This window comes from Centroberyx affinis, unplaced genomic scaffold (genome assembly GCF_046629955.1).
Source record: "Centroberyx affinis isolate AG114_WGS23_722 - 3 ecotype Tasmania unplaced genomic scaffold, CSIRO-AGI_Caff_v1 ptg003619l_1, whole genome shotgun sequence".
Classification (NCBI taxonomy): Eukaryota; Metazoa; Chordata; class Actinopteri; order Beryciformes; family Berycidae; genus Centroberyx; species Centroberyx affinis.
In genome coordinates this window covers 1-142,345 of record NW_027281533.1, presented here as the reverse complement: position 1 = coordinate 142,345, position 142,345 = coordinate 1, and the positions used below count along the sequence as shown (strand labels likewise).

General features: G+C 42.4%; 7 protein-coding genes, 1 non-coding gene and 2 pseudogenes across 13 annotated transcripts; 7 read left to right on the top strand and 3 right to left on the bottom strand.

The window, feature by feature from the left end:
* The first annotated feature begins 800 nt into the window (after positions 1-800).
* On the top strand, positions 801-4,931 carry LOC139661783 (MAP kinase-interacting serine/threonine-protein kinase 1-like). Of its 2 annotated transcripts, none has more exons than XM_071540350.1 (4): positions 801-990; positions 1,699-1,836; positions 2,067-2,110; positions 2,419-4,931. In XM_071540350.1, the coding sequence occupies exons 1-4, from the start codon at positions 814-816 to the stop codon at positions 2,636-2,638; spliced, it is 579 nt and encodes a 192-aa protein (XP_071396451.1). In that variant the 5' UTR covers positions 801-813; the 3' UTR covers positions 2,639-4,931. The 2 variants fall into 2 exon arrangements, with proteins under 2 accessions (XP_071396451.1, XP_071396450.1); XM_071540349.1 differs by having other exon boundaries at positions 1,699-1,863.
* Positions 4,932-6,274: 1,343 nt separating this feature from the next.
* On the top strand, positions 6,275-6,856 carry LOC139661789 (transmembrane protein 275-like). Its single transcript, XM_071540354.1, has one exon. It carries the CDS (start codon positions 6,275-6,277, stop codon positions 6,854-6,856), a length of 582 nt encoding a protein of 193 aa, XP_071396455.1.
* Positions 6,857-46,215: 39,359 nt separating this feature from the next.
* Positions 46,216-48,405, top strand: LOC139661790 (diencephalon/mesencephalon homeobox protein 1-A-like). Its single transcript, XM_071540355.1, has 4 exons — positions 46,216-46,369; positions 46,566-46,744; positions 47,013-47,472; positions 47,990-48,405. The coding sequence occupies exons 1-4, from the start codon at positions 46,216-46,218 to the stop codon at positions 48,403-48,405; spliced, it is 1,209 nt and encodes a 402-aa protein (XP_071396456.1).
* A 7,468-nt stretch (positions 48,406-55,873) lies between these two features.
* Positions 55,874-78,319, bottom strand: faah (fatty acid amide hydrolase). The gene is made up of 15 exons (XM_071540351.1): positions 77,963-78,319; positions 67,167-67,280; positions 66,636-66,776; positions 66,339-66,472; positions 65,905-66,111; positions 65,717-65,757; positions 65,465-65,589; positions 64,499-64,624; positions 64,264-64,361; positions 60,955-61,054; positions 60,661-60,704; positions 60,503-60,542; positions 60,304-60,412; positions 59,266-59,411; positions 55,874-57,805 (listed from the first exon to the last, which is right to left on the bottom strand). The coding sequence occupies exons 1-15, from the start codon at positions 78,170-78,172 to the stop codon at positions 57,683-57,685; spliced, it is 1,758 nt and encodes a 585-aa protein (XP_071396452.1). The 5' UTR covers positions 78,173-78,319; the 3' UTR covers positions 55,874-57,682.
* A 698-nt stretch (positions 78,320-79,017) lies between these two features.
* On the bottom strand, positions 79,018-84,048 carry LOC139661782 (cytochrome b-c1 complex subunit 6, mitochondrial-like). 5 transcript variants are annotated; one of them, XM_071540345.1, is made up of 4 exons: positions 83,911-84,048; positions 83,525-83,563; positions 83,072-83,233; positions 79,018-79,257 (listed from the first exon to the last, which is right to left on the bottom strand). In XM_071540345.1, exons 1-4 carry the CDS (start codon positions 83,953-83,955, stop codon positions 79,225-79,227), a joined length of 279 nt encoding a protein of 92 aa, XP_071396446.1. In that variant the 5' UTR covers positions 83,956-84,048; the 3' UTR covers positions 79,018-79,224. The 5 variants fall into 5 exon arrangements, with proteins under 5 accessions (XP_071396446.1, XP_071396444.1, XP_071396447.1 ...); XM_071540343.1 differs by having other exon boundaries at positions 83,887-84,040; XM_071540346.1 differs by having other exon boundaries at positions 83,525-83,560; positions 83,911-84,038.
* On the bottom strand, positions 83,371-83,443 carry trnak-cuu (transfer RNA lysine (anticodon CUU)). The gene has a single exon. It is a non-coding gene; the product is annotated as a tRNA-Lys (tRNA).
* Positions 84,049-86,439: 2,391 nt separating the features above from the next.
* LOC139661788 (cytochrome P450 2J2-like) lies at positions 86,440-92,111 on the top strand (annotated as a pseudogene).
* Positions 92,112-110,086: 17,975 nt separating this feature from the next.
* LOC139661786 (cytochrome P450 2J4-like) lies at positions 110,087-126,408 on the top strand. Its single transcript, XM_071540353.1, has 12 exons — positions 110,087-110,275; positions 110,401-110,637; positions 115,441-115,491; positions 116,441-116,593; positions 116,850-117,012; positions 117,952-118,101; positions 118,181-118,341; positions 121,998-122,174; positions 123,278-123,419; positions 124,239-124,426; positions 124,545-124,686; positions 126,227-126,408. The coding sequence occupies exons 1-12, from the start codon at positions 110,087-110,089 to the stop codon at positions 126,406-126,408; spliced, it is 1,935 nt and encodes a 644-aa protein (XP_071396454.1).
* Positions 126,409-128,940: 2,532 nt separating this feature from the next.
* Positions 128,941-137,126, top strand: LOC139661785 (cytochrome P450 2J6-like). The gene is made up of 9 exons (XM_071540352.1): positions 128,941-129,147; positions 129,423-129,585; positions 133,653-133,802; positions 133,882-134,042; positions 134,240-134,416; positions 134,851-134,992; positions 136,162-136,349; positions 136,468-136,609; positions 136,945-137,126. The coding sequence occupies exons 1-9, from the start codon at positions 128,941-128,943 to the stop codon at positions 137,124-137,126; spliced, it is 1,512 nt and encodes a 503-aa protein (XP_071396453.1).
* Positions 137,127-138,689: 1,563 nt separating this feature from the next.
* LOC139661781 (cytochrome P450 2J2-like) lies at positions 138,690-142,192 on the top strand (annotated as a pseudogene).
* The last annotated feature ends 153 nt before the right edge of the window (positions 142,193-142,345 follow it).

Genomic DNA, 142,345 nt, shown 5'->3' with positions numbered 1-142,345 from the left:
AGGTAAAAGATTTACAATTAAAAAGTGCAAAAGTACAGACAAGAGATACAAAAGATAAAAGACTTAAAAAGTAAACTAGTGCAGTTCAAATCAAGTGAAATAGAAAGATAAAAGAATACAACAAATACTCCCACTTTTAGATGCACATTGTGAGTGAACCCATATGTTTTTCTTGAATTTTCTTCTCCCCTGTCTTTCCTGATTCTACTCTTGATCTGATATTTACGTCAGATCTCACTGCCTAAGGCAGACGTGAATCATAGATTCTCCTCTTGGTCAAAAACCTCACCATCCAGAGATGGATGAGAATCATACAGGGTAAAGCTCTGTCCCCCCCACATATAGTGTTCACTCATGCGCAAGTAAGCATTACCCGGACAAGACGAATGAAAATTCATACTTGCCCATGTCAGCTCTGTTGGGATCCTGAACAGAAACAGTTGAATTGAAGGCTATTTAAAAGCTAAGCTGAAAAGATAAGTTTTTAGCCATTACAGGGTAGAGTAGGCAGTGTAAAATAAGAAAGTTTTTAGCTTTGACTTGAAAGTGGTCAGAGTCGGGGCTTGTCTAATATCATCTGGGAGGTTATTCCAGGTCTGTGTTGCATGATAACAAAACGCTGCTTCACCATGTTTTGTTCTATAGTGAATAAAGAACAAAACATGAATATAGTATTTCTGCACCGGGGTTAGAAAAACAAATCTAAGGCCATATCACCCAGCCCTAATATGAATCTACTGGGAAAAAGTCACCAGACTCTTCTGTGTGTTTTATGTTTTCGCCTTCTCTTCTCAGTGTGGCTCAGCAGAGTACATGGCTCCAGAGGTAGTGGAGGTGTTCACTGACGAGGCTTCCTTCTACGACAAGCGCTGCGACCTTTGGAGCCTTGGGGTCATCCTCTACATCCTGCTGAGCGGCAGCCCCCCCTTCACAGGCCACTGTGGCAGCGACTGTGGCTGGGACCGGGGAGAAACCTGCAGAACCTGCCAGGTACGCTTCACCCAACCAGCCCTCCTCGCTCCGTCCGTCCTCCATCTCACCTGACACATCCATAAGTGTTCAGTTCCTACAGTGCTTACAGCGCAAAGGTATGCTTCCCCCCGTCACGAGCCTGAAGCAGTGTGGTTTCTCCACAGCCTGCAGTCGGTGTTATCTCACTTTCACAGCTTTCTATGACACACAGCTAGGAGCATATCCACGGCTTCCTCTGTGTTTCAGCAGTGGTGCGAAACCACAGTAAGAAAATGATTACCACTGCTAGAGAAAATGTGGAAAAAATCAATATTATTTAAAGCTACAATATGCAACTTTTCGCCTTGAGGGAGCAAGGGCCTTCTAACACTGAGGCAAGTACACAAAGGGTCACGGACATACACAGACTGATAATGTATGATATATTGTATTTATTTGTTATGTTAATGTGGGTAAAAACTGCATATTTTAGCATTTACCTAATTTACCTCTAAAACAAAAAGAAATGTAGTCCTATTGTTTAAAATCAATGTTTTAATGCAATAAAGTATCCAAAGAAAAACTCACTTTGCCACTGCAACCTGCACTAGAACCATACTGGGGAACTAAAACAGGGATGATATGGAACCAAAACTAAAAAATGAGTACCACTGCTCCTTTAAATTACAGAGGAAACAGTGATATATGAACAATATTAAAGAATATTCTGGAATATTCTCTCCTCAGAGTCACCTGTTTGAGAGCATCCAGGAGGGCAAGTACGAGTTTCCAGACAAGGACTGGGCTCACATCTCAGAGGGGGCCAAGGACCTCATATCCAAGCTGCTGGTCCGGGACGCCACTCTGCGCCTCAGTGCTGCTCAGGTCCTCAAGCACTCCTGGGTGCAGGGGGTGGGTGTCTTTAGTACTCTAATCTTGTCTGACACATTTATTCTAATTCTGATTCATCCAGTGGCATTTATCAGTAATAAAATAAGTAGTTTATTTGGTAATTTTTATTTTGTGATTATGTAAAACTGTTAAAGTGTACATTTTCAAGTGATATGAAGAACTTGGTTCCCTTTAAACTCATGCTGGTGTTTTAATTTCCCCAGAATGCTCCAGAGAGAGGTCTTCCAACTCCTCATGTTCTGCAAAGGTAAAGCCAGACAGCTTCGAAAGTGATGTCAAATTAGTCTATAAAGCGCTTTAAACAATTTACAGTGCTTGTGCAAAGTGCTTTACAGAGCAACAAAGGACATTAATGCAGATAAGAACAAGAGAGAATAAACACATTACCGTTTTTAAGATATGAGGAAAGAGGTTGTGTATGTGGTGTGAGAATATCTGTGTGTGAGTGAAGGCACTGGAAGGAGACGATGTGCCTTCGGAGTGTGAAGACAGAACAGTCAGTTAAACCCAGTCCGCTGTCTCACAGATCCTCTTCTCCCTTCTCTCTGCTGACAGGAACAGCAGCAACAAAGACCTGACCCAGTTCGCGGCGGACGCCATCGCCTTCAACCGGCAGCTGTCCCAGCACGACGAGGAGCAGGAGGACGTCGGAGCCATCGTCTGCTCCATGAGGCTTTCCCCTCCCTCCAACTCCAGACTGGCGCGCAGGCGGGCGCAGTCCAACGCCCTGCGCACCAGGGACTTCCTGCCCGCACCGGAGAACCTCACGACCTGACTGAAAGGGCACAGAAACCCGAGAAACCGCTAAAGGCTTGCGTGAACTTCCTCCTTTGTTTGTCGTCCCACTGATTTCAAGCAACTTGCATCTCTATTTTTCATTCTTAAGGATAACCTTGAAGGAGAAATGCAAGTTGAATTGCACACACACACACACGCATACACACACCTCTCAGTGTTCTCCAACTGATTTTAGCCTCTGCCCTCTCTCCTTGTGTGTTTGTGTTTTGTTTTCACAGGATTAGCCACACAGTATCAGAAATGACTAACTGTTGCTGTTGTCAGCTTAACTCCTGTGTAGCTTCCCATGTTGTGTTCCCAGTGTTGCAGCTCTCTCTCATGGCCAGTAATCTTATCACCTAGAGACAGAGAGTTGGAGCACTAAGGAGACACTTTATCCTTGGCTGCCGCTTCCTTATTGAAAACATAGTTGAATCTCTTGAGGTTTGTCCAGGAGTCATTTTGAGGTCCCAGAGTTTAACACATGGACTTCATAGTTTGGGAATAGCTTCGCGTTTAGTTTTCAAAATTTTACATATAGACTGCATAGATTTATCGTTCTCCTAAGTAATAATACAACTCATGCTGATCCCAATACAGCATAAACCCCTCTTTATGCCAGCAGTTTATACTCTGTATCCTATCGATGCATATCATTATAAACACAGGGCATTACAGTTATGCGGCTGTTGCTGCCTTAATGCAATATCTTCCTTATTTTATAGATTTTATTTGTGTTGTACCAACTGTGAATTGCTTTCTGTATTTAAATAATATTTAATTGATAGTTACTGAATGCTTTAAGAGCATTGCTTCTCAGCCACCTGATGAGGCAAGGGATGGTCTTTTTTTAAAATTTTTGCCTTTTTTTAAGCCCGTCTAAACTGTATGTGATTTGATTTGTGTGGATGCATGAGACTAAAAGGTAGAAAATGGACTACATTTAGAAGGGATTGTCCATCATCTATTGAACTGGACTTTCTCTCCGTAAACTTTACCTAGCTCTTCCAAGTCCATCCTTGTTGGTCTAGGTTACTTCTAATGTTTTGAAAAGGCGTATGCAGAACTTATGGAAAGTGCTGAGTGAGGAATGTGAATGGATTCAACATGTTAAGAAGTTCAACGTTTGATCAAATTGTGTTTCTTTGAAAATCTAGCTTTCACTTCAACACAAGCTACCTGTGGCACTGATGTACTTTGAAATAAGTCACTTATTTAGCTTACCTGAACGTTAGGTTATTGTAATATAAAGCATCACTTTGGTTGAAAACTGTGACTTCAACACCTGATATTTATATTTTAAAAACAGGTTTACCTATCGTCTTTAGTACCAACATTACCTCAGATTCCTCAATTGCACCACGTCTTTGCACGTTTTGTACAGATGCAAAACCATCCAGAAAAGACTTGCTTGCTTTCTTAACAATAAGTGTCTTATTGATCTGATATCTCAGTGTCTTGTCAGTCTGAATGATTTTGAAATGTGAGAATTGAATTTGTTTTAGGTTGTATATGGTATAAAATGTTGGTTTTAAATTTAATGTGACCTAAAAGTGTTTTTTGTGTATAGTTTACATTACATGTGTGATGGAGTCTATACTGGGGTGGAAGGGATCTATTTTTATACCAGTGTTTGTAATGGATTGTGTTGTCGGTTGCATCTACTTGGTTCTGTGAATGGTTTTGAATGTGCCAACGAAGAGAACGATGGACTAAACAAGTGAAGACTTGCTCCATCATTGATTTGCTTAGGTCCATCAAGTTGCTGATGATATTTACCCTCTGAATTAGATTTTTACTTTTTTAAAGAAACATTTTTACCTTTTTTAGTTGTGAGAGTTTGGTTGTTCCACCTGTTGAGGAGCCCGTCTGTGTTTTAATGGGGTCACTGATGGGAGTCTAGCACTTATTTCCCCCTCACACTATTAACTTAGTATGTTGGCCACTAATGTAAACTGCACGTCCCCAGATTTCACACTGTTGCCATGGACACCCCATCCCTATAGCAACTAAGGGCCTTCACAGGCTGGCAGAAATCGACTGAGATTTGCTCTGGGAGAGTGCACACATTAGGAAACAACCACTTGCTATGTTAAAGCCCTCTCTCCCATTATGAATCATCAAAGTACTTGTTTGTTTTTCCCTCAACTGTAATGGCATTGGATGAGATACAGTAATTGGTATGCAATTACGGAATCCCTTGAGATAATTATTTGTCAAAGCTCTTATGGGGTTCCTATATGCATAATGCTCTCACAATGTAGAGTATACTCACATTATATTTTCACTGGTATGCTGTGTTCTCAATAAAAAAAAAAATCCTAAACATTTTCTCAAGTCTTTGTTCTTCTTCTTGGCTAATCTGTGTGTGACACAAGTTAAACAATTTACTTCATCTCCATTTATCCGTGTAACTGGCAGGTTTTTATTTTGGGGCTTTCATTCACCGATTGCCCATTGTGCTGAGTGAATGGTGGGAGGACGGTGAATGAGGCAGGAAGAGGGAGTGATTCACCGGTCCACACACTGACGAGGTCGCATCGCTCTGATGGGAGCGTGTCCTTGTCCAGATCTCTTAGAGAGCACAAGACTCAGGACATGAGCATCACCATTACACTTTATCTGGTGGATGATAGCAGGGCTGCATTAGTTGCTGTCTATAAAGGGGCAAGATGACATAAGAACAACTTTGGTTTGTTCATAATAATACCAGGCAAGGTGTCAGGTCGAAAGAAACAAGTAGTACTCATCACATTCAACACCTTCCCTTCTGTTTTCTCTTGGTGTTTTTAATGTTTCCTGAAAGCATCCTTGTCGGTTTCTGATGGATGGGGGCTGCTCACACTCAAAAACTGTGTGTCACTTGGGACTGTATTGATTGGACAGTTTTTCACAGGACGCTCTAGCGCACCCAGCGGTCCGTCTCCGGTATAACTGGCGGAGAGAGAGCTGCAGCGCAGCAGTCCGGTCTGTTTCACCTGCTGGAAGGAGAGATCAGCTCCAACTCCACGACTCGGTAAAAAAAAAAATGTGAAGAAAGGACGAAAGACGTGAAAACAACAAACAAGATTATGGGACTGATGTAAGTGAAACAGTAAATGGCGTTTAAATAATGTTGTTTTTTTTCCAGGGCTTTTCTTGGGAATTGTCCGTGCAAGTCTGGACGCGAGACCGATGTGAAGTAAATGTTATTTTGTAATTTTAGTGTCGCTTATCTGTTTTGTGTGTTATGATCCGATTACTAATAATTAACAGGCTACACTTATGGCCGTATGAATTTCACCACTAACTGTTTTTGCGTTTTATTGCTGTCGTTTGCTAGTCTGCTTGAACGCCTCCCAGAGTGTAACTGCATAATTAAATTCATGGAAAACTAAGGAATTGATTTTTGAATTAGTTAATTCCTAATCGATTTTAGGAATTACTTTTGAAAGAAATGTTTGCACTTGCAGAATCAAATGTCAAGAAAACATATAAGATTTGAAGAAAGCAGTCAAGCAACTTCAATAACTTCCTCTGTCTCTTCCCCAGCCTCTGGTCCATCATTCCTGTCCCTGAAGTGATGAGTTGACCGGCCAATCCTCAGCCTCTCTGGATCGCACGTGGAGTCGTCCATGTCAGTCCGCCTTGAGACATGGTGCTCACCGACAAAACCTCCAAACCCTCTGCTGCCCAGAAGAAGGCTCCCCAGCGGCGCGCCCTGCGGCCCCAGAGCCTGCCCTCCCCGGCCCTGTGCTGCGCCTGCGGCCTGTGCATCCTCCTGGCCGGCATCAACATCACCCTGGTGGGCGCTTTCGCCTTTGGCACCTTCGTCCCCACCGGCAACCCCCCCATCATCATCGGCCCCCTGCTCCTACTGGTCGCCCTGGCCTTCTTCGCGGCGTGCTGCGTGTTCAGCAGGAGGCCCCCGGCCCACGCGGCTCGCAAGGCCAAGGGGGGCGAGAGCTGGGGGCTGATGCGGATGGGGGCGGCGGCGTTCGAGATGGAGACGAGCGAGCACACGCTGCAGGACACCACCGCCGTCCAGCTCAGCCCCACCAACTCCCCCAGCTCCTCGCACAAGTCCAGCTCCAGCCGGGAGGACAGCGGCGCTCCGCCTGCCTGTCAGGAGACCGGAGACGTGGAGGTCAGACCGGAAAACCTCAGCTTCACCTCTGACAGCAAGGAGAGCAATCCCATCCACATGCTGCCTGCTCACAACACTTCCTCTACGTAGTCTCTGCCAAGATGCTGTGCTGTTCACACACACACTCACACACACACACACACATACACACATGTACCACTCTGAGTGGAAGATGGAAATGTCTTTGGTCGACAAGACCCAGTGTCAATTTTGAATTAGTAAAAAGAGACTAACGACAGAAGTCCATTATGAATGGCCAGTTGCTCAGCCAGCAGTCTGAAATGTGTTGTAAAAAAATTACAGAGTGAATGTTTCTGTTGGTAGCTAATTCAGTGCATTATGTTGTTATTGCTCAGTCCCAGTATGTATTTTATGATGCGAGAACAGAAACAGGAGATGACACCTTAATCCAAGTGCCTGTTTTATGTCATTCTAGTTGTATAATGCATACAGATAAGTCATTCATCAAATACTGGAGATTATCCTGCGTAAAAAAAAATATTCTATGGATTGACTGTGGTTTCTGCTCGTCACCTTATACATTGGAAGAGAAGATGAGTGTGTCCAGCCAAGCTGCTCTGAGTCACGAAAGCTGTTCTTGTGTAAGCCTGATAAATCTGAGCCACAGTCTTTCACTCACTGTGACAGAGCTGACGCTTTTTGATGCTCTTTGTATCAGCTGCAAAGAGTGAGAGTGCAACCTTGAGCCGTGTTAACATGAACGCTCAGGACCCAAGCACAGCATCTTTCCTTCAATTAATTCCTGTGTATTTACATTGCAGTGTCATATTTACAATAGTAACTAAGGTCACTTCAAATGAGAGAACATGTTTGGGGCACTTATACATTTTTACAAATAAAACTGATGTTGTTGTTCACACTTGCCCTGTTTTACTTGATTGTAAGTCTGTTTCAAAACCTCACTGAGTCAACACCTGTGAATCGGCCCTTTGTGTAGCATGCACAGAAACAAAGCCATAAAAGACACAACATATGTGCATCAGGCTGGATAAGGGAGCTGCGCAGGATGTGAAGATAATTCGTTCTTATCTGAGGGGAGCCGGTGCCGTCAGTGCAAACAGCTCCTTCCCAACATGTTGCCCATCACTTGGCATCTGACCCAACAGCTGCTGGCAAAGGCAGGGGCGCTGTTTACTCATCATTACACATCTGCTGTCCACAAACACAGCAAGCCTCGCAGTCTGATGCACACAGCGCAGCCATCGGAAAAGACAACAGAAGCCGCCGCTCTCATTACATTGATGTTATTTCAGTGGGGGTTTTTCTGCGTAGATCAAGCCTGCTGAATGGCTGCAGATAGTCAGATTACATGGCTGCAGTTATCCAATTAGTCAGGAGCATACTGTATCTAAAGAGGATGACATGTCTTGGCAACCTAAACTCATTTTATCAAACTGGTAATGAGGTCGTGTTGCTCTGAGGTACAGTGAAATCCATCTGGAAAGTAATTTGTTGCAGCTACTCAAGTTAGAGTCATTTTAGACCAATAATACTATACTGAGTATTTTTTATAAGACTGCACTTTTACTTCTACATGAGTATTTGCTCCTACTTTTACTGTAGTAAATTTTATTTAAAGACATAAAAGTAATGAGCCAATGAGATTTGGTATTGAGTCCCAGGTGGTTCCAGCCCAAAAGTTTCATTTTTGCACTACTTCCATCTATCTGCCTCTATCAGTCCCTTATCAGTCTCCATTGTGGATGTGTTGCATGTCTTCTTTTTCAGGACAACCAGGGCTACTAGAAAATGGAGTAATATCCTCTAACCTTGGCTTGTAATAATCCATCAAATGTTTTGCAAGGACAATGCCAAAATGAGCCACCTGTCAATTTTTTGCCAGGAAGATTTTGGAACTTGCACAAAATCTGAATGATTTTTGTTGAAAGTAACTTCATACTTATTTATTTCCAGGGTACTACTGTTAATTTAAAAGTTAAAGTATCCTTACTCTTTCTTGAATAACATTTGGCTGAAGTAGCAGTACTTCTATTTAAATGTAATATTTCAGTGCTGTTTCCTCCTCTGTTCCAATGTCATTATCACAAGGAAATCCAATAATGATAATCAAACTAAAAAGGTTGAAATGAATCATTTTATGGATTATAAATAAAAAGGAAGCAGTTATTTGACAAATCATCTTAACAATGAATGAACCCAAAACACAACGTCGTTGCTGAATTTCAGTATTTATTTTCTAAATGTAACTCTCTTCCTGTGTGAAACTAAACAGTGTTTGTTCTGTTAAAGGAGTTTTGCAGCTCCTCTTCTGTGTGGCTGCAGGGTCAGTGAGGCAGCGTTTGGACGGGCTGCTGGACAGCAAAAGACAAGCAAAAGACTTAAAATGAACAACAATCAAAGGCAATCTATGAAAAATGACCATGACCATGTCCTCTACTTTCTATCTCTGTGTAGGAAACCAGAATTCCCTGATCATTGTTTCCTAGAGGCCACCTGTAATTCTCCACCTGGGTGCCAAACTGAAAGCCAAACAGTCTGTGACTTTATCAGAAGAGAGTTTATTTTCTCATAGGAAGAGAGTTACATTTAGTAAACACTGAATAAACACTGATATTCAGCAAAGATGTTGTGTTTTTGAATTGATTTGATCATGTCATTCACATAAACATTAATGTCAACTATACAGTCTAGACAATAAATGGCTCCATAATGAGACATCTGCCATTTGAAACAAGTGACACCTATTCATACAAATTATTGATCAAAATGTAATATATATATATGGTAATTTGTAAGGAAGGTAGATAATAATACTGAATGATGAACAAGATCAGACAATGATTTATATCTAAAATGGAGATATAGGCCTAGTGTTTAGGAAATTAACTCTTATTCATAAACAATAGTGATAATTCATTGTCTTTTTTCAGAAAGCACATAGTCGTTACAGTTTATCGTGTGTGTGCTGCAGAAAGATCATGAGACAGATGAACTGTGTTTTACTCTCATGTTCATGGTTACAGCCTGAAAAGATTTGATAACACCATTATGAATCTATTTCACCATGCGGGAGCCACAGCAGCACAATGCATAATGTTTTATTCTTATGATTAATCATCTCACGATTCTTCAAATATGATCTACTGCTATAACAGTTGTTGATAATTGACAAAAAAAAACTGCAGTAATTTGCAAACTCATCTTCATTCCATTTGGCTCCACTCATTAAAGCAGTGATTTGTGAACTCAATAATGTTGACAGAGAGGCTGAAGGGTCATTATCACTCGTGTGTCAGTGAGAGCTGAATGATTCACAAAGCAGTAGTAAAGACCATTACGTTTATGCAAATAGCGCACATTAGAATGAAAGACGTGATCAGTAGGCGTACAATGAACCTGAATCACACGCAACAAGCTTGATAAATGATGATTCATGTAGCTTTGTCATTTTGTTCAAAAGACTAAATTACCAAGAATACTTCAATTGCATTTGACAGAGATCAAGCAACATTTTAGTCTTATGTCTCCACCTTGTGGAAAGGGGACAAATATTAATGTCTATATTTCACATGAAGTGAAAAAAGCAGGAAGGCTGATGAAGGAATATCATAAGAAAAGGAATCGTCCACGTAGAAAATGAGGCTACTCATTTAAAGTAGCGTATAGCCTTACAACTACGTGCCAACATAGATTAGGAAATAGATTAGATTATATTAATATATAGATTTCTGCTTTTCTCTTATAGTGTCGAGAAGACAAACCCTCCTCTCTCATATAGCCTGCATTACATTTTATACTAAACTCAGCCAAGTAAAGAATGTTTTATAAATGAAAAACATGTCCAGACTTGGCAATTTGTCTTTTTTTTTTTCTTAATTAAAACTCCAGGAAATGACCATGTTACTTTCACCATGTGTAATACTGTGTCCAGTCACTAGAGGGCAGTATCTCCATTCACACGGTGTTGATGAGCCTCACTTGTCATGTTCATCTCAAGGTGAGAGAACTTAACTAATTTCATTCAATTTAATTATTTATTTGAATGTTTTTTGAGTTTGTTTTGGTCGCTAATATTTCACTGAAAATGAAGCATGCCAGGCAGCTTTCTACAATGATCTTATACCATCTGCAAAATGTTCATATTTTATCATAATATCATCTGCCTTTTTGGTCGTATTGATCCTTAACGAAAATATAACAATCCCATGATGAACTCGAGAACGATACAAATATCACAGAAAACCTATAAGTCCCTGTAGGAATAAGATTAAAATAAATAAATAAATAAATAAATAAAAATGCAGTAAACTAGGGTACGTTAAGGTGACTATGAACTCACTATTGGGTACTACAGACACACTATAGGTCCCTATAGGAATATAATAAGGATAGTGATACCATAAGAGATAAAACAAAAATACAATTACGCATGATAAAGTCTCTATATAACGCACTATTGAATACCACACACTGTAGGGCCCTATAGGAATATAATAGGAATATCATTTTTCGTTGTTGTGATAACCAATTGTTTAGTAATAAATAAGCAGTTAAGTTCCTCCACCCCTCGCACCCTGATGCTGCCCTTAAATTTCCCCTTAAGTAGCTTCAAAGTTAGAAAAAAACGTTTTTTCTCCACACTGTAATAGCCTACAATGCCTAAATATATATTCTGTATCTTCTTGTTCCAACGCCTCATTGAAGCTTTCGTTGCTTATATTGAGTGAAATATTGAAACCCAAGACGCCATTTTTTATGGCTGCACGGTCAAATGTAAGAAATCTAGTTGTCTTTTGCATCATTTTATACACATTTTCATGTAATTCAGCATGACATATTTGTCATCTTTGGAAACCTTGGGATCTTGACTATAGTAGCCTATTTAAAACAAAGTTCTGTGAACAAAGCTTGGCCACGGACCATGCGTTTGTAACGATGGACCTGCCAGTCGCAGAGGCACATGTAAGTTTCCATTTATGTGTTGTGTCATCTATGAAGGACAAATGTGGCCCTATTGTGAAAATATTTATATATGTAAATATTTATAATTTAGTTGGTCAGAATTTGTGGCAAACGTTCCCATCCACATCCCAAGTTGTGCCCATGTTTGCCTCCTGGCCTCCAAACGGCACTCGGACAAAGCGCTCCTGCACTCCGTCGTCCTTGGGCCTCCTGCCTCCTGCCTGCAGCCCGCTGTGCTTCAGAGGGATGCAGGTATCCTCCTGCGGCCCTGAACCGCAGCCGGGTCGTCTCTGAACCGCTGCTGGAAAATACATTTCCCACAGGAAATACACCACATTCCCAGATAACCGGGAGATAGAACAATAGCAAGGTTACAGTGTCTTTGACCCTCTGTCTGAACATAATCATCACACAGGTGACTGACCCATTGTGTTTCCTTCACCCCCAGCTTCTTACCCAGGTCCGGCCCACGCGCTCCGCTCCTGCAGTTTGCATAAGTCATTTGTCTTTCCACTTTTGAAGTCTGGCCCTCTGTCCCACCTCTGTTGTTGAGTAGAAAAGGCATTTAACCGCCCACATCTTCAAATGAAGTGCCATTAATATTATCCTTCTTTGCGGTTATCATTGCAGCGTGTCCCTCCAAACAGCAGCTATAATTCCTAACGACTGCTGAGAGTGCTGACTCGGCTATTGTAAAACAAATGATATCTCTGTCCTGTTGGAATAATCCTAATCTATTTCAATGGAGGGGCCGTATTAAAATGACGAAGGGGTGGATATTACCATCGCGTGATAAATGCGCAAATGTCCACCAAAGCTGAATCAGCCACCACATTTTAATGGCCTGATTGCTCATTCATTTCTCGCCTCATTCTCTAGCAGCCCTGCCCCCTCCTTTTAATGCGGAGCTGGTCATATTTTGTCCCAGATTAGTATAGATGCCGGCTGACAGTTGCCTCTGCTCAAGGTATTTAGAAGACATAATTCATTCATAGATCTGGAAGTGCTCTCATTTGTCATCCCCATTTTTCTGCCGACTCCCTCCACAGTCGCTGATTCCTCTGGGTGGTGTGTGTGTGCTTGTGTGAGTGTGTGTGTGTGTGTGTGTGTGTGTGTGTATGTGTGTGTCAGGGGAGATGAGGGCCAGGGCAGTTTCAGCTGATGTATTAGCTGGCATATGCAAGCAATGAATTATCAAGGAGGAGAAGGAGTCAATTATCCAGTCCTAAAGAGGGGCCGGGCCTGTGTGGCCTAGGGGCCCCTTTCCATATTTACCAAATCATTTCACAGAAAGGTATGCTGGGAGACCTGGGGAGCGGTGTGAGGGAGAGGAGACAGTATGCGCGCACACACACACACACACACACACACACACACACACACGCACACGCACACGCTCACGCTCCCCTTCGACCCCTCTCCAACTCAACCTTGCCCCCTCTCTTCGCCGCACCCCCCCTCCCTCGCACGCGCTCAGTGCCGTCTCCTCAGTTAACAAGGGCAGCGGTGACGTTTGGATCTGTTGGAGTAATAATCCATTTTTTTTTTATATATATATACACACACCAACTCCTCTCTCAAACTGATTTGGGCTGAGCTGGAATAGCCGCGCCGTGACCGTCAGCCATTTTGCCGCGTCCCAATTCTCTCCCCTAGCTGCCTCGCCTCGAATCAAAATGGGGCCCTGATTGACTGCGCCGCTCTGACTAATAGAGTGGATACGGCAAATGGAAAACCCAGCACTTTCATATCCAAAGTCTCTTACCCCCCCTGCGTCCCCAGTCACTTTGCCTTGACATATTTCCAGAGATTGAGCGTTCTATCCTGTTTTTGATGAGGACAGGCTGAGCGGAGGTGGCAGTCAGGACCCTCAGACGGCAGCGGCCGGGCTGACAGAGCCTCCGGTGACTGACGGGGCCGACACTTAGGGAAATGAGGTCGTTAGACAGCATTATGAGCGGGCTGATAGCTCAGTAATGGGTTTTAACGCTGGAATTTAACACAGAAGCCCACCGGGGACGGGTTTGACGTGCGGGCGGACAGGTGGGTTCCTCCAGAATAAAGAGGGGAACTCTCATGGGCGCCGGAGAGAACAGGCCGGGGTTGAGGGAAAGAGGGGATGAGGGAGGGAAAAGAAGAGTGGAGAGAGGAGGGGAAACACTCTAAAAATAAAATGCGCCTGCCAATGATCCTCTTTACCACAAGGAAATCAAGAGGAGTGTTTCAGCAGATGACTGACCTCCTTTTTGATCCTCCGTTCGCCTGCCCTTCACTTGGGGCCTGCTGAAAGTTTTTTGCCGTCTTTTGTTTTGTTTGCGGTCGTAGGAAATTCCTTTGAGCGCACGGAGCAAATGAAAAATTATCTCTTCCATCCAGATGATTGTTTCTCCGAAGTGCCGAAGTCTGTTTTAATCTGTTATGGCTCAATGGCAGAAAGTACCGATTCCTAAAACAATGAACAGTTTCGCGTCCTTTGTTGTGTTTTGGAAGATTTATAATTTTGCACGCTGTATGCACACAGCTTCCAAGCTGCCTTGAGTCTTAAGATCCCAAGTTTCAAGAAAGGGTGTCTAAATTTAGCCCATAACGATAAACTCTTAAGTTATAAGACATAGGCTAATGCGTAAGGGTGTTAAAACCAGTGGGATAGTTTAGGGGAGATTAAGGGACGTATCAAAGACTTGCGTAAAGCTCCGTCAAGAGCTGTGCGGTTGTTTGGTGGGCATCCGCAGATGCTTTTAAAAAAAAGGCAGGAGTGGCTCAGAGAGCTTTGGCAGCCAGTGAGTGACTGATAATGTCTCAACATCACTCCCATTACTCCTTTTGGCTGTGCTGTGAAAACGAATGGTCCACTTTACTGCTGTCGTGGACCTGGCACGGCCTGTTCAGGAGGAAGATTTAGAGCGGCATTACGGCCGTCCGGCGGAGGGCAAGACAACTCACAGGAGAGGATGAAATGGATGAGGTGGGGCAGAGTGATGGTGGCAGTTTCATTCCCCCGACTTTCGGTTTGGGTGAGATGAATCACGCTCGGCCTCTTTGAGAGGGTTATGGAGGGGAAAAAGGAGGTCATGTTTCCTTGGGTGCAGATGAGAAAGGTTCACAATACAAATCAAGTCCAAAAGCTTCAGTGTGTGTTTCGGCTCCATGTCCTCCAGGCATCTGTTTCACAACACTCGAGAGGGTACACACCGAGTTCAACCTCATCAGAACAGCCCAACTGGTCAAAAAGTGATTTCTGGTTTATTAGAGGTGTGTGTGTACTCGTATGTGTGTGTGGTTGTATCTACGTGTGTGTGTGTGTGTGTGTGTGTGGAGATAGACTAGTGACAACCCCATTTCTGCTTATTTCTGGTGTGATAAGTATCTTTTCAGCGACCCTCTTCACAAGGTCCTTCTGCTTTAATCGGCATCTGTCTGTGAATTCATCAAGCCGCTTTCACTTGCTCAACTGAACATAAAGCCTTTATTCAGAGTTGTGGAAGAGCAGAAAAAAAATAACAGCCCCTTTCACTGCCAGAGGTGTGGATGATCGCTGCAGCGGGCTTAAGTGACAGGTAAATTGCAGGTTAAGTGGAGAACACAGCCTTTTAACAAGAGACTCCAGGCTCCTGCAAATCCTCCTTAGTCTCTAATCTGAATACAAAAGGCAGGGGCGGGGGGATTAAATCTGACCCCTCAATGTTCTGTTTGTTCCAGACTCCAGTCGAGGGCCCGCCGTAGCCAGCAGGAGAGTCCCAGGTTTACGTTTCCCTTTGTGCAACGTGGCGGCATTTAAAAACAACGCCGTCCACAATGAAGCCTCTTCAGTGGCTAATTTCCCCGGGACAAAGGAAGGCCCGGAGTCGCTGGCTCCCTCCTCATAGCCATTCTTATCAGGGGCTTCGCGTAAAAAAAGATGTAGTTGGAATTCTTTTAAAAGGGGGACTGTTTATTTAATTGTGGATGAAAATGCCATAACGCGGCACCATTATCACAGGCTGCTGTGGAGGAAAACAAAATCCGTCTTTATTTAGCGATGACGACGGTTAGAAAGAGGAGAAGGGAGAGAAGGGGCCGGGGTGAGGCAGGCGGTTAGGGCTTGCCGAGAGAAAGGCGCTTTGGGTTGTCAACGTTTTAGAGGCTTAGAGTCAAACCTATCCGGGCTCAGGAGAGAGGAGTCTGGGTGTTAGGCAGGCAGAATGACTCCTGATAGAAGGAGTTTGCGGCTCAAGTCGAGAGGAATCGTCTTGGCTCCCGGATGAGGGGAGGACTAATTGATTCTCTGAAGTTTCCTGTCGCCGAGCCCGATTACAGGTATGACCGGATTAAAAAAGGAGAGGAAAAAAACAAGGGATCTGGAGGAGGGAAACGGTAAAAATCAAAGAGAAGAGAAGATGAGGGCTGCCATAGACGGATCAGCATCACATATACGCATTGATGTGTTTGCTTTGTGTGTGCGCTTTGTGTGTGTGTGCATGTGTGTATGCTCGTATTTACACACACCGGTGCACCTGCGTTTGATCTCTATGCTCAGTAGCAATCATCAGGTCACATTGCAAGGCCCCTTCCTCCAGCGTGTTGCACAGGAGCACGTTGTGTTGTAGCAGCAGGCGCCCCTCATCACTCACTTCTGGTTAACACGTCTCAAAGCCAGAGGCATGTGTCTCGCCTGCCCATAACAGCCCACCACAAGATTGAGTACTGAGGCATGCGGGAGCCATAGTGAGGCGGGCTGCGAGAGAGAAGGCTCCAGGAGAAGGAGAGTTAGGACGCATATCCAGACCTAAGCTGTCATGCGCGCGGCTGTAATGGCTTGTTTAGTGGCAAAGTCCAATCTAGGGCCCCAGAGAGCCATTATTCCCGGACTATCGATTGGGCCCCACGGCCACCGCGGCTCGGGCCCCTGTCCCTGATCCTGTTCAGTAATAAGCGTACTCATGTCAAGGCGGTAATTATCATTGATCTGTAGCCGCTGTGACAGGGCGGCGGCCCCTTGCCGTGATTCATACCCAGCATGGGGCTACTGGACTCCAGGCACCGAGCCACCAATCTCCCTTAGTCACAGCTTCTGGTGGCACCGCCGTGCCCGGCCCGGGAAACAAAGGAAAGTTGGGAGATGGAGATTTCTACTGCGAGTGTCTGGGGTGGCAGTTTGATCATGGGGCTAGAAAGGCTGATTACCAGCTGGAGAGTCACTGGTTTGATCTCTGGCACAAAACTACAAACTCAAGCTGGTGACTGGAGAGTGGATAGTAGCACATCTGTGGTGTAAATTGTGTCCTCTCTAAACTGTTTATGGCCGACTCTGTACTCTGATCTTTCTGTGGATGCATATGTGTGATGGACGGACAGTGAAATACCTTCTAAATAAACGTAACTTTTACCCAGAAAGCTAAACCACGAATGTCCTCTCCATCTCCTCACCCACATTAGCTGGTACTATGGTTTCTGTTTCCCCTGTTTCCTCTCTCTGCCCTTCCCCTGCCTGGGCCAGGATGCCCCACCTCTCCCTGGGTGATAAGCAGAGAGATTTATCACTGTTGATCTGCCACTGTGTGCTAACCTGCGGCGCAGTGAGAGGAGCGAGGCGCAGCATGTAGAGACACAATGTTACTGTGGACGTTTTATTAGTATGTTAGTGTTGCGCATACAAGGTAGACGTCAGTTACATGTTACGCCACGATGTGTGCGGCTTTGTGTGGGTTTGCTGTTTCGAGCAGTGTTGATTTCTTAATATTTGAGCGCAGTCAGAGCTTGATTCTTGCTCGACTTTTGATTAAACGTTGCCAGCCACTCATGAAGTCATATTATCTGTACTTCCCTATGACTTTATTGGAGAGAGCTTTCACCGGCTATCTCTGATTGAATCTAATTGCTGCTACTTGCGCTTGGTAACCCCCCACCCAGAGTGAAGCGACAGAGGAGGGTGAGGATGGGGGGGGAGCGGGGCGAACGAGACAGGCAGGAGAGAGAGAGAGAGAGAGAGAGACAGACAGAGAAATAGAGAGATGGTGGGGGTTTCAAGGCAGGCAATCAGTTTTCTTTTTGTGGGCGCTGGAGCGGGACTCGTGTCACCTGCAGACCAAACCCCATTTCCTCTGATTAAGTCCTCTGAAAATATTCCATTTGTCAGTGTCACGGCCCCGGTGTGTTGCCGCGGCGAGCAGCCGGCCGTGTCTGTTGACTGTGTCATTCTCCAATTTACATCAGACACTGACAACATCATCATGTCCCTAATGTCCCCTTGGCTTGCTCTTGCTCAACCCTTTTCTCACTCTCTTTATTTCTCACATTTTTTTCTCTCCCTCTCTCTGATGCAGCCTCCACCTATTCATTCCTCTGTAATGCAATTAGACAAGAACCATCAGATGTTGTCGGGATCCACCACTTCATGTACAGCACAGCACTGTAGCCAATGTTGCATGGATGAATTCGGGGTAAAAACGGCCTCAATTTGTACTTAATTCTCACTCCATGCCCAATCCTAAGGGAGTTTTCCCTCTTAAAAGTACTGTTTCTTTTATCAGTCTGTGTCTGGAGTATCAACAGCTAACATCACTCAGGCCTCAAACTCTCTTGCGTCTGATCTAACCCCATTAGCAGCCAATGTCTTTTCGGGAGCAGAGCCGGCATGGTTCAGAGAGGATGGAAATTTCAATCTCCCCTCTATCATTTTCCCTATCATTACTCCATACACAGCCATTTCCTATTCTCTCCATCCCGAGTCCCGAGAGAGAGCGGAGAGGCTGAAAAAGAGGGCATCGTACACTCTCTGTGCCCAACTTTAATATGAGTGGAGCAAAAAAAAAAAAGAGAGAGAGAGGGGGTGTTTATACATTATTAGGAGTCTATTATAAAGCAGCTATCACATTCTCCCTCTTCTCTCCTTCTTCCTCTCATTCCCTCATTCTCCTGACAGGTAGCGGGCGGGCTGCCTTGATGACTAGACTCAATCACCTGTGACAGTTTTGATTTGATGTCACTCTCCGGGTCGCTCTATTTGTTTGAGCAGTTAAGAGGTAATTGTGTGACATTGGCGGTGGAAGACGTGCTTTGGCGGCGCACTCGCTGAACCGAGGGGACGAGACGAGGGAGTGTAGCGATAATAAATGAGGGCTATTTTCCCCAGCATTCCCAGACTGTGTGTGTGTGTGTGTGTGTGTGCGTCAGTGTGTGTTTTGGAGAGGTGTGTGCAGCTGATGGGGGGAACAAGAGGGGGCGATGAGCCCCTCCACCCTGGGGGAATTGAACTGTGAGATGCACATTGAGGTCGCCTGCTCCCCCTCTTATCATCACTTTCTCTGGTCTGAACAGAATTGTTTCTGTGCCCGTTTGCTTTTTTTTTCCTTTCAAAGGTGAGTTCAGGTGTCACTCAGAGGAACTTCTGAGCCCCAAAAACATCAAGTTTCAAGTGATGCAAGATTTTTTTGTGCTTACTTCTACATGTATTGACTTTATCTCAACCGCATCTTAAATCTTTTAGGTGGCGGTATACTTAGAATGTCAAACTTGACAAACAAATAGAAATGAATAGAAACAGTCAAACATGTTGCCGCATACAAATGTGTGTATGTGTGTATGTGTGTATATACTCATTGTGGCTTCATTTACACTCCATGCCAGTGGGGGCGCATGAGGATTAAAGAGGTAAAGCGATAAAGCAGAAATAGTGGTAACAAAAACTGAATCAGAACAACAACAACAACAACAACAGAGAGTCTTTCTCAAAATGTGTTCCTGTGCATTCTTGTGTCCTCCATGATGTGTTTGTCGTAATATCTAACATTAATGTGCGATTACAAAACAAAAGAATGCTAAAGATGGAGGATGGATAAAGATCGTGGAAGTTTTCTTGTGAACTGAGGATCGGATGGTGACTTGATCGATGAAAATGAATGGGAAGTCTGAATGGGAAGATTCTTTGTGAGCCAGAAATGCATCTCGTCCAAACTGTGCTGTTTATATATGTGAAAATGAACAGCTGTGTGTCTGAATTGATCGTGCAGCGTCAAGCACACAGTCCATCTCAAACTTTAAGGATGATTCTCTGTGCTCACTTTCTTGAGAGGTTCATTCTCTCCAAGACAACTTGGGAAGATCTTTCTCCACAGGGACACAAAGATCCACTTGGTATTCTTGGATTTGATATTCACGGTCATAAAGGTGCAGATATCCTCTAACAAGCAAAGTAAGCCTCGTCTTGAAATTAGAGTTGACCACTAGATGTTAGCATGGAGATGTAAACAAAGGCAATGAACCGGAAAAGGACATGGAGACGCTTCTCCACAAGGCAACACAACCAGTCATGTGATATTTTAGACCTATTGCAGTCAGTCACACAGAGGGGGCTGATGGGTAAAGAATTTGACTAGTTCGGCCGGCAAGCCTGTGCTCAATGTGGAGTCTCAAGCTAAGTGGAGCTTCATTTTTTCCGCAAAAACCTTTTGTCCGTACAAACCTGCCGAAATTAGTTTCGACACCAAGTATACTGTGGTCTTTAGTTCCACATGTTCAAACCTATAGCAGCAAAGACACAAACCTTATTCTTAGATTCTCAATAGTAAATCTGATAAGGATGGTGGCTATTGTGCAACCATTTGGCTTTAAAGTCCTTCCTTTATTCAGTGATTCCCAGCCTCCGACTCTCCCTGGCTCTGAATGCCAGCGATAATCTAGAATCCTCCTTTTCTCATGTAGAAGAAGCGAAAAGGAATCATGGCTGAAGATTGCAAATCTGTGAGCTACAGCTTTACTCCCCCCCCATTTCCCTCTCTCCGTTCAGGAGTTGAGCCACGGCCCGCTCCCTTACAGCCAGGAGGAGGTAGGAAGGAAGTCATTTTTGGGGGAGAACCGGAGGTGCGGCCCGGTCCAGGAAGAGAGGGCAACCATGGGATCTGGCCCAGCTGTCTTTTCTGCTCTGACCGCTACGCAGCGCTATGATATTCTCAGGCACTCGAAGTGCCAGCAGAAAGGCTTTCTCACTCTGCACGTTGGGCTCATCCATTTGTTTGTTATCTCAATCCAGGATTTGGAGAGATACAAAGCTGATTAAACAACAACAGCATATGGGAAGATAAAGGACACTTAGGTAATGGGTTTAGCCTGCCTGTTTAGCACGCCAAATTCATCCCCTTTCTCTCGGCTCAGAATGCGTTTGTTATTCTTCTCTCAGCCTTGATCCAGATGGGAGAAAAGGAACAAGAAAAGGAGGAAAAACAAAACCAAGCAAAAAAAAAAAAAAAAGAGGAGCAGGAGAAGAGGCTTTGGGTGACAATCTTGTGAGAGAGTCTGCAGAGTCTGGGAAACAAGCCGCAGCAAAGTGCAGCAGGAAGCAGGAACGCTCCTGTTCTTGTGAAGCTAAATGCCGCCGGTCTGCTTGCTCTGCATTACTGAGCTGTGGCTGTGATTCTGTTGCTGTTGCAATTAATGAAAGAAATTTCGTTAGATTTAAGTGGAAAGGTATCTTGGAAAAATCAATCCCAACTCAACCTCAAATGTTGATTTTGTTGAGTAAGGAAATGTCACTGTCTCACTGCATTGTAGAAGCAGGAGCTGGATTTAATTTGGATTTAATTTTAGTCAAAGATTACATTTAAGTCAGTGGATTTTATTTTTGGTCAAAAAACTTCACATATTAACAATTCACACAGAAAAGTTTTTAAGTTTTTAAGATCTTAAATAAGACAGATATCACCTGACATGGCCTTCAAAAACACAAAAGTAGTTTAATCACAAATAAAATAATTTCTTTAGCTTTCCTACATTTGTCAGTTAATGAAATTCAGTTTTTGGATGATAAAAATTCTATTTACAATTTGGGCGTATCTTCTTCAAGAAAATAGACATATTTCACATAGGATGTATAATTATTTCACTAAAGGATCAAATATTTGTCTAATGCACTGATAAGTACCCGTCCTTGATGTGTGTATTGGCTGGCATGTAAACCAATACAGAGCCATTAAAGCCAGCCTTACCCTCTCCCGGTGAACCTGGCTAAAAGCAATCTGAGAGCTTAGCAGTCACTCTGATAATAACACCTCACAGAGGTCAGTGAGCAATGTGGAGGGATGGGGGGAAAAACATATTTATGCTCCTCCCGCTGCTTCCCCCTCATGGAAAGAAGCCATGAGAAAGGTGCTTACTTAGACGAGATAAAGAGCAAGATGAGAGGCAGCGGACTTGGATTAGGGAAGGGAGACGATCACGGCCAGAAAAGGCAGGGAAGGAGGGGGGTGGAGGAGAGCGAGGCCGGGAGCCGGTGTCTGGGATGGTTGGATATGGGGGGAATATTAATCTGGGTTTAGTGTGAGCAGGACCCCACAAACGGCTCAAGCAAACAGAGCTTAGACGAGGCCAAGCCTCGGAGAAAGTCCTAAATCTTCACATTAGCTCCCCGCGTTTCTTCTGCTGAACCCGTAAGCTCTTTTTCTAAAGGACAGCACAAACAAACCGCAACCCCCCAATAGTACCCCTTGCCAGTCCTACACTTCCCCTCTCACAAACATACATAGACACACATACACTTTCAAAATCAAGACGGCTTTGAGAATCCAGATTGCAGGAAATTTATAAATCCAGGGCCCAAGTGGATAGGGAGAGATTAGACGGGTCCCCCTCTTAAAGCGACAGGATGCCTCCCGATTGTGTTCCTCATTCTCCGGTGTGCCCTACTTCTGTGTCAGCGAAGAAAGAGAGAGCGAGGAGAAACACTTTGAGGGTTTGGAGAGCGAACTGTCACGATAACCTTTGCAATCATGGAAAAAAACCTCAACTGAAAGACAGCTGTTCATTGATTCCCATTTGATTGCTGGGGGTTTTCGGTATTTCAGCCCATTCAAACGTCCGTCCACCTGTAATGAAAAGTTTTCTGTGTTCTTTGCATTCTCTGTTTTATTGGAAGGGGTCATTGAACTACTGTAGATCACTTTGGCAGGGGAAAAAGTGACTAATTTGGATAATATTCCTTATAGAACCTAAGAACAGCTCATAAACTAGATTATGTTTTTCTATGAGTAAACAAAACCAAACTGATCGACTATAATCTGACTAGGTGAATATCAGTGGGAAATGGTAGAGAAGGAGGGACTCGGAGGTAGAAGAGTGATACATCTCAGCAGCTTCAGAGCCTAAAGAGGGTATCAGACCGTCCCATTGGAGGAGAGGAGGGGGGGGGGCTGCTGAGGGCGGGGGTGGGGGGTGGGGGGGTGGGGTGGGGAGGGCGCTGCCGAACCTCATCCCATCACCTGCAGCTTCCAGGCGGGGAGGGAACCAGGAAAAGCTGCCTTCTCACTGAGTTTCATTAACCTGACCGCATGTGCCAAAAGCCCCGGTATTAGAGTTAATCAAACAGACACTGACACACTTGCTGCAGTCTTCTAGGTCACCCAGGGAAGCTCATCCAGGGGCCCGCCGCTTCCGATGCTGGAGGTACACACATACAGTATGCATGCATTTCTCTTATATGCACACACACACTCACACACACACACACACACACACCAAGTACCAAACTCATGGCAAGGCTCTTCTGCCACCATAACCACTTGAAATATCATTTACGGAGTTCCAATTAACTGTGGTAGACCACTCGCCATTTGATGTGGAGGGAGTGTGTCCAATACTTTAAGTCACATGGCTAAATGTGAACGTGATTTAAACATCAAATGAAACCTTGAAGGGCCTCCTCACTCATGGTCCAGCTTTATTAGACTTATTTATATAGAGTTTCACTTTAAATCATTAGACTAAAGTGACATTTTGAATTTCACACATAGTGCCAAAAAAAATAAAAATAATCGGTCAAAGTTTATGCAAGCACTGCTGGGGTGGCAACTCTCTTGGTCCATCATGTATGCCAGTGTCCTCCTTGTCATTTAATTAAATAAGAAACTTTGTTTGAAAATTAGATAAGTATTTAAAAAAAAGTGATGCCTACTCCTGCAACATGATAGAACAAAATTAAAACAAATAATTTGACCTTTTAAAGGAGGTAATTCAATGTGATAACACTTTTACAGGCTGTATCCTCTAGATTTTAAAGATACTGTGATGAACTTCAGGTAATTTTTTTCCCAAATTTCATATATAGTTTTTTGGAAATGAATTATCCAAGTGAAAAGATGTGCAAAATTATATTGAGAAAAAATTAACAGATATTTGCCCTTCACCAGACCTGAGTTGGACCTCCATTGTAAAGATGCAAACAATTTATTTTAAAAAAGTCTTACATTTTGACAAAACTGGCTGCCCAGCTATAAATTTTTTGACAAGCATACAGAAAGTAGAATTACTGCACACGATTAGCCTAATGCTCCACATACAGGAAAAGTAGTAGTTTATACTTGACAGTGAGTAAAAATCCATTTCTATGGACAAGAATTATTAATGGAAAGGAGTAAAATGGGGTTTTAGATATGTACAGTAGGAGGACTGGTTGTATTTAAGCCGCCTGCAAAGTCTCCCACTGGCAGCATTATCCGGCCTATGCACCTGTCAGACAACAGAACAAGACGAAGAATGTACCTTCATCAAAAGCAGCCTAGAAAATATTAGACGATCTTCAAAACGGTAAAGACAGGACGGCTCCATCCCTCTGCCTGCTTGCATAAATTCATGAGAATCACAGAAAATCACTCTCTCAGTTTGACTCAGGTACTGTTTTCCTTTTTTTTTTAGACTGTTTTATTTTAGCCTGTTAAACAGTTTGAACACACTCACACACACACACACACACACACATACACGCTCACACACACACACACACACACACACACGCACGCAGAGTCTGACAGGTTGCTCGGCAGCGTCAGATGAGGCCCCTGGGGCGTTGCAGAGGGTAACCAGGTGTCTACTGAGGCGCCCACTCAGTAGAACAACCTTCATCAAGGCACCGCCCTCAACAGATCAATCTTCCTCTGACACTTCATTTAGACTGCATTAATGTGGAATTAGGGCCCATTATGGCTATTGGCAGGGCCTGACAGTCCCACAGCACCGTGATCCTCGCCTCCCAGGAGAGACCGCTGCTGAATAGACCAGATAAGGCTTTTCCAGCCCCGCTACAAAGCTGAAGAAGTCATTAGATTTTTTTTTTTCTTCTCATTCAACCCAGTCATCAGTATTGCTAATCAACTAAAGGAATGCGTAAGGTTTTTTTTTTTTTCCCTACTTTTTGCGCTCCGGTCCTTTTCAATTCAAAGGGGAGCATCAAAGCCATTTGAAGTGCAGATATCAGCTCCATTGACTTGGTCTGGATTGGCAACACTGTAGTTATAAATCTGCCTTTTGAATGGCCACTTAATTATCTAATTTCAGAAATGTTGTAGACTCTTGAATGCCTTTGACTTAATCTGACACTATTCAGACCATTTTTCAAAAAGGTACACTGCAACTGCTCAGATCCATAGAGAAAAGCCAATCTCTAAAGACTAATGCCACTGTCCATTTTGTCTGGTCTGTGTTTATGTGATCGGGAGAGAAAGACGTTGTGTGTTTTGAGCGTCACTTCTCTCCACTCGGACGTGTTTAACACCCATCCACTATATGTGGAGCCCAGCTTTAAGCCCTGAGACTGAGACTTGCAATTCTATTCAGACATATCTCCCTCACACACTTACACGCACATACACACGGTCATGCTCACAAACCCACTTCGAATGAAATGATATGATAGTATGACACAGACAAACAAAGGCAAAACACACTAACGCGATAACATCCGCTGCTCTCAGTTAGCTCCCAACTGGAAGAGCCATTTATTTCCATCATTTATCAGGGGATTCTTCCTGATAGCGCCATAAGCTTTCCAGATGCCAGTATGAGAGGTGAATCCGACTGGATATCGGTGTTTGAGCTGTCTGCGATGACCGGGGAGGAGCCAATCGTGGGGTGGGAGTCAGGTCAGCCTCCATCCGTCCCTCGCCCCCCCCCACCTCTTATGTGTCACCCCCCTCCCCACTGTCTCAGGGGAGTTCACGGCGAGGCCCCCCCTGCGCCTCCCTCACTGACCAGGCGGCTGAGAGGCACACAGATACCCCCTTAAGGAGCTTTGCTCTCTGGAGGAAACTTAATCTCCTTTTTTAACGCCATCCCAAGGCTCTTCGCAGGCCCTGAATAGAGCGGGGGAGGAGCCGGCTGCGGAGTATCTCCGAGCCCACATGGCAGCCCAGCCCAAATCTGAATATCTGAGCCACGGCGGAGCTGAGGAGCTCCAACGCCAGCACAGGAATTAGCCCTCCGACAGGCCGCACTAAATCCCCCCCCGCCCCACTTGCTCCTTCCTCCCCTACTGCCGCAATGCATCCCCCACTCACCCACCAACACACGTGTCTGACGGGCTGCGACAGACAGACAGACAGACAGACAGACAGGCAGGCAGACAGACAGACAGAGATTGATGGAAGGGAATTTTAATACTTAAGATAGATACTTCTCTTCACTTGAAAAGAATAATGGCAGTGGGTTGCCAATACATTTGCTGAAACCTTTTCAGTCCAGCAACCACAAATAGATTTCTCTAAAATGTTTTCTGTGACTGCAATTGATCCTTGTTGATGTTGGGAAGTAAACTGCTAAACCTTTGTTTCTTTAATAAATTATGTGGAAGTGCTCATGATTGTGACATGTGTCTGTCTATCAATATTAAACCCACATGTCAGGTCTGGCAGCAGAAGACACACAGATGACTCCCTGCTTTTGTAAAGAAAACCTCTCTCTCACTTTCTCTCTCCCTCCCTCTCTGCCTCCCCCCTCGACCGAAGGGCAGGGGTAAATATTAACACTGACGGACTCGTGTGAAAATCTCTGAGCCATTTTATTTGGAAGGAGGTGTGACAGATTACCGAAGAAGGGCGGATTCCTCAGTGGCAAGAGGTAGCGGCTCTCTTTACCCAAACACACTGGGACCCCTGCTCTGACATGCTCCTTTAGCGCCCTGTCAGGAGAGTATTCCCAAAGCAAACACAGCCAAGGCTTTCTCTCGCCACAAGCCGGGTCCCTCATAAACTCCCTGAAAAGGACTTAGGGCGCTGAAGAGCCACAAGAAAACAAGATGTGGGGAAACCAAACAGACCTTACAAAGCCCTGGACATGGTGTCTTTAGTCAACTTAACAGGAGTAGGGTGTTCGCTCAGGGGGAGTAAAAGGAAGGGCAAATTTCAGCTCCTTTTTATCTCAGCAGGTCCAAACACAGACCCGTGCTGTATTTCATGCTAAAAAAAAATGTCCACTCTTGTGAGAACGATGCCAACAGAGAAAAGAGGGGGAATCTGAGGAGAAGAGCCTATTAGGACAGGCTATTTCTGTCTGATCCACAATATTTATTCGAAAATGTGTTTATTCTGTCTGATTTTTATTATGTTTTAAGTGGAAAAAAAGTCTGTACTCTGAGGAAGTCCTTGGTGCTGAAATGTTTGTGGTTTGAACTTTTTATATCAAACGCTGATATAAAGATAAAAATCTGGATTGAGTAAAAATTAAATGTAAGATTAAAATTATGACTGAAATTAAGTAAAATTGAAAGCCAGGACATTGTTTTTCTTATAGTTCATGCCATGTTTATTTTTTAATCTTTGACGTGAAGATCAACTTTCGTGCACTTTACACTACAACGATCAAATCTGCAAGTGTCAAATATTGATCATTGGTGAAGTGATGAGAGTGCACACACACACACACACACACACACACAGACGCTGAGCGCAGAGCTGAGCACAGCGCCTTGATCCAGACTCGGACCCAGCGGAGCCATTTATAGTGTTGGTGTGAGATTCTGTCACAGCCGCGATAATACAGTCCACACACCGGCTTAGGAGACACGGGAAGTATATGAGGAATTTAAAACCTGAACAATTAACTCAGCTGTCGGGCCGTAAAGGGGGATACACGCCTCTCTAAATATGTCATAAACACTGACTTTGTAAAAATTAATTTCTTCTTCAAATTTTAGCAGGATGAGTGCAAAACCATCTATGTTCTCTTACATATTCTAAGGAGATCAATCTGCTCACACTAGAACATCACAGATATTTGATGACTGCGTTTGAACTGGACTAAATTGAGTTTTTGTCCAAGCGGTAGAGATCAACTTCACCCAGCACTGTGTTTTGTTTCCTGGCCCTTCTGTGAGTCAGGACCTGGGAATTAGCATCTCACCTCAAAGCAGGGAAGATTAACAGAGAGCTAGTGAGATATAATTGAGGATGTTGTGCCGAGTGATCAAAGCCGGGAGTGTGTGTGTGTGTGTGTGTGTGTGTGTGGGCAGAAGGGGAAAGGAGGGCGGGGGGTGGGGTGGGGGGGGTTGTGTGTGCCACCGAAGCCTATAGGCTAGGTGAAAACTATTTCAGGCTGAGCTGACATGCCTTTCCTGGAGCCATGGCTCTCTAAACCCGGCTTTGTCATGTCGTTATGTTAGCTCTCATATTCTAGTGTTGGACTGATTGGAATTGCTTGTATAAATTCTAGCAGAGTTTTTCAATCTGTTTAAATATAATGACAGCAAAAAATGATGCTTGGAACATGTGTGGATAGGAATAGGTGTTTTATATCAGGGTTGTCTTTGCTGTTGACCAAGGTATAATTGTTAGATGTATTGATTGTAATATTCCCCTTGGGATAAAGAGTGTAATGAAATCTCCTGACTTGGCTCCAACATCACTCCTCCACACTTTAACACTTGGCCAGAGACCTAAGAGGGTGTGTATGTGTGTGCGCATGTGTGTGTGTATGTGCTATAACTGACTCCCTGAGGACAACTCCAAGTCATTTCCTCTGTGTTAGTCCTGTGTCGGACCTGGTCTGCCTCCTCGGAGAATACACAGAGGGACAAAGCTCTATTACCTCTGTACAGCAGGAGCAAAAACTGGGTCAAATGGTTGAATGAGGAATTAATTTACAGGTGCCGGCACCGAGTATTACGCAGGTTCACCGGCTTCTACAGGCGGGGCGGTGGTGAAGGGCGGGATGAGGGCAAGGTGTGTGGTAAATGGAAAGTGAGTTCTTATTTCCAAAATGGACCTTAATGAGTGGATTCCACCGGGGGTAAAAGAGGGATCAGTAATTCACAAATTCTTCAATTGAAAATGGATCATCCATTTATTCATCATCTGTGGAATCATCTTAATTGGAATTCAATTTAGTAGGATGTGTGTGTGCTTATGTGTGTGTGTGTGTGTGTGTGTGTGTGTGTGTGTGTCTACGTGCATGTGCAGGCACACAGGGCACGTTGGACCCTCTTTTAAATTCGGTGTGCCTGATGGGCTCTGAAATACATTTCTCTTGAGCCCCAAGCAGACTTAGATACACTTGTCACATAATCAAATGTGAAATACAAAGTACTGTATGGTGAAAGGGCCAGGACTTTATTCTAAGGGAAATAATTTACTTTTTTCTTTTTTTCTCTCCCTTCTCTCCAGCCGGTTGCTTTCATGTCATTTAGATGAGTGGTTAATAAGGCAGAGCGTTAAGAGGATTATGATCCGGTTGAGGCCATGGTGGTGGGATGGGGGTGGGGGGGTAGTGCATCTAAGGAGGCAGGAGGTGGGGGGGAGGGGGGTATAGTGCCGGGCTGGGCGGCTGGTACAATACTGGGCAGGAGGAGAGCATCCTCCTCACTGTCAAGACTCATTTAGTCAGAACTAAGCACTCCAATAGGCCTGAGCTCTCCAATAGGCGATATCTTCTCCCTCTTCTTCTGGGCTGGGGGGGATTTTCCCTAAAGACTCTCTATCTCTCTCCTGCTTTGCTGCTCTGCGTTAATGAAGACCCTAAATGTTGGCCAATGGGAGCAGCAGCAGGTATTGAGAGGTACTGGCGAGCCAATGGGAGAGTCAGAGCCCGACTCCTAGCTGTGGGGTGAGCGGAGTGGGGTTTGGGGCTCAGACTGGCAAAGGGGAAGAGGAGGAATCTGCGGGCTCCAAATCTGAGCCCTGGCCTGTGGAGATTTCAGGGTCCCTTGTGCTGGGAATCCAAAGATGGAGCTTAAGAAAAAAGGCTTTTGAAAAACTTAGCGTTGTTACACTTTTTGGCAGTCCAGAGTGGTTTCACAGAGTGGAAAGGAAGATATTCTAGACTTTCTTAGGGGGGGAAAAACTCTTACAGGTAGAGCAGGCTTCACCTGGGAATCATCCTCTTGATGTGTTCTTAGAGGACGGACAGGACTCGACGCAGCGGCTCTGGAGAGGGAAGGGTTAACTTAAAGAGAACTATCTCTTCACTGGAGCGTCTTACCAACACAGACACAGATTCCCACCACTGCTGGTCCGCTGCCATTGGCTGGTGTCCTCCCACGCCTTCTCCAGGCGAGGCACTTTGCGAGAGCCCATTTTCCGCAATCTCCACGGATCAGCCCCGCTAGCGCTCCTCGCTCCACCAAGAAGACACAAGCCTTCCTCTACCCCTCCTCCCCTCCTCCTCCTCCCCCCCACCAACACCACCTCCCACCCCACCCCTCGACTCACACCGCCCGGCACCAGGCTTCTTAAATGCATCTTTAATTCAGCAACTTTGAAGTGGCACTCCAGCAAATGCACTCAATCAATTATAAATGAAATAATCTCCTTATGATATTAGAGATTTTTAAAGTCTAAGAAATACCGGGAGATTAGGGAGCCCAAATCAGTTTTAGCGGTATCTAAAGTGACAGCAGGAGAATCATTGGAAGGAGCGGGTAGAAACTTAAAATGATTATGTAGATCTGTGTCACTGCCGAATGTTTCTGCAAATCCCTGCTGGATCTACCGCAACGGAGGAAACAGATTATTCCTGGCCTTATTTAAAGGGTTGGAGTTCTTAAGTGGCTTTTTAAAAGGAAACATTTATATATATTTACACATATATTTACGGGTATGACTACTCTCTCTCCTTCTCCACAGCCACTCTTGCAGCTCCTTCACAGCCATCTTTCACCCTCTGGGCAGGCTGCGTTGTCACATGTACATGAGCTTCCCTATTGTACGATGGATAAAGCTGTTGTTGAAGTTTAGCTCAGGGCAGCGCTCATAACTAATTCATCAAAGCAGAGGCACTGTAGATACAAACAGTCACTTTTTGCCTGATAGTGTTTCTGATCTTGAGATACCATAAATTAAGCTATGCTCACTGCGAAAAAACATCCATTGTAATAAGTTATTTTGTCTCATATTCAGCCTTCAAATCTTTTTTTTGTATTTTAAAACAAGAGAACAAATCTGCCAATGGGGTGAGATAGCACCACTTGCTTCCAATGCAGTTTCACCTGTTTAGAGAATTTTCTAGAAATGAGTGTCAAAATCTTAAAAGAATGGCTGATCACTGCACTACTATCAAGAAAATTACACTTGATTCTACAAAATTTTTTTGAAACAAGTTGATTTGCATTGGAAACAAGTGAAATTGTCTAAACCCCATTGGCAGATTTGTTTACTTATTTTAAGAAAATTACAATTTTAGGACTCAATAATGGACTAAATAACTTATTAAGATGGAGATTTTTGCATTTTCATACGATGCTTCAGCTGAATCAAGCTACTATTCTCTGCTCATCTAGTAACACACGTTTGAAGTTTAATGTGAAATTAAATTGTCTGTTTTAGCACGACATATGTCTGAACAATTTTGTGGAAAAGCCCTGAAAGTAGAGATTGCGTTCACAGCATGGTGGTGGAACAGGAGTGTGGCTTACTTTACAGCTACAAATACAACATCAACCTGGCTTTACAAACCTTGTATTAAGTCGTACCCATTTCAGCAGCGGCCGTTGTGTTTATCCCTTCCTACCATTACTCACAGTGGTAGAAATTATGACCCTGCGCACATTTCTATCACGCTGGGGTTCATTCATCTTTGATTACACCTTTCAGATGATATAAATTAGGCCTATCCCACAGTGTTAGCTTGATGGATGGCAGGGGCCCAATATGAAACACACTGATCAATATCATGGATTAGTTTCTGTGTTTCAAGGCTATGCGACTCAGTGAGAGCACGTTTCTCATGTCTGCCTCTGCAAGCCTACTGAGCGCTAATAAAGAATAGTGCCGCATTTAAACTTTGTAGCTGTACTTAGGTGTAACATCACAAAATTTATAATAACTATGTAACATAAATAAAATGAAGAATTTAAAGTTCTCGTTTCCCGAACAATCTCTCAATGTTCATGTAATAATATCCAATGGATTTCAGCTGGAGTGAGCTGGAAATCATAGCGCATCGCTGTGCATCGTCTTGCTCAACAGGAATCATTCCCTTCCCTTCCCTTCCCTTCCCTTCCCTTGCTCAGCCTTCCCAGCGGATCACTTGTATTCTCAAACCAGGAAAATCCTGTCTATTGTTGTTGGCACTCTAAGCCGAGTCGAGGGCAGGAGAAAGCAGAAATCAATGGAGGGCTAAGAGTTTCAGAGGGTAAAGGTCACGGAGGTCCTGGACTCAAGGTGCCAGCGGGCCTCACCTCTAACTGGGGAGACTGTCACAATATGTCCACTAAGGGTTTTGGTGATTTACTGTGGTGCAGATAGAGAAAGTGCCAGGGACAAAACGACAGCGAATTGGAAATTCAGATTAATTCAACATAGATGAACAAATTGTTTTAAAAAGCAAATCAAAAGGTTATTAGAGCATTAGGAAACTTACTGAGGCATTTATCAAGCCTAACAAAACTGCTCCATATGTGCAAAGGGGCGGGTCAAATGAAAAAGCTCTTAAATATCAATCTCGCCAATTACTGTCTATCTCAATTCTGACTGAGTCACGCTCGACTCGGCACTGAATCAAAAGGGGCAGATGCGGAGGGAGAAGACTGACAACTTCATGTTTAGGTAATTATCACCACTTCTGGCAGGAGCTGAGGGGCCTCTTAGCTGTCTCATTGTTGTTGTTAAACAGTTTGCTCTGCTGATTGATGATGAAAGGGAAACATGCACCCACACCTCTCCTGGGAGTGTGACATAATGTGGGTGCATCCCCCTGCGACCCGGCCAGCTGGGCCGGCTAAACACAGCACACACAGCCTAGATTATATGGACTACCGCAGGGGGCTGGCTATCAATACATTATTCATATCCATCTGACGGGACGCACACAATCAGAGGCGAGACACACGCACGCCCGCACAGCCACACACACACCCACACACACACACGCCAACAAGCGAGCCACTTTATCATATCATTGGCAGGGCTGAGAAGTCATACATCCCCATAGATGCTCGGCTCTTTTCCTGCACTGTCATCAGATTCTCCTGGCTTTCCCCTGTGTGTTACCTCCTCATTCATATTCATGTGGAGTCAGTCAGATCTCTGCCAAAGGGCCTTCTCTGCAGGGTGGGGGGTGTGTGTTGGGGGTGTGTGTGTGTGTTGGAGTGGGGTGGGGGGGCATGGCGGCCCCCAAGGCAAGCAAAACACACTCAAACACACACACAAACCATTACAGCCAATCTCAGCATGAAGCAAACAGTATTTCATTTCCTGGAAGTAAAATGAGAAAGTATAAGTGATTTTGAAGTGCAGTATTTGAAAAAGATTCTCTTTTAACGCAAGCACATATTAGACTTTCAAATTTAGAAAGAAAAACAAAACATTTATGCAAGTGTATGAAAGGCCAAACACCTATTTGACACATTTCATATACTGCAGAATCACGTTCATCAGCATCACATTTCATTCTGTTTTCCCCCCGCCACGTTCCGGCCCGGCGGGCAGCTAATCAGCGCTCATTAGGAACAGATAAATAAATACAGATATCCATCCATCGGCGCCGGGTGTCTTTAACAGGCGCCCGCTGCCCCCCCGCTGCTGCTGTGTGCTGGAGGGATTATCTAACGAGAGGACAGCAGCTTTCACTCCCGGGGTCCTGCAGCCAGCCGCCATCTGACAGGCAGGACAGCCCCGCTCTTTACATGGCCAGTTGGGCCCAGCAAGAGTCCTTTTTGGTCTCAAGGCTTCTCTCTCACTATTTCTACCTCCCCCCTTTCCCTCTCTCCCTCTCTCTCTTCCTCCCTCTTTCCCTGTCTCTAATAGTTGAGGAGGCATAACTGGTTGATTTGAGGATACAGGATATTTTCATTTAAGTATTAGGAATGATGCTGTTACATTATGCTTGAACACTTTGGCCAAAGACTTTTTATTTTTATTTTTATTTATATAGTTAATTTGATAGGAACAATGCAAGTTAACATAGTGCCACTTCAACTGGTTACAAACAAGTTCATGCAACTGATTAATACCTATTGCTAGTTTCCAACTCCTGTCCCTAGTTAGGCTTTTCTTAAGAGAAAAAAGAAAAAAAGAAGAAAATATCAAGGTTAGATACAATTATGAAGCATAATTTAAAGAAGGAAAACTGAAAAAAACAACAAATAACAATAAAATAATCAAGTCATTGATTATTCACCGATTACTACATGTTATCCACCTTAACTAGTTCTTGTAATCACCTTTTACCTGAACATTACGATGAGTGTTCTTCATTCGCCCCTGATTGGCTGGATTCGTGTGAGCAGGTATCCAGGTTAAGTGGGCGACCGCGGCGTCCCTGCAGAGCGCCTGCTGCCCTCAGGCCGTCTCATACAGTAATTTCTTAAGCACTTATTTCCACACTGGCTTGCCATCTCTACAGAGGCCTCCGCCGCACTGTAATTAGAGCCAAATGGCTGGGAGCAGACTGCTGATCTGCTGGTAACCCAGTAAAATATCATGTCAACTCTGCTGCCCATTGTTATCACAAAACACCTTCATGTTCGTGCACATCATTTGTCTGAGTTAAAAGATGTGTGTGAGCATTGCCAAATAAATGTGTGAATTTACAGTGTCTTATATGCTTGTAGCTGACTACAAATTTTTGTTGCATGCTCCCATTTCTTCAGTCCTACAGTGTAAAAACAAGCAAAGGTAGATATTGGAAAGTTCTAACACAGGATGGGAAAATATTTGAAAGGCTGTGTTGACAGTTTCCAGAGAAGCGTCTTCATCAGCTTCATCATGGATCAGGGCGTCCCAACATCACAAACTGGGGCCTGTGGGCCAAATTTTACCCTCCACTAAAAACAGTTTTGCCATCCAAAATGTTTCAAGAGTGTAAAACATTCAGCATTTGATCTGTTTTAATTTGGTTTAATAAAATGTAAGAAATCATTTGTAGATGCCTCATTACAAGGAATGTTAATTTGTGTTTTGTTTAGATAAAACCAAAGATGCTATTTTTTGCTTATTACATTTTATATAATTTACAGTTTAATTATTTCTGGGCTATGACCCACCAAATTTTTGCCATCGACCCTCCATGCTGAAACTCTGTCCCCCTGTTTAAGTGGTCAGGTGAGTCAGTTCTGTGGTCAGTCAGTGGGTTAATGCTGAATGTGGCTCCGCACGCCTGCCAGCCAAAGCCCTTTTAAAAAAGTCTTTTTGCAGAACAAGGCATAAAGCCCAGATTATGGAACGACAATAAAACAATCCCTTATGCTCATTCCATAATACACTGTGTAGCAAAGCTTCTGGGGGGGGGAGAGCTTGACTAAACAGGTCCTGAGTGCTGAGATGCAGGTCGGCTGGCAGCTAAGAGCCAAGACCCACAGCTGATGAGTGAAGAGATAATAATGGATAATGGGAAGTTTAACTGTCATCAGCCAAGAGTCAGTGGTGTTGCATCTCGACTTTTGCGTGTGGGAGTGAGTGTGTGCATACTCTCTCTGTGTCTGTGTGTGTGTGTGTGTGTGTGTGTGCAGTTTCCAGCTGTCTTTAAGCTCACTTGGAGCTCACTTCTCGAGTTTAAGTCGGAGAAGGAAGGCAGGACTTTACAAAGGTGTCTGAAACAGAGCTTCTGTTCAGCAGCCATTATCCTGATGAGAGAATCGGGGAAGCTCTCGTTGCTAAAGAGGACAGGAGTGCAACTCGACAGTGACTTAAGCTCAACAGATGAGCCTCAATTCTCTAAATGTCTGAATCCAGATGACCCACAGATGCTTTATAGCAGCGCTGATCAGATTTAACAACAATAGACAGATGTTGGATGTTGAGAGGAAGCTGGAGGAAGTAAGGGAAGGGGGAGCGGTTATCACACCGGCTGCGTTTTTTTCCCATCCCTTTAATTGAGAAAAGACTTAGAGCTGTTTCTAAGTGCTCCCAAATCAGATAAAACAGACAGAGAAAATCAACTTCTCCATGTAAGTGTGCGCTGCTTTGTGAGGCTGATATGGACCAGAGAGGATTACTCCTGGATGGGAGGCTGGCTTTGAAAGGACTATGAAGATGGGAATATAGACTTTCCTACTTTATAGGATCATGATAGTCACATAGTGGATGGAATCCATTCGTGTGCGACATGCAAAGATTCTTAAAGGGGAATACCACTGAAATCACCGTGTAAATTTGTTATTTTCTCAGCCCCATGCCAGCTTGGTTTATCTTAGTAAACATTTACTTCTGTCTCCCATAGCCAGAAACAAATTAGAAGAGTTGCATCCCACCCACTTTCCTATGCTGTCACACCAATGTATAGCTCAAAGGAGAATGAATTGCAAAAGATAGAATTGCTGACTGTGACCGTGTACATTTTCTAATTCAGAACTGATAGCCTTACTATAGTTTTCAGCTCATTTGGCTGTAAAAGTTCAAACAAACTATATATTGTCTTTAAATTCAACTTCTGATTCATTGTCAGAGGAGCATCTCTCGCCTGGTTTGACCCGCTCAGACTAATTGATTAGTTTTGGAAGAAAGATGTTCACAAATACTGTTTTAACAACCCTACTGCTGTCATAAAATCAAGATATGTTAATTTTCAAATTGAGTGGTCTTCCCCTTTAAAGGAAAAATCCACCCTGAAACACCTTAACACTGTTAACAGCAATTGGCAGGCCCGGTTTGTTGTTTGGTGGAGTATTTTTATTATTCCTGTGGATAACTGGCCAAACGTAGACAATGTGACGTCACATCAAGATATTTCCAGCGCAGCTACAATGGAATTTAACAGCAGAAAATCTTTCAGATATCTAAATTATCAACGGTGAACGTCAGGTTTTGGTGTCAGTCTCTCAGAATCAAAGAGCGAAGGCTTCTGTCTAGACTCACCAGACTCAACACAGAAGAGGAGGAGATACCAATTTCTCCATCAACAGTAGCCTAAATAGACCAGAATGCAATGCAGCCACAGCTTGCTCTTTGCAGATTTGTTGTCAGTAGCGTGTGAAATACAACGCCCTCTTCAACGTCTTTTTTTGTAATTTCAACAACCGGGCTCTTCACACCACAGCATCGCTCTCTCTCCACTCTCACTTTCTCTCAGATATTGAAGACGTTTATATTAAAATGCCTCTTTATACCCATACAGTCTTATCTTCTTATCTTGTCAATTGTTTTGTGAACACACTGAGCAACATAAAAAGGAATTACGCAACCATTAAACCATTAATTTACGTGAGAAAATCCCAGTCAGCCTCTGTGTGTGGTGACTGTGGGACTCTGGGGTGCTGATACTCCCAGTCCCAGCCCTTTCCCTGGGTGATAGTTAATTACCCCAGATAAATCCATTGGCAATTTGTCAGGCTGTGCCAGTATACCCCCCCCAACGCCCCACCCCCACCCCCCACTACCCACCCTCAACCACTTCCCTCTCTTCTTCTTCCTCGTTCTAAGCTCATGTAATGAATCACTAATCACTCGGTCCCTGACGAGCATCCCCAGCCCATTATCCCTTAATTACCCCAGACAAGAGGCATCAGTGCGGACCAGCAGGGGGCGCTATGTGAAACAAAGTTACAACATTACAAGCCGTTACAACGAGTTACGTTGCCGGTGAATCGAATGAATTTTTGTTCCAGCCCGGCTGGTTGTTTTTTAGTTTTCAGAAGACGAAGCCTGATCTTTGTGTGTGTGGATGAGGACAATGTATTTACTGTCGGATGCTGAATTATGTGTGTCACCGTGCTCGCACCTGAGAGGGAGGGAGAGACACTGAACGCCCCCCGGCTGTGGTGGTTTACGCACATATAGCGCCAGAGTGAACTGGCTTGTTCTCAATCTCTGGGTCCAAATGGTTCTCTTGTGGAGCATTTGGGCCGCGGCAGAAAATGGAGCCTCTAACTCACAGAGTCATTTGCAGATATGACACTTGGGATTCAAAGCGAGTAGCCGCAGAGCAAAGATAGAAATTGGAATTGGCAGCCGACATGAAATGGGGTCAGGGGATTTGTCCCCGACACACACACAGAACATGTGTGAGAGAGTGGGTCCTCTGATTTACAAGGGGGTCTGTTCAAACAATGGCACTGGAGATGAACTGTAGCTTACAACAGCAGCCCGAGTCTCTGAAATGGACTTAGAATGAAGAGCCTGTCTACGAGAAATTAATAGCCGCCTTTCAAAGTCTCTCGGAGCATTCCCACACACCAAATGAAGCAGCTTCTTGCTGACTTGGGTTTGCGTGAAAAGTGAATGCTTCATGGTTTGCACACAGTTCAGGGTCAGCCGGCCGGCGTGATGGAGCAGATTTTCTAAGCTGTGTGTGAGGCGGGAAAGAGAAATTCCCATACTCCCTTGTCCTCGTCTGAGAAAAGAGCAAAGAATAGGTTCAGTCGTCGCTTGTTTACATCAACCAAGTAAATCAAGAACAATTTCAAAAAAAGCCCCATATTGACAGGTGCCCCCCTGCCAGGTCCTCTTAATAGTTTCTGTTTTTGAATTTAATCTCACTAATTTCAACATATCTCTTCTAAGGATCTTAAAGCTTAACTTTGGCAAAGAAAAAAAAAACCTGTATGACCCTTTTGGAATCCTGGTGTCCGTTTTTTGTCAGCGCTTTAGTGAAAGCCTGTCAAAAATGGTTAGCTTCTCCAGTGAAACTACTTCTTTGCATCTTAGCTCCAGGTCTTGCCCTGTGTCTGCACAATTTCTTTCTATCCTCTTGTTTCTCTCCTTTTGTTTAGATAAAGCGAGGGATTAGGAAAGATTTGCCCCCATAAAGTAGTGGTTTGATGGGCTTTTATCCCACCATGTTGCTAAAGCTGTGTAGCCCCTGGATTAGGCCCTGACAATAGGAGCCCTTGTGCTGGGCCGCAGCCTGAGGGGCACAACCAAAGACTGGCTCTGAGAAAGAGGGAGGAAACAAACCTGCCAACCTCGATATGTCAAGTCTGCCAGAGAAAGCGTTCAGAGGACAAGCCCCGGCTGCAGCATGGTGTGCTGCATCTACAGGCTGCGACTGGCGGGTACTGAAGCTGAAAGTGAACAACTTGTGGCCAGAAACAGTGAGCAATTACAATGTCCCTTTTATTTGCAGATTCAGTATCCTGCTCCCATAATTGCATTCTCTCAAAAACAAATATCTATCAAAGTGTTAAAAAGTGATAAAATGACAAACATATCTGCAACACATTAACTTACAACAAGTTTGCGGCTCATTTGTTGTGATGCTATTATCTATTATTTTTTATTACCTTCCCTGTACGTGTTCTGCTATTGTACTGTACACTGCAGTTGTGACACCTGAATTTCCCCAAGGGGATCAATAAAGTGCGTCTTATCTTATCTTATCTTATCTTATGCTTTACTTATTCTCTCTGAATATGATCAGTTTTATAGCACAGTGCAGTATAATGGATGTCTGACTATATGTTTAATTTTGCACTGGCTTCTAAATAACAAGTGATACGAAGCTTATCGTATGCTATGAGTAGCAGGAACTCCACATAAGTTGATAAACCCCCAGCCGTCTGTCAGCAAGCCTAATAAGCCTGATTTAGTCCACTCTCTCTCTCTCTGTAGTCACTGCAGCAGATTGCAAAGAGACTTCATCCTTTTTCTTTGGATATATGTTGCCTTATAATACATACACCTTTAAAATAATTCATTACAACCATATGAGAGACATTTCTGGGGTATTTTCAAGCATGCTCCCAATGGTCGGTGTGTCATAAATATGTGTTTGAGAGGATTGTATGTTTGCATGTGTGTAAGTGAATGAAAATGCTGTGTGTTCATGTCCTTTGACATAAGCAAAGTGATTTCTGAGTACAGGAGGAAAAAAAAGAGGCTGTGGAGCAAGAGATTTGTCCAATTAAATCAGGTATCCGACACATAGGAGGAAAGTCTTAAAGGTGAATGCCCGGCTAATAACATGGCCGGAGGATTGCTTATGGCAAGTTGCTTTGTTACTCCAGTCACACGAGTCCCAAGGAAGCAGTCAATTCTAACCCATACATCAAAATGATTAATTTCACCCAAATGAGCACAAGCTAACCTTGACTAAGAGCATGTGCAGGCTAGAGCAGCTGGATTGAAACCTAATATATTCATGAAGTTAAAGAAAACCTAATGATAAAAGTTAATGGGCTCTGAAAGCTGAAGGCATCAACTTTCTCCTCGAGTTGATGCAAAATGCCACTTGGAAATATAGGGAGCCGTTTGAGGGGTAAAATTACAAACGTTCATGCGTTATAAACCTGATTAAAAACTGAACATGGTTTATAAATCGCTGCAGCTTCCTAGGCCGCGCTTTGATTCAGGCTGCCAAAGTCCTGATGCAGGGATAAAGTTTGATATTCAGAAAGCAGGCGGGCCGGCGTCATTTCTCGAGGATGATTGAGAGCAAAGACGATAACTCACATCCGAAGAGAGGCTTTAACATGATAAAGCATGAATGCAGCCGGAGTGTGGAGAACAATGAGAGCGCAATGAAATCCATGGAAATCTGAGATGAATTTGGAAATAAAGGGGTTTAGAAAGTTAGCCTGGGAGTGGGTGTTGAGATCATGATGGTGATCAGGATGAGGAGTGTGAGAATGGAAAATTAAAAAGGTTTAAACCACAGCCTCCATTTGAGGTGATCAGCATCGCAAGGCCTCACCACCACCAGTACTGTCCTGCAAAGGAAAACAGGGGGACTATTTTTTGTGTTTTTAAGTCAAAGGTCACATCCAAGGTTTAGATTAATACTACTTAATATACTACACTTTTGTCAGGGCAAATCTGAAGCAATTTTTCACAGTTCCACTTCTGCTCTTTGGCTTTTTAGAAGAGAATATACACCAGACCCAATTATATTTTCAGGCAATCATTAATCTATGCTTATTTTTTCTTCACTGTACCAAAATAAAGAGGTTTAGAAAGTTAGTCTGTAGTTGGTGTGGAGATGATGGGAGTTTGAGGATGATAAGTAAGGCTTCACAGCCCCCCAAATATACACAAAACCCAATTATAGGCTAAGAAAAGTATTGATTTATGCTTATTTTTCCTTAATATACCCATTTCTTCATATAACCAAAATAAAGGGGGTTTAGAAAGTCTGATGTAGAGATGATGGAGTGTGAGAATGATAAATAAGGCATCACAACCCACAAAATACACACAAAAAACAATCATACTTTCAGAAAAGCATGAATGTGTGCTTATTGATTATTATTCCTATATCTAGATATACTTTTTTCTTTTTTTTTATACTTTTTATTGTGATCTATACTCTGGATTTCTGTCATGAAAATATATCTCAGCCTCAAAATGTGGTTCAAGTCTATTCCACAAACAGAAAGGCGTGTAAACTGAGTTGCGGTGGGTTCGCCCTCCGCTCCATCCCTCCTGGCCTAATATCGGTCTAATAGCGGCCCTCTTGACACTCGCTTTAAACCCCTTCAGCCGTGCTGGACATTAGCCCGCATTAAGTTCCGCAGAAAGCTGATTTGAGGAAGAGCAGCCGAGAGGAATTCCTTCTCGCTTTAATTGCTTTAGAAACGGTTCCCACAAAGAGACACTGGCCAGATTTACCTCCAGTTTAAGTTCTTATTTCCATCGGTTCACAAGTTAATCCGATTTCTCTCTTCTGGGCCCAAATACTCTGCAGCTATAGAAAAGACAGAGGGAAACACAAGGTCGGAATAAAAAAGATGGAGAAAAAAAACAAGAACATTAGCAAATTATATTATCATTATTATTATTATTATTATTATTATTATTATTATTATTATTATTATCATTATCATCGTTGGTAATTCTTCGCTCATTGCTTTTCTTTTAATTGCAAGAAAAAAAACTTCCCATCTATGCATTTATGAACCACTTGTTGCTTGATTTTATTTTCAAGGCTTACGCATGCAGTACTAACACATTATGGGTTTACCTAAACGATAAACTAAAGCTAAAAAAGTACAATAAGCGAAATTTGAACTTGATTTATAGGGGGGAAAAAGAAAAAAAAAGCTAGAGACACTGTCTTAACTGCATGGTGTGAACTTGGTTAGACGTTTTGTGGACAGAAGGCATGATGAGCAGCACGTATTCTTTTCACACAGTGTTTTTGTCAGAAGTCTTAAGTTCTGCGGTTGAATGTGGCCAAAGATCAAATTGAGTTTAGGATTTTAGCCTTCTCACCCCCCCTCCCCTCTCTCTCTCTCTCTCTCTCTCTCTCTCTCTCTCTCTCTCTCGGAGAAAATTCAACAAAATATGCAAGCTTTACATTAAAAGGCTACTTTTCGCTGCCCTTAATTCCAGCCTAAACGGTTTTTCTCCGGGAGAAGAAATCTTTTCTAAAAACCTTGAAGAAGAGAGGGGCATTATTGTTTTAATCCTCTTACCAGCAGTCATTTTAAGACATTTTTTTGGAGGGTGAAATGGCGTCTTGTCTCCCCAATCCTAACCTAAATCCCTCGGGGCCGGGAGCTGCTGGAGGCAGCAGCCCGGCCCGCATCTCTCCATCTCAGCTGCTTTCCCACCAAACACTGAGACCAAGTCAGGAAGCAAATAAAATTAAAGCTCGGAATTAGTGGTTTAACCTGTAAGTCACTGTGCTCAAGTCACTGTAGGAGAGCGGCAGGCCATTAGGCTACTTCTTATTTGCATATCATTTAATTAAGACTTCCATGATAGGCTACGTTTATTTTTGCTTATTTAAAGCAGTGTTGAACAGCCTTGATGTTTCCCTTTGGAGAGCTGACATTGCTTAGAAACAGGAAGATGGACTAAAGCGAATGATGGCATCTCTGAAGACGAGTTTTCAATCGTTTTAAATGTATATGTTTACTACTAAAATCTGGGCATTTTAGTGTTTATCAAGAGAATATCATCATTGTTCACAGCAATTTTAAGTGACTGGTGTTAAAAGTAGGCTACACTAGGCCTATCTATGAATTAAAGATGAATCGAGTTTTCTGATGTAGGAATTTAAACTTTTTTCATTAATTTGCACTTTAAACATAAATGTAAAAATCCAAGCTACATATAAAAGCGGTGTGTTTGCCCTTTGACCTTGCCTCCAGTTCCCATAGAGCAACACAAAGTGGATCTTGGGATATGAAGGCCTTTGGCAAAAATAATGTTGTCTGCTTTACCTGGCACGAAATTGAGTATATCTCAAAATATAATTTTTTTTCTAAATATTCAGCTTTGATTCAGTTTTGAAGCATTAAGACTACTTGCTGTTTGGGTGTATTATTTTTTTATTTTTTTCCAGCCTATCTGTCTGTGTCCTCCATAAGTGCAAAAACATAAACATCATCATCATCATCATCATCATCATCATATAGGCTACAACAAGAACAACATCATCATCACATACAACAAGAACAACAACAATAATCATAGTAATAGTCTGCCTAATAATAATAATACTAATAATAATGATAATAGGCCTAAGAGAACCGTTCTGCCAAAGAAACACTTTAAAACAGACCTTGCTTGCATAGAGTAAAATATAAAAATGGCATTTAATAGAAAACAGAAACAACATCAACAACAGCAGAATCGGTAGCGCGGATGCAGAAATAATCTATGAAGGGTATTGGGAAAGAGGGGGACGGAGGGAGGGAGGTGGGGCGCTGGTGGAGGAAGAAAGCGATGTGATTGGCACAGAAAAGGAGCGCGTGAGATCCCGGTGACCCCACCCGGAGCGCTTTAAAGGCCGATAGATGGCAGCTCAGCATCCTCCCACATCCACAGACACAGACACATCCACAGCGAGGCGAGGCGAGACGCGGCGAGACGCGGACTGACGGACCGGGATACTGCGAGGAGCTCGGGGTGAAAACGGTGTACCGGTGAAATGAACAACAGCACCCGGAATTTAGAAAGGAAGATATAAAATAAAAAAGGAAGATTTTCAGCCTCTGTGGTCGCGCGGGCTGTGGAGATATTTCACTTCAGATCTACAAAGAGAGCAGAGAGAGGTAAGAACTTTTACTGAATGGAAGTTGGACCAAACCGTGTTCAGTTTCCCAAACTACTTCTATACTTATTCAACACTAATTAAGCAACCTGCTCGCCTAATTTTCCTCATTGTATGAAGTTTATTTTTTGTATTTGTTTTGTAGTTTTGTAACCACGTTATCTTCAAAACTCTCCGGGGCAAAAATGTCATCACTTTGCATCGCGGTTCCCAATGTAGGGTCCGGGAACCACCAGGGGTCCAGTTATAGCTCAATGTGATTTTTATTTCACTCCTGTAGAAGTTAGCAGAATAAGAAAATGTGCAAGAATGACTGTTGTCATCTCCTCACCTATAGTAGTTATATAATTTTGTATTAAGTCATATCTAATATTATAAATTATATCAAATGGAGGCCCGTGATCTAATATCTATTAGGAGATCATTAACATAAAAACGTTTGAGAGCCGCTGGTCTGGGTAATAAGGCTTTTATGGCAAGTTTTTTTTTGTTAGTTTTTTTTTTAAATTTTACATTCATTTGTTTAATTTGACTTTAGGTTAATTATCCCTTATGCGTTTGCTATCACTGGTAAGTTTGTGAGCTGAAGTGATGCCATGCATGGTGGAGCTCCGGCCCCAAGGCAATCTGCAGTCCATGCTGTATTACTCATAAATCCACGGCAATTAGCATAATTAGGCTTAATTCAGAACCTGAGGCTATCTGACTTTGTCCTGAAAGAAAGGCATATGCTGAATTTTATAAGCTGCAGATTTACAATGAAACAGATTAAATAAATACAGCCAGAGGGCGCCTTTCATAAAATAATAAAAATTAAAGAGTCACATAAAAAAACAATTGTTATTACATTATATTTTTATCACACACACACACACACACACACACACACACACACACACACACACACACACACACACTAGCCCACCACCTTTCACGTGTCAGGCCTGATGATAAATTAATAGCCTTGTATAGTTGAAACCTATTTGCACCTACATTAGACAGGAGCCCAACTGGGATCTCCATGCATATTTCACTGAAGACTTATCATACATCTCCGCCACGATCAGCCTGCAGGCGTCTGAAACTGACCTGGGACCCGCCACAGATTGAAATAAACGGCCCCCACTCGACTCAAACTCTCAGGGAGCAGAGTACATTTTTTTTTTCTCCCCTCTGTCAAAGATGATTCAGCCTGCAGGAGTTTAGCAGCGTTTCCCCGCGGCAGAGAGCGCAACGTAAATGCAAATAAAGGAGGATATTTCCCATTAAAAAATATTCATACTGAAGATTCTAGGTCATGAAATATGAAATAAAATTGCTAGTTGTGGCATTTTTGCAAAAATGTCTTAGTTCAAGCTTATTCTTGCATGATTATTCTTTTTTTTTCTTCAAGGTATTTACAGCGGCAAACATTGCACAATAATTAATACTATTTTCTACCTTATTAAAAAAAAGTGAATTATCATTATTATTATTAGGCTATAATTATCATTTTCAGACTATGAGCTTTTATTATGTGCATTCATAATACACCAGTCTCTACAGTCAATGAAGGAATTGCACACCGCAATTCCTCAATTTAACCAAACCATTTTTATCATAAAGCTATTTAACATTAGGTTATGTTCCCTAATACAAGCACATTCTTGTAAATAAAAACAATAAAAAAGAAAATAACAATGCCGGTAAATTAAAATTGTTTTTTCAAAGTAGGCTATAGGCTATGTTTTGTGCTACACATTTTTAATTAAATAGAATGTTAAATTTTATGTTAGTTACTCTACCAAAATTGAGAAATCATTTATAGGATCGGTTTCATTTTCTGCACACTCGTTTTACAATTAAGCCATTATAGGAAGACTGCCAGGCCTAAAACCGTTGTAAAATTGTTCCTTGTAGTCATAGTGAATTCATACAACTAATAGAGCCATCATCAGCTGTGCAGACAGCTTTAAATACATGATAACTATGAGTATCCCATTAATAGCTTCAAACCAAGGTAATTATTTAATCATTTCTGACCGCTTTAGAGCCGCCAATTCCCCAGTGATGTGGACAAACCCTCCGTGGGGAAAGACGTTGTCTAATTCCTCAAACGCACATTATTTTTTCGTTTTGCCAAAACACATAGACTTTATCAGCTGAATTTGTGAATTTGTCATGATTCACAAATTAGGATTAGTTATTAATTATCTGACTCAATAAGGTAAAATGAAGAAAATGACAATGAAGCAGTGATATTTTGCCTTTAATAGCCCTTCTGTTTCACCTGTTGCGATTTCCATTGAAACTGAGTATTTTCCACTGGTTTTTCAGCTGCAATTTCATGACTAGAAAACATACAGTTAGCATATTTATTAACAAGGTTTGTCTGACTTTCCCCCCCTCTGCAGACAGCGCCAGTCATGCAGCACTACGGGGTGAACGGCTACTCTCTCCACGCCATGAACTCACTGAGCGCCATGTACAACCTTCACCAGCAGGCGGCGCAACAGGCCCAGCATGCACCTGACTACAGGCCTTCAGTACATGCACTCACACTTGCAGAGAGACTGGCTGGTAAGAATCAGTTGCTCATTTTGCCATTCAGTTTCTGTTTCTCCTCCAATGTCTCTTATGAGCAACAGTTGCTTAGCTCAAGAAGTGTATTATAATGTGAACTTCAGCATCGGTTGATCAGTACCAAGGCCTTCTGACCCGTCCCTTCAATTAAACTGGTCATGTTTCTTGTTTCTCAACGGCTGCACATTTCAAGACATTATCCTTGAGGCCCGGTATGGCTCCCAGCACCGAAAGCAGCGGCGCAGTCGGACAGCCTTCACCGCCCAGCAGCTGGAGGCCCTGGAGAAAACCTTCCAGAAGACCCACTACCCCGACGTGGTGATGCGCGAACGCCTGGCCATGTGCACCAACCTGCCTGAGGCACGCGTACAGGTAAAACAAACCCTCATAATGAATGCATCCAGAGCAAGTGAAAATCCCTCATGATGAATTTAACCTGTGTAATCTACTGTTTGCCTGTTGCGCTCATTGTAAGTCACTCAGATAAATAGCTAAAAGGTGAATGTAAATGTAATCTCATATGATTAGAGGAGCTAATGGATAGACAAGGTGTTGGAAAAAAGCAAAGACTCACTTGGTTGGTCAATTTCAGTACATGACCCAAAATCTGATGTAATAACATTTACAATCCTCCTGCCAGGTTTGGTTCAAGAACCGCCGGGCCAAGTTCCGTAAGAAGCAGCGCAGCCTGCAGAAGGAGCAGCTCCAGAAGCAGAAGGAGGCGTCAGCAACCACAGACGGCTCCCAGGACGACACCAAGACCGACCCCTCCACCACCACCACCTCCACCTCCACCACCACCAGCCTGGTCCCCGAGGCCCGCACCCCTCCTCCGCCCTCCTCCTCCTCCTCCTCCCACTCAGACACAGAGAGGCTGGCGGCGGCGGCGCGGCCCCAGCCCGGGGAGATGAGCGTGGAAGTCAACGTCACCTCCCCCGAGCCCTCGGACAGCGAGTCAGCAGCGGAAGATAACGCTGACAGGGAGGAGGATGAGCTGAGGGGGGAGACGAGGGTGGACATGAGGGAGGAGGCGCAGGGGGAGGTGGGGGCGCAGCCGGGCAGCAGCTCCCCGTCCTGCAAACGCCTCAGTCCCACACCAGGTAGGAATATCTCACTGATGCAGCTTCTTTACCTTTTAACATCCCCTGACTAGAGGACAATCAAATCAAATCACATATATTTTTAAAGCCCTTTTTACAGAACAGGTTGGTCTATAAGTGCTTTACAGAGCAAACAAAAGACACATAATTCAATTAAAAGCAGGAGAAACACAAAAAAAATCATGATTCTAAGATAGGTCCGTGCGTATGTGTGTGTAAAAGTGAAAACCTGCACACTAAGAAAAAAAGCCACTTAAGATGGTCATCTAGACCGAAACGTTTGCACTTTTTTGCACAACATTAAAGGCTGAAACGATCTTGCAGTAAAAGTCGTCTGGATTCTCCAGCTTTTTAGTTAGTGTGCGGTTCGCATTTTCACCTTTTTGTTTGATGTCTCCCGGCCTACACACCTATCAATACATCAAACCTGACTGACTGCTGAGTTCTTCAAAGAGGTCTACTGTATGTGTGTGTAGAAACATCCTAAACACCCCCCTCCTCTCTCCCTGTCTGCCAGACTCTCCGCTCAGCTCCCCCTCCCTCCCCTCCTCCAGCAGCGTGACCGGCGGTCTGGCCCAGAGCAACTCCTACGCCTCGTCTCCCCTCAGCCTCTTCCGGTTGCAGGAGCAGTTTCGGCAGCACATGGCCGCCACCAACAACCTGGTGCACTACCCGTCCTTCGACATGAGCGCCCCGTCCTCGCTGCCCTACCTGGGCATGAACGTCAACATGCCGCCGCCGCTGGGCTCGCTGCCCTGCCAGTCCTACTACCAGTCGCTGTCCCAGGCCCAGCAGGTGTGGAACAGCCCGCTGCTGCAGGCGCCGGGCAGCCTGCCGGGAAGCCTCAACAGCAAGACCACCAGCATCGAGAACCTCCGTCTGCGGGCCAAGCAGCATGCGGCCTCCCTGGGTTTGGACACACTCCCCAACTGAACCTCCCCGGGCGGCTCCGGCTACATGGTCGCCCTCCACTCAGGGGCGTAGCTAGGAATTATGGGCCCCACGCACAGGAAGTGACTCTGGGCCCCCCCCCCCACCTTCCTCTCATCCTCACACCAATGTTATTCCATCTATGTCAACCCATCCACAACTCAAACACACCTCCACGCACATTAATTTACAGATCAATTATTGGACACAATTGAAATTATGGGTTTTGGGCGCTACCCAATCGGATGTCAAACATAGTTTCATCTGTTCAAAATCTGTCAAAGGAGGACAATTTTGTTTTAGTTTGCACAGCCAAATTTTATTCCTGCCTGTTCAAGTTCGTCTCAGATAACACAAAACAGTTGCAATATCATATTTTTTAGAGTTTTATTTGCAGATTTGCAGATTTCAACCAAACCCTGTTTCAAAACCAGAGCAGTGTGAAATAAAGGCATAAGATAGGCTATATATATAAATACACACTTGAGGACCACAAAAGGCATTTGAGTCCAGACACTTTAGGGGCCCTTCCCCCTCAGCTTGGGGCCCTGGGTAGTCAGTACCCCTATTCCCCGCACAATACGGCGCCCCAGCCTCCACTTACTCACCTCATCGCCATCACAGGGGCATGCAGCTCGCCACTGGGAGCAAACCACAACATGAAGTATATCTCCACAATAGAACTGGATGGACCCAGCAGAATATAAGATCATAACAGGAACTCAAAGGACTTGATAAATGAAAAAAAACAACAACAAAAACAATCCCACCTGGACTGCAGCTGTGACTGAACAGTTCTGTTTGCCTATGGATCCTGCTTGTATGTGACTCCTCCTAGGCTAACAGCATAAGCCACTACTACCACCCTCGCGCTGTGATTTGAGCCACCTTGGTGAAGTCGGGGCCCAGGTCTTGAACTACAGAGCTCCTCTCTCTTATACTGCGACAGATATGACTAAGATATTCTCAAGTGTAATCCCACAAGAACTCCTGAACGTGAACTTTGCATGCACCCCTCTGAGCCATGGATTACAGCAGCTCCAGAAACAAATTTGTCATGCCGCTGGTAGTAGAGTGCAGTCACATCAAAATCTGATATCATAAGTATAGCTCAGATTGGCCAGTATAGTCCCAAATCAACAGCATTTTGGAGCTGACAGGTGGTTCTTCCTGTTTAAAGTTACCACACAGCTCAGCCTGCAAGAATCCATTCAGTATTGTAAATATCCCTCAGTGTTTGCCCTCATCTGCCTGGTTAGTGAGTAACTCCATGTCTCCTTTTGTGTGAAGGATTTAAGAGGAAAACATTCAAATCTATTTTTTTGAATTGCTACATTGTGGCTTCATGCAAAGGACCTACAGTAAAAAAAAATAAATGCAGAGAGAATCTGAGGGGGAGGCACAGCAACAAATGAACCCAGTCAGCATATTTTTGTTAATTTGGGTGCCGGACTGAACTCAACTAACAGAGTCACCACTTTTGCTGAACCTGTGGCTTATGCAGAAAGAAATCTGATGCACAGGCCGATGCTATGTATTATATCATTGTAGATCCAAGAACATGTATTTCTCAATTGTTTTACTTAAATGTGAGTAATTTATCTGTTTAATGCAAGGGAATAAACCACACATACGAATGACTTCTGTTTTCAGTGTCTTCAGTTGGGAGAGAGAATGCTAATATTTTGCCTTTATTCACTCAACTCACCTCAGGTAGTGTTTTCCAAATTAAACAGGGAACAACCCTGAAAATGGAGAGGAAAATCAACACGAGGGAAAGCAAACACCTGTTGCACAAAAATGAAAAAGAACGAACAAAGGTTACCCTTTCCTATGTGGAATTCATACATGTAGGTATTTTGTGATGAATGAAGGAAATAGACACTGTCTGTATGAATGTATGGCATCAAGAAAAATGAAGCTTTCATAGCAGTTAAGCATTTTCTTTGTGGCAGTTCACGTGTCTTCAGAGGTTTTTTGTGTGGATCTTTGGACCTTGGTCAGCTACCAGGTGATGCCTTATAGTCAGAGGGACACCAGACAACTGAACCAGGACTAATCACACAGCGGGACCCCCCACCCCACAAACCCCTTCACCCATCCACCACCCCACAGTGTGAAATCACAGCAGGGAGCCTGGCCTACAGCATAATACAACATATACAAACACATAGGCACCCAAACACACACACACACGCACAGGTCTTATAGAGCATCCAAAACCTTTTCTTTTTTTTTTTCAAAGTTTCCTGAGTGAGAGGAAGTTGGCAACAAGAAAGGGATTAGCTTCGGGTGTGCCGAATCCAGCTCCCCTTGGATGGCTGACAGCATTGAGTGGGATTGACAGAATACTGAAACATTAATAAACAGTTTTCATTTCCACACACATTTCTTTCAGTTCCCTTAAAATGAAAGTGCAGCTTTTGTTTATACATTGCACCGAAAGGAGACCTTGATGATCCATAAATAAGTTGGACGCAGGAGGAGGACCACCATCTTTAACGGTGATGTTTACACACTCCACACATACAGAGAGAGAGAGGGAGAGAGAGAGAGAGCCTGCCACTTGTTCACCCAATGCAGAGTAACTAATCCTAAATGAAATGACTGAAGCACAGTGTCAGACTCTAAAGAGTCCCCAATCCACCCCCCCACCCTTCTCTCTCTCTCTCTCGCTCTACTCCCCCCTCTTCCCCCACCCTGTCAGCCGAGGTTTGGCTGCACCGAAACAGAATGCTTTGCCATAAGAAGATTACCTTTGGTTGGGATATCGATGGATTAAGTAAGAATAGAATGAGATGAAATGGGACTGAAAGGGTTCCCGGAGTCAGCAAAGTTCAGACACCTGTTTTTCCTGGTTTTTCCCACTCCCTCACTCCACCACCAAGATCAGAAGTCTACTTATCACTTTCTAACTGGAGGGGAGGGGGAAGGTTACAGTGCATAAAAATAATTATGGGACTGGGAAGTCTTGTTTCTAATGTTTCTAATGCAATTGGGTTATTTTCATGCATGCTTTTTGGAATATGTGGTCAATTTGTCATGAATGCCTGGGTTTTGTGCGTTCTGGAGGACTGTATATTTGTATGTAAGTTAATGGGAATGCTCTGTGTGTGTGTGTGTGTGTGTGTGTGTGTATGAGAGAGAGTGTGTCTATGGCAGCTAAGCCGCTGAAGGTTTCCAGGAGCTCTTTGATGTGTATCTGGGCAATGCGCTATTAGAGGGATTTTCCTAGTTGACAGCTTGGAGAATGTGTGGAGGAATTGCGATGCCAGCGGGCTAAAAGAATGCTGGAAACAGGATTAGGATCATATTCTGGCAGCTCCTGTCACTTCATCAATGGGCTAAGGTTTCCTCAGTGACAGCCCTCCTTCTCTGCCCGGCTAAAACCTTTAGTGGGACCATAAAAGGGGTGAGAGAGGGGAAAAAACAATGATTGAATGGTGTGCTATGATTTCTGTGCCGGGCTTGCTCGGAGGGCTTTGTGTTGGGAGGTCTAAGGGGGAGGAGGGCGTCGATTCGGAGGGAGGGGTAGGTCGCGGGGATGAGAGAAAGGGGGCTTTTGGAGGGGAATGACTGTGGTCTTTCTTGGAAGTTTTACACCCAAATCCCATTGGGCAGAGCATGGGGAGGGTTTTTTTTTTTACACTGATGCTAGCGGACAGCGACGGCAGCACGGTGTCCCCCTGGGGAAGGCAGCAGCAGGTGGGACGGGAGGGAGAATACTGTTTCCTGAATCTTGTCTCCACGCAGAACCCAATTTGCCTGTATGGAGCCGGTAATGGGGTTACGCACCGCTTGTCTTCACCGTGTAGAGTGAGACCTCTTTCACCTGGTGATGGTGCATCTAATGTAAAGATAATGGCCTTTTTTGTATCCAGCCAGATGTGTGTATGTGTGTGTGTGTGTGTGGGGGGGGGGTGTCACAGGGCCTTGCAAGGCGTTGACAGTAGTCGTGTATGGTGATTAAGAAAAAGCTTGAAGCACCAGCTGTAGGGTCAAGCTTTAGCTCTGGTCCTTGGGGCTACAGACAATTAGTTTTTTACTGAGGAACTGACTTTGGATCAGCCTTTTTCTACATTTTTCGCCTTATTCAGGTGAAACATCCTAAGCTGAAATTTTGGATGCTGATATTTTGAGGGGATTTAGAGAGCGCGTCTTCTCTAGTATGGCCCCAGGTTGTGCTGTAGAATAGTTTCTCTTGACTGGGCTTATAGGGTGGTCTCACAAAACCTCATCCTGGACCGACTGCCTCCATATTGCCGCCGTGCAGCAGCACCAGCACCCCTTCCCCCAACAGTGTAACTCCACACTCTGCTCACCCATGTGAAACAATACTTTCACAATACCGCAGGAGTTTGATTGTTGGCGACAAGTTATATAATGCCAGGAATTACAGACTAGCATGCAAATGCTAAATCCTCCTCTCTTTCTCCTGAGAAGTGGATGAGACGGACTATATCTGCAGGCTTCACTCTGGCTCCCCAGCTTTGTGCTACAGAGACGCTCTCCTTTCTCCCCCTGACTTGGGTGATAATCCTGACACGCACTGTCTGCATTTTTTACTGTACGTGTTTAAGCGCATTTGCAGAGCATTTATCTCTCCAATGTAAACCAATTTGGCTATAAGGGCCGTGGGCCAAGCAAGGCGCCAGAGGGAAGAAAGGAAAACTCAAACCTAGCAGATGTGCAGGGAAGGGAAGATGGGAGAGCTGGGGAGGACGGGGGGTTGATGAACAACTGAATGCAGCAGAAAAGGGAAGCGGAACCGTATGGGAAAAAAGAGTGTCCCTTGTCCGGAGGGTAAGCTTTTGAAACTTGGGATAGGGGCCCTTAAAGCCGATATAACGTGGATCACTGAATTGTTGAGTCACAGAATCTGAGGAAATCATACGGAGCTCCCAGTTAATCCTGTCATAGTGAAATCGGTGGGCATACTTTGGGGATCCCAGCCCCTTCTGAAGAAATGTGGTGCCTGCTGTATTGACAGAGCCGCTGTTTGATACCGCCTATGCACCTGTATCAGCTGTCTGTTAATCTGCCTTCCCCTCCTCCCACTCGTCCTCCGCAGCACGCTGCCTCTGTTGGAGTAATGGCTGATGAAATGGACCAAAGACCTAAAAGCTGCCAATCTCTCTGCTTCTGATGTCTCCTGGAAGTGGCTCTTTGGTCGCAAAGGCTGAACTCGTCACTTTGATCATCTGAAAGGCAGGAGCCCCGCTGTGTCAAACATTACTACCTGCAATTCTATGGCGCTATAAAGACTGTGGGCTCCTTGGCCCCTGAAATGGGACATTAAGACAGAATCATCCTAGTTTAGTTGGGACAATATCAAGGTGTTTTATTTGTTGGCGCGCAAGCAGGGTCTGAATGTGTTTGGATGGCTTTTAAAGTACCTGATCTTATAGCCCGAGGTTCCTGTAAATGAGGTGTTTGCTGCTCTTATCAATGAGACGTTACATGAGATGAGCGGCCGGCCTGCGTGTGCTGTTAGATGGTTCAGGTGCATGATTACAATGTGCTGATCTTTGGCCAGACGCTCCCTGTATCAGTTTACTAACTTCTCAAACTCTTTTTCACTTATCACTTACTTTCTTTTTTGTGATATACTGTTATTGATTTTAATCTAGTATGCATAACAGCAAACATCACTCACTTCCTCATGTTGAATCCTGTATCAGTATTATTCCTAGCATCGTAATTACATCATGGCAGTCACATCTTTCTCATGTATACATTTTCACTGAACATACATTGGTTGCTGTCAGGCTAAAACATATCTCCAAAATGTCAACTTTTCAGGAACTAAAATAGTCTTGTCTTGATTGACTACTATGCAATTTTTTAGTTTATCCAATGGGGTTTGAAAGAGTTTCATAAGACCAAGAGTTGGAGAATATTTTCAACCCATAGAGGAACCATGAAATCCTTCAAATTAAGTTATAACATGAAAATGAATAACATTTGACTGTGCAAAAGTCTTAGGCACCCTAGATTTTTTTATATAAATGTTGTCCTAGATTCTTATTTACTTGTTTTCTGCATTAGTGTGTCAGTACACTGCTCTTTAAGGTATTCGATGTGTAGAAACTTTTCATTTCAGTATTTTTGAAAGCATCTTCGCTTTATGGATTTTTTTTTTTTACATGTGCCTAAGACTTTTGCACAGTACTGTATATGTGTTTTCTTTATTGTTCTGAAAGCTTTTACACATGTCAGTGGTGAAGGGACTTTTTCAGCTCCCTCTGATCATCCCTTTTTCTGATTTCTGTTCTAAGGATAAACGTGATTACACCGTGTTAAAGGCATAACACAAAACTTAATTAAAACACTCTTCGCTGCCATATTGCAATTGGTAAAAGCATTTAATGGGCCAATTTGAGAGCAGTGATTTTGCGTATGTGTGTGTGTGTGTCATTGCTACTGTCTCAGATCCTGAGGGATTTACGAACAATGTCAAGTTCCCTCTGAAGACCTGAGTCTCTTCACTGCCTCTTAAAGCTTAATGCTCCCTGACTGAGTGGCACAGCCAGAGCCAGACACTCTCTCTCTATGTGCCACAGATAATGCTAAGAACAACCTCTCAATTTCAGCTCTCCTCCTAGCCTAATGTGCCCTCCTTACTCTACCGCACACACCCACACACACTCACACACACAGGGCTATTTCCATTCAGTGAGACAGCAGCGAAAGCGTGGGTGATTGTAATGGAAAATACTAACATTGTCCCTAATGGCTTCCCATCCCAGGAGAGTTTTAAAACATATGTAAATTTATGTAAACCCAACAGAAACACATATTTACAATGTTACAGGGTAATCACAATATGAGGACATGGTGCGCTGGCCTTGTAGATGGAAGCGCCATGTGTCATTAGTCTCCTTTATCTCTTTTCTGTTTCCTGTTATGGCATCAACGCAGTAATCACTCACAATAAGAATGAAAATGATCTGCGCTCATCTGTGGCATAGTGATGGAGGGGGACAAGTGGAGGGTAAAGAAGGTGAAGATAGATATTTTTGTGCCGTTAGTTGATGTCTTGAAGACGCACCACATTGTGAAGATATTTTTACCAATATCTCAGGAAATATTCCATTAAACAGTACAAAGACATTCCCCTGGTTTCATTATGGTCAAAGAAGGTGAAGGGGATGGTCAATGTGAAAATGTATTTACTTTATAGGGTTGAAAAGCTGTAAAGGTCAAATCAAAAGCATAGCACATTACAGAAATTATCATGACTGATAAATCTGATAAAATGATGAGCAGGGGAAGTGGGAAGTGAGAGAGCTAAACAATGGGTCATATTATAGGTGCAAAGAGCTTGTTATTGTGGATTTGTGCCATCATCTGAAACAACATCTGAAACAAACTACAGTACATTACACAGTACAGTACAGTACAAAAAACAGCAGTGGCTTCTCTGTGATCAATCATTCATTTCATTTTATTTTTAGTATTCAAATTACAGGAAAGCTGTCAATTCTTGTAAAAAAAAAGTCTCATTCAAAAGTATATTAATCTGATGTACAGACATATAGCCAACTCTGTGTGAATCACAGTTTCTAAGTAAAAAGGTGTGAAGTTTACAAAAAAAGGATATAGCAGAAAATGTTTCTGGTTCAAATTTCAGGGTTGAGATCAAAGCTGGTGGGAAATGAGCGTTGACAACTCAGTTGTTGCCGATGTCAATGCCGATGTTAATGGCGATGTTAATGCCAATGTGCCTTTTAAGCAAGGCACTTAGCCCTTCGGCTCGGACCATCATAAACCTAATTTCCCTCTCCAGCAGCTCCTTCCTGTACGCTGTCCAGCCATGCTGTGCATCAGATCCTGACTGACACTTACAGGGTCTCTCCCAAAACCGTACCATGCATTTTTATTGGAGGTAAGCTTAAAACATCTAAAATCACACTTGCAACCAAAGCCCCTTGCATTTGTCTGTTAACAAAAAGTGAAATCTGAACACGAAGACTCACTTGAGGTCACAAACTGCACCAAAAGCAGACAGATAATGTAAACTAAGCCAAACTAAACAGAGTTGAAAGTAAAACGATGAAAAAATGTAAAACTGTAGGAGTATCTGCTATAGCTACAACAGGAAAGAACACGGAAATGTTTTAGATTTAGATGATCAGAATTCGTTTAACTGCCAACCGACACGAAAAAAAGGAATGTACTGTACCTTTCCTGTAAATAAAGGTGAATGTTGCCTCTCTGCCTTTTTGACAACCAAAATGTTTGGAATGATCTTAGGTCTTTATACTGCCAGACAAATCCAAATTACAGTCTCTGAATGAGTAGTGAAAAGCCCTGAGAAAAATCACTTCATCATTTACATCATGTCCCAACTCAAGTATTGATGGTACAGAAGTAGACTGTGTATTGTTTAGCAGCATTCATAGGTACCATTTTTGCTGACATACTCATTACGTTTGATCTTGAAATCACACAAAAAGCAGTTGCTGCTGTTTGTCTTTGTAGAATAGCATAGTGAGACAGAAAAAAAGCAAGCTTTCTAAATACTTGACATTTTCTAAAGCTATTTTACAATGATATTACCATTTACTCACATTTGAGTTTGTTTCAGTGTGGCTACCAGATGGCATGTGTTTTGTGTGGTGATTGCTAAGTATTTAAAGTGACATGTTCACCAAAACCGATTTAAGCAACTATGTAAACCACAAAATGTCAGTGTTCAAGTTGTCAACAAGTCACTGATTAAACAGGGAGTGCAAACCTACGGCAATGCTGAACAATTCCCCAACTTGCTGTTACACCTTACCATCTTACCACACATTACCATCACTCAGACTTAAAGTTAAATTGATTTCTTGACCCTGCAAACACACCCTAGGATTTCTCTTTTAGTTTAGAGGTAACAATCACCAGATGTTTAAAGGCCACTGTAAGCGTAATGATTAGGACAATATATTCGAAATACATCAATCCAACAATTCATGAATATGATAAGAAGTTTGGTCAAACAAGATTGGAAAATTAAAAGGTTATATCACAGGACCTTATAAAGTATTTTTTGTATATTTATAATATATGATTTTAAATAATTTCCCTTTGAAGGCAGGTTTTGTTAGTTTGGTTTGATGTCACAGCAAGGTCATTTTTATTGATTATTGTGAGGTTAGAGAAGTAAAACAACCCATTTCTGGTGGGTTGACATTCACTGACTGTATCCCAAGCAAAGTTAACTAAAGGCCTCTAAAATACCAGAAGGAGCCTTTTCTCTCACGTTCTTCTTCTGTCAGTTCTCCCTCCTCTCTCACTTTCTGTTCTGTTTGACCAGTTCTTCCACCTCCCTCATGAAACGCAGGCAGAGCTCGTCCTGCCAGGGCAGAGCGATACACTGAACAGCCACGGGCAAACCCTCCGCTCCAGCCACCGCCTGCACACAAACACAGCAGCCAGTCAGCCAGACATTCAGCCAGTCAGTCAGTCAGTCAGTCAGTCAGCCAGTCAGTCAGTCAGTCAGTCAGTCAATACCAATCTACGAGGGTTGGGGCCATTCATGAACTGAATTGAGAATGCATGGTAAATTCCAATTCAGTTCCTGGAGTTGGAATTAGAATGTCACCCAGCTCTAAGGAAACAGAATTGGAATTGAACGGAATGAGAGGAAACAGAATTGAACTCCATTAAATTCCACTTCTAAGAGAGGTTGTCTTGACTTGTTAAACATTATAAATCAAACATTATGAATCAAATAAAAAACAGTTAAACAAATCAAATACATTCAATCCTATGAATCATGTATCTATTACGATAACATACTGTGCATCAACTACCACCTGAAAGGTACCTGTAACATTTTACGATATTCAGTATTGATAATATATAACACTATGTGTAATCTCATATGTGGTAAGAAAAAAACAAAAAAAAACATGGAATTTCACAGAATTTCATTGAATTAAATTCAACTTCCTGAAATTCAAACTGAATTCAAATTCTGTTTCCTGGAAGTTCAAATTCCAATTCCAATTCCTCAGTTGAATTGGAATTGATGAGTTTATTCATGAACTAGTCCATACCCGGGGATGCGCGCGCCACAACTACGTGCAGACTTGCCAAAAATGTGCATAAACAGCGTAAATTTGGGAAAATGGAAAAATCAGCTTTGTCAGTCTCTGCCTATGCCAATGCTCAATGCCTATGTGCAGTTTCAAATTGATTGGCCAACCCATTGAGGAGCAAAATGGATGCAGACAGACAGACGGACAGAGTTTTCCTCATTTTATAGTAGGATTGACCCCAACCTTGTCATCCAGAACCAAGCCCCACTGTCCAGGCTGCTGCCTCCACCTACTGACCAACAGAGGAACTACAGTTTGCAATTCCCCAATAAGCTGATTGTACTGAAGAGTTGGGTGTAAGAACGATGGCCTGACAGCGATGATGGAGCACCAGTACAAAGCTTAGATTGATACATGGACACACTTTACACTTCATGGTGTTAAGTGTAGTGTGCAGACAACAATCTGTGTGGATTTTTCCTTTTAGACAATTTGGTCTTTGTCATGTTGGGTTTCCCAAATGCTTACTTTATTCTACATTAAAAAAATACAACGTTTCGAGCCCTCACGGGCTCTTCGTCAGGTAGGTTTTGCAATAAATCAGACAGGTGAATGAATCAGACCGAACCTGTCTGATTCATTGCAAAACCTACCTGACGAAGAGCCCGTGAGGGCTCGAAACATTGTATTTTTTTAATGTAGAATAAAGTAAGCAAAATATTGGGAGCTGCCAGTGTTGCGAGTCTTTTTGAATTTGCAGATAGATAAAGAGCCCACACTGTATTTCTCCCAAAAGATATATTTAATCAATCGCCTCTGACAGATTTCTTACCTGTTTGAATAACTTGTCCCAAAGGTCCCTAAAGTTGCCCTTATAGTGTTTGAGTTCCTCCTCATCCTCTGCCGTCACCGTGGAAACAGGTACAACACCAGTGGGAAAGTTGAGGAGATTGTAGAGCATGGTGTTGGAGAGAACAGCTGGCAGGAGAGAAAAAGAAAGGAAGAAGAAGAGAACTGTTTAACACTACATTACTCATTGTATTATAATAGACTTTATATTACAGCAATAATACCCAAGAGGGCGCTCTTTACCGCGATTATGGGTATGATGGTGATGCAACTAGGTATGAAGTGCTAGGTGTACTGTCTGAAAATAGTCATATGCATAAATAAAAAATACATCATTGGATTTCAAATTGTCTTCTATTTACATACATGGATGATTAATGTATGATGATTAATAAAGATGATTAAAGTAGATATTGCATTTTCAAAAATTCATCCTTTTTTACTCTTTTTTTTTTAACTCCAGTCAACTCATCACAACTGGACTTGGCCTTGATTGTATCTCCTCATTTAACAATCACTAAAATCCTTCCAGTCGGGCCAGTTTGCAGCACTGGAAAGTCTCGCCTCAGATTTGAATTAGAGGACCTGCTGTTGTTGGCCAATCCAGTACTGTGCTTGTTCTGCCTGTGAGGAATCCATTCAATAATCCCCTTTTGACTAAACTATGTTTATTTGCAAAACACGAAGAACGTTACTCTTGTCCTGAGCCGTAGCATATTTGAAAACCAAATCATGAAAATTGAATATGACACCTTTAAAAACAGGAGGGAGCAAGAAATATTGCTTACTACTACAACAGTTAGTATAGCAAACAAATCTACTTTTAACGGCACACAGTTAACCATGATTTATGGGAATTATCAGCCAGGTTGGAACACCTCTTTGACCAAATTAAGTAGAAACAGAAAATATTTCAGACAACACACACTCAGCTGTGCCTCACACCTCACCGTTTTACCCATTACCGTGGCCTTCTGGGTATTACTGCTATATTAACACACAACTGATGAGTGTACCGTACAGGTGAGCTTTCCACAGTACAAGAAGTTGTAGGCCGGTCCGAGCATGGGGCACAGCAGCACGTCCATCTCACACCTCCTCCACTCTGCTATAGTTTCCTGGATGTAGTCCTAATAAAAACAAATTATACATGCACAAGCATTACTGGTTGACAGCCCACTCACAGCTGGGTAATAACTCATTAAAAGGTTTATCCGTACCTCAATACTGCTATGCTGTTTCCACAGATTTGCAACAGACCTAAAAACAAGGCAGGGAGAGGATCAATATTCGTCTGGATTTTTCCCCCCATCATGCCATGTGAGATTAGGTAACAAAGACTGGAGCACAATCTACACAACTTCTAGATTTTTCTCACCCAACTCCACTGATAGCACCGATGCTTTCAGCGATACGAGGATACTGGGGAAGAGAAGATAGAGAACATAAAACACACGTCAAGTATCATTATGGTAAAACACACTCTATTCTATGTATTCAATTTGCTATAATGTTAGATGTTTTTATTGTCATTGCTGTTGTTTATGCCAACTGTTGATTTTAAGTGCTGTCTCTGTCAATTGTTTTTTTGGGAACTTGCCAGATGAGCCAAAGACAATGAGGCAGAATTACATGTTTCTTCAGTTAAGGCGGTATTTATGTGGGAACTCACCAGTGGCTTGAGGAGGATGGAGAGGAGTTTCTTCACTGAGTGAGGCAGATAGTAAGGCAAAACCTGTGGGGCGAGACAGGGGTCCACAGGGCCTTCCTTCCTAAAACAGCAGCAATGACAGACAATTGGCAAACTCTGCTTCTTTTGATAGAATGAGTGAACCCAGCCTAGCAAAGGAATGAGCCCTTTGCTAGATGCAATTGTCAAATATCAGCTTGTTAAGCAAAAGACAAAGATCAGAGATTTAGAATAGTTTTGAAAAAAAAAAAGAGAAATATTATTGAAGAGTGAGTCAAAAGTTGAATGGCTCTTTTAAAGAAAAAATCCACACTCGGATGCTCTGACGCTGTTATATATCATTAATCTCTGATTTTCATTGCATGCCAGGAGTTATTTTGTAAATTGTTATAATTTACTTTTTTCCCCTCCACCTGCCTCGTCTACTTCTACTTCAGTTAGTGATTTCCTACATTTCCCACAATGCCTTTTGATAACTGTGGAGGAAATTACACTATTATACTATTCTACATGTCTTAAATATCTGTACTGTACTCTCTTTGTATTATTATGAGAGCTCATCTCTGTGTGGAAATTTACAAACTGCTGTTCAGCACATCTCTCATGCCTCTGACCTGACCTGACACAGATAAGACAGTGGCTAGTTGAATTGGTCCTTGTTTGCACTGGAAATCTTTTATCTCCGAAACCTGGCCATTCTATTCATCATGTATCAAGCATGATACCATTTCTCAGTTGAATGCTGTCTCTGTCTTCAGTAATTTTCAGGGAGCACATCCTGAGCTGCTGCCCAAAGGCTCTTGGGCAGGGGAGGTACACCTGGCGTCACGACAAGGTGCTGAAACCCATCGCAGAAGCCATCAGCATGGGAATCAGCAGCCGTAGACAAACACGCCCCACCACCCAGATGATCACCTTCGTGAAGGCGGGAGAGCAGCTGCCAAGAACCACAGAAGCCAAGAATCCATCAGGAATCCTGGCAACTGCGCAGGACTGGCAGCTTTCTGTGGACCTGGCGAAACAGCTGAAGTTCCCACAGCACATTGTCAAGACCACCCTGAGGCCAGACCTACTCCTAGTCTCAGAGGCGACCAAAAACATTGTCATGTTGGAACTGACAGTGCCGTGGGAGGATCGTCTGGAGGAGGCCCACGAGAGGAAGAAGAACTGGTCATCGACTGTTGTAAGCAGGGCTGGAAGGCAGTGTGTATGCCCATTGAGGTTGGCTGCAGAGGTTTTGTGGGACAATCACTCTACAGAGCCTTGAGTGCACTGGGCATCACCGGAATGGGGAGAAGAAGAGCCATCAAGAACATCACAGAGGCTGCAGAGAAAGCCTCAAGATGGCTCTGGATCAGGAGAGGAGATCCATGGGGAGTAGCGAATGCCACCTGAACACAAGCCGAGGTCTGATCAACCTTGGTTGGGTCGCCTGAGCGAGGGTGTCTGATGTTGAAAGACCCGAAACACCCAAGGACCCCAGGTTACATCACTGATGATGTGTTCAGGAGCATCAATAGATGTATTTCACCAACCATTCTCGACCAGTTTGAGATAGTGGTGTAACGGACCATAGTTGATCCCTGATCCGTACGGATCCCCCCCCACGGTTCGGCACGCATGTGAACCGCAGATTAATTGCAAAGTTTAACCATCATAGTGTGAAATACAGTTTTACTGCCGCTGTTACTTTTTAAAGTAATAATTCCCTAAATCTCGATGCAGAGTTGCAGTGAAAAGATACAGACAAGACAGATGCTGCTGTGTTTTACTCTGAAGCGCAATGATTGCGTTGGGGAAGAAAAAAAAAGGACGAGCGACTGATTTAAAAGCCGTCGCTTTCGCCTGCACTGATTGAAATCCCGTCGGCTGTGACTTCAGTGGTGGAACTGGGAAGCTGGGCATGTCATCATTGAAATAGATCACAAGATTGTGATATTTGTTTCAACTTCGGCAATGTGCTGCCTTCCCTTCACACACAGCTCCGCTCGGAGAAACTCCAGTCTCTTTGCCTGTCTTTGGCACAGCCTTCAGTGTTAATAGGCTATTACTTGTGACGTGTAACCAATCAGATGGTGCTGTGGGCGGGACATTGAGCGAGACTACAGACTGGAGACTACAGACAGAGAGTGGCGGGTGCATCAGAGCCAAAGTAGCAGTAGTAGTAATAATAATAATGATAATGATAATGATAATGATAATGATAATGATAATGATAATAATAACCTTTAATTGTATAGCACCTTTCATACACAACATGCAGCTCAAAGTGCTTTACATCAATAGAAGGCAGATAAAAGACAAATAAAAAGATAAAATTCATATAAAAGAACAAGAAAAATGCATTGCATTAAAAGAATCAAATCAAGAGTAGCACATTTTTAAATTAATTTAAACCTAACCTTTTTTTTTTTTTTTTTTTTTTTTTTTTTGCTGATCCGAAAAATGATCCGATCCATGACTCAAAACCGTGATACGATCCGAACCGTGAGTTTTGTGATCCGTTGCACCCCAGTTCTGACCAGAGAAGGCCTTGAGTGTCCGGTTGGAACTGGATTTTGTTATGCACAGATGCACCCTAATCGCATAATGTTTCAAGTATAAGAATGTGTCGGACCACTCATGACTCAGCTGTTTCTACTACATGATTATAAAAAGGGTGGACTAAACACATTGGTTCGCTCTTTGTCTCACACACTCGTTGGGTGGGCATTGCGCCTTGCTTGCAAGCAATAAAGACGACAGAAAGACAACTTCTCATCTCCAAGTCTCTTAATTACAGAAAACTTCCACCACAATAACAACCAGAGAATGTGGTTCTCTATGCTGCATATGTGTTGGTGGAGAGAGCAATAGCGATATAATAAGAGCAATAGAGTAAATTTTCTCCGGTCAAGAATCACGCCCCTTACTCACAACACAACACGTCTAGATGCTGCATTAGAGTCTGGTCTATTGACCCTACTGTCAGTGGAGAAACTGGTCTCTCTGCCTCTTCTATGATGGATTTCTCCCTGTATGATTGTCGATTGTCAGTGCAAAATGGTGAGTTTTGAAATAAGCCCTCGCTCTTTGATTCTGAGGGACTGACACCTAACATTTACTGTTGATGTTTTAGATAGGTGAAACCTTTTCTACTATCCAACTCCATTGTAGCTGCGCTGGAAATATCTCAATGTGACGTCAAGCAAGAGCCTAAATTCCCATCATTAAACAGCATGCCAACAACCGTTTGTTTCATTTTTTATTTTTTTTAAAGGTGTTATATTCTTTTGTTCAAAGGGAACTCACAGGTTGCTGAGCAGGGTGTCGGCTCCGTCTGCGAGGGCACCCTTTATAATCAGCTCTTGCATGGCAAATGTGATCTTAGGGGGAAAGTAGGGCACCAGCTACAGACAGATAACAGAGAGAAACAAAGTCATTATAATGAATCACAAGTCTGTATTAAAAACAGGTGGCTCATGGAGAGTGGTGTTTATGTGTGTGTGTGTGTGTGTGTGTGTGTGTGTGTTTGTGTGTGTCTTACAGTGTGCCCTGCTCTCTCTAACAGAGCTTTCACCTCTCTGAGGCCTCGGACCATGCTTGGAGATGGTTGCAGGTAGTTGTCGTTCTCATAGTAACCAATCCTCAGAGGCCTGGAGCTCTGGTACACCTGAAGACAAGACAAAAACATTTTCATTTGTTACAGTACAGTAGGGATATATACGAGTGGAAATACACCCTGAAAAACAGAATTCACATTTTTCATATAACCAATCAATAATATTGGTGAATATTAGGTTGAATTTTGTCATTTTAAGGCATAATTTTGACATCGTCCAGATGAGACCTGGAGTAGCTCTACTGACAATAAGATTTGAAAGGATTTGGATTTGATGAGTAGATTCAATACAGGATTCAGATTCAATAAAATGCTTTTGAATCCCAACCCTAACAGCGTCTGACTGCAACACCTTGCAAAGGGTGGTGAAACCAGCCCAAACCATTACTGGGTCCTCGCTGTCACCCACACTGTGCATTTACAACAAGCAGTGTAAGAAGAAGTGCTCATATATCCCCACCCAACCGGTCGGTCCAGCAATTATACGCTCAGGAACACTTTTACCCCAAAGCTACAGGACTCTCACAAACACACAGCTGAACATCATTTCTGTCTGATTCATCAGTCACTTTAAACTTTACTATGCACCGGGCACTTTATCAACTGCTAACACTGCAATACTTGAACTTTGATGCACCAGTCACTTTATACCTACATCCTGTACTCCCAAGCACCTTGTTATTCCTGCTGAGTAATACCCAATATTAATACTAAACAGTTGGATTCCAAATTGCCATTGCATTGTTGTATATATATGTTGTCTTGTTGCACTGTTTCTTGTATTGTACGCCCTGCAGCTTTTATTTCCCTGTGCACTTGTGTAACGTGGAATGGCAATAAAGTTGATATGAATACTGAGCAATGATATGAATCCTGGGCTAGCGGACACACCTGCAAGTTAAAAGGCATGGGCGGCACGGTGGGGTCCAGGGAAAACATGTGGTCGCAGAGCAGAGCCTGCATACACAGAGCCAGGCTGTCTACATCTCTCGCCATGGGCCCAGGAGCTGACAGCACTGAGATAATAAGGAAGACAAATTCAAATCTCTTAGACACCTCAGGTGGTATTACTAAGCAAATATTACGCAAGTTATATGTACATGTCCCGAGGGACAATTTCAGTTGTCCTGACTTTTCAGTTACCTGACTTTTGTCCCCGAACGCCGCAGCTTATACCTTGTGAACTGAGTGACACACAAAGAAAAACATTTAATATATCACCAAAGGAAAGTTAAAGAAAGTTAAAGCTTATCCTGTGTCATCAAACTTGGTTTGTGCAAAGTATTATGGCTGCAAATCAATCATAAGCCATAACAGTGACTGGCACCTACCTCAGCCGACCTGATGTGGGCTTGATCCCACAGATCCCACAGAAGGAGGAAGGAATACGGATACTGCCTCCGATATCAGAGCCGAAGCCAAGTATAGAGCCTCCTCCCCCGATGAGAGCCCCCTCCCCACCGGACGAACCTCCGGAGGTCTTCTGCAGGTTGTGGGGGTTCAGAGTCTGCCCATAGATGGGGTTACTGCAGTCATAACTGGAGGTAGGTAAATGAAGGGGAAAACACAAAGAAGCAAGGAACATCGTGATCTTTACTCATGACAGCACACTGTTGCAGTCACCGTGTGTCAGTTTGCCAAACCAAACCAGATAAAACCACCACATAGTGTTCTGTTAACAAACAATGACTACATGACGTCTGTAACAAAGGTGCCATAGCCTATCCGTGTGATTTTATGACGATTCAGTTGGGAAATTATTTACTTTAACAGGCCCTGGGGCACGTTGGTCTTCACAAAGGGAACGGCTCCTTGTCTCTTCAGCACTTCGACAAGCACACTGTCCTTTGAGGCAGGCTGGTCCAACCTGCCGATCAGGCCGCACGAAGAGTCATGATCCTTGTATTTTAGAAATAAACTTGTGTCATATTAAGAATGCAATTGCAGTGCCATAAGTGCATATATATTTAACATTACTGGCCCCAATAGAAATTGATTCCCTAACCCTGGCAGTGTTAGTGCCATGCTTGAATTATAATGGTAATACATAACCACAGATTACCTTGTATCCAAAGTTGTCTTTGATGCTGACAGGGACCCCATACAATAGACCATCCTTACTGGAGTCAACAGTTTTCAACTGGTCAAAACTCTCCAGCAAAACTTCTGTGCAGCAGTTAAGTCTTTTGTTTACATCTAAGGCCTGTGGGGAAATCAGCATGGAAAAATTCAACCAAAGGCTTTCAAAAGGACAACAGATAAGCTTTAGTGGGAGTTTGCAGAAAACCTAAGTGGCTGATGACTTTGACACAGTTGCCACAATGTTGTAAACAGTTACTTTTTCAAGGCTCAGGGTGTATAGCTTCAAACAAACATTTGCAGACATCATGGATAGTTTAGGTCAAAGATCACTGGAAGTGGAGGGCACAGCCAAGTAAAAACAATAAACAACGCATCCACTGAACAATGCTGAGATAAGTCAGTGAAGGGCATGGATAGAAAATTGTTAAACGTTTGGAAGTTGCCTGTAGGGCTGCCCCAGTTTTTGTCTGCATTGAATGAGCTATATTATGAAGGAGAACTTTTACATAACCTTTTCCATATAGGAGTAAAACACTTCTTCAGGGCTCAGCGACCCTTGCTTCAGTTGCTTTGTCAACTCAGGCAGGGAAAGTGAAAGGATGAGAGGAGTGTCTGTCCCTGGATGCTGGAAGACAAGTGAAAAGTTAGTTTGGCCAAGAGAGGAAGCCAGCAAAGTGAAAACACACACATGCAAGTCATTTGGGTATGGCAAGATATATGCACTCTGTCAAAATTACCCTGTTCTGTGGTGGTTTTGCAATATTTTCTCAAGAAAAATATTTTATGATTTGATATTCCTTGTATTCCTCAAAACTGTTGTATGTTATCTTTACCTATACATTTTTATGAATCTTTTGTACAGAAAATTGTTTTTGTCTTAGTACCCCAAGTTTCCATGAGCACGGTCAAAATGACTCATTCATTTTAATGTAAAACACTGTAAAGAACTTTGTCTTTTGTTGGACTCATGGCTATTTGCATAATGTTCATAGGATATGTGAGTATGTCTGTGCAAAGTTTCATGTGTTTTGGACTTCTCATTTCTGAGAGAGAGACAGTGGAAGTATACTTCCATTATATTTTAATACATTGATTCCTATGGGAAACATTTGCACTGCTGGTACTAAAGCTGTGTGTGTACTAATTGTTGTATGGTGATATTGATACCGGAGCACAGGAACAGACAGGCGTCGATCTGATAAATTGGCAGATATTTAATGATGCATCATTGGAGAGAAACAACATGAACACAGTCAGTGATGTTAGTCTCTACTCGTAGTGAGAGACCTGTGATCTATATAGTGCTCAAATATGTACATGACAGAGAAAATGACAAGACATGGCTCCTGCGTGTCTCCATATGCCTGATAGCTGATAACAACAATTGACACTTGGAGCCAAATGTCCTTGTAATAGGAACATTAAGAACATCCTGACACTAGGTTAACTTTGGTTAGCTAACAAGAACACAGCAACTGCCATATACTAATTCAGCACTTTTTTTTTTTTTTTTAAAGAGTACAACAGGTCGGGTAATCTTTCTACAAAAGCGTACTTACATCTTGTCACTGGACCATGGCTTTTTAGGACGTTGTTCATAAAATATACAAAAACGCTGATATATTTTGGAATGTGTACACAACTTCTGTGTATTGCTCTCTTTTACACATTGAGTCAATATTAAAGGGCAACTTCGCCGATTTTCAACCAGCTTTGTATCATTACAATGTCGGTAGTAGATGCAAATGAACAATGTTTAACTTCCCTCCATGTTGCCTGCAGAGTCTGGAAGAGGAAGCGACCACCGGACCGGAGCAACGTTTCAGCCACAGCTAAACTAAGCTAAGCTGCTAAGTTTCTCCGTGATTCATCCAGAAAAGCTGAATCTAACACAACAAAACAACAAGCCATTAATGTCAGAGCAGAGATGTGGCGCCACTATTACAACTTATGAGGCCGAATATAGTGCTGTGGAATCAGACAAAACAGAGTGTGGAGGAGAGGGCGACCACGGAAGCTGTAACAGCGTCAGCCGAGAGAGACGCTCTGCACCGGGAGCTGAACACCTGTGAACGCCCGGTGATGATCGTCAGGGGGAGACAGAAAACTCCGCGCTGCAACAAACTTCACGGTGCTTTGGTGAACCTGACTTTGTTTTCTGACAGAATATTATATCGGACTTTGCCAACCCTGAATACAGAACAACAGCGAACAGCGACTGTGTTAACTTTACCTGTAACTTGCGGCTACATCCAGCGGCACCGTTCAGCACTCGGTAAGTTGATCCACATAACGTAACTGACTCCAGCGCGCTGGTTTGTTTTATGATCCTTTGAAAACGGGTGCGATTTATCCAGACTCAATGAGGAAAAACGTTTTGTAAATGAAAATAAGCCTCAGTAAAGAGATATAATGCTGCTTTCTTTCTGCTAACTTTGTCTTTGGTGCTACACTGACCGTGAACGCACCATCAGAGTCAGTGAAGCGTGCAATGCATTCTGCTTGTTGTAGGATTCCCCCTTAACAGCGATATGGGGAATCTACAGCTGTTTTCTCAGTTTTCTCTGGTCATAGGGCTCCAATTTCAAAAATAATTGCACATTTCTACTACATGGGTGACCTAGTTTTAATAAATCATCATATTCACAGCAGTGAAATAGGCCTTTAACTCATATTGTGTTGAAAGGAGACACAATTACCAGCAACATGTTCCCCCAGTGCTACCCAGTTCACATACCCCCCCTCAACACGCTGCGGGGACAGTTCAGAGGGAAGTGGGAAAGTGTCACGTAGTGCTCACACCAAGCACTTTACATGGTTTTTCAATAAAGAAGCCGCTGTCGCAGCCAGGCTAAAGCCTCTGGGGGAAGAGAGCGAAATTTCTTCTCTCTTAAGCCGAGGGGCAATTCAAATTCGTAGCACCTATGTCCTGTTGGACCAGAACTTAGCTTGTTGCACTGTCTCGTAGCACCTTTGTCCTGTTGGACCAGAACTTAGCTCTATAGCACTTACTCTCGTTGTTCTCTCCTATCTAGAAACTTGCTTGTGTTGTATGCAAATCTCATGTGTAAGTCGCTTTGGATAAAAGCGTCTGCCAAATGTGAAATTGTAAATTGTAAATTGTGCCGGAGGAGGAGAGGAGTCTGGGTTTTTACTCCCGGTACTTCCTCGTCCCGAAAAAGGGAGGTTCATTATGTCCAATTCTGGACTTATGTTTCCTCAATTCACACCTCCGGAAATACAAATACAGGATGCTCACACACAATGTTCTGTTCCGCTTGATTCGACCAGGCGACTGGTTCACATCAGTGGATCTGCAGGATGCTTATTTTTACATAAGCATATATCCAGCACACAGAAAATATCTCAGGTTCGCCTTCAAGGGCGTAGCCTACGAGTATCAGACCCTGCCATTTGGGCTGTCACTCGCCCCGAGAGTCTTCAGCAATTGTGTGGAAGCAGCTCTGAATCCGATGCGAGCCATGGGCCTCAGAGTGCTGGCATATCTGGACGACTTTCTCCTCTGCGCTCCCAGCAGGGAGGAAGCAGAGAGAGACACTCAGGTGCTGTTAGACAGGCTCTACAGCTTGGGCTTCAGTGTCAATCACGCAAAGAGTGTTTTGTCTCCCACTCAGAGTATAGAGTATTTGGGCCTCGAAATAGACTCTGTTTCTTTTCGGGCTTTTCTATCACAAGTTCGGGTGGAGAAATTTCAACAGCACCTGGCACTGTTTTGCCGGGGAAATTCTATCTCGCTACGAGCCTGCCTCCGCCTGACAGGGCTGATGGCATCGGCCATTTCTGTCGTTCCTCAGGGGCTGCTGAGAATGAGGGATTTCCAGCGCTGGGTATCCTTGCTGCGTCTGGACGTACGACGTCACCTCAGATGTATGGTGGGGGTTTCCCCAGGCTATCTGTCATTGGAGAGACACCGGTAGTGAACACTGTAAACGGGACCTGGCCCCCAAGGCTCTGTCATGCTCATATAAATTACCTGGAGCTGTTGGCTGTTTCCCTGGCGCTCAAACATTACATTTCCTGCCACTCCTGGGAAAGTGTCATGTGTTTGTCAGGACGGACAACACGACAGCCGTGGCTTATATAAACCGGCAAGGAGGCACGCACTCTTTAAAGTTACACAGACTGGCCCAGAGTCTGATATTGTGGAGCAGCAAGCGCCTGCTGTCATTACGCGCGGTGCACGTCCCCAGCATATTGCACAGCGGGGCAGATTTATTCTCCAAAGGAAATCCTCTCTACAGCGAGTGGAGGCTCAACCCCGAAGTGCTTCGCCTGGTGTGGGAGAGATTCGGCCGAGCATCCGTAGATCTCTTCGCATCGCACGAAAACGCGCAGTGTCCTCTGTTCTTTTCGTTAAGAAACAGAGATGCACTGCTAGGAGCGGACGCTCTGGCTCACCCATGGCCAAACACGCTGCTGTACGCATTCCCCCCGCTCAGCCTCATCACTCCGATATTAATCAGAGTGAGAGAGCAGCAGCTGTCTTTGATTCTGATAGCCCCGTATTGGCCCAGCAGACTGTGGATGGCTTGTACAGCTCCTTCACAGCCAGCCATGGCCGCTGCCGTTGCGCGCAGACTTGGTGTCACAGGCGCACGGACAGATTTTTCACCCACACCCCGAACAACTGGCTGTCTGGGCTTGGTATGTGAGAGGGTAAATCTGAATGAGTCAGGTCTCCCGTTGAGGGAGACCCGACATTCAGATTCATTATATGATAATAAGTGGCGAGTATTTGAGAGATGGTGTGAGGCTAGAGCCATCATTTCGATCCAGAGTTCTGTCCCGGATGTATTATGCTTTCTGCAGGATTTACTGGACAATGGTAAAGCCTTTTCCACCATTAAGGTCTATTTGGCCACTATTTCAGCCTGCCATGTGGGTTTTGGGAATGCGCCGGTCCGACAGCATTCTCTGATAAAGAGGTTTATGAAGGGAGCCCGCCGACTGCGGCCCGCATGCAAACCTTTAGTTCCATCATGGGACTTGCCAACTGTTTTGGAGGTGCTCTCAGGGTTGCCTTTCGAGCCCTTGGATTGTGCTGATTTAAAGTTGCTTTCTCTAAAAACTATCCTGTTGCTGGCTCTGACGTCAGCCAAACAGAGAAGTGAATTACATGCGCTATCTGTGCACGCATCCTGCTTGCAGTTCTCCCCGGGCTATGGGAAGGTGAGGCTGCGCCCTAACCCAGCTTTCGTGCCTAAGATTAGCGATTCTGCCTACAGCTGCCCCACACTGGTGCTGATTGCTTTTCACCCACCGCCTTTTGCAGAGGAGAGTGAGAAGCGGCTTAATTCACTCTGTCCTGTGAGAGCTTTACGCATCTATGTGGACAGGACTAAGGGACTCAGAAACAGTAACCAGCTCTTTGTATCCTGGGCCCCCTCTCCCAGAGGGAGGGCTCTGACTCGCCAGCGCCTGTCACACTGGGTGGTAGAGTCTATAATTCTGGCTTATGAGAGTCGTGGACTGCAGCCCCCGGAGAGCCTACGGGCTCACTCCACCAGTTCTCTGATAACCGAGTGAGGTATCTCACAACACTGCCCTGCTTGCATATGTAGGGTATGTGGAAGAAATACACTTGAGAATAACAGGTGCAGCGCCGCGGGCTCTTATAAAGGGGGACGGGCTGGCCTGTGCATCTTAAGATGATTGGTCTGTCTCACGACAGACGTGGTGTTATTGGAGCTTCCATGATTGGTCACGCCAGAAGGCGGTTCCCATAGTGAGATACCTCACTCGGTTATCAGAGAACCGGGGTTACCCTGGTAACCTAAAGATATGCAACATCATATTGGCTCATGTTGTAGCCACAAGACTTGCAGTGTTTCCCGAAACTGTTTATCATAGACCATGACAGACTGTTCCAAGAACGCTATCCTGAAAGAAAACTCATCCCATTTTTTTAAGCACCATTTTATGATCTATTGCCCAGGCATGTTGATCACATTTGGACCACTACCAAAACTCTGGTGTATGAGGTTTGAAGCCAAGCATATTCCCCTCAGGTCTACATCAACCCATTTACAGTTTTGCAATAAGTGAAATGAGGTGAAGTGGGGTGGCATTGTGTTATACCTTGTTAGGTTGTTTCAAGAATTTAATGAAATAAACAAAGTACCATCTATTGTGTTTTCATAGCAGTGAACTAGTTTTGTGCTGAAGAACACATTATTGTATTGGGTTTTAGATATGTTTTTAACACTACTATTAACAGTTTACACATTTGTGTTAAAGGTCCCATATTATGAAAAACACGTTTTTCCTTGCCCATACACATATACTTTAGTCATCCCTCAACCTAACAACCCCCAGAATGTGAGAAGTGAATGCCTCTGCATTGTTGCCCTAGCCTCCTCCCTGGGAACACATGCCAGAAAACGAGCCGTTTTGATTTGGCTCCCCTTGTGACGTCCCAAGGGGAGCAATTTGCATACGCCGACCTCCAAGGTGGATAACCACTCCCACTCCTCTCTGCTCTCTGTGGGCTGTCGGCCGCCATTGTTTTCCTTCGCTACTACAGCTTAGCAGATGTCAAAAGCAAGAGCAAAACATGCTAAATGTTCCGTTGTTGGCTTCAAGGCTGAACACGGAGCTCTACACTGCCTCTCAGCATCGGAAGATAAAAATATATTTTTTTTACAATAACGTTCTGACTACAGTAAACTTAGTCCAAATTTGCATGTTTGTGCTAACCGCTTTACCTCGGACTGCTTCGTAAACGAGTGTCAATACAAAGCAGGATTTACATCAACACTGCTCCTGGAAGATGGAAGATGGATTTATCCCAACTGGATGTGGCCCAACAGCAAATGTGCAATCGGTAAGTGTCGCCACTTTGTGATGATATTTACAGTTGGGTACAGTCAGCTGGGCTTGAGAACATGTCGAGGTTTGCTAAGGTGTGTAAAGTTATGTTCCATTTGCTTGTTTGCGACATTGTTTTCATGTTTGTTTTTTAACACAGTCTATGGTGCTTTGTTGCTAAATCAGTTGCCTTGTGTGGAGAGATGTGTCCGCTAACGTAGTTTGAGAATGAGAAATGAATACGGTAGTTTATGGTGTTTCAGTCCGATTAGCATCGGGTAGCGATTTAGCTCCAGTCCCGATGGGACGGAGTTTGATGCGGGCCTGTGAATACGAGGAAGCCTGTTGGCCACAACAACAACAACAGTTAGCAATCGTCTAGTTAACCAGGCCCCGAAAGGACAAAGCTACTGTGATCCAGGCTAGGAGTTAGTGCCGTTAGCGGCGTGCTAATCTAGCGTTAGCGTTAGCATTAGCGTTAGCTAAGGTTAGCTCCTCTGGCTCACTTTGCGGACACATCTCCTTTCTAGACAGCCGCACCTAACGTGGCAAAACTCGAACAGTACTTTGTTTATCGGGGACTCTGGTCACCGCGAACATTTCACTTCTAATGCCAAATGAATTGAAGGGAGTTACTGGCTGATGACATGTAATATTTCACGTTCTGTCTTTGCACCTAGTCTGGCAACTCTAGTCTTGTTATCAGCTGGGGTTGTGGCAAAAAATAACTAGAAAACATGAACAACGAGACTACAATAAATGCTACCTTTCGAGATTGTAATGTCCTATTTTTCATGAGACTGTGTTTAGAACCAACTACATAGTAATTATTGAGGCTGTAGTTTGTGGTAATGTTACTGGATTGCAGTATATTGTAAGGTGTAGATATTACTCATGATGCAATATCCTAAACAATATTTGAGATAATTGGTTGCATTAAACATTGCTATTCCCTGCTATGGGGCCAGCACATCTCAGACAGTCGTTAGATAAATATAAAAATGTTATAACAAAGTATAAACTATAGTATAAAATAATTTATGACTCAAAATTGCACATTTTGCTACTCGCCAGTGTCAGGCCACACTATGCAATGTATATTCTTTTGTTATGGAACAACTGATGACTTCTGTGTTTCTGTTACTCCACAGATTACGTCGATGAGTTGATGGACCTCATCTTTGATCAAGTCTTCCAGGACCCTGCACCTCATGTGGGCCAGGTTTTGAAGATCCCCATCCCAGAAGACTTGTGCGCCCAGTCTGACAGGCCAGCCAAGGTGGACATCATTGCAGCCACATGTCTCGGTTCAATCAAGAGGCAGTCTGAACCCGACGCAGCTGGCAGCATCAGGGAGCTCACAGCATTTGCACAGCACCACACACACTGGTATCAATACTCTGACCCTGTGACCTAGAAAGCCCCAGCACTAGCTGACAAAGGATCTGTAGGCTAGACACTGAGAAGAGGGTACACATACTGTCAATATATTTCATTTGAATACTTAGTCTCTTCTTTTGTTGTTTTGGTTATCTGGCATGAGGTCAGGTTGTAGTTGGGTGTTTTCCACGAATACATAACAGATAACTAAAAACATCAAATTATAAATCATTATTGTGATTGATACACCCTGTGTACACTCACAGATGGAGATTTTGTAACATAACAGCAGCCCATTATGGTCCTGCATAAGCAGTATGTTATGTTTCTACATGTGCCTTTTTTATGCCTTTTCTAAAATAAAATAATTTTATTCTGTATGAACAGTCAGTGTTGTGGTTACTTACTGGTTTCACATTTAATTTACATGGGTGTGTAAAGGGAAAAATGTATATAATCCCACACAGTGTCTATACTTACATGGTGCTTTATTACATTTCAATGATTGAAATGTAATAAAGCACCATGCAAGTGTAGACAGTGTGTTGGATTATATTACTTTTTCAGTAACTTTTGTCCTATACCCCTGTCACTAAAAGACTTTCAGGTGCTCTACATGGATGTGTAATAAAGTATAACAACACACAGTTATTTTACTCAAATTTATTGTCATGTAAAGTATTATCCAAAGTCACATGTTCAAATCAATTCATGCACCCTAACCCAGAATGCATAAAAAAAACTTACTGCTCTCTACCTCTAAGCTGTAAGGGCCCACAGTCTGCTTTATAAATGTTCATTGCATTCTGTAGTGAGAACACATTCAAACATACAGGCTCCAGACCAGGATGATCAACATGCATGTAGGTGGATCCTGAAGCTGCTTCATTCTTCTGGTAACCTAAGGAATGAGAAAGGGTAACTTACTGAATTTTGCAAGCTTTATACGAACATTACACTGAAGATTACGTTTATCTATATTATATGTTTATTAGCACAGACAATTTAGAGTAGATGTGAGCACTGTACAACCTCATGTACAGGACAAACAAAGGTGTCAACTCTAAAAGAGGTAAGATGTTATGTACAGGGGGAATGACCAGCAGGCCTCCATGAGATGCAGTTTTTGAATATTTCAGCTGTAGTTCAGATAGCGTTATAGCTGAGTAACACTGGCATAAATTATGACAGTCATATGTCCAAATGGTAGATAGCATGGGACATAACCATATGTTTGCCGGTGTCGTGACAATATTTGTATCCACTGCAGATGAGTTCTTTTGCGTCTTCACATCAATTTGATGTATTTGAACATAATAACTACATAATGTCTGGTGTGGATTTGTTTCCTATCGCTAGCCAGTACAACGGCAATTGTAAGACACTTCATGGAACAACATTACAGCAGCTATCCAAGTAGCAGCTATCCAAGTAGCCAGCTAAAAGCTACCGACACCTACTGTGTTGACGAGCTTACTAGACAGCCTCAAACCACCGGCACCGGTGAACGTCAGGCTAAAAACGAATCAAACAAACCATACGGTATAGTTACAGTGTGAGACACTCTGGCAGGTAACGTTAGATATCGTTTTTATGGGATACAAATTTGTCCGCTATGGCTATCCAGAAAGAACACATAACGTTAGCCGACGCAACCACATACACACACACGGTGAGAAAGTATGAAAACAGTGAAATTTCAACCTACCACTCAGAGACATCCTGCTGTAACCGTGTCTGTAAAACTTCGGTAGTTGCATCCTCTTGTTCGGTTGACAGATTCCGCCTCAAAAATGTAGGTTTTACATGTTCTGTCACAGAGTTTTCTTCTACAAGCAGCTGCCATGTTGGTCTTGGAGTTTTTCCGCGTCTGCACCCCCCCCCACCCCCCACCCCCCCAGCCGATCAGGCGGCCAATCAGAGCAGCGCCTCATTATCAGAGCATCCCCGCCCACTCAGAATAGCGCATAGTTAATGAGGGGAGAAACTGAGAGGATGGAGAGGCCCCATAGAGCCTGGATTTGTGTGTTTTTTTGCAACAGAATTCATAACCTTATTTTAAAGACCACTGAGAAATGTTTTAAACAGCTAAAAAGAGCATAATATGGGACCTTTAACTTATCTGACACAGTTCCTGAGTTAATATCCTTAAAGGAATAGTTCACCCAAAAATTAAAATTCTGTCATCATCTACTCACCCTCATGCCAGTTGAAACACAGGTGAAGTTTGTCCATATTAACACACAGGGAGGTTGCCAGCACAACTCCATAGCAGCCTTCTCCAAAACAACTTAAGTCAGTGGGGACCAGTTCTTCAGAGTTCCAAGAAGACCTACATTTACACCATAATCTAGTGCAAATCTGAACTACAGCTGATTGATTTGCAACAAATCATGGTGTATAGGTCTTTCTATTCACAGTGTGATTGTTTGGCTGTTTTTGTTTTGGAACTCTAAAGAACAGGTCCCCATTGACTTCAGTTGTTTTGGAGAAGGCTGCTACCAAGTTGTGCTGGCAACCTCCCTGTGTGTTATATGGACTAACAAATTTCACCTGTTTCATTTGGCATGAGGGTGAATAGATGATGACAGAATTTTCATTTTTGGGTGAACTATTCCTTTAACACACTGGTTACGTCAACATTAATAGCCTACATCATCCAAAAATAGGAATTTGTGTGTAGGAATTTTACATTATTTGTGTCATTTTTAACACATCCTTTAGAGTGTGCCTGAACAGTTTGTTTCCAAGTGTTAAATAGCCTAAGCCCTGCTGACGTGATGAATAAACATAATTAAAACACCTCTAAAAGGTCAAATGCATAAGTGTAGGCTATGTCATTAAGTTGAAGAATTAATTAAATTTCAATTTCAATTTCAATGAGAGTGACATTAATTTTGACCCTGTTCACGGAAACTTGTAGGTCTGGGGTTAATTAGTTATTTAGCTATAGCTGGTGGTATAGCCAGGCAGGTTTCGGCGTTTTGGTGGCAAATGACAGATGCAGGGATTTTATACGTGAAGATTTAGTTAATTGAAGTCCGTGAACATATAAACGTCCTAAACGTTGTCTAACTAACGGTTCAAATGAAATCTTACCGTGTCCTTGTACTGGCTGACAGCTCGCTCGGCTCGCTGCAGGCTCTCAGCTCTTCGGTTTCTCGCATTCAGGATTTTATTTTGGACTTTTTGGTGGCTGAACCTCTTCACCACCAGGACCAGCGCTCCCATCCCGCAGGCAGCAGCCGTTAGTACCGCTGTCCAGTTCAGCAGCTCCGCTCCCGGCAGAAATGGCTTTGTATTTTCCATGATACTGTAACTCTCCTGTCAGACTCAAGCTAAACAGTTAGCTAACCGGCTAGCAAGAACAGACTGACCGCAGGTGAAGTAGCTAGCTCGATGTCAGATCATTTAAGATCATCACAGGTAATGTAGGCTGGGCTTGCGCGGCACTTTTGCATATTCATCGCGGATTTGGGTTCCTAACAATTGGGGGAAAGTGCTGTAAGTGTTACAGCCTATCGCCGGTGAACTCGGGACAGCTTGCTTGATGCAGTGCAATGAGAGATTGGTGGGGGGCGCTCGTGCTGCTTCAACTTGTGACAACCTGCTGCATGGTTTGAAGGTTTAATGGTTGTGCAATCAAACTCTGGTATGATACAAAGTATGTTGCCGCCACATAACCCACAGTTATACAAGACGTCTTTCATAATCATCTAACTAACAGAAATACTAGTCATTTTGCTTAAAACACCCATCAGTTTATCAAACAGAAGATAATCAGGTAACACTATATTTGGACAGTCCAATGCTGATACTCAACTTGCTAATTGCATTCATTCCTGCTCATTTCCCCATAGTCAAATAAAATGATTTCTCCTTTATAATTAACTGCATGAACAGGCATTTTTGCACAGGTAAAGCTATGAACTTTAACCTGCAATAAGGCCATTGTAATAAAATCTTGTAAAAAAAAAAAGATCTGATCCTACAAGCAACTGCAGCCACTACAGATAGGCTTTATATGGAAATGCAGCCAGTCGTGTTTAAACTGTGATAACATTTGATTTCAAACATCAAAGGCTGACATGATCACTTTACAATCTCATACTTGTTTTATAGGTATACAATATGGACACATGACACAAAGTAAGTGGTTTTCAAGCCATTTAATGAAATGCTGACACAACCTTGTTTCAATACTTAATTTACAATTTGTTCACATGAGCAGATACAGTGTGCACTTTAAATTACAACATACAGCAGATCCATATATGTGGATCTTTTTAAAACCATGTTCTTCTTATGTTTCAGTATTTCAAGAATGCCATCAGCCAGTACAGGAACGATCTGGAAGGACTTCATTTGACAGAATGGAAGAGTTTGTGCGCCACCTAGAGGGAAAGGGAAATAAGAGGCAATTCCGTAATACAAACATACTGGACCGTGTAAGACAAATAATTGTTTGTCCCAAATTAGTGAGCCTCAGAAAGCTTTGCAATGGAACTCAAATCTTAATCACATCAAATAATATTAATCACATTACTCTTTGGTAGGAAAAATTATGCAGGCTTCAGGCAAAATATTCTGCAACTGGAAAAAAAAACATTACTAGGTGGTCTTTTTATATTTCAAACAGAGTATTATGTATTCCACAGTTAGATTTTTTGTTGGCCATTCCAAAAAGGACATTTGAAGCGGTAACAGTGCTGCTAAAGTCACTTCATATGGAGGTAACAGTAAATAAGAGTTCCCAGCTCAGAAAAATCACTCCGCGCTCAAAGAGGTAATTACAAGTTGGAAAATCTGGACTCATAAATGGACCAGGCTTTCTCTTAGAAAACTTGGCACTACCCAACGCAATAGTGAGTCTTAAAATTTTGCATATCATTCAAAACAACAGTGTAGATTGCAAATTAAAGCAGGCAAGGATAAAACCTGAAACCTTTAACAATGACCGAGGCACATGATTAAGGAAATTTGTCTTTCAGAGAGGGTGAATCCTTCCACGGTAGTTCTTCTAAGGTCTGAGGTGAGAAGTTAACTCTACACAATAACCACCGCACAGGGCTGCAAATACAGGGGTCAAAAAGGTTTAGGCCATTAATGTCACTACAAAAACATTCTAAGGCTAAATTTGGTTCAAAGGATAAACAACAGAGGGAATGAGCGGAGGACAAGTTAATCACTTTCATGAACACTTCTAAGTCATAAGTCGCTCCAACGACTATTCCCACATCACATGAACGCAGCATAAACTACAGCCACATTCACAAGGGGAGGGACATAATCGTAGAGTGTGACATGGAGGGAGACGAAGACTGATGCAAAAGGAAAAAGACTGACAATTCAGTATCCTCAATTTTGACTGTCAAATCGAGTTTTCCCAGTCATATGATGGCCAATACCATTTGAATGTTAATTAATAACAGCTACTTGATAATATTGTGTTTATTTCCTCATTCTGAAACTGTATGTTTGTTATTACTGTCTTATTTTAAAATTAACAATTACATATCTTCTTGTTTTATGGCTAACATTACCATGTCAACCACAAATAAAAAAAACAGCAACAGCGCTAACCATCGAGCCACTGTGCCGTGAGCCATGTCTAAAAATGATATGATACATTGAATTTAAAATTAATCTTTAATTCCTTGCACTTGATTGCAAAAATTTGTGCCATCTTTCAAGTCCTTTGCTAATATTTCTACGTCAATGTAAAATTTAGATGCAAGTGCTTGTTACAAGTGGGAGGCATGTATTTTTAATCTTATTCAATGTCACTGCAGGTTTAGGTGCATTCTGAAACAAAGCATTTGATGAAATCTCACTTCATCAAGCCAATCACTAAGCAAGTTAGATTAGATTTGCCGTTTCTCGTCAAATGTACAAAGATCACCGAGGCTTCATGGGAATTAATTTGGGACCTACAGATTAGGGTTAGGGTTAGATGTCCTCTTGCTTTGTTCCAAAATGTACTTAAACCTGCAATGACATCACATGATGAGATTGAAAAACACCTGCGTCCACTTCTAGGCAAGGCAAGGCAAGGCAGCTTCATTTGTATAGCACATTTCATACACTGGGGCAATTCAAAGTGCTTTACAGAGTGATAAAAATACAGTAAAGGTAAAAGATTTACAATTAAAAAGTGCAAAAGTACAGACAAGAGATACAAAAGATAAAAGACTTAAAAAGTAAACTAGTTTACTTTTAGATGCACATTGTGAGTGAACCCATATGTTTTTCTGTAATTTTCTTCTCCCCTGTCCTTCCTGATTCTACTCTTGATCTGATATTTACATCAGATCTCACTGCCTAAGGCAGACGAGAATCATAGATTCTCCTCCTTGTCAAAAACCTCACCATCCACAGATGGATGAGAATCATACAGGGTAAAGCTCTGTCCCCCCCCACATATAGTGTTCACTCATACGCAAGTAAGCATTACCTGGACAAGACGAATGAAAATTCATACTTGCCCGTGTCAGCTGTGTTGGGATCCTGAACAGAAACAGTTCAAATTAAGGCTATTTAAAAGATTTGAAAAGATACGTTTTTAGCCATTACAGGGTAGAGTAGGCAGTGTAAAATAAGAAAGTTTTTAGCTTTGACTTAAAAGTGGTCAGAGTCGGGGCTTGTCTAATATCATCTGGGAGGTTATTCCAGGTCTGTGTTGCATGATAACAAAATGCTGCTTCACCGTGTGTTTTTTTTTTGTTCTAACTCTTGGGACAGCCAGTAGGCCAGCCCCAGATGTCCTAAGGATCCTAGATCCGAGATGTATTTGGGCCCAGAGCCACAGAGTGATTTGTAGACAAGCAGCAAGATTTTGAAATCAATTCTCTGAGTGACTGGTAGCCAGTGTAAGGATTTTAGAACTGGTGTAATGTGGTCGTATTTCTTAGTTTTCGTCAGGACCCTGGCAGCGACGTTCTGAATAAGTTGGAGTTGCTGAAGAGCTTTTTTTGAAAGCCCTGTGAACAGACCATTGCAGTAATCCAATCTACTGGAAATAAAGGCGTGGGTAAGCCTTTCTAGGTCTTGTTTGGACATTAGTCCTCTGACTCTTGCAATATTTTTTAGATGGTAGTAAGCTGACAAAGTTACCGATTTGATGTGGCTATTGAAATTTAAATCTGAGTCCAGGATAACGCCAAGATTTCTGGCTTGACTTAGTTATGAGGGACAGGGAGTCAAGGTGAGAGCAGACATTCTGTCTTTCTTTCTGTGCTCCAAAGACAATTATCTCGGTCTTATCTCTGTTTAGTTGGAGAAAATTTTGCTGCATCCAGTCATTGATTTGTTCGAGTTTCAACAGGTCCATAGTCACCTGGTGTAAGTGATATGTAGATTTGCGTGTCATCTGCATAATTATGATAGGCTACTATCAATCATTTGCATCTAAATTTGGTGCCAGCACACAAATATCAACAAAGGACTTGAACGATGGCACCAATTTCTGCACTCAGGTGCACGGAATGAAAGATATATTTTAAAGTCATGTAATTTTCAAAATATTATTTTTAGACATTTTAAAATGACGTATCACTGCTAATGTGAACTGAATTACTTGAATTACTGGTTGACATGCAAAAATCCATCTAAGACAATGTCTTCATGTGGCCTTTCTAAATGGCAAGTCTTACATACCTCCTAGAACATCACTCAAGACCATTTCAGATTTGAACGAAGGATCCACAAAGTAAATCACTGTTAAAACCCCACTTGTTTAAAATTGCTTTTCGGTGATTTCGTTATATTTTATGGCATTTTAGTTCATTTGATTCTATTTGTGTTTTTATAATGTGATTAGTTTTTATGGCTTTTAGTTTGTTTTATTCTCTGCATTTTAAATGTGTCTGTTTTTATTGTAAAGCACTTTGTAACTGTGTTTTGAAGAGTGCTATATAAATAAAGTTATTATTATTATTAAACTCCCTTGTAGTTATTCTTTTGATACAGGGTGAAAATTTGAAAACGCCAATGGGTGGTTAGTATGCTGAAACTTGGGGAAAATTCAAAGACAACGAAGGAATAACAAGCCAAACAGAATACTTTTGGAAATTTAGGTAAATAGGTTACATCGCTGGTTTGCCATGTTAGCTGGGTAATCTTGACTCTTGGCTCCATCGTGTGTGTTTGCCATTTTGAGTGAGTGTTGGTGAGTGGTGAGTGTTGAATACCAGCAGATATTACACTTACACAGTGGTCCCGAGCGTGGAGGAAGTCAAAGAGCTCCTCAGTGCAGTCCTCCTGAGTCGCAGACCGAGAGCCAACTCTGGTCTCACACTGCTCCAGTTGCTCCCGAGTGTGGACGCAATGCTCTGCCTCTTCACATTTCTGTCGCATTGTCTCAAGGGGATCCTAGAATAGTCAACATTTAGTATATGCCTTTACACTTCTCCACCGCCTTGTACGGATCAAAGAACACGTATTTTCAGTATGGGGGGTTACAGTGGGGGCTACCTTGTTTTATCTATAGGGAACCACAAAATTGCAACCGCCCAACGTGGGGCTCGAACCCACGACCCTGAGATTAAGAGTCTCATGCTCTACCGACTGAGCTAGCCGGGCGCAGATTCTCTTCCACCCTTTGACAGTTATCGAGTACCAATGAAGAGGATTAGTCATACTAATGTTAGTTGTTGCACATACCACCATATCTTCCTCTTCCTCCTCTTCTTCTTCCTCCTCCTGAGAGACAGTCACAAAACAAACATTCAGATTCACCCGGTGATACCACCAGTTAGCTACTGCAACTACATGATTTACAATTTCACTGTCAGGCAAGTTAACAGATCTATGTTAAACTGCAACCAGACGGTTGTGGTTTGTTGCATAAATAACAACATCCTCCTGAATGACGAAGACGAGTTAACATTAGCTAACACTAACATAAGCTAGTCGACGTTTACGTTAGCTAGCTAATGCTAATGCTAGCTAAGCTATGACTGACTAACTAGCTAACTAGCTAGCTAGCTAAAATTACCAAACGTTATCATCAACATAGAATTAACTTGGTATCCGAAAAGGTGACTAACATCGTCGGGTTCTCCGTTCATGATCATTTTCTCTTCGAAAACCATGATTCTGATGCTCCTGTCCTAAGGTGACCGGCTATCAAATCTCGGGTATTTGTGGAGGACGCAGCAGGTCACACAAGCTCACTGGACCGCTATCAAGTCAGCGAAAAAAACAAAACAAATAACTTCCGGTAATAACCTTCAAAATAAAACCCTTATCGACGAACATTTGTTGCATCCAGGTGCAACGTTGTTTGAGTAATAGGCTAAATTTGCAAACGTCAAAAGAAAGACTATATTTAAGAATGTAAATAGTAAATAAAGTGTTGTTTTCACATTGTAGACATATAGGACTATGTGAGATGCAGTACACTATATGGCTGCCATAAAGTCAGACACTTGCTCAAACTCAAAAGTTATAAGACTTTGAGGGATATCTTGAAAAGGTTAATTTTAACCCATAGCAGGGCAATATGGCCCTCAGCTAACTGACATTAGTTGACATGAGTCTACCTTTCTGACATGTGCTGAAGTCATCAAATTGTACCCTTACAATTTTAACCTTGAATTTACCTGTCCATAATCTTATGTAGCCTAGTATAATCTTATTAAAGTCTTATTAGTTTTACAGATAGGGTTTTGATTTAATGCTTTATTTCATTGGATTTTTCTTCTGTACAATCCAAATCCTATTCTTTTTGTGACAATTTTTGTTTTATTGTGAAGGCAGAATCACCAGGTTTCCGGTCTAATTCTAGTTGTCTCCGGCAGTCTTGACGCAGCTAAAAACTGGAATGCTGTCGTCACGGCACTTCCCTCTGTCGTCACCTGTCAACATTATGGAACTCTACTGCCACCACTTGCTTGGAAGGTGTGACTGCACCAGGATCACAAGAACATGGAGAGAAAACGTAAATTATGGCTGTAGAAGATAAAGTAAGTTGGAATGTGACGTGAAGTCAACTTGAAAAAAGAGAAAGGAAATGCAGTGTTTTAACTGTATGTAAAAAGAAGCCCACAGGGAGGATAGAGATCATAGTGGCTGCCAAACAGTTTCTTGATATGAATGATGCAGCAGGAAAAATTCTTCAGAAAAATGGCAGTGAAAGGGGAATTCCAATCAATTTAAGAATTCATACATGTTATTTCCATGGTCTAGGAAAGATGAACCACTTTTTCCCAAAGCAGAAATCACCAGATTATTAAACCTCAAACCTGTAATGTTCAATATGTAGAATCTGGAGCTGCTCCATTTCTGATTAGGAGGCTGATGCTGTAGATTCACAGTGTTCATTTGAGTGTTTATAGCCTGGACAAATGAGCTGTGCTCAATTACAGCTCTATTATTTCTAAACCAGAAAGCTGTACCCATATCCCTCTAATTGCTCGTCATTCTCTGTGGAACAGCTCCTAATTTACATCCTGATGGCATCACTAGTTTACATTTCAGTTTTCTGGTTTCTGGCTTTGGAACACAGATGCTCATATTCACAAATAGTGATTGGTCTGTCTCATACCATAAAATACAAATTAATTCAAGTGGTATTTTGCTTTATGATATAACAGAAATACAGGGTTAAAATGATTCATAATTAATATGGCTATTATTATGAATGTAAAGTTAAGAGATCATCAGACTCTAAAGAACAATACACACTCCTGTGCAACAGGTGGCAATATACCTTAGTTTGTGATATGTCAACAATGAGACACAATGGACAGTAACTGCTGACATTCTGTCTGCACAGTTAACACCAAGAAACACATCACACAACCTACTATTAACTTAGACTCATAGTTTCATCATAACAATGGCAACTGATTAACAGTGTTTGATCTATGATTTCCACAAAGGTCAAAGTCCAGTAAAAAGATCATTTGATTGGCCTGCTGATTGATTTTTTTTTTGTATTTGTAGCTATACTTTATGTTACATCCGCTACAAGTCATTAGCAAAATGAATGACAATCACGGAGGTAAAGAGTAAACATTTTTTTATTTGCAAAGTTCAGGCTTGACAAATTAAGTTCGCCCACCTTAACCTCCTCACTGTTGTTCCCAGCTATCGCTAACAGGGCAGGGACTGAGTTCCACCACATCACACCAGTACACACTGTAGGCAATAAGTCTTGCACGCTAGGTTAGTTAACACACTCCAAGGTTTACACACGTGATTCATTTCACTGCAAACGATTAATAACCACGCCACCTCTTAAGCCTGCCCTGACGGTCTGGCTGTGAATCAAGCTAAGTACAGTTATTGGTGGGGGAAGTGAACAGAAACAAAACAAACAAACGAAAACAAAAAAGAAAAGAAAACTAGTCCGCCCCCATATATTTTTGCCCGCTACCAGCACACTTGCCAGGGCGGACTAGACAGAAAAAGAAACCCTAAAAAACAAACTGGCAACAACGAAAAATAGTCCCACGGCAAGAGCAGCTAGTGGGCCACTGATGCTCTGCAGGAAACAAAAATTAACAATCTTAGACACTTTATTTTAAAATACATACCAATTAAATGTTAAAAACTACTTTAAAATACCTGGTATGTCGATCTATTTCCTCGACTACCAGCCGCAACAAAGAACAGGGAAGCAGGTCTGAAATACATAAACACTACACAGAAAACAGCCTTAGGCCTACCCGTTGTTCCTGCACTCCGGTCTGGCCAGCATGGAATGAGATGTGCACCTGCCTCACTCCACCGGCCTGAACCAACCGTTGCAACCTGCGTTCCTCCTGCAGGTAGCCCTATATCTACAACCCCTGCTAATTGGTGCACCTCCCCTTTTTTACTCAGTGCCACCTGCCACATTTATTATCCCTGTGGGGAAATTTGTCCTCTGCATTTGACCCATCCTATACACACACTAGGAGCAGTGGGCAGCCGCAGTACAGCGCCCGGGGACCAACTCCAGTTCTTTTGCCAGTGCCTTGGTCAGGGGCACTGACAGGGGTATTAACCCTAACATACATGTCTTTGACATGTATGTTAGGGTTAATAATCCTTTGTTGTGTGGCAAAGAGCAACAACATAAAACGTTGGGTGGATGCTCAGAGTCTGCTCCTCTTCATTGTGGTCTTCTTCCTCATATCAGATTATATCAAGTCCCGCCGGCCAAGCAGCTTCCCTCCTGGACCCTGGGCATTACCCTTTGTGGGGAACATATTTACTGTGAACTTTAACAGGGCCCACAAAAATCGGACTCAGGTAGAAACATTAAACTATCCATTTCTTATTATACGTATTAACCAAGATCTTCAGGGGCATGTTTTCTATTCTGTCTCTTGATACTGTTTTTCCTGGCTGTACCCCATCTCGGCCTGTAGCTACCTTTACCATCAAACTTGTCTCCTCTCCAGTCACATACACACATCTTTAATATGTGGGGGCTATGCAATTCCTCCTCTCTCAAACCTCCTTACAGTTAGAGAGATATGGAGACATGTACAGCCTGAGAATGGGTCAGACGTGGATGGTGGTGTTGAATGGGATCCCGATCCTGAAAGAGGCTCTGGTGGTCCAGGGAGACAGCCTGGCAGATCGCCCAATACTTCCTCTCCAGGAGGAGATATCACTCAGTCGAGGTGAGAGGACTTATCATGCTGTAGGAAATATGGGTCTTTACATACAGTGGCACTGATTATGAAGAAATATTAATTTGCATAAGGTGGCACAAGTGATAAGAAAAATATTCCTACAATATCATAAGAATCAGTCTCATGTCAGTCTCATAAAGTTAACTATCAATTTGGGATATCAACTAATAACTGATATGGATAGATTTAATAATAGAGTAATAGATTGGAATCTTGAAAACTTGTCCAATGAACTTAAATCATATTAGGAAGTTCCTCTGGAAAAACTAAAGCAAAATAAAAGATAAATAAAATAAAAAAGCCATGGTAAAGGATGAACTCTGAAGCGTTGCATATGTTTACAATATTTTCAGGTTCTTTTTCTCCTGCTGACAAGTTTGTTCAGCCCCTGAATATTTCCCTTCAGATGTAGCTACCACTAATGGCCATATGAGGAGTTGGCAAGAAGTCCCTGGAACCTGCCATCTTGGATGAGTTCACACATTGTGCTAAAGACATTGCTGACCATAAAGGTAAATAGTGAATGCATAGTGAGACAATCTGAATGAATAGATACACAATTTACATATAATTGTCTGTTTAACTGTCCAGGTAAGCCCTTTAATCCACACTTAATCATCAACAATGCTGTCTCCAACATCATCTGCTCCCTGGTTTTTGGTCATCGCTTTGAGTACGGGGATGAGAGGTTCATGAAACTGATAAAGAAGTTTGAAACTGCTCTCCAGATTGAAGCCTCCATTTGGGCACAGGTAAGTAATATATACAGAACATGGCCAAAAGTATACAAGCAGCACTAATTAGTGGATTCTGGTATATAAAATCTCATGCAATCTCCATAGACAAGTATTGGCAGTAGAATGGGCCGTACTGAAGAGCTCAGTAACCTTCAACATCATAGGAAGGCAGCAATGTTCCAACATCTTGTGGAAAGCCTTCCCAGAAGAGTGGAGCAGCAAAGGGGGGGACAAACTACACATTAATGCCCATGAGTTTGGAATGAGATGTTCGATGAGCAAGTGTCCACATACTTTTAGCCATGTGCTGTATATGGTATATACCCAGCTTAAGGTCACTGGACAATGTTACTCCATGGAAAATGTGCATGGTGCATGTGAGCTGATTTGTAAATGGATACATTATCAATATTCAGTGATATTTAAGTAGGTTGCCGCAAATGTATTAGAAACACTTTTATCCAGCTTTCAGAAATCTCTAATCATTACATTGTTATCACTCAATTCTGCAGCTCTACAACTCATTCCCTCTGCTGATGAGACATTTGCCGGGGCCACACCAGACAGTCCTGCACATCTGGAATGAGGTGAAGGACTTGATAAGAGCAGAGCTTAAAGAGCACAAAGACAACTGGGACCCCACAGAGCCGAGAGACTACATCGACTGCTACCTGATGGAGATTCAGATGGTGACTAGCAATAGAAAGCTTCAATTGCACCTGAATGTAAAATTAAACTTAATATACAGCATAATTAAAAAGTAAATTTGTAAAGCTTGTGATACATTGCTTAAGATGATATGAAAAAAACAAAACAGTTTCTTGTTTTCACATACATAGCAGAACTATCCACTGCTAAGGTATCAAACTGTAGCTTTTCATTTTGGCATCATTCCCAGTAGGTGGTGGTAACAGTGCAAAGCTCAAATATGCAATTTTGCACTCTTATCACTATCAGCATACTTAATATTTAACTTTAGTCTACTAAAGCAAAATATTAAAAGGTTTAAAAAGCTTTCCAGTAAGGATTAAAAGGTTTTTAACACTGACTTGAAAGTAAATTCAATCGACAAAGCTATCATGACCTTGGCTTGAATATAGTTTTGGATTAATGCCAACATGAAAGTGTTTTGACTTTTTATTTTGTATTTATTTATTTTTTTTACAGTTCATTCTAATGCATTTGGATATTTTCAGAGTAAAGGGGATGCTCAGACAACTTTTGATGAGGATAACCCGGTGATTTGTGCCTTGGACCTGTTTGACCCTTCGCTGGGCCTTCCTCTACATGGCAAAGTACCCAGAGATTCAGGGTAGGATCACTGAACAGGCCAAAGCTCTTTGGTCTGACTCAATGGTGTGCACAGGAGTTGACCACACAGTAAAATCAGCAGTATTAATTTAACTGTGTAGTGTGTAAAATCAACATTAAGCCAGTGTTTATGCAAGTCCAAACCCATCTAACACCCATTTTACATTTTTAGGATGGATGGAGGATGGAGCTTTTTCTCAATGTGCCTTACTTACCACTGTAAAAGATATAATGATGTTCAATTAAGGAGTTACATATTGCTTTTTAATGAGTTTTGATTGCAATCCAATCATCAGGGTGTTACAATAATTCCCAATTTGACCTCGGTGCTGTTCGACAAGAGTGACTGGGAGACGCCCTTCACCTTTAATCCAGGACACTTTCTAAATGAGGAGGGCCAGTTTGTGAAGCGAGCCGCATTCCTCCCTTTCTCTGCTGGTAAGGAGCAACACAATGATTCACTCATTCATTCACCTGCTGAAACACCCTGGACAGGTTGCCAGTCCATCACAGAGTGAACACAGATAGATAGACAGTCACACTCACACTCACACCTATGGGCAATTCAGAGTCTCCAATCTGGACTGTTGGAGGAAACCGGAGCCCCCAGAGGAAACCCACGTGATCAAAGGGAGAACATGCAAACTCCACACAGAAAGAACCGGGGCCAGGAAATCAGATTTGCAGAGCTTCAAGTTAGGATTAAAGTAATAGTGATGCCACTAAATCACTATCTCCTTTTTTACCACAATGGTTGGCATAACAACCAGCTCCTCTTCCTCTAAAGCCCTTTTTAGACTTTATCATGATGACATCTACTGTATGTTATATGTATTTATGTCTTTTATTTATTTATTTTATGTTGTGTATTGGCTGTGTTGACTACTGTTTGCAAACCAAATTGCCCCTCGGGGACAATAAAGACTATCCAATCCAATTTTCTCTGTGATATTGGGTGATGTTACAGAAACAAGCAGTTATACTATTAATCTGATTATTTTGTTAGGGAAAAGATTTATTTTTAAAGCTACTAACGTGGATTCCTTGAATATTAATCAATTTAGAATGTTCATTAAACGTCATTTTATTTTGGAAGGATATATTGCAAACACAAATGATGACGTTAAAAAATATTTAGAAAGGTGGGAAAGGTTTATTGAAGTGGAAGGCTGGTAAAGAAAAAAAAACAGAAAAAAAAGCATAAAGTGTAGAATTTGAATTTTTTCTTTTTTCTTTTATTTTTTATTTATTTTTTTTATTTTTTTCCCCTTTCTCCTCTAATGTTTTGTTACTTATTTAGGTTGTTAGGCCTACTGATATATGTTGTGATGATATATGGTATGTGTTTGCATTTATTATTTTGGTTTGTTTTAGTGTTACTTAGTGTGTTAAGTTTTTATTTGTGTTTATTGTTTGTTTGTCTTCTGGTGATTTATGTCATGTTTTTGTTAAATAAAGAAAGAAAAAAAATAAAGAAAAAAAAAGAAAAAAAAAGACTATCCAATCCAATCCAATCCAATCCATTAAGGCCTCCGCTAAATATCTGGGCGTTGTGTTTGACCAGCACAAATTACTATAATTTGAGCAACATATCAACAAGCTGGTTCAATCCCGTTTTCTCCAACTAAGATATATTGTAAAAATTAGATCAGTGCTATCTGTCAAAGATCTGGAACACCTAATTCATGTTTTCATTTTCTCACATTTACTTTACTGTAATGCCCTATTCTCTTGCCTTAGCCAGGCAGTCTTGGCTCGGCTACAACTGGTCCAGAATGCGGCAGCCAGGTTATTAAATAGGACTAACCATATGGCCCATATAACTCCAATTCTCACCTCACTGCAGTGGCTGCCCGTCAAGTAAATTTAATTCTAGGATTTTTTTTAGGGTGCCCCTGTGGCTCAACTGGTAGAGTGCATACCAGTAAGGGACAGTTCTAATCGCACCAGCACATGTTTAAATCTGGCCTATGCCCTTTGCTGCATGTCATCTGTCTTTCTTGTCAATCTGTACTGCTTCACTGTCAAAACACCAAAAAACAATTATTTTAATCACTTACAAGGCCTTGAATGGCCTGCCCCCTTATATTGTGAACTGCTGACTCTGTATAGGCCTGCAAGGTCATTTAGGTCCTCATATCAAAGCCTACTAGTCATCCCCCAGGGAGCTGTTTTGTTACCATGTGTCCTTTTGTCTTTCATGTCTTTCTTTTTATTCTCTCTTTGTGAAGCGCTTTGTAAAAAAAAAAAAATCGCTAAATAATGATTTACTTACTTTGGAGATCATGGTTGTCATTGATCCATGTGATTGCATAGTAGAAATCACCCATTGTCAAATAAATATTCACTTTTTTTTTCTCCACAAGTTGAGGATGTTTTTCTGTCCCAGGTAAACGAGTGTGTCTCGGGGAGAACCTGGCCAGGATGGAGCTTTTCCTCTTCTTCACCTCCTTCATGCAGCGGTTCACCTTCTCCATGCCTGCTGGTGTGAAGCCTTCACTTGACTACCGCTTTGGGATCACTCTGGCACCGGCTCACTATGAAATCTGTGCTATCCTGCGTCAAGAGTAACTCTGTCAAATGGAAAACCCCTTCAAAATCCAACAACTATCTTTTTAGTCAGCAATCTGCCAATATTGCCCTTTCATTTAAGGTCAGATGTGATCAACTGCCAATATGGTGGAGGTTCCTCTATGACCACAGCTACATAAAAACACGCTATCAAATCTGCAGTGAAATTTTCTTTGAACATTTTATTTATTAATTTAGTTGCTCAATAATGACTTTTGTATATTATTTCTTCATTTAAATGTGGTAGGCTAAGGTATCCCAGAGATTCCCTACCATTTAATTGGTGTTGTGGGTCACCCTGCCCCTTCTGCCAGCACAGAAATATCAACAAAGGACTTGAAGGATGACACCAATTTCTGTAGTCAAGTGCAAGGAGTGAAAGACTTATTTTAAGACAATGTGATTCTTATGTGGGCTTTCTTATTAGCAAGTCTTACATACCTCTATTTTTAATAAAATCTCAAGTTTTGTATCTGTTTTTGCTTGTTACAGTTTTTCACAATTGTTTATACACTAAAACTGGAACTTCGGACACAATCACTAAAACCTGAAACTCATGTATCAAATCCCTAAACCAAGTGTGCAAACCTACAAGCACATTTTCAGCTTTTCACTCAGTTTGCAATTCTCTATCACACTTTTTGCAAACCACTACACACAGTAATGTGTAGTTTACTCTCATTCTCTACATTAGGCACAACATTCAAAAACTAAAATCACATGTGTTCATTTGGAAGCACTGCCATCCCAAATGCCTAAATTCATTTACCAATTGGCAGCATCCACTCATCACACATATAAACACTAATATCTGAGTTGTTCACTCAGAAATCAGAGCTTTAGCTCTATAAAAAAGGCCACAGGTGAGCTCTCTTGTTTTTGAGGACAATGTTGCAGTGAGAGCTAGAGGAAGAGGAGTGACAGTAAGAGGAGGAAGAGGAGGACGAGGACAAAGAAGAGCAAGGAGAACAGTTACCTCAGATGAGATCCGGGTCACTTTGGTTCACCATGTGGTCAACATGGGTTGAGCATGAGGGAGGCTGGGCAGAGTCCAGTCCAACCTGAGCTTCACTGCTGCTTCCATCATCCAGATATTTAGAAATGAGAACAGGGAAGTAGCCTACTGTCTGCACCATACTACTGTTCTTTATACTGGAGTAGTAGTAGTAGTCCTGTGCTACTCAGTGATGGTTGGCCAATGTTACAGTAATGTGTCATTTCATATTGAAAAATAGAAATATTCTTATACCCTAACCAATCACATCATGTTTTTAGATCTTCTGCAGAACTTATCAGACGACAAGCCTTGGCTTGTGATGTAGACGAGGCGCTGTCCGACCCAAAAAGGAGGTAGGATGCAGCCTCATTTTTTTTTTTTTTTTATCTTTTTTCTATTTTTTTTTTACAGAAAAGCTTTTTTTCTGTTTTTATCCTACTGCACTTCACATATCCAACTCATTCAAGTGTTGAAATAAAGTATTTTTGATTGAAATAAAGTATTTGTGTGTTACTATATATTACAGTCTTTTACAACAGGCTACTGTGCATGAGTGTACCTCTGAACTTGCAAAAGGCATAAGCCTACTGATGAGATATTCATAGTAGTGTTTTCCGTTGAGCACATCAGTGTGTAGTCGGTTGTTAGAAAGATGTATTCATTTGATGGTGGTGTGTGTCATTTTATTGCAAAATAACATTTTGAAAAGAGATAAAATGGTTTTGAATGAAGTGTTTCATTTTGCCAGTGATTTGTGGAGTTTTGCATTTTGTGCTAGTGGTTTTGTGTTTTGTGTTTAGTTTTGAGATAATGAGCCCTAGTTTCAGAAAATGTGTGTAAGCAATTGTGAAAAACTGTAAAGGAATTTTGGTTTGCATTTGCATGTTACATTTCCCGTTGGATCCTAACAATTTCGAAAGTCTTGAACGACATTCTAAGAAGTATGTAAAGGCCAGTTTAGACCAAAGATTTGCGACATGATGAAACCGTTTTAGAACGTTGCAGGGAAAAGTTGCAGCAGTGTAAACTGGCCCGTCTCAGCTCGACTCAAGCCGGCTGGTGGCGTCGCCTGTGACTCAGCTTGTCAAGTCGCCAGTGGCTGGTTTTAGAACGTAAGGTACATCACCTGTTTCAACAGCCAATCAGCTCGTAGCAAAGTCAGCTGTAAGGCTAATCTTCCCACCCCTGTGTAATGGGATATATCATACAGAATAGCAGTGGCGGCCTTAGCTATGTTTCACCCGTTTCAACTGAAACGGGCCCCGCCCTCCCACAGGGCCCCCGACTGACATGCAAGCATTGAATAATTCACCCACTTTTTATATATATGTATATATATTGTGGCGAGCTGTGGTTACTTCAATCAAAGATAACGCACCGGACACCGTTTCAAAGCTACCAGCTTTAATTGCAGTTAGAACCAGTTAGCAGTTCAATATTCACAGCAAAACGGTAGGCGGGTCATTTCTTTCACTACAAACATTACTAACGGTGTCAACTAATATGAACTAGTAAATTCTCAAACTAAAGCAAATACACATAATTAAAATAATCTCTATAAGCAATTATTTAGGGTTAAATAATCCTACCAGGTCAACAGTGCATGAATAACAAGCTCTCCAGGCCTGAGCTGTCCACGGTGCTGAATGATCGCGAAGCCCAATTCATTGTAAACAACCCCTATCTGTATATATTTAATATATTGAAGTAATGGCTACGCCTCCGTTTCCCCGTATATATTGTATTTTAGAAATTCTGAATTTCTAAAATACAATATATACTAGATATAGGCTATAATAGATTTTAGAGATTCAGAATTTCTAAAATACAATATACGGGGGAAACGGAGGCATAGACATTACTTCAATATATTAAATAATACAGGCACATTGCCAAACGTGCTTGTGCAACAAAACGGCACAAAGAACTGAGCAATTAAATGATAAAACAATAACGAACTATAAGGTTTAAAAAAAACAAAAACAACATGACAGGCTCTTTCGATCATCGTGAATTTACTGCATGGAATCACACATTTAGCAAATGGATAACATTTGCTAAATGTGAAATATTTGTAGATATATAATGAGCTCTGTCCATTAAATCCTTTTGGGGACGTGCTTTACGCACGGATGTCCCATGGAAATACAGAAGCACAATATTGCGCAATTAATCTTTCAGTTTATCGACAGACAGAATATCTCACGTTTCATGTCCAGGAGCTCTGTCTCATCACACTGTTGTTCTAAAGGTATGCAATCATATGTGTGAAATTACTTTACATGGAGTTTTGATGGCGCTGAGTTGGTCAATGGAAGAAAGGAGGAGAAGGAGAGGGAGAGACTTCACATCTGTCTACCAGCGCCCTGTAGCTTGTCATACTGGTGTAATTTGTGGGTATGTTGCAGGGAGAAAATTGAAAAAAATATATTTTGGTACAATACTCGTTTTTTAGAATTCTGAAAAGGCCTTTACTATTTTGCATGGTAACGTTGTGTGTTTGAGAGAGAGAGAGAGAGAGAGAGAGAGACGCATCTTACTATCCGAATAATGCGCACTTCAAATACTGCGCCAGACTTTAGACCAGGTTTTTGTTGGTCAATGGCGCAATCTCTTTCTGCTGCCTCAAGATAGCAATGCGCCAACAATGTGCCTGACCTCACCTCATTTTAAGACCAACACGCCCATGGGCGCACAGATGGGCGCAAGTACATTTGCTATTTAAACAACGTGGGCGCTGAGCGTGAAAATGACAACTGCGTTTCTCTGTTGAGCTGTCCATGATGCTGAAAGTGCACATAATGCATTTAAGTTGAAGTCCGAAAATATACCATTATTGATGCAAACCAACTTGAATCCTCGCTTTTTTTTCTCTTTTCTCTCTGTTTTTTTTTTTTCCGCACATTAGCTCTTGAAACGGGCCCCCAGATGCTTAAGGCCGCCTCTGCTAGTCGCATTGGTGTAAACTGGCAGGTTTCAGAATGTTGCAGACCCGGCGCATTGCAAGTAATTGCAAGTTTCAACTCATCTCATCTCATCGCAAATCTTTGGTCTAAACTGGCCTTAATATTTGCTGATTAAAAATGGCCACATTCAAATTCCAGTGTGTTAGTTTGGCATGACGCTCTCTCCATACAAGAGAGGACAGCATATACCAGCGCAAGCGCTAAAGTAGCTTTATATCTCTGGTGAGATGCTTTTGATTCTACTGCTAACAACAGTAGTCTGATGTCTGATGGCCTAGCTGTGGTAGGGACAACACAACACTTTTGGAAATTTGACAGCCAAACATGCACCTAATCATGACTCTTGGCTCCATCGTGTGTGTTTGCCATTTTATGGTGAGTGTTGAATACCAGCAGATATTACACTTACACAGTGGTCCCGAGCATGGAGGAAGTCAAAGAGCTCCTCAGTACAGCCCTCCTCAGTCGCAGACCGAGAGCCAACTCTGGTCTCACACTGCTCCAGCCGCTCTCGAGTGTGGACGCAATGCTCTGCCTCTTCACATTTCTGTCACATTGTCTCAAGGGGATCCTAGAATAGAATAATCAACATTAAGTATATGACATTTGATTGATGCACTTCACCAATGCTTCCTACGGATCCAGGAACACATATTTTCAGTATGAGGTGTCATAGTGGAGGCTATCTTGCTTTTTTTTATAAAGGACAAAATTATAACCACCCAACATGGCACTTGAACCCACTACCCTGAAATTGGCCATGCCTCTGCTGGAGAGCAGCGAAGGCGTTCGTAAAAGGAAAAGGGCTGTTGGCATAAGCTAGGGATAGGCGACGTACAGTTTCAAGTGGCCCAACAGTCTCATCTTGAAGAAGATTGGAAAGAGCCATCTTGAGTATTGCGTATTCATGTACAAAGTTGGGGGTTTTCATGTACAAAGTTGCTCACTGGACCGCTATCAAATCTGCAAAAATAAAAACATGGAACTACCGGTGATAACCTTCAAAATAAAACCCTTATTGATGAACATTTGTTGCTATGTTGTTTGAGTAACATGTGCAAGCTACAGACTACATTTAAGGATGAGAATGGTAAATAAAAAGGCAATTGATTTTTCATTTCATTCATTTTTCATTAATTTAATTCTTCCATCTTGCATAAGCATATAGGCCTATGCAAGATGCAGTAAGCTATATATGGCTGCCAAAACATCAGACACTTACTCAAACTCAAATGTTAGTCTATACCACACCACTTGGAGGGATATCATGAAGAAGTAAATTTTAACCTATAGCAGGGCAATATGGCCTCCAGCGTACCTAGCATCAGTCAATTGTCATTTTTTAGATAGTAGACACGAGTCTACCTTTCTTTTTCAAATCTCAAACCTGTGATGTTGTCAAGATATAAAACCTGGAGCTGCTCCATTGCTGATAGGAGGCTGATGCTGTAGATCCACGGTGTTCATTTGAGTGTTTACAGCCTGGACAAATGAGCTGTGCTCAATTACAGCTCTATTATTTCTAAACCAGAAAACATACCCAAATCCCTCTAATTGCTCTTCATTCTCTATGGAACAGCTCCTAATTTACATCCTGATGGCATCACTAGTTTACATTTCAGTTTTCTGGTTTCTGGCTTTGGGACAGATGCTCATATTCACAAATATTGACTGGTCTGTCTCATAACATAAAATACAAATGAATTCATGAGTGGTATTTTGCTTTATTTTCTGCCAAGTACCAGGTGTCAGCCACTCCTTGTTCTTCTTTTCTCTGTAGCCCAAGATCTTGGTAGCTGTCTCAACATAGATGTTCTTGATGGTTTCCCATTTGGTGTGGATATCAGGGTCCTCATCAGTTGAATCAGCCAGGGCACCAAGAGCACCGAAGCGATTTCTCAGCTCCAACACAAACTCTTTGCTGATATTCTGACATTTCAGTTTGCCAGTGTCGAGTTGTCTCCTGCGTTGACCCTGCTGTTTTACTTTCCGGAGTTTCAGCCTGATGTTAGCTGTCACCAGATAGTGGTCACTGTTGGCATCCGCACCACAACAAACTCTAACATCTTGGAGAGACCTGCGCCACTTCCTGTTGATTAAGATGTGGTCAATCTGGTTAGTTGTAAGATGATCAGGTGACCTCCAAGTGAGTTTGTGGATGTTCTTATGTGGGAAGTTGGTACCACCAACTATGCAGTTGTTCTCGAGGCAGAAGTCAACAAGGCACTCACTATTGTTGTTCCTCACACCACAGCCATGGCTCCCTATAGCTCTGTCACAGTTGTCATTATCGGCTCCAACCTTGGCATTCATATCACCTATGATCAGTAACATATCGCGTTAAGGGACCTTGGAGACAGTTCGTTGTAGCTCCTCATACCAGTCATCGTTGTCCTCTTTCTCAGCTTCATTTGTTGGTGCATAGCATTGTATGATGGTCAGTTTGCAATGTTTGGAATTGAAGCGAGCTCTGATCATTCTGTCACTTACAGGTTCCCATTCTACCAAGGTTTTTGCCTTTTCTTTGGAGACTATGAGAGCCACACCGTGTATGTGCTTGTCTATGTTGAGACAGCTACCAAGATCCTGGGCTACAGAGAAAAGAAGAACAAGGAGTGGCTGACACCTGGCACTTGGCAGAAAATAGAACAAAGAAAACAACTTAAGGCCAAGATGCTGAACACCAAGTCACTGAGGCTCCAGAAACAGGTCCAAGAGGCCTATAAGACCAAGGATAAGGAGGTCAAAAAGAGTGCAAGGAATGGCAGAAAGGCCTTTGTTGAGATGCTAGCCTGCAAAGCAGAATGGGCAGCTAGAAGAGGCGAAATTAGTGTTGTATACAAAATCACCAAACAACTCTGTGGCAAAAACATCAGCCAATCTGCTCCTGTAAAAGACAAGGATGGTAACAACCTCTTAACAGAGAGCTAACAGGCAGCGAGATTGGTGCAGCACTTTCGTGAAGTCCTCAACTGCCCTGAACCAGAACATCCTGCTAACCCCACACCTGCAGATAACATACTGTTGAGGAAAAAGTTCTTGAGTCAGAGGTTCGTCTAATTTGAATATATATTTATTAATAGGAGTCTCATGAGAGGAAGAGATGCACACAGCTCATAGGCTACATACACTTCTTCCAAGAGGAATAGAAAGACCAGTCTTTTATGCACCGTATCTTCCAAAGATGTACAGGGTGTGCTAACATTAGAACAGATAAGTTAGGGCTTCCACAGACATCTCGGGGACATCCAGGAGCCACTCTGATAACAAGACCTCAGTCACAGAAAGTTATGGAACAAGGGTCACAGTTCATACATGCATGTAAAATTTTCTTCCACAGTCCCCCCTTGTTGATTATAAAATAAATAATACAAAGTTAAAATTTAACTAACCTCCCACATGCCCTAGGAGTTCTGTCCGCCAGTCCCAAACGAACTGATCAAAAATTACCAAGAATTTATAATTCCTCGGACAGAGGTCCTAAGTCACGTGACCAGCATAAGGCCAAACATCCCCCTCACACTGGACATGAGTAGGGTAAAAGACCTCATGCGGCAAGCTACTCTATTTTCAAAATTACAAACATTTAGGTAAAACCTCAAACATTCATACAGAGGAGAAAAACCCAAATGTTATATTTTGCCAATCTTCAGAAATTATACATTCAGAATGAAAATTTAAATCACACATTATAAAATGATAACATAATACTTCAACCCACACACATCATAATATCATTATCAACACGATTCTTGTAACACTCAAATCAAGAAGCAAAATCAAATCCAAATCACATTAAGAACATCAAATCAAAGTTATTCTGAAAACACTTTTGTCAACACCAAAGTTAAGCTTATGATTTGTAAGGTAAAGCCTGAAATTCAGCCTGAAAGCAATTAAGATGCATCCTACTCTATATACGCAGTTAGAGAGCAAGCCTCAATCAATATGAATAATATAGATTATTCCGCCCTCACTAGAGTGTTGAGATGCTGACTAGCTTGGCAGATAGCTAACAGGTTTCTTCCATAAACATCCAAGCTAGTCAGCATCTCAACACTCTAGTGAGGGCGGAATAGTGAAAAGACATATGTTGTTTAGGGATTAGGAGAAAATGAACAGAAAAGAAAAAACAGCAGTTGGCATTGTTACTATGGAAACCAAACAATAACAACGGCACACATACAGCACGGACAGGCGATTCCATCAGTTCTCTTAAAGGGGCAGCACACTCCCTGCCTGGTATAATGAGTTATACCACTATTTACCTTTGAGAAGCAGCACAACTTCTGAAACAGGTCGTGAATACACCTTAGGGGTGCCCTCCTTTACCACTCGTACCTCCACCTTGCGGACTCTATTGTCTTGACCTGGAAAGGTATTCACTATAAGTCCAGTGGGCCATTCATTTCTTTTGGCTTGGCTGTCCTTTAGGAGTACAACATCTCCAATCTGCAGGTTAGGCTGGTCTGCCTGCCATTTTCGTCTTGGTTGAAGTGTTGCGAGGTATTCTTGACGCCATCTTCTCCAGAATGAATCTGCGAGGCTCTGGACTTGCTTCCATTGTTTTCTGTAGAGGTCGCTGAAGTCAAGGTCTCCTGGAGAAGCAGACACTGTGTCTATCTTTTGCGTTAGAAGCATCGCAGGTGTGAGTACAGCTGGCATATCTGGATCTGATGACACAGGAACTAACGGCCGAGCATTCATTATAGCAGCGACCTCTGCTATAAGGGTCACAAGAACTTCATGTGAGAGACTGGGGGAGTGCACTTTAAGCAGCATGGCATCTAAGATGCGGCGAGCGATTCCTATCATTCTTTCCCACACTCCTCCCATGTGGGAAGAGTGGGGCAGATTGAAGTCCCAAGTGCAGCCATGGTCTCTGAGGTAAGACTGAAGCTCCGGATCTTCTGTTTTTATCCCGAGTTCTTTGCAGGCGCCAACAAAGTTTGTTCCACGATCTGAACGAAAGAGCTTTGCTGAACCCCTGATTGCAGTGAATCTTCTAAGCGCATTTATGAAGCTTGATGTCGATAGAGACTCGACTACTTCAATATGTACTGCTCTTGTGACCAAACAGGTAAACATGACGGCCCAACGTTTGGCCTCTGAAAGACCTCCTCTGGTTCGACGAGCACAGACGTCCCACGGCCCGAACACATCCAATCCGACATGCGTGAATGGAGGAGCTTGAGTAAGACGATCGACAGGTAAGTCAGACATTTTTTGTTTTTCCATTTTTCCTCTTAGCTTCCTGCAGGTCACACACTTGTGTATGATGCTTGACACCAATCTCTTTCCTCCTAGGATCCACAGCCCAGCAGACCTGACAGCTCCCTCTGTGATGTGTCTACCTTGGTGTGCAACCTGTTCATGGTAATACTGCACCAGCAATGTAGCGATGTGATGGTTTTTAGGGATGATTATGGGATGTTTCTCTTCCCAAGAGAGCTCAGCTGATGATATACGGCCACCAATCCTCACTACACCATCTGTATCCAGGATGGGATTCAGTTTTCTGAGAGGGCTGCATTTTGAGACTTCTCCTTTGGACAGGCTCTTGATTTCTTCTTTGAAGACCTCCTGCTGCACACTGCGGATGATTACCGTTCTTGCCTGCATAAACTCATCTGCTTTTTGCGTGCCCACCTCTGGAGCTCCAGAACAGGATTTGACTTTCTGGATGAGTTTGGCTATCCCTCGGGTAAGTAGCTTCCAGCTGGAGAAGCGTTTGAATCTCTGTGATCCAAGCGACATTTCAGAGGCTTTAGTAGCAAAGGTTGCAATTAGTGGACGCACCTCTTCATCTGAGTCAGGCTCAACAATCTCGAAGGATTCTGGCTGAGAAGGTGCATTTCTGTCATGTTTTCTCAGGATGGCAGGTCCTGAGAACCAGTTTGTATCTTTCAAGAGTGCAGCTGGTACAGGTCGTGTACCGTGGTCTGCAGGATTGTGTTCTGTGTTGATGAAGTGCCACTGTTCTGGACGTGTTGACTTCCTGATGCGTGTGACTCTGTTGGCAACGTATACATAGAACCTCCGCTTGGTGTTGTAAATGTACCCTAACACGACTCTGCTGTCAGTGTAGAACTTCACTGAGTGTATTTCGACGTCTAGCTCATCCACAAGCATGTCTGCTAGTTCGACTGCCAGCACAGCCGCACAAAGTTCCAGACGGGGGACAGTATGGGGGTGTCGTGGAGCCAATTTGGATTTCCCCATGCAGAATCCAACATGAATATGTCCCTCACTATCGACTGCCCTGATGTAGGCCACTGCGGATATTGCCACGGTGGATGCGTCTGAGAAGACACACAGTTCTCTGTGCTGTGTGGAAAGCAGGGAAACAGGTAAGTATGGCCTTGGAATCTGAAGCTGTTCGAGTGCCATGAGTGAGTCTTTCCACAACTTCCACTGTGTCTCTTTTTCAGCTGGCAACGGAGCATCCCATTCACAGTTCTCTGTGCAAAGCTCTCTGACTAGACCTTTGCTTTGCATTGTTATAGGTGCCACAAATCCCAATGGGTCATATAGGCTGTTGACTGTCGAGAGAACACCTCTTCTAGTGAATGGCTTCTCTACTCGAGATACAGAGAAGGTAAAGCAGTCAGTTTGCAGGTTCCAATTGAGCCCTAAGCTGCGCTGCAGGGGCAAGGGATCCACACCTAGCTCCAAGTCCTTCAGCTCCTTAGCGCGTTCCTCAGGAGGAAACGCCTCCATCACTGCGTTACTGTTGGAAGCTATTTTGTGCAGACGGATGTTTGAGTTAGCTAACATTTCTCTTGTCTTTTTCAGGACGTGGATGGCTTCATCGTCGGTGGAGAATGAGGTAAGTCCATCATCAACGTAAAAATTCCTTACAGTGAACTGCTTTGCCTCCATGCCATATTCTTCTTGTTCTTCCAAGGCTGCTCTTCTCAGGCCATATATGGCAATGGCAGGAGAAGGGCTGTTGCCAAACACATGAACAGTCATGCGGTACTCTGTGATCGTTTTGTCAGGGTCGTTGTCTTCAAACCAGAGGAAACGCAAGAAGTCGCGGTGGTCCTCACGGACAATGAAGCAGTAGAACATTTGTTCTACGTCAGCTGTTATGGCAACTGGTTCCCTGCGGAAACGAGTGAGGACTCCCAGGAGTGTATTGTTCATGTCTGGGCCACTTAACAGGACGTCATTAAGGGAGATGCCATCATGTTTGGCGCTGGAGTCAAACACTACACGTATTTGACCTGGCTTGCGTGGGTGGTAAACTCCAAAGATTGGTAAGTACCAACACTCTTCTTCTCGGTCGAGTGGCAGAGCTGGTTCGGCGTGACCTGACTCAAACATCTTCTGCATGAAGGTAAGAAAATGTTGTTTCATGTCTGGCTTTTTTTCAAGCATGCGGCGTAAGGATGCAAGACGTTTGGTTGCTTGTTCTCGATTATTGGGGAGCTTGCGTCTTGGCAGTTTGAAGGGTAGAGGTGCCACCCAACTATTTGAATCATCCATAAAGACTTCCCTATCCATTATTTCGAGGAAAGCTTGATCTTCCACAGACATGGCAGGAGTGTCGTCATGTGGTGTTCTCTGAAACACTCCTTTTCCAAGACTGTCGGTTTCATCAAGGAGGTCAGTTGTCTCAGGGGTGTTTGAAGGGAAGTGGTGAGGCATAGGAGTGTCAAACTTCTCTCTGACGTGGATGCTGTTAGTGCAGGGGTCGAAGAGAGATGTGCGCCCATTGCTTAATACACTGGTCCGATAAACATTAACACCAGCTGGTTTGTGGGCTCTTCCGAGGCAGACTTCTCCTATAATCACCCAGCCAAGGTCGAGACGCTGAGCGTAGGGTGCATCGAGGGGTCCATTACAATGTTCGCGGACTTTGTGCACTCGTGGTATGTCTCGGCCAAGGAGAATAAGGATATCTGCATTAGGGTCTAGAGCTGGGATCTTGTCCACTACTCGGCTGAGGTGCATATAGTGACTGGCGATCTCAGGTGAGGGGATCTCAGACCTGTCATCTGGGAGCATATCACACTCTATTAGAGTGGGGAGTGGAACATGAGTTTTGCCATCTAATGATTCAATAATGTAGCTGTTAGCTCGCCTCCCTGCAGTTTCAATGACTCCCGAGCATGTCTTCAGGGTGTATGGTGCCGTATCTGCCGTAACGCCAAATAGCTCGAAGAACTCTGTCTTTGCCAGGGACTTATTGCTCTGCTCATCGAGGACAACATAGGTTTTGATAGCTCTCTCTCTCTGGCCTGCTGGATAAACTCTGACGAGACAGATTTTGGAGCATGATCTTGAATTGAATGCACTCCCACAGATGTCAGTGCATTTTGAGATAACAGGAGGAGTGGTGTTTTCCTGTTGCTCCCCGCCTTGATCTCCTGTGGTTGTAGAGGCCCCAGATTGCCATGGAGCCGGCCCTGGATGTAGCGCGGTAGGGTGGCTGTCACTGTTGCATTCTGTGCATTGAACATTCTTGTTGCAGTATTTAGCCAGATGACTGGATGACGCACAGCATCTGTAGCAAATGTTATTATCTCTGAGGTAGGTTTTTCTCTCATCCAGGGGTTTGCTCCTAAAAGTACGACATTTTCTCAGGGGATGTGGCTTGTTGTGTAATGGGCATTGCTTGTCCGGGTCAACCACCTTTCTTCCTGAGAGGCCATCATGGCTGCCATCAGAATTGATTGAGACCTCTGTCCGTCTGACAGACACTGGTGTTCGGATGTTGGGTTTAAAGGGTTTCTCCGTCTTGGGCATAGTTGGACCACTGTTGAGTAGAGGAGCAAAGCTTGGATCATTGAGGGTCTTGGCTTGGTCACAGACAAACTTCACAAAGAAGGGGAATGGTGGGTAAGATGCTCGATGATCTTCCTTGTAGCGTGACGCTAGGGAGACCCACTTGTCAGACAGGTGGTATGGCAGCTTTTGGACAATTGGAGTGATGCCACGAGATGTGTCCAGGTAACTAAGACCAGGTAAGAATCCATCTGCTCTGGCTGCATCAAGTTCCAAAAGAATGTCTCCCAGCTCTCTCAGCCTTTGATTGTCTTTGTTTGCGATTTTTGGAAAATCATCAACTTTCTTCAGAAGTGCATTCTCTATTGCTTCAGGCGATCCGTAACAGTCCTCCAGCCTTTGCCACACCATGTTGGCACCTGCCGCTGCGTTGTGGATGTGCACTGCTCTCATTCTCTTTGCCTGCTCAGATGATTTTGGTCCAAGCCATTTACAGAGGAGATCTAGTTCTTCCCTCGCTGTCAAGTTCAAGTCCTCCGTGGAACTGAGGAAAGATGCTTTCCAGGCCCAGTAGTTTTCTGGATGATCATCAAACTTTAATAGCCCAGAGCTCACCATTTCACGACGTATTAAGTACTTGGCTAAGTCTGCTGTTGCGCATGAGTTGGTTTCATTGGCTCTGGGGGTTGAAGTTGAGTGTGGCTGGAGGGGTTGACAATCATTGCAGAATGGTCTGCTGTGTGACTGCTCTCTGTGTCTGTAGGTGTCTCTGGATGGACATGGCTTGTACGGACTTTGCGCGGGCTCTTGCTGGAGGTAGGCGTTTCTGGATGGGCTTTGGGTGTATGGATGATTAGGAGAGATGACATCCTGTCTGAATGTACGCTGAGCAGGTAATCCGTGGAACTCGTGGTCGCTGATCTCACTGGACTGTGCATTACTTTTCCCCATGTAGCGTATAGCTGTCTCACCATCGTCCATTGCTAGCTGGTGCATTGGTGTAGATACGGGTTCTAGTAGCTTGGAGTCTTGGTGAGAGTCAGGTACTAAATTCACTGTGGACTTCTGCTGGACATATCCATTCTTTAGGCTTGGCTGATATGGCTCTCCAAATTCATTCTCAGCAGCTGCCTCCAGGACTTCAGCTTCGGCGATGGCTGCAGCGGCTGCTCTCTCTAGTTGCAGTGTGTGTAGGTTAGCCTGCAGCTCAGCTTTCTTTCTAGCAGCCTCAGCTGTAGCCTTTTGTTGTTCCTCTTCAATATATGCTTGAGCCTTAATCATGTCGGCTTCTCTTTGAGCAAACGATGCTTGTGCTCGTGCAGCCTCTGCTTTTGCACGTGCTCTGGCTGCAATGGTACTGGCTGAGGAACGTTGACTGGTACGTGAGGTGCTAGAGCACTGTGATCTTATTTCAAGCATTTCTTCCTGGCTATCCATGTTGACTGCAGCTTTAATGGCTGAGGAATGCTGTGTTTTTCTGTGATGATCCACTCTTCTCTGGGCGACCCGTTAAACGTCTGTCTTTTCACTATTCCGCCCTCACTAGAGTGTTGAGATGCTGACTAGCTTGGCAGATAGCTAACAGGTTTCTTCCATAAACATCCAAGTGCTTTTAAAAGTAAACATCCTGAAACTTACTTGCTGCTTCTTGGATGTTTATGGAAGAAACCTGTTAGCTATCTGCCAAGCTAGTCAGCATCTCAACACTCTAGTGAGGGCGGAATATAGATAGAATTCATAAACAGAAGGAATACTATAAAGGCACGTCGTCTTCAACCCATGAGCTTTACACTCAGTAGAGGGCCACCACATCTGAAGAGGTGCTAGCACATTGATGCAGAGTGGCTTCGATTCTTCCTGCATCGCACTGGCCTGTCGTGGTCAGTATACACAGTTAAACTTCAGTAGTATGGTCATCATTCCAGAGCATCTTCAGCATCTGAATCAGAGTCATCATGATAAAATGGAGCCCAGTCCATCTCTGAACTCGTACCTGTAACCACAGAAACGTCCCCACTACTGACAGTAGAGGAGTGCTGAACATTCTGAACAACAAATTGACGAGCTGGTTTCTTCATTAGAGACAACAGGAGAGAGATACTACATTTGATAACCACCACCAGACTGACCAGGACCACAAAACCTATGATTAGGGGCTGAAATATCGGCCACAATTTGGGGCCGAGAGTTAGTTTGAGCCAATCAATGAGGTCCCAACCTGTTGAACTGGGAGAATCATGCGCCTTCATGTCTTTCAACAGAGAATTTAGGTGATGGACCACATGCGTAACATTATCAGAGGGATCTGGTATGTAAGTAGAACACTCTTGACCAATTAAGTGACATACTCCGCCAGTGGAAGTATTGGACATTGCAGGCTTAGAGGGATCAGATTTTAAGGTTGAATTGATAACTATTCTCTGTAAGTATGGCACCCGCATTTGAGGACACCACTTAGGAATACTCTCATACGTGCCACAACTAGATGGAATGTAATAGTCGCATGTGCTGTTACCTAGGAAAATTTGGGATGTTTCTCCTTGCCTATACCGAGAAATACAGTATTGCCCAGTTGGCACGTAAGAAGGATGTAGAGTCAGCACCGGTGATTGTAATGAAGGGAAACTATATCTCCGGAGAGCTAAGTCAGTGAAATTAACATTTCGCACATTATGGTCACAATAATCAGTAGCGGTTACTTCAGTAAGTTTCTGATACTGTCTGAATTCTGTACAGTCAATCTGACCTCCGGAATAAGGACTCTTTTGCATTGCCAACACCCAACCTACCATGTCTGGTCCTGACAGTGGGCTGGGAATCAAAGGCATCCCCTCTCCTGAAGTATGTGGAATATGAACACAAACATAACAGTTAGACCTTTTGAGGGTGTAAGCAAAATCATGCATCAATTTTTTGTACATATTAGTATACGGAACCCCATTAGCATTTGTTTGAGATGAGATAGTGTTGTCTGGAGTTGAACGACAGACTCTTTCTTGTTTGTTCAGCCTGTAGTTGGAGCCCTGGGTGTTTTCCGGCACCATCGTTGAGTTTATCGTTAGTTGTTGGTCTGGAGAACCTTTTCCCCTGAGTTCTTCCTCAAAGAGGATGAGAATCACTCCTGCGCTGAGGATCCCTAAGAGGAGGCAAAAGATGATTGCGCTGCAGTTCCCTCTGCTGGCCCCGAACCGGTGCATGGTGCTCCGCGGCAACGTGTGGTGTGAATCCACTCAGCTTTGCCTTCCACCTTTACTGCCGTCCTGGTGGTCAACAGCACCTGGTACGGTCCTTTCCATTTAGGGGAGAGAGTGACTTTATTTAGTGTTTTTACAAGAACAAAGTCTCCTGGCTGGAAAGGATGTGTTGGTTCTTCCCCGGGTTCCGGTAACCTAAAGGAAACCTGCAAGTGATGTTTTTTCAAAATGTTAGTCAGAGAGAGTATGTAGTCCCTCATAACCTCTTCTGTCCATATCAGGGTAGCTCTGTGGGGTGTCAATAGTGGGCTTGCCCCTGTTATTTTGTAGACAGATCATACAACGTGATACTACAGACTGAGTTGCTGCTGTCATTCCTGGTGCAACCCACTGAGACTGAAGGATATGATTCATCCCCCCTTTTCCTACATGTGTGGGTCCATGGGCAACCCTGGCCAACACATGGAGGAGAGAACGGGGACACACAACCCTACCATCAGGGTGGAGCCACAAGCTAGACTCCTTGTTTAAACTGCAACCTTTCCTAATCCATAACTCCTTTTCTTTGTCATCAGCACTGGATTGGGCACCAGCTACATCATTTAAAGAAGGGATGGGCAGCAGGGGAGGAGTAGTTTGAGAAAGTTGTTTTACCACAGAGGTGGCCGAACGTGCGGCTTGTTTAGCGGCAGCGTCCCCCCTCGCATTACCCTTTGAAACTGGATCAGAAGCACCTGTGTGAGCCTCACATTTTATAATTGCCAATTGGGTCGGCAACAAAATTGCATCAAGCAGATTATGAATTAACGTACCGTGTTGTATTGGTTTCCCTGAAGAAGGTTTCCCTCTCATTTTCCATAACATACCAAAGTCATGTGCTGCTCCAAAAGCATACCTAGAGTCAGTGTATATAGTTGCAGATTTACCTTTAGCCAATATACACGCCCGTGTCAGAGCAAAAACTTCAGCAGCTTGTGCAGATGTACCTGCGGGTAGCCCTTGAGCTTCGAAAACGTTGAAATCATCAACACAACAATAACCTACATTGCCAACATGTGTAGGGATGGCATTTTCGATAAGGGAAGTAAACCTGGGGTACTACAGACCATGGTTCAGCAACCATGGGCTGCTGCGAATCAAAACACTAGACATAACACACCGAACAGATCGTTCCAAAACAATAAGAGAAAGGACAAGTGCAGAGCGTGTGGTAAGTTTGGGCACTGGGCGAGGGACCGTAGGTCAAAAAATAGACAGCAGCAGCAACAGCAGTTTCACTCAATGCCGGCCTTGCCTCCTCTCCCACCTCCTCCAACTCAGACCTAGGGGGGCCACGGAGAGATCACTAAGACCTCTGACTCAAGAACTTTTTCCTCAACACATACTCAACATCAACACCAGCCCCCTGACTGAAACAGAAGTCAAGAGTGCCATTAAAGCAACAAAGAATGGGAAAGCTGCAGGCATTGACTCCATTCACGCCGAGATGCTGAAGGCTGACCTCAACACCTCAGTCAAGGTTCTCACAGACCTGTTCAGAAACATCTGGGACAGAAATGTCATTCCTGAGGACTGGGCCAACCCACTGAGCAATTTTACGTTGATTAGACGTTTAAAACACATCTAAATGGCCATAGCCGTCTAGGCTAAATTAAGTTTAAATGGGGTTGAAAAGTGAAAGTTTATTAGATGTCTATACATAGACAATATTATACTGGACTATATGAGAGCTACGCATAGACGCAATGTTGAAATTACTTCTTGTGCTCAGATAATTATCTTGTAGGCTAGTCTACAGGACTTCTCTGGTGCATACTTTTGGTATTTACAGATGTTTATTCATTGTAATAATATATTTACTGCTTGGTCTAAAATAGGTCTATACATAGCCGTAATGATCCTGGGCTATATGAGAGCTAAAGCATAGACGTGACGTTGAAATCACGTCTTTTGCTCAGTGGGAAAGGTCTGATTGCCAAAATTCCAAAGAAAGGCAATCTACAAAACTGCAACAACTGGTGAGGCATCACATTGCTATCCATACCATCCAAGGTCTTCTGCAGAGTCTTGCTGGGCAGAATTGACATGGAGATTGACACCAAACTGAGGCAGGAACAGGCAGGCTTCAGGAAAGGAAGAAGGTGCACTGACCAGATCTTTACACTAAGGAACATCATTGAGCAATGTATGGAGTGGAACAATCCATTACACATCAATTTCATCGACTTCCAGAAAGCTTTTGACAGCTTACACCGTGACACCCTGTGGAAGATCGTGCAATCCTATGGAATTCCTCCAAAGATGACTGCATTGATAAGGATGTTTTACCATCAATTTGAGTGTAGTGTCATTATGGCAACCTCACTGAATGGTTCCCTGTGGAATCTGGTGTACACCAGGGATGTATCATCTCCCCCATTCTCTTCCTGATTGCCATCGACTGGACCATGCGAAAAACCACCTCAGACAAGCCCAGAGGCATCCAGTGGACTCTATTCACCCAGCTAGAAGATCTTGATTATGCTGATGACCTGGCTATCCTCTCCACAAATCATACTCACTTGCAAGAGAAGACGGATAGGACTGATAGATTCTCCAAACAGATGGGTTTGAACGTTAATATCTCCAAAACCCAAGTGATGTGCATAAATTCAACACGCACCAATCACTGTGGATGGTAACTCTCTCGATTATGTCGAGAAGTTTACATATTTGGGAAGTCTCCTCAGTAAAGACAATGCATGCAGCAAAGACATCAGCATAAGGCTCGGGAAAGCTCGCAGTGCATTTGCAAGCCTTCAAACCATCTGGAAGTCAAAGCAGTACAGCCTAAAAACCAAGATCCGACTGTATAACAGCAATGTTAAATCAGTTCTGCTGTATGGCTCAGAATGCTGGCGAGTGGTGGAGAGTGACATGAAAAAGATCAATGCGTTCCACAATGGATGTCTCCAGAAGATATGTCACATCTTTTGGCCAGAAAAGATCTCTAATGAGGACCTGTACAAAAACACAAACTGTCACAATGTCATCGTGGAAATTAAACATCAGCGGTTCAAATGGCTCGGACATGTCCTCAGAATGGACCAGGACCGCATTCCTAAAGTAGCCTTGAGATGGACTCCACCTTGAAAGAGGAAACAAGGGAGGCCAAAAACAACCTGGCGGAGAACTGTGACCTCGGAACTGAAAACAGCTAACCTAACTTGGGGCGAGTCACAACTTGCTGCACAGAATGGTACCAGATGGAAGCAGATAGTCGCAGCCTTATGTTCCAGAGGTAACAAAGAGGATTAAGTAAGTAAGTATTTTGCTTTATAATATAACAGCAATACAGGATTAGAAGGATTAGTAATTAATATGCCTATTGCTATTAATGTAAAGTTAAGAGATCATCAGGCTGTAAAGAAGAATACACACTCCTGTGCAACAGGTGGCAGTATACCTTAGTCTGTGATATGTCAACAACGAGAACCTACATTTTGGAACCAGAGTCCATTGACTTCAATTATTTCCAAACAAACACTATTTAACTGCTGACTTGTCTGCAGTTTTTTTTTTTTTTTTTATTCAAAACATAATTAAGAAGACAATAGTACAATAACCAAGACAACAAAACAACCCCCCCCCCAAAAAAACAAAAAAAAACAAATCAAAACAAAACAAAACACAGCTCAGCTTAATAAATCAGTAACCACGGTTATGTACAATTAGTAGCTCACGAAAAGCCCTGCAGCAGTATAGCAGCCACACCCGGCTCTACATAATTCAGAAATGGTTCCCATATTTTAAACAAAGCGTCCATTTTAGTATGTAAAATACATGTGAGGTATTCTAATGGTACTAAATCAAACAATACTCTCTGCCAGCCTTTAACTGTTGGTACTTTGTCGTTAATCCACTGTAACAGAATGTTTTTCCTTGCCGCGAAGGTAAGGATACAATATAATCTTTTTTTATTAATTGATTTTATACCCTTGCTTGGAAGGCCCAGTATCAAAGACACTGGGTCCAATTCCAATTCTAAACCCAATATTTTTTCCATTTCATTTAACACATTGGACCAATATAGTTGCAATTTCCGACAGGACCAGAAGCAGTGGGTTAAAGTACCGATATCTGTTTTACATTTAAGGCACATGGGAGAAAAAGAAGAGTTAAAGTAGTGTCTACGGTTAGGCGACACATGCATTCTGTGTAAAATTTTTAGCTGTATTGCTCTGTTACGATTACAAACTGAAATTGAGTTTGCATGTCTCCAAATATCTTCCCAATCTTCATTATTAATTTTGATAGATAGCTCTTTCTCCTATTTGCCCTTACTTCCCTCTTTACCCACAGATGAGACTGAACATAAGGTTTTATAGCACAGAGTCATTGTTAATTTTCTGGTTGTATGAAATAATATTCTTTCAATAGATGATAGTTTGGGATTGTTAATTAACGTTGTACTATATATTATGTAGTGCCTTATCTGTAGATAACGGAAGAAGTCTTGCCTGGAAACACCATATTTCTCAATTACTTGTTCAAAAGACATTACAGTATTTTCAGAAAGTAGATCTTTCAATCTGTTAATGCCTTTATCCCTCCATTGTGCAAAACCAGCATCAGTAGATCCAGGCTGAAAATCAGGGTTGTTTATAATTGGAGTAAACACTGATGTCAATTTTGACCTTCCCTCAAGTCGAGACACCAATCGCCATGCTCTAACTGTATTAAGAGTGATAGGGTTATCACAATTTTTCTTTATAATTTTAAAATCCTTAAAAAATAATAGATCCCTCAATGGAACTGTTGACAAAGAGGCTTCAACATCCAACCAGATAGAGTCAATGTCACTAGTAATCCAATCAAAAATATATCTCATATGAGCACATAGCTGATATTTTCCAATATCTGGTAAATCTAATCCCCCAACACAACCAGGTAATTTTAATACATCCATCTTAAGCTTCGGTCTACGCTTATTCCATATAAAGGAGCTTAGCCAGCCATTTAGGTCTTTCATTACCTTATTTGAGAATATAACAGGAATCATTTGAATAGGGTATAGTAATTTTGGTAATATATTCATTTTAACCAAGGACACGCGCCCTAACCAGGATACAGGAAGGGAATTCCAGCGCTCCAAATCTTGTTTAACCTTCTCAAACACAGGAACAAAGTTTGCTTTATACATTTGTTTACATTTAGGAGTAATAGAAATACCCAAATACACAAAGCCAGCCGGGGACCACTTAAAAGGGAAAACAGGTACAGCAGAAGGTATCGATCTAAGGCTCCCGAGTGGCATGGCTTCAGACTTAGTCATGTTAACCTTATAGCCAGAAAAGATACTAAATAAATCAATAACATTAAGAAGAGCTGGTATTGATGTTTCTGGACTGGAGATAAATATCAAAACATCATCTGCATACAGACTTATCTTATGATGCGTATTATCTACTTTCAACCCCTGTATAGAGGGCATAGTTCTAATAGCCTCTGCCAGTGGCTCAATGGCAATGGCGAACAAGAGGGGCGATAGGGGGCATCCTTGTCTCAAACCACGGAACACTGTAAAGTTATCTGACCTAAAACCATTAGTCACCACGGCTGCCTGTGGCTTATCATATAGTACCTCAACCCATTTAATGAAGTTGTCCCCAAGACCAAATTTTTTAAGTGAATAAAATAAATAAGACCATTCTACCCGATCATAGGCTTTTTCAGCATCTAAAGAGATCACTAACCCATCAACATCTGTTTTTTGGAATGCCTGAATAACATTAAGAACACGCCTCACATTATTACATGAATTTCGTCCTTTTATGAAGCCTGTTTGATCTTCTTTTATGATTTTAGGTAAAAGGGCCTCTAAGCGGGTGGCCAAGATTTTTGATAATATCTTCCGATCCACGTTAAGAAGGGAAATTGGTCTATAAGATGAACAAGACTCTGAGCTCTTCTCTTTTTTCAAAATAAGTGAGATATTTGGTTCCCTTAAAGTCTGAGGTAACTGGCAATTTGAGAATGAGTGATTAAACATGTCAAGTAGTGGGTCTGCTAGCAAAACACAGAATTCTTTGTAAAATTCATTACAAAACCCGTCAGGCCCTGGGGCTTTCCCGTTCTGTAGAATTTTAATAGCAGTTAGTACTTCCTCTTTGGAAATGGGGGCATTAAGACCAGATTGAAGCTCCTGTGATATAATAGGAAGCACAAGATTGGCAAAAAATTCTTCCATTAAGTCAGTTGAATCACTGGGCTGTTCAGATGCATAGAGACTGATATAAAATGTTTTAAATGCATCATTAATTAGCTTATTGTCATATGTGCAATTATCCTGCTCATCACGGATTGCTGCAATTGATTGTGAGTCTGCTCTTTTTTTTGTAAGGTAGGCTAAATATCTTCCGGGTTTGTCCCCATGTTCATAAAACTTTTGCCTTGCAAGTCTCATTTTCATCTCTGCATCTTGTGTAAAAAGGCTTTCCAAGGTAGATCTAACTGCCGATATTTCTCTAAAAAGAGCTGGAGAGGGAGAATCCACATATATTTTTTCCTTGTTTTTAAGTTCGATTGTTAACAGATGTTGTTTTTCATGTTTTTGTCGTTTCTTCCTGCATAGGAACGAGATAGCCACACCTCTGGTATACGCCTTAGTAGTTTCCCATAAAAAGGCAGAATTGTCTGTTGATTGACAATTAATGGCTAGGAAGGAATTCAACTCAGTATTAAAATAGGATATAAAAGTTTGGTCTCTCACAATAGTTGCATTAAACTTCCAAAATCTAGTCCTATTGCTTAACCCTTTAAGAGATAATTCCAACATCATACTTGCATGGTCTGAAATGAAAATACTGCCTATTTGACACGAAATAACTGAATGTAGACACAATCCCGGTATAAAGAAATAATCAATTCTGGTGTGGCACTGGTGAGGTGCAGAGAAGAAAGTATATTCCTTACTTCGAGGATGCATTGTCCTCCATACATCCACAAATCCCAAATCTTCACATATAGCGTTTAGTGATTTGGCCTGTGGAGAGAGAGCTATAGTCTTGTGGGGAAATCTATCAATTAATGGATTCAGTAAACAATTAAAATCCCCACCCACTATGGCAAATTCTGACTTTGTCTCCATAAGATCTAAGAACGCCTTAGTTAAGAAATCTGAGGGATGGGCCGGGGGATAATACACATTCATTATTGAGATAACTGTGCCTTGCAAAGCAGCTTTCACAATAACATACCGACCACTCTTATCTTTGATACAATCCAACACTACAAAAGGTAACTTCTTCCTCACCAGAATAGCCACACCTCTACTTCTAGAAGTAAATGAGGAAAAAAACACTTGTTCAAAGCCCCCTTGTTGTAATTTCAAATGCTCTCTCTCTTCAAGGTGTGTTTCTTGCACCAGTGCAATATCAATATGTTCTTTTTTCAAAAAGGAAAGTATTTTTTTTCTTTTAATAGGACTATGGACCCCTCTTATATTCCAAGTGCACAAACGTATTTTATTACTAGCCATATTCCACCCTCAACACAGGTAGGCTACATAGCCTCCTATGAATGCACATCCTAAATGTCATAACACATGTCATTACTGAGCTGCCAAAATAAAAACAAACAACAACAAAAAAACATAAAAAACACCAAACCATAGAAATGTTCAGGGGGTAGTCCCTGCTTCCTTGCTTGCAGGGGACTCCAGACCTCTTCAATACCAAGGCTATAGGCCTTGGCCCATCCTTTATACAAGCCTCATCCCGAACAGAAATTAAATATAACATCAGTGAAAGAAAAAAGAGGCTACACTTTACTCTTCCCTGGCACCCTAACATAGAATTTCACCACCCCATAAGCTCATTGACGGTGGCTAATACCGATTACCCTAACGTTGTTTACCACCTACTGTAATAAAACAGATGTTGCAACATAAGCTCATATTTACACACTTGTCACAGAAACTGACTCAGTCTGTCTCTCCACATTTATATTCCAGTGCATGGACAAGGTAATGTACGGCCTGTGGTAGTAAATTGTCACAAAAGAAAACTGTAAACTGAGGTACTCACACAACCTAGTCATCCCACATATCAACTCAAGTCCAAAGTTAACACAGTAACACAAAGTTAACACAGTTAACACCAGGCAACACATACCTACTATTAAGTTAGACTCTATCATAGTTGCATTATAACAGGGCAACTGATTAACAGTGTTTGATGTTTGATTTTCAAAAACAAAGAGGTCAAAGTCAAGGAAAAGTAGCATCTGATTGGCAGATACCCATAGGCCTTTGTGGTGTGGCAAAGAGCAACAACATCAGACTTCCCTCTGTCACACAGCAGGAAGGAAAAACAGTCCAAAAGGGCCAAAGCCCTTGTTTGCAAAATGGATTCAGTCTCTTCTGTATTTGGATCCTCTGCTCCTTGGGTGGATGCTCAGAGTCTGCTCCTCTTCACTGTGGTCTTCTTCCTCATAGCAGATTATATCAAGAACCGCCGGCCAAGCAGCTTCCCTCCTGGACCCTGGGCGTTACCCTTTGTGGGGAACATATTTACCGTGGACTTTAACAGGACACACAAGAATCTGACTCAGGTATGAACAGAGGTTACATGTCAAATGTTAAAATTGTGTCACCATTGTTAATTGATAGGGTACATATTTTTGTCATTAAACTATCCAATTCTTATTACACGTGTTAACCAAGACCTTCAGCTGCATGTTTTTTATTCCATCTCTACATACTCTTTTTCCTGGCTGTACCCCATCTAAGTCTGTAGCTACCTTTACCATCAAACACATGTAATATGTCTGGGCTATGCTATTCCTCCTCTCTCACACCTCTTTACAGTTAGCAGAGAGATATGGAGACGTGTACAGCCTGAGAATGGGTCAGAAGTGGATGGTGGTGTTGAATGGGTTCCAGATCCTAAAAGAGGCTCTAGTGGTCCAGGGAGACAGCCTGGCAGACCGTCCAATACTTCCTCTCCTGGAGGAGATAACACTCAGTCGAGGTGAGAGGACTTGTCATGCTGTAGGAAATGTCCTCCCATGTGGGTAATATTAATGTAAGGAAAATGTGTCTTAACACACAGTGGTACTGATTGTGAAGAATTATTAATTGTTGTTCAATATTAATAGTTCATCTACAATGCACACAGAGGCTAATCTTGTGTATCGACAGTTCTCCACACAGTATTTTGTGACTGTTGTGGTTAATAATACTGTATCGATAGGAAAGTATTGATGAATGAATATACTGTATATTACATTGCTCTGTCTCCCAGTCAATGTGACAGTTGACACAATGTGCGTTTTTTTTCACTTTCAAGAAGGTTAAAAACTTGCCCTTGCTAATGTACATTTTTCTGACTTGGCACTTGGAAGTGTGGAGACAACCATTCTTTAACCTTTGGGAAATATCTGTATTTATGTGTTGTGTGCACACATCTTTGTCTTCCTATTTTCATTTGAACCTGTTGTTTAAGATATATCTATGTCATCTTTAAGATAAGCACACTTTTGTTTTCAAATAGTTTTCAGTAGCGCCTTAAAACTTATTGATGATTGCTTACATTAGTCATGTACACTGAATATACCAAATATTAGGGACATCTTCCTGATATTTAGTTGCAGCCCCTTTTGCACAATTCACATCTCAGTTGTCTCAGAGCTTAGAAATCCTTCTCTAACTCGTCTACCTCTTTTTATATATATCTCCTCCTTTGTGATTGGTACAGATTTAATAAGAGAAATCAATAAGGGGCAATGGCTCACTAATATTGTCCCTAATATTTTGTTTGGTGTATAGCAACAACAGATATGGATAGATTTAATAACCTAGTAATAGATTGAAAATTTGTCCAATTAATTTGATTCCTATTAGGATTAGGTTTTCAGGTTCTTTTTCTACTGTTGACAAGTTTGTTCAGCCCCTGAATATTTCCCCTCAGGTGTAATTTTCACTAATGGCCATATGTGGAAGCAGCAGAGGCGTTTTGCACTTTCTACCCTCAAATACTTCGGAGTTGGCAAGAAGTCCCTGGAACCTGCCATCTTGGATGAATTCACATATTGTGCTAAAGACATTGCTGACCATAAAGGTAAATAGTGAATGCATAGTGAGACATTTGGAATGAACAGATACACAATTTACATATAATTGTCTGTTTAACTGTCCAGGTAAGCCCTTTAATCCACACTTAATCATCAACAATGCTGTCTCCAACATCATCTGCTCCCTGGTTTTTGGTCATCGCTTTGAGTACGGGGATGAGAGGTTCATGAAACTGATAAAGAAGTTTGAAACTGCTCTCCAGATTGAAGCCTCCATTTGGGCACAGGTAAGTAATATATACAGAACATGGCCAAAAGTATACAAGCAGCACTAATTAGTGGATTCTGGTAGCCTATATAAAATCTCATGCAATCTCCATAGACAGGTATTGGCAGTAGAATGGGCCGTACTGAAGAGCTCAGTGACCTTCAACATCATAGGAAGGCAGCAATGTTCCAACATCTTGTGGAAAGGCTTCCCAGAAGAGTGGAGGCTGTTATAGCAGCAAAGGGGGGGACAAACTACACATTAATGCCCATGAGTTTGGAATGAGATGTTCGATGAGCAAGACGTCCACATACTTTTGGTATGTATATGGTATATACCCAGCTTAAGGTCACTGGACAATGTTACTCCATATTATGGAAAATCTGCATGGTGCATGTGAGCTGATTTGTAAATGGATACATTATCAACATTCAGTGATATTTAAGTAGGTTGCCGCCAGGGGTGGATTACCGAACGGGCCTACCGGGCCCAGGCCCAGGGGCCCAAGAGCTCAGGGGGCCCCTAAGCCAGAGCCTCTGCGTGCAGTCGCTGTTATTAAGTTTGCATTTCTTGTCGCATTGTCAAAGGGTTTAGTCATTCATCAATAACAGAGTCCCAAAAGTCCTATTGAAAAACTGAAAACTGAAAAACTGTTTATGTGGAATTTCTGTAAAGTCATGGTTCATGGAGACCCCATTATGTTGTTATCCACCCCTGATCTGTCTGAATGGGGCCCCTCAATCATATAACATAATATAACATCATATAACACTTGACTGTATACTTGACTGAGGAGGAGGAGCAGACCGGTGCTAAAGAAGAGGGCCAACGGCAACGCGCGTCGCCTCCGCCGCCTGCTAGCATCATGGAGGATCAGTTACAGCCTCCTGAAAGAGAGCAGGGTGAGGCTTGGTTTGAAGCTGTAACTGACCCAGCTTTGTGTGGGAACACTCAAAGTGAGTGGGCCAAAGCAGTTCTTATTGACAGAGGAGTTAAAGTGTTCCACAATCGGCGTGCACATTATCCAGCCTCTGTAAGGGACAGTGGGATTGGTGGCAAGACTCGAGTTTTAACAAATGAGCAGCTTACATGCAGATTGCCCAATGGCCAAGTGGTTGATAGAGAGTGGATTAGGTATTCCCCATCCACAGGAAATATTTACTGTTTTGCATGCAAGCTGTTTTCCACCAAATCACAAGCATTCGTTACTGGCTACTGTGACTGGAAATACCCAGAGCGAATCGGCGAGTACGAGAGAAGTGGAGAACATCTAGCCTGCGTGCTTGCCCTGCATCATAGAGCCACAGGTGCCACCGTGGACGCCGACCTTATAAAGAAAATCGATGGAGAGAGGCAATATTGGAGAGAGGTGCTGAGGAGAGTTGTCTCTGTCATCAAGTTCTTGGGGGAGAGGGGCCTTGCATTTAGGGGACATGACGAATTGCTAGGTTCACCACACAACGGTAACTACTTGGGCATCTTTGAATTGTTGTCACAATTTGACCCGTTCTTGGCAGAGCATATGAGAAAGTTTGGACAGATGGGTAGGGGCAGTGTTTCATATTTATCCTCAACAATTTGTGAAGAGTTTATAGAACTTATGGGTGAGAAAACTAAACAAGCAATTACAAAGGAATTACAAGATGCTAAGTATTTCTCTGTAATAGTCGACTCGACCCCCAATTTATCCCATGTAGATCAGCTCACCTTTATATTCAGATTTGTGAGCAAAACGGACAATGTAGTGGAACGCTTTGTAGGATTTGAGCCCATCACTAGTCATACAGGCGAAAGCTTAGCAGACTGTGTTGTCTCAATGGTGCACGATCTTGGACTAGACTTGGCAAACTGCCGCGGACAATCGTATGATAATGCCAGTAATATGTCTGGAAAATACAACGGATTGCAGGCGCATCTAAAGAAGAGGAATCCATTGATTCACTATGTCCCCTGTGCTGCCCATTCTTTAAATCTGGTCGGAGTCAACAGTATTGAAACCTGTAGCAATGTAGTTGGCAAATATTTTGACTTGTTGCAGTCTCTATATACGTTCACCTCCGCCTCCACGCATCGCTGGGGCACAGTATTTAGAGATTCAAATGTGCGCATTGATCTAACTCTTAAATCTCTCTCCACTACACGCTGGAGCTGCCGTGCTGACTCAACGAAAGCACTGTGGCAAACTTATCAAAAGATACAAGAGAACCTTAGGACTTTGTCTACGGATGACACAGAAAAAAGGGACACGCGCTTTGAAGCGGCTGCGCTCTGTGCGCAATTGGAGACGTTGGAGATGGCATTCATGGCCAAGTTTTGGGATACTGTATTATCAAGATTTCAAGCAACTAGCGCTATTTTGTAGTGAAGTGATATAGCCCTTGTAACTGCAGTTAAGGCACTCGAATCGTTGCATGATTTTGTGGCTGCACAGAGAGACCTTTTTGACAGTTTTGAGAGGGCCGCTCTGAGTGTACCTGGCGTCAGCCAAACTTAAAGACATGACAGCCATCGCAGAAAGAGATGCAAGAATTTTGCTGACGAGAGTGGAGAGCAGGATATTGAGCTTGATGGAAGACGCAAGTTTCAGGTAGAGACCTTCAATGTTGCCATCGACATGCTTACTCAGAGCCTCGGACACCGTCTGGAGGCCTACGGGCAGCTGTGCAGTTTGTTCAGTGTGCTTTTCTGTGCAAAATCTGAGTCCAATGCCTCAGTAATTGAGAAGGCTAAAGTTCTGGCATCTGCATACCCATCTGACCTAGATGACAGTTTAGGCGATGAACTAATTCAGCTCAGATCATTTATTAAGCCTGAAGATTATACAAGCCCAAAAGGACTGCTCTGAATAATTCTAGATTGTGGCCTGCAATCTATGTTTCCAAATGTTTATGTCGCGCTGCGTCTATTTCTGACTCTGCCCGTCACTAATTGCGAAGGGGAGCGGTCATTCTCTGTCCTGTCCAGGATTAAAAACGAGTTGAGGACTAACATGACGCAAAAACGCCTCAAGGCACTTTCTCTCATGGCAATTGAGAGCGAACTGACCAATACACTGGACTTTGATGATATCGTGGATGATTTCGCACGAAGCAGAGCCAGGAAAAAATGCATTGCATAAGGTAAGACGATTTTATGATTAATTCAGGTTTATAATCTTCCTGTGTTTGCTATATTTGACACCATAGCTTGCTATCAATTGCTTTGTAGACTTTGCTTTTGTTAATATTAGAGGTGGCTTAAACTTATCTCTTATTTGTGGTTGAGAGCGGTGTATTTTGTTAATGTGCTGTTGGCTTTAATTGAGTGTGCCTGCGCTGTAAATCCTGTGTTGTTGAGATACAGGTGAATTTATTTCTAGTTATTGTGCTGTTGGCTTTGAGTGTTCCTGTGCTGTAAATCCTGTTGAGATGCAGGTGAATGTATGTTTTAGTTAATATGCTGTTGGCGTTAATTGTGTTTATGTGTGCTGTAAATCCTGTTGAGGTGCAGGTGAATTTAGGCTGCAAGTCAGTGTACCTGCCCTGCCGGGGGGGGGGGGGGGGGGCTTTTACGCGTCCGTGCCCAGGGGCCCATTGTCTCATAATCCGCCTATGGTTGCCGCAAATGTATTAGAAACACTTTTATCCCGCTTTCAGAAATCTCTAATCATTACATTGTTATCACTCAATTCTGCAGCTCTACAACTCATTCCCTCTGCTGATGAGACATTTGCCGGGGCCACACCAGACAGTCCTACACATCTGGAATGAGGTGAAGGATTTGATAAGAGCAGAGATTAAAGAGCACAAAGACAACTGGGACCCCACAGAGCTGAGAGACTACATCGACTGCTACCTGATGGAGATTCAGATGGTGACTAGCAATAGAAAGCTTCAATTATCAGTATCTGAATGTAAAATTAAACTTAATATACAGCATAAGTAAAAAGTTAATTCGTAAAGCTTGTGATACATTGCTTAAGATGATATGAAAAAAACAAAACATTTTTGCAATATATTTCTTGTTTTCACATACATAGCAGACCTATCCACTACTAAGGTATCAAACTGACATAGCTTTTAAATGTGGCATCATTCCCAGTAGGTGGTGGTGATAGTGCAAAGCTCAAATGTGCAGTTTTGCACTCTTATCACTATCAGCATACTTAAAGGATAAGGCTGGTGTTTTTTAATGCACTGCTTACCGTCAACAAATCCTATGAAAATAACAAAATCAACAATGTGTTTGCTCTACTCCCGTTACTTTCTGACTTCCCACGTACCGTTTTAACCCGGAAGTCATTGGCTCCAATTGTAAGCTAAAAACCTTGAAATACAGCTCACAAAGACATAGTTTAAATTTAAAAAATCGCTAACTGTTACCACGAAAAGTCAGGCTGTTATTATCATTATTAGTTATTACCAAATCAAATTCAAATGAGAACAAATTCTTCATTACACTATTACGACTATTTTTGGTGCTACGGAACTACTTTCCTGAGATCGCAAACGTGTTTACAGCCGGCTTATTAAGTTGTTTGAGAAAAAAGTCAGCTGGCCCGGTGCATCACGATGATGAAATATGCTGCCCAGAGCAACGGCATGGCTCTTTGACGTGTTTTTAATTTTTTTTTTTTTAATACAATGGAGTTCTATGGCTGCTGGGACATGGCTTCATTGGGCACCGGCTACATGGACGAGACTTGTTGGCAAAACAAAATCATTGCTGATTTTGTTATTTTCATAGGATTTGTTGACGGTAAGCAATGCATTAAAAAACACCAGCCTTATCCTTTAATATTTAACTTTAGTCTACTAAAGCAAAATATTAAAAGGTTTAAAAAGCTTTCCAGTAAGGATTAAAAGGTTTTTAACACTGACTTGAAAGTAAATTCAATCAACAAGGCATGTACATGTAAGTGTTCTGACTTTTTTTTTTTTTACAGTTCATTCTAATGTATTTGGATGTATTCTCAGAGTAAAGGGGATGCTCAGACTACTTTTGATGAGGATAACCTGGTGATGTGTGCCTTGGATCTGTTTGTGGCTGGCTCTGAGACCACATCCACCACCCTTCGCTGGGCCTTCCTCTACATGGCAAAGTACCCAGAGATTCAGGGTAGGATCACTGAACAGGCCAAAGAAGCTCTTTGGTCTGACTCAATGGTGTGCACAGGTGCTGACCAAACAGCAAAATTGGCAGCATTTAACTGTGTAGTGTGTAAAATCAACATTAAGCCAGTGTTTATGCAAGTCCAAAACCATCTAACACCCATTTTACATTTTTAGATATTTTTGAAAAGCCGTTCCATAGCCATATCTGCTCTATGAGTGGACAAACAACTCTCCAATCAACACTTGTCAACACTAAATAAAATTGCCATTGAAAAATCAACACTTTTTAAGACTGGAAAATTGTGCTGGCCAGATGTCCTGAAACACTCCAGCCTTGTTAAGTAATTGTCATCTTCTGTTCCCATTTTCTCTTGCCTGCTCCAGAGAGTTTGTGCAAGCCAGTCACGAGTATTACAAGAAAAATGTCTTCTCTCCAGTTTTTTTTTGTTTAAAGTTTAATTATGTTTGGGCCACTGAACTATTTAGTACTGGGAATAGGTTGAAAAGCAAACGTAGATCATGTAATTCTTTTTACTCCATGCTGACTCATATGGTACATCAGTGGTAGCATGGCCATATGCCGCAAGAACTCACTCTGTGCAACAAAAATGTAACTGTTAAAAAACAAGAAGGATTTTCTAAACTGGTTGATTGCTGCAGATCAACAGGGAGACAAATCTACTTGGCTACTTATTAGTAGCAGAAATCCAACATGGCACTGTCCAGGCAGTCCTAGAAAGTTGCCCTATAAATTGTTATGGTGTAGCCAGAAAGCCTCTTGGTGAAATAAGCCCTTCTTATCTGTTCCTCTCCTTCTCCATAGAAAAGGTCCAGGCTGAGATAGACAGAGTGATTGGACAGTCCAGACAGCCAGGCATGGCAGACCGTACCAATCTGCCCTATACTGACGCTGTCGTCCATGAGGTCCAGAGGATGGGCAACATAGTTCCTCTCAGCCTGCCTCATGTCACCAGCAGGGACGTCCAGCTGGGAGGATACACAGTCCCAAAGGTCATTTCTCAATGTGGCTTACTTAGCACTGTAAAAGATATAATGTTGTTCAAGTAAGGAGTTTTCACGTCATGTACCATATTGCTTTAATGAGTTTTGATTGCAATCCAATCATCAGGGTGTTACAGTAATTCCCAATTTGACCTCGGTGCTGTTCGACAAGAGCGAGTGGGAGACGCCCTTCACCTTTAACCCAGGACACTTTCTAAATGAAGAGGATAAGTTTGTGAAGCGAGCCGCATTCCTCCCTTTCTCTGCTGGTAAGGAGCAACACAATAGCTGCTTTTCCACCGCATGGTACCGGCTCAACTCGACTCTACTCGCCTTTTTTGGTTTTCCATTGGGCAGGTACCAGGTACCATATTACCTGGTACCTTTTTTGGTAGCACCTCCGTCAAGGTTCCAAGCGAGCTGAAGCGATACCAAAAGGTGACGTGAAAACACTGCAGACTACTGATTGGTAAGAGAGAATCGTCATCACTGTGCGACACGGGACATCCTGCACAAACCCGCCATATTTAAATAGCCAAGCTACTGTGGCTACTGCTACTTCGGCCGCAATTTTTTAACTTAATTTAACTTAACCTAATTTAAATTTAATTAACTACTATTAAATGGCAACCCGCACGTTAGCTACCAGGTTAGCTTACCCTCTTGCATCGCCTTTGAGCAACCAGAGTCGTCTCGTCGTCTGAGCTTTGATGTAGGATTTCCCAAACTCTCCTGTTTTTTTCAGCAGTCTTTTGTCTTGCTGCCTTCAGCCTCTTCTGAAATAAAATCTGTCTCCTTGCTGTGACTAACAGCCACATACCGAGAATCAAGAACACCATCCTTTTCGATATCCTCCATTGTTGCCGTGTGTGTCGCGTTGAAGATGACGTCACGGCAGTTTCATGCGGCGTCGCTATGATGACCAGTTGTGGGGGGGTGGCACATTGAGGGGGGTACTATCTGCAGTGGAAAACCAAGTGGTACTACCAAAAGCGAGTAGAGTCGAGTCGAGGCAAGGCGAGTTGAGCTGGTACCATGCGGTGGAAAAAGCGGCAAATGATTCACTCATTCATTACTACTACATTATTACATTATTACTCGCTGTTTGAGTTTTTGTTGTTGTCGTATGTACAGTACGTTTCTCCCATGTTTTTTATGCTGCACCAGAATTGCCCTCCAGGGACAATAAAGATTTATTGAATTGAATTCACCTGCTGAAACACCCAGGACAGGTTGTCAGTCCATCACAGAGTGAACACAGTTAGATAGACTCACACTCACACTCACACCTATGGGCAATTTAGAGTCTCCAATCTGGACTGTTGGCGGAAACCGGAGCACCCAGAGGAAACCCACGTGATCAAAGGGAGAACATGCAAACGCTGGACTTTTATAGACTTTTAATGAAAAGTGGTATGGGTTTCTTTTTTTATTTGGTTATGATTTGTGCGTATGTATGATCTTGTGTATGTATTTTAATAGGTTTGGGCTCAGGTTTGTTTGATGTTGCATGTGTTTTACTTTATATGTGTATGATTGTGTTATTTTAAGATAGCTTTTAAGGGTTTGCCTAACTTAAAGCTGTTTTGTTACCATGTGTCCTTTAGTCTTTCATGTCTTGTCTTTCTTTTATTCTCTCTTTGTGAAGCGCTTTGTAAAAAAAGTCGCTATATAATTAACTTTTACTTACTTAGGAGAATTACATCATGGTTGTCATTGATTAGCGTGACTGCTTAGTAGAAATCACCCATTGTCAAATAAACATTAACTTTTTTTCTTCCATAAGTTGAGGATGTTTTTCTGTCCCAGGTAAACGAGTGTGTCTCGGGGAGAACCTGGCCAGGATGGAGCTTTTCCTCTTCTTCACCTCCTTCATGCAGCGGTTCACCTTCTCCATGCCTGCTGGTGTGAAGCCTTCACTTGACTACCGCTTTGGGGTCACTCTGGCACCGGCTCACTATGAAATCTGTGCTATCCTGCGTCAAAAGTAATTCTGTCCAATGGAGATGTCAGGCAGTCATGGGATCAACTGCCAATATGATGGAGGTTCCTCTATGACCACAGATACATTAAAAACACGCTATTAAATTTGCAATGAACTTTTCTTTGAACATATCATTTATTTTTTGAATGACTTTTGTATATTATTTCTTCATTTAAATGTAGTAGGTGAAGGTATCCCAGAGATTCCCTACCATTTAATTGGTGTGGTGGGTCACCCTGCCCTAAAGAGCTGCTAACCCTAAAAATACCTACATCCACTTCTAATGCATTTGCATCTAATTTTGATGCCAGTACAGAAATATCCACAAAGGACCAATTTCTGTAATCAAGTGCAGGGAGTGAAAGACTTATTTTAAGACAATTTTATTTTATACGAGCTTTCTTATTGGCAAGTCCTACATACCTCCATTTTCAATAAAATCTCAAGTTTTGTATCTGTTTTTGCTTGTTAGAGGAAATTTGGTTTGTGAAGCCCCCTCGTAGTTATTCCTTTCATACAGCGAGACAATTTCACTTGAAAACCCCAATGATAGAGCCTTAATATAAATTTTACTGGGGACCCAATTGGATGATGAGTACGCTGAAAGTTCGGAAAAGTTCAAAGACAATGAAGGAATAACAGGCCAACAATTTAGAAACATTGAGATTTTACTGAAATACAAGCTACTTAATGGATCATTTGTATGCTACATTTATAGAACGTCTTGAATGACATTCTAAGAGGCATGTAACGTTTGCTGATTAAAAATGGCCACATTAAAATACCAGTGTGTTAGTTTGGCATGACGCTCTCTCCATACAAGAGAGGACAGCATATACCAGAGCTAGTGTTAAAGTAGCTTTACATCTCTGGTGAGAGGCCTTTGATTCTACTGCTAACAGCAGTAGTCTGATGTCTGATGGCCTAGCTGTGGGACAACACAACATTTGGAAATTTGACAGTCAAACAATCATCTAATCATGACTCTTGGCTCCATCGTGTGTACTATTTTATGGTGAGTGTTGAATACCAGCACATATTACACTTACACAGTGGTCCCGAGCATGGAGGAAGTCAAAGAGCTCCTCAGCCCTCCTCAGTCGCAGACCGAGAGCCAACTCTGGTCTCACACTGCTCCAGCCGCTCTCGAGTGTGGACGCAATGCTCTGCCTCTTCACATTTCTGTCACATTGTCTCAAGGGGATCCTAGAATAGAATATTCAACATTTAGTATATGACATTTGATTGATGCACTTCACCAACGCTTCCTAAGGATCCAGGAACACATATTTTCAGTATGGGGGGCCATACCTCTGCCGGAGAGCAGCGAAGGCATTGGTAAAAGGAAAAGGGCTGTTGGCATAAGGTAGGGCGAGGTGACGCACAGGTGAAACACTTTTGTTTTCACAGCATAGGCATATAGGCCTATACAAGATGCAGTAAGCTATATATGGCTGCCAGAACATCAGACACTTACTCAAACGTTAGCTTATACCACACCACTTGGAGGGATATCATGAAGAAATACATTTTAACCTGTAATTTGGTATGTGTTTAAGTCATCAAATTTTAGCCTAAATTTTGTTTCCTTGAATTTACCTGTTAGTATTTATAAATGAACAAATGAAATGAACCACTTTTTCTCAAAGCATAAATCACCAGATTATTAAACCTCAAACCTCAAACCTGTGATGTTGTCAAGATATAAAACCTGGAGCTGCTCCATTGCTGATTAGGAGGCTGATGCTGTAGATCCACGGTGTTCATTTGAGTGTTTACAGCCTGGACAAATGAGCTGTGCTCAATTACAGCTCTGTTATTTCTAAACCAGAAAAATCTACCCAAATCCCTCTATTGCTAGCAAAGCTCCTAATTTACATCCTGATGGCATCACTAGTTTATTACTAGCCAATCATTTCAGTTTTCTGGTTTCTGGCTTTGGGACACAAATGCTCATATTAACAAATATTGATTGGTCTGTCTCATACCATAAAATACAAATTAATTAATGAGTGGTATTTCACATATGATATAACAGAAATACAGGATTAGAAGGATTAGTAATTAATATGGCCAGTGTTAAGTAATGTAAGAGATCATCAGACTGCAAAAAATAATACACACTCCTGTGCAACAGGTGGCAATATACTTTAGTTTGTGATGTCAACAATGAGAACCTACATTTTGGAACCAGAGTCCATTGACTTCAATTATTTCCTTTGCTGCTGGCTGATAAACAAACACTATTTAACTGCTGACATTCTGTCTGCACAGTTAACACCAGGCAACACACCATATAGACTAACCTACTATTAAGTTAGACTCCATCATAGTTGCATTATAACAGGGCAACTGATTAACAGTGTTTGATGTTTGATTTTCAAAAACAAAGAGGTCAAAGTCAAGGAAAAGTAGCATTTGATCAGCAGATACCCATAGGCCTTTGTGGTGTGGCAAAGAGCAACAACATCAGACTTCTCTCACTCAGCAGGAAGGAAAAACAGTTTTCATCCAAAGGGCTGAAGCCCTTGTTTGCAAAATGGATTCAGTCTCTTCTGTATTTGGATCCTCTGTTCGTTGGGTGGATGCTCGGAGTCTGCTCCTCTTCACTGTGGTCTTCTTCCTCATAGCAGATTATATCAAGAACTGCCGGCCAAGCAGCTTCCCTCCTGGACCCTGGGCATTACCTTTTGTGGGGAACATATTTACTGTGGACTTTAACAGGGCCCACGAGGATCTGACTCAGGTATTAACAGAGGTTACATGTCAAATGTTAAAATTGTGTCAACACTGCGAATTGATAGAGTACATCTTTTTGTCATTAAACTATCTGATTCTTATTACACGTGTTAACCAAGATCTTCAGCAGCATGTTTTTTTCCGTCTCTTGATACGGTTTTTCCTGGCTGTATCCCATCTCGGCCTGAAACTACCTTTACTATCAAACTTGTTTCCTCTCCAGTCACATGTGTGTGGGGGGGGGGGGCTATGCCATTTCTCCTCTCTCAAACCTCTTTACAGTTAGCAGAGAGATATGGAGACGTGTACAGCCTGAGAATGGGTCAGATGTGGATGGTGGTGGTGAATGGGTTCCCGATCCTGAAAGAGGCTCTGGTGGCCCAGGGAGACAGCCTGGCAGACCGCCCAATACTTCCTCTCCAGGAGGAGATATCACTCAGTCGAGGTGAGAGGACTTATCATGTACATAGAGGCTAATCCATAGTCAGAACACTGGCAGCAGCATTCTGAATGAGCTGTATCCACCCCAGAGGTTTTTTTGGGGGGGAGACCAGACAAATGACCATTGCAGTAGTCTAACCTACTGGTACTGAAAGCTTGTCATAGGCGGAAATTACGGGGGGGGACAGGGGGGTCCGGACCCCCCCTTCCTGGGAAAAACAGAGTTGTCCCCCTCAATATATCATTGTAAACATAACTATATAATTTTAAATAATGTAATAATATGCATTGAAAGCACTTGTGCTAATTATAGACGCAAAACAATGCATTTTTAAGTTTCAAAAGATTGCGTCCCCCCCTCATATGCCTCACAGTGGTTTGGTCCACTACCCGAACCCCCACACACATTAGCCCTCGGTACGACTATCTGTGGAGCAATCTCTGGAAGTGTGTCAGTGGTGGCTGACCTCCAGTAAGTAGCTACTTTGCAAAGGTTAACTTAAAACAAAGGATGTGTCAGACATTTTTCTTTACTTCTACCACTCAATAGAATAAAACACATTTACAATTGTAACCAGACTACATTTTGTTCGCTCCATTACCTCGTGGTTGAATCTTGTGCGACAACGTATTGGTACGGGGCAGCCGCGTCTCCTAATGCATGTATGTCTATGGAGGCAGGAGGCACAATTAAAATCGTCATAACTCACTGAATTTTCGACCGATTTTCAAGTGGTTTGGTTTGTTACAAATGCCAGACGTGTATTTATGATACAGGATACTTGGTTAAACTAAAATGCGGGTTTTCATACCAAAATACTTTATCTTTTGTAGATGGTAACAGTAATATTTCTATAATAGGCTATAATATTTAAGATTAACTTACCTTACGTAATTAGGTTCTAAGGATATTCTTTTTTTCTTACTGCATGTAAAATTGCTGCCACTACGTAATCAGGAATCGCTCTTGAGAATTTTTTCTGTTTATTGTCCCCCCCCCCCCCAACAGTGAAATGAAATATCCGCCCTTGAAGCTTGTATCAGCTTTTCTAAGTCAGGTTTTGACATAAGACCCCTTACTTTCGCTATATTTTTAAGATGATAAAAAGCTGATCTTGTAATGTTATTGATATGGTTGTTAAAACTGACATCGGAATCCACAATAACACCAAGATTCCGCTTGGTCTTTACTCTTAAGAGTCAAGGAACCAAGGTGAGCCCTAATTTAACTTTAACTAAATTAACTGTTCCTTAGTACCACAGATAAATAGCCTACCTCAGTTTTGTCCTTATTTAGTTGAAGAAAGTTTTGGCACATCCAGTCATTAAGTTCCCTCATTGCCCTAAATCAGTGAATATACAGGACCAAAGTCACTAGGAAAAAGAGATATATATAGCTGAGTATCATCTGCATAATTGTGGTAATGAATGTTGTTTTTCAGTATGACATGACCACTGAATTTGAATGGATAGAATGGCCACTGTTTCCACTATGGTATTTTGGCTAGTACACGAAAAAATGCCGCCTATAGTTAGTTTCTATGGTGACAACGGAAGTTTGGCCATTAAGGCCATAAAGTGTGTCACACTGGCTGCCACACAGCGTGAGTGGGTAAGCTTTGTATTGTTACAAGACTAACGTTAAATGAATAAGATGTGATGACTTACCAACAGTAATATAGCTAGGGTTGGGTACTGAAACCCGGTACCACTATGGCACCGGTTTGTACGACCGGTACCTACCGGACCGAATTGCAACGCAGATTTCGGTGCCATGCCTGAGCTGCCAATTGAAATATCCGCCCTCTGGTGCTCCGAAACCTGCCACTTTCCTCTCCCGTGCAACTTGCCTTCCAACTTTTGGTCGAAAGTCAGAACATCAGCGCCGCTCGTCAATGTCACATTTTGATTGCTTAGCCAATCAGATAAAAGAAGAGGCGGGTCATAAAAGTTTTCACTACTGATAACGTCCGGTACATACAAACTGTCAGTTATTTGTTAATATGTAACATGTGAAAAGTACAAGAAAAGTAATTAAAGACAAATGTGTTTGGCTCATATAAAACTTTAAATAACTAGAACGTCACAATAAATAGAAAATGTTGATGTTGATGTCAGGAGAGGAGTCATATTCTGCCAGAGAAGCAGACATGGTTATATTTCTGCAAAAGAACTATTTAAGAAGAAGAGTAGAAGAATTTGTAAAAGAGTCGAAGTCCAGAAATTTGCACTTGGTATTTCTTTTGCTGTTATTTATTAGTATTGTAACTGTTATTTACTGTTAAATTATGGTAGTTGACTTGGTTGGTTTAATTAATTATATATTGTTATATTTCTTTGCCGTTGCAATAAAAAAATGTTCTTTAAGCCTTTATACTCTGCAATAGAAATGGTCCACCAGAGCCTACACTGGTATTTTTGCTTACTGTGATGTCATTTTCTGGAGTATCTTCAAATGTTTCATATCCTTAAAATCTGCACAATCCAAGCTAAAAGGCTATGTAAATCAATAAACCATAATTACTGGAAAAAATATTGATATTGTGTCATAAAAAAAAACGGACAAAATTGGACATGTTTTTTGACCAAAATTTGCCAAATACACACACTAAACCTAACCTGACTTACCAGATGGTTTGTTACACAGAACCATCTGGGAAGTCGTCCTTGGAAACTGTTTGGAAAAGGGCAGGCTCTTTCAAAAAATACTTGGCAGGTGATTGGATGAACCATCCGTCTATCACCGTCTATCACGGGCTAACTTCAACCAATCAGATCGACGAACCATATAAACAAACTCTTGCCGAAGCCGGTCGGGAGAAGAGCGGAAACATCTTTTCCATCGAGAAAAGCCTCCAGTGCCGTTCTTTGCTCTTCTTTCGATGAAGAAATACTCTCCAGTTCAGAAATAACTGATGTTATAGCAGCATCTACGCTAGCCTCTTTAGGAGCCGCCATTGTTGTGAACGAACAGTCGTTTCTCGCTGTCGCCACACCTAAGCCACGCCCCCAGCTGGACATGACTTAGGGGAGGTTGAATAAAAGAGGGACGAGGATTGAGCCCTGTGGAACTCCAGATCCTACTGACCCTTTCAGAAACAAAGTCACCAATAGAGACAAAGACAGGTTTTGAACCACGTCAAGACCGGGCCAGAGAGTCCAACCCAATTTTCTAGTGTATCTAATAGTATTGCATGACAAACAGTGTCAAATATAGCACTAAGATCCAAAAGTACAAGGATAGAAAGTTTACAATGATAATACAAGGATAGAAAGAAGGTTAAAAACTTTCCCTCGCTAAAGTAAATTTTACTGACTTGGCACTAGGAAATGTGGAGAAGGGGAGAGTCGACAAAAGACAGGTGAGGCTGTGAGGAACAAACAAACCTTTCTCCAGCCTTTGGGAAATCTGTATTTGTGTGTTGTGGGCACACATCTTTGTCTTCCAATATTAATTTGAGCCTGATGTTTAAAATATATCTGTTATCTTTACGATAAGTGGACATTTGTTTTCAAATCATTTTCAGTAGCACCTTAAACCTTAATGATGAATGCACACATCAATTTAATAAGGGACATTAATCATACTATAAAGCAAGGAATCTCTGTCTGTATGTGTGTCCTTTGCATATCTCGGGAACCGTTCGTCCGATCTACTTCACACTTGGCGGGTGTATTGCTGGGGACCCAAGGACGCGCAGTGTTGGATTGGACATACAACACGTTCAATATTAATAAACTTTGAATAAACAAGCGAACAGTGCTCTGTGCAGCAGTGGGGCTCAAAGCGAACGGGCACTGCACTAGTAAGGGATAATGGCTTGATTCACCTCATCCCTTATATTTTGTACATTTAGGACATAATAACAACAGATATGGATAGATATAATAATCTAGCAAGAGATTGGAATTGTCCAATGACCTTAAATCCTATTAGGAAGTTTCTCTTGAAATAAAAAATACTAAAACAAAATAAAAGATAAATAAAATTTAAAAAAGCATGATTTATTTTCAGGTTCTTGTTCTACTGTTGATGACAATTTTTTTCAGCCTCTGGAAATTTCTCCTCAGGTGTAATTATCACTAATGGCCATATGTGGAAGCAGCAGAGGCGTTTTGCACTTTCTACCCTCAAATATTTCGGAGTTGGCAAGAAATCCCTGGAACCTGCCATCTTGGATGAATTCACACATTGTGCTAAAAACATTGCTGACCATAAAGGTAAATAGTGAATGCATAGTGAGATAATCTGAATTAATAGATACACAATTTACATATAATTGTCTGTTTAACTGTCCAGGTAAGCCCTTTAATCCACACTTAATCATCAACAATGCTGTCTCAAACATTATCTGCTCCCTGATATTTGGTCATCGCTTTGAGTGCGGGGATGAGCGGTTCATGAAACTAATGAGGAAGTTTGACACGGCTCTCCAGATTGAAGCCTCCATTTGGCCACAGGTATGTATTATACCTTATACCCAGCTCAAGACAATGTTACTTCATATTATGGAAAACGTGCATGATGCATGAGAGCTGATTTGTAAATGGATACATTAGCATTGCACTGACATTGAAGTAGGCTGTCGCAAATTACAGTAGTTAGAACCGCTTGCAGAAATCTCTCATCATTACGTTGTTATCACTCAATTCTGCAGCTCTACAACTCATTCCCTCTGCTGATGAGATGTTTGCCGGGGCCACACCAGACAGTCCAGCACATCTGGAATGAGGTGAAGGACTTGATAAGAGCAGAGCTTAAAGAGCACAAAGACAACTGGGACCCCACAGAGCCGAGAGACTACATCGACTGCTACCTGACGGAGATTCAGACGGTGACTAGCAATAGAAAACTTCACTGAACGTAAAATTAAACTTTATATACAGCATGAGTAAAAAAAATAATTTGCTTGTGATGCATTGCTTATGATGATATGATATCATGTTTTGATTTTGGCATCATTCCCAGTAGGTGGTAGTGAAATTTCAAAGCTCAAATGTGCAATTTTGCACTCTTGTAAGTGCTTAACACAACCAGCATATGCCCCTTTAACTTCTAGTAGAACTTCCAAGCAAAATATTAAAAGGTTTAAAAAGCTTTCCAGTACGGATTAAAACCCTGCCTTGAAAGTAAATTCACAATTACCAACAACGAGCTATCATGACCTTGTATTCGGAATATCAACGACATTTAATTGTTCTGATTGGGGTTTTTTTTTTTTACAGTCTGTTACAGTATTGAATGTTCAGTATTTGGATGTATTCTCAGAGTAACGGAGATGCTGACACTACATTTGATGAGGATAACCTGGTGATTTGTGCCTTGGATCTGTTTGTGGCCGGCTCTGAGACCACATCCACCACCCTGCGTTGGGCCTTCCTCTACATGGCAAAGTACCCCGAGATTCAGGGTGGGATCAATGAACAAGCCAATGAAGCTCTTTGGTCTGATGTGCACAGGAGTTGATGCCCTGAAACACTCCAGCATTGTTTTCAGTTTCCATTTTCTCCTTCCTGCTCCAGACAATCTATGCAAGCACTGTCACCCTAGAATAATCTCTTCTCTACAGTTCTTTTTTGTTTTAAGGAACAATCAGTAATATGAAGTCTTTAGCATCTAACGAAAGCCATACGAACTACATCAGCAAACTTGTGCGCTCCTCCACAAGTCTCAGCCAAAGCCACCAGCCGCCCCTCCCATCCCCCTGAGCTACGGTTCCGTGAAATTGACATAAACGGACACCACCTAGCCAATGTAGCTATGTCGTGCTATAAGCTAATCCAGAGGTCTAGCAGCTCAAGCTGTAGCTAACACTAACCAAATTTACCCAATATCCTTTAGCCGCTTTAGCAACAGGTTGTGAGCATATTGCTTGAGGGATATTTATTGATGCACAGCGAAGCTATGGCGAGCTAATTTGTGCTATGTTGCATCAACAAGAAACGTTAGCTAGCTAGTTTGTGTGGCTAACGTTAGCTACATCATAGGTGGCTTACGTTACCTGTCAAACGGCCAACTCGACATCGGTCTTGGAAGTCCACCTTTGAAATGCTGCAGCAATATCCGCTTTTGGAGCAGGCTTTGTCATTGGCCATTTTGGGTTCACACTGAGGCTTTTTAGGCTTTGTTGCAGAGGTATCTTGCAAAGCTGGCCGTTTGGCCCATGGTTCGACAGCTGTATGTTCTTCCATGGTTGTCAATTAAACTGAAAGAAGTTCCATATGCAAGGGGGTAGTTCAGGGGGCGGAGCTTGGCTGTATATTGAAGTGCCAACCTGAGAGACCGGACTGCTTGTTTAGAAAGCTTGAAATCTCAGCAGCCATTGAGGTAACAGTTGAGTGACTGGCTTTTTTGATCAACAATACTTGCGAACCCCCGCTGATATGTTATGGTTATGTAAGAGCCAATAAAATATTACTGGCTTGTTGCACACAAAATATTAGTAGCCTACTTTAATTGTTTTACTAGGCTATTGGGAATAGGTCGAAAAGTAAACTTAGATAGATCATGAAATTCTTTAGCCTAGCTAGCCTCTTGATGAAATAAGCCCTTCTTATCTGTTCCTCTCCTGCTCCATAGAAAAGGTCCAGGATGAGATAGACAGAGTGATTGGACAGTCCAGACTGCCATGCATGGCAGATCGTACCAACCTGCCCTATAGTGACGCTGTCCTCCATGAGGTCCAGAGGATGGGCAACGTTGTTCCTCTCAGCCTGCCTCATGTCACCAGCAGGGACATCCAGCTGGGAGGATACACAGTCCCAAAGGTAATTTCTCAAACAATGTGCTGTATTTAGCACTGTAAAAGATATAATGATTTTAAGGAGTTTTATGTCACATACCATATTGCTTTTTAATGAGTTTTGATTGCAATCGAATCCTCAGGGTGTTACAATAATTCCCAATTTGACCTCGGTGCTGTTCGACAAGAGCGAGTGGGAGACGCCCTTCACCTTTAACCCAGGACACTTTCTAAATGAGGAGGGCCAGTTTGTGAAGCCAGCCGCATTCCTCCCTTTCTCTGCTGGTAAGAAGCAACACAATGATTCACTCATTCATTCACCTGCTTATTCAGGATCACAGGGGACTGGAGCCAATCATTGCTGATTTGAAATATCAACACATTCAGTATGTTGTATTATATTATGGAAAGCTGTTCATGTTACTTTTATTGCCATAAATCCAGGCTGGAGACAATTTGCAGAGCTTTAAATTATGGTTAAAATAATCATAACGCCCTTATGAGAATTACGGTTCTCATGGTTGTCAATGATCAGTGTGATTACTTGCCAGAAATCACCCATTGTCAAATAAACATTCAGTTTGTTTCTTTCATAAGTTGAGGGTGTTTCTCTGTCCCAGGTAGACGAGTGTGTCTCGGGGAGAACCTGGCCAAGATGAAGCTTTTCCTCTTCTTCACCTCCATCATGCAGCGGTTCACCTTCTCCATGCCTGCTGGTGTGAAGCCTTCACTTGACTACCGCTTTGGGCTCACTCTGGCACCGGCTCACTATGAAATCTGTGCTATCCTGCGTCAAGAGTAATTCTGTCCAATGGAAAACCCCTTCAAAAACCAACAACCATCTTTTTTTGTTGTAGTCAGCACGTATGATTGAGCCCTTTTATTAGAGGTCAGATGTCAGCCAGTCATGTGATCAACTGCTGATTTGATGGAGTCTCTTTTATAACCACAGCTACATAAAACAGGCTATTATATCTGCAATGAAATGTGCTTTGAACATTATTAATTTTATTGCTCAATAATGATTTTTGTAAATTCATTCTTAATTTAAAGGTAGTACTATCCCAGAGTTTCCCTGCTGTTTAATAGGTGTGGTGGGTCACCCTGCCGTAAGGAGCTGCTAACCCTGAAAGATTTTTATTAGTATCAGTTTCAGTGGAGAGTTTTAGTGTCCCATGATGGATTAAATGCTGTTTCAGAAGCTTTACTTCCCTGACAGAATACACTTCTGGGGAAAACACTGAACACTGAACAATCTTTTGGCATGGCAAATATAAAGACATACTATAAAGACATAAAATATCAGCTATCGCAAGTATCAATTAAAAAATAACGGTATCGGCCTTCAAAAGCCCATATCGGTCGAACCCCAATTTGTGGCTCTTTTGAATTTCACTATACTTTCACTATACTTCACCTTTCACTATGCTTCACTGCTACTAGGTACTACTAACAGGCACTTTGTATTATTCTGTGTTATACATGTTTCAAAGATTTCTGCTGTCTCCTTTCATAAAAATGTGATACATATGATATATTTTTTTAAATGTTTCTGATGATGTTTTTCATGCCATGTCTTTTGTTTTACTGTTTTGGATTTCTATAAAACAAAACGCCCAGGAGGCATATGCATGAGAAAATGTTTCACAGTAGTCCTACCCATCTTCAAGTATAATATGCCTAATAATGCTTACAATTAAAAATGTAAATGTAATGCTGTGTATTCATTAGCTTTATACATTAGAATAAGATTAGTAAACATTCACGGGTCATGATATTAGTGTCAATATTTACACATGGGGAGTGACATTTACACTAGGCCTATATAGTTGGAACACAGTGTGTATTGCAGCCTATAGTACCAGGAAATATACAGTATCACTAAGCAATTTGCCTCAGGCCAACACAGCATTCAAAAATTAACACAGTTTTGAAGCAGATTTTAGGGAAATTTTATTTTATACCAGAGGAAATAGGCTATGATTTTTACTCCACTGACACCTGCAGGTGTCAAGAGAGATGTTTTGGATTAAATGATCATTTCATAAAAAGAAAAATAAATAAATAAAAGAAAACATGCTTCAAGCACCGATAACGTTAGCTTTATTTATGGAAGTTGCATTGAGGATAGAAGGCTTTATAGAGATCCAGAAATATTAAGGATTCATATCAGCCTAGACAAGTTTTTCCTTTCGTTTCTTTAAAGTCAACTCCAACTAATTGTCACTGCTAAAACAACACTTATTACCACTGGAAAATTTGCTTTGTGGCTGTTGGAAAAAAACATTCAAAAGTGATTTATGGAAATTGTACAGGAACTTTCTGCCACTTTTCAACCACACACTCACAACTCAAGGCGAAAGTCATGCATACCCTTTTTGCCTCTAATGTATTCTTCTCCTGGCAGTTAACAGAGAAGTACGGAGACGTGTACAGCCTGAGAATGGGATGTGGATGGTGGTGCTGAATGGCCTCGGCATCCTGAAAGAGGCTCTGCTGACCCAGGGAGACGGAGACAGCCTGGCAGACTGCCCAATACTTCCCCTCCAGGATGATCTGGCCACTCTTTTGGACAATTGTGGTTCAGCGACGATGCACAATTTCTACTTTGGGTAGAAGGAATAGTGTCATTTTAGGTGGAAGTGCCATAGTTCAGTTGAATGCAGCTAAAGTAGTACTCAAATGCTTTTTTATTTTCAATCTTTTGTGCATGTTCAAAAATTGTCATCCCAAAAAAAACCAACCAAATATCCTAAATACTAAATACTAATAATGTTAAGACATAAAGATATTCAAAAGGTAATGTTACTCGAACAAGCTACTCAAGGTATACTAATAGAGTAGTTGTAATTAGTTACTTTCCAGCTCTGACTACAGACAGACGGAGATGTTGAGCTCTTTTATATCAACACCTGTTCTCCTCAGTCTCTTCTTAATCTAGATTTCATCCATGGTCATTTTTCTCATCAGGTATCTACTAATGGATATATGTGGAAACAGCAAAGGCGCTTTGCCCTCTTCACACTCAAATACTTTGGAGTTGGCAAGCAATCCCTGGAATCTGCCATAGTGGATGAATTTATGTATTTGTCCAAAGAAATTGCTGACCATAAAGGTAAAGATCAGATGCAAAAATCACCAACTTTTACAGAGTCGCAGTGATCTGACGTCATGCATCTCACCCATCTTGTCTACACACAATTTAATTTGATAATTGTGCGTTTGACTGTGCAGGCAAACCCTTTGATCCACACTTAATCATCAACAATGCTGTCTCCAACATCATCTGCACCCTGGTGTTTGGTCATCGGTTTGAGTACGGGAATGAGAGGTTCATGAAACTGATGAGGAAGCTTGACACTGCTTTCCAGATTGAAGGCTCCATTTGGGCACAGGTGTTGTATTTCAAAGTTATTCATGAAACTTTAATGCTGTATACCACTCTAGCTCAATGTTTCCCACATCATGGAAACAGTTTATCATTCATGCATGTGTGCAATTTGTATGTACTTTACTGTATAAGATTACCTAAATAATATTGATTAATCCTTTTATGTCATAGGCTACCACCATTAAATATTGTTTTACAGAGGTGTGACCAAGTCAACTTAGTCCCAAGTTAGTCTCAAGTTCTAAGGCACAAGTCTCAAGTCAAGTCCCAAATCTAAATGTAGAATATCAAGTCAAGTCAAAAAAACAAATCAAAAGTCCAGTATCAATTTATTTTTAAATGTAATGTCGTTTTATTAGTATAAAGACTTGGCAAGAGCATCATGACTTTGATTTCTGTAATCAGTTTCAGCTTCAATAAATTCAGTCATTCCAAACAAATTCAGAAAACAGAATTTAAATTCTAAATCTTTCCAAGTCATCAAAGTACAAGTCAAAGTCAAGTCCCAAGTCACCAGAACCCAAGTCAAGTCTCAAGTCTTCTCTTCATGCATCAAGTCAAGTCTCAAGCAATTAAAATTATGACTAGAGTCTGACTCGAGTCCAAGTCATGTGACTCGACTCCCCACCTCTGTTGTTTTACAATTACACTGTCTCTTGCCCACAGTCTTGTTTACTGTCCTCTCCTCTGTGCAGCTGTACAACTCCTTTCCGGTGCTGATGAGGCGTTTGCCGGGTCCGCACCACACCATCCGTCACGTTTACGCTGACATCATGGACTTGATGAGAATAGAGATCGATAAGCATAAGAAAGACCGGGACCCGTCTGAGCCCAGAGACTACATCGACTGCCACCTGAATGAGATTCACAAGGTAGGCTGCTCACTTCCTCAAGGCGTGAGAGAAAGTGCAGGCATGCAGTTTGCAAAAAATCAAATTCTTTAATAGCTATAGATTGTTTGAAGTTTAAAGTTCAAAAGTACAGTTCAGCTGTGTTTTAGCATCATTAATTCCTAATATTTTACCCGGTGCCCCTAAAAGAAAGAAAGATTCAGACTAAAAGGTCTATGACATTGGCTTGACAGTAGATTGACCTATTGACAACAATTATTGATTTACAGTGATAGTGTAGTGTTTCCCCTGTGAGCTTGGCTTTGTTTTGGTTCCTTATCTGTTCCTGTTTTGGTGTCAGTTTTTTTTTATTATTTTATTTATTTAACCTTTATTTAACCAGGAAAGTCCCATTGAGATTAAGAATCTCTTTTTCAAGGGAGACATGGCCAAGACAGGCAGCAGCATAAATAAAAACACATAATTACAGACAGAAAACACAAAAGGAGACAAATTATGGCTTGCAGTGCTAAAAAAATGTTGTGCTCTGGATACTTTACCATAATAAACATATTAATACTGAACATTAGAGCTGTACCTTTTTATGTTTTAGCAGAAAATTCAGCTAAATTATGCATTTTTTTTTCAATTTCCCATTTTCTGTAGCAGTGGTGTAATTTTCACCACTGCTGAACGAATAAAGAGGAAACACTGGAATGACTGTAAGTACTTTTTACGTTTTGGGGATTTTCACCCTCAGAGCAAGGGTGACGCTGAGGCGGAGGCGACTTTTTTATGAGGATAACCTGGTGACTTGTGCCTTGGATCTGTTTGCGGCCGGCTCTGAGACCACATCCACCACCCTGCGCTGGGCCTTCCTCTACATGGTAAAGTACCCCGAGATTCAGGGTAGGAACGTCCATGTTACTGTCCGTTCCACTGTTTGTCCCGCCACCTGTTGCACGCTTGGCAAGGTTTCTTCCATTTTTTCCTAATGGTTTCCTAAAGGTTTTCTTGGGAGTTTTTCCTCATATGCTTTGAGGGTCTAAGCCTGGTGGTGCCGGGTAGATACTAGACAGTAGCTATGTAGAATAGGTAGGCTGCTAAAAATTGCTATTGTGTGCCTTGTGCTTTGTTCCGCCTCCTTGTGTTTGTGTACATCATTCTGTTCTGTGATTGATTGTTGATCAGTTAGATCTACAGTAGTTAGGCTCTTTCTCTGTAAAATGATTGGAGGGTCCAGACAGCCTTCCATGGCGGACCGTACCAACCTGCCCTATACTGACGCTGTCGTCCATGAGGTCCAGAGGATGGGCAACATAGTTCCTCTCAGCCTGCCTCATGTCACCAGCAGGGACGTCCAGCTGGGAGGATACACAGTCCCAAAGGTAGTTTCTTAATGTACTGTATTTAGGACGGTAAAATATGTGACGTATGTATAAGGGATTTTTCCACCATATACTGTGTTGCTCTTTAATAAGTTGTTATTGCAATCCAAGCCTCAGGGAGTTACAATAATTCCCAATTTGACCTCGGTGCTGTTCGACAAGAGCGAGTGGGAGACGCCCTTCACCTTTAACCCAGGACACTTTCTAAATGAGGAGGGCAAGATTGTGAAGCCAGCCGCATTCATCCCTTTCTCTGCTGGTAAGGAGCAACACAAGATATTAGTAATGTGAAAGATGAGTTCATACAGTACAGGAGATATAGCATGAGATGTAGTTTGTACAGAAGACAAATTACCTTACGTAAAACCATTGCATTAATAGCTCAGTTCATATGTTGAAGACTTTGTATTTG

Bases quoted from the DNA above. Each gene is read 5' to 3' on its own strand.
- LOC139661783 (XM_071540349.1), top strand. From the start codon at position 814: ATGGCTCCAGAGGTAGTGGAGGTGTTCACTGACGAGGCTTCCTTCTAC. The intron at 991-1,698 runs GTACGCTTCACC...TTCTCTCCTCAG, and splicing joins AAACCTGCAGAACCTGCCAG to AGTCACCTGTTTGAGAGCAT. The intron at 1,864-2,066 runs GTGGGTGTCTTT...TAATTTCCCCAG, and splicing joins AGCACTCCTGGGTGCAGGGG to AATGCTCCAGAGAGAGGTCT.
- LOC139661786 (XM_071540353.1), top strand. From the start codon at position 110,087: ATGGAGATTGACACCAAACTGAGGCAGGAACAGGCAGGCTTCAGGAAA. The intron at 115,492-116,440 runs GTGCACAAACGT...GTGGATGCTCAG, and splicing joins GGACCCCTCTTATATTCCAA to AGTCTGCTCCTCTTCACTGT. The intron at 122,175-123,277 runs GTGACTAGCAAT...ATGTATTCTCAG, and splicing joins ACCTGATGGAGATTCAGATG to AGTAAAGGGGATGCTCAGAC.
- LOC139661790 (XM_071540355.1), top strand. From the start codon at position 46,216: ATGCAGCACTACGGGGTGAACGGCTACTCTCTCCACGCCATGAACTCA. The intron at 46,370-46,565 runs GTAAGAATCAGT...GCACATTTCAAG, and splicing joins ACTTGCAGAGAGACTGGCTG to ACATTATCCTTGAGGCCCGG. The intron at 46,745-47,012 runs GTAAAACAAACC...TCCTCCTGCCAG, and splicing joins TGCCTGAGGCACGCGTACAG to GTTTGGTTCAAGAACCGCCG.
- LOC139661782 (XM_071540343.1), bottom strand. From the start codon at position 83,955: ATGGTTTTCGAAGAGAAAATGATCATGAACGGAGAACCCGACGATGTT. The intron at 83,564-83,886 runs GTTAATTCTATG...ACTGTCTCTCAG, and splicing joins GTCACCTTTTCGGATACCAA to GAGGAGGAAGAAGAAGAGGA. The intron at 83,234-83,524 runs GTATGTGCAACA...TGACTATTCTAG, and splicing joins AGGAAGAGGAAGATATGGTG to GATCCCCTTGAGACAATGCG.
- faah (XM_071540351.1), bottom strand. From the start codon at position 78,172: ATGGAAAATACAAAGCCATTTCTGCCGGGAGCGGAGCTGCTGAACTGG. The intron at 66,473-66,635 runs GTAATCTGTGGT...CTAAAATACAAG, and splicing joins AAGACAACTTTGGATACAAG to GATCATGACTCTTCGTGCGG. The intron at 64,362-64,498 runs GTAAGACACACA...ATCTGTCTGTAG, and splicing joins TAGAGAGAGCAGGGCACACT to CTGGTGCCCTACTTTCCCCC.
- LOC139661785 (XM_071540352.1), top strand. From the start codon at position 128,941: ATGGATTCAGTCTCTTCTGTATTTGGATCCTCTGTTCGTTGGGTGGAT. The intron at 129,586-133,652 runs GTGAGAGGACTT...ATTTCTCCTCAG, and splicing joins GGAGATATCACTCAGTCGAG to GTGTAATTATCACTAATGGC. The intron at 134,993-136,161 runs GTGGGATCAATG...CCTGCTCCATAG, and splicing joins AAAGTACCCCGAGATTCAGG to AAAAGGTCCAGGATGAGATA.
- LOC139661789 (XM_071540354.1), top strand. From the start codon at position 6,275: ATGGTGCTCACCGACAAAACCTCCAAACCCTCTGCTGCCCAGAAGAAG.